The sequence below is a fragment of the Acipenser ruthenus genome, chromosome 41, assembly GCF_902713425.1.
Source record: "Acipenser ruthenus chromosome 41, fAciRut3.2 maternal haplotype, whole genome shotgun sequence".
Taxonomy (NCBI): domain Eukaryota; kingdom Metazoa; phylum Chordata; class Actinopteri; order Acipenseriformes; family Acipenseridae; genus Acipenser; species Acipenser ruthenus.
The window spans coordinates 10,888,261-11,025,951 of NC_081229.1; the positions used below are offsets into that span (position 1 = coordinate 10,888,261).

The window sequence follows — 137,691 nt, forward strand, 5'->3', positions numbered from 1 at the left end:
AGTACTTTACACCTTATCCCAGTTCTGTAATATCTTTCTACATCATTTATTACAGAGCTGCCATAAAACCGTGTGATAAAAAAAATACAGGCTTAACCTTGGGGTTATACATTACATTGATAAGAATGAATTACTTGTTACTGGAAACTGTGTGTGTGTCAGTCACGTGTGCCAGTGTGCTTGTGTGTGTGTGTGTCAGTCACGTGCGCCAGTGTGCTTGTGTGTGTGTGTGTGTGTGTGTGTGTGTGCGCTTGTGTGTGTGTGTGTGTGTCAGTCACATGTGCCAGTGTGCTTGTGTGTGTGTGTCAGTCACGTGTGCCAGTGTGCTTGTGTGTGTCAGTCACGTGTGCCAGTGTGCTTGTGTGTGTGTGCTTGTGTGTGTATGGGGGGAGGGCATGAAAGGCTAATGAAATAACTTTTTAATGGTTCTAACAAATGAAAGAATTCCATGAATAATTGACCAGTCAAGCACTTCAATACACTGTGTAGACCTTGCATATAATATGCAGTTGTGAAAGAAGTGCAAGATATAGTAAGCTCTATCTAGATGAAGTGAGCGAGGAAGTGCAAGTGTGGAGCAGTGTGGATTTTACATTTCCAAGTGCCCTAGAAGATGCACATCCTAGGGGGAACCAGTTTCCACAGCTGCACTCTGGCTATGTACATGACACCCCCGAATAGACTGCAACCTCAGTCCAGCATGTAATACAAACTAAGGTACACCCACCTTAGTAAGCACATTTTATTTTATAGTACAGTCCCGACAGACAACCCAAGATGAACCACTTACAGCACAGCAGTCCTTCACGTCCCTTTTCTTCCAGCAGAGTTCAGTGTCAACACAGCAGGGGATAAAACAAGGGCTGTCTGTTTACCTCGTCATCAGCTTGGATGGTGAAAACCACAGGCGGCGCGTGAGTCTTTCGTTTGGGGAGGCTAGTATTCCATACTTTTCCCCCTGCATTTATTGATTTATTGAACCCAATGATGTACAGTAAGATACACACACACACACACACACATATTATATATATATATATATATATATATATATATATAATTAAGCCGTGGATTATTATTTTTTTATTACTCTGTTAGTAGTGAGTCTGAAAACAAAGTTTCATTCATTGTGTTGATTTTGAAAAACAGTCGGACTGACGGACACAAATAAAAGCTATAAACCGGATTCATTCTCCTACGTCTATTTGAGAACTTGTATAATAATTTATAGCACAAAACAGACCTCGAAACCACTCAGGGATGCTACATATATTTGACATTGTTTTTTTCCCTATCGCCACTCTCATCCAATTCAAAACTCTTTTACTCGTCTATCCCTCTCTCAACCTTTCTGCACCCTCCTATTATAGACTATTATTTCTCCCTACACCCCTTCACTCTTCTGCCAGATTAGCTGTACCCCCCCACTCCGCTCCCCCACTTCCAGAACCCGCTCCTTCTCCTCCCTTGCTCCTCAGTAGTGGAACAAACTCTTATTCTTCTTTCTCTTCCATTTGTTATACAGCTGCCATAAAACAACAGAACCACTGTGATAAAAAAGCTTAACCTTTGAACCTATAAATTGCATTGATAAGAGTGAATTGCTTGTTACTGGAAACTGTGTGTGTGTCAGTCACGTTTGCCAGCGTCCTTGTGTGTATGGGGGAGGGGAAGCAAGAACGGCTAATGAAATAACTTTATTAATTAGTTCCAGCAAATAATTCCATTAAAATGACCAGCCAACCACTTCAATACACTGTGTAGACCTCACATATAATATGCCAGATGTAGTAAGGTATTAACAATGTCGACCCAGGGGACTTTTTTGACCTGAAAAAAGAAACAAGGACCAGGGGTCACAAATGGAGAGTAAATAAAGAGGCATTCAGAACAGAAAATAGGAGGCACTTTTTTACACAGAGAATTGTGAGGGTCTGGAACCAACTCCCCAGTAATGTTGTTGAAGCTGACACCCTGGGATGCTTCAAGAAGCTGTTTGATGAGATTCTTCGATCAATAAGCTACTAACAACCAAACGAGCAAGATGGGCTGAATGGGGCCTCCAATCATTTGTAAACTTTCTTATGTTCTTATGTTCTTATTTCTCCCTACACCCCCTCTCGCCCCCTCTGCTTTTCTGCCAGATTAGCTATACCCCCCCACTCCGCTCCCCCGTTTCCAGAGACCGCTCCTTCTTCTCCCTTGCCCCTCAGTAGTGGAACGACCTGCCCACGGATATCAGTACTGCTCAGTCCCTGACCACCTTCCGGCGCCTCCTCAAGACACACCTGTTCAGACAGCATATGTAAACCTCACAACTCTCAACGATACTGGACTATATGGCACCCAATTGTACCAGTACCTGCATCAGCTTGTACTTGCACTGAACTGCTTCATAACTCGCGTATTCTACTTCTGCTCTTAATTATAACTCTTCATTGTATCTGGCACTTGATTTTACTCTTAGAGATCCATATTCACGTTTTTGGTAACTGCTCTTAATTTGAAATTGTTCTCATGCATTTATCACACTCATTACGTGCTCTTAATGGACTTTACTCATATAAGCAAATATTTTTATTATAAGTTTACAGCTCTTAGTTGAACTCGCTCCTAAATGTAATTATTTACTGTAATCTTTGCTCTTATCTCAATTTGATCTTATTTTCTACTTATTTTATTGTTCTTTATAACTGCTCTTAACTGTAATGTGATATTCCGTCATGTGATTTTCTGCACTGTGATATGTTATAAGGTGATATTTTGAAATAACTGTACATCACACTGCTAAGAAAGAAATAATAATAATGATAATAATAATAATAATAATAATAATAATAATAATAATAATAATAATACAAAAGGCAGAGTGGCACATTTGTGACTGGGTCATCTACCTTTAAGATAGTCGATTTTTAAAGCGCTTGAAAAATCAAGTAATCATAACTGTGTGAAACTGATGAAGGCAAAAGTGCAGCAATTACTACACTTATCTGTGATTTTAAAACTAAAAGTGTTTTTTGAACAGCGCACATCAGTGCATTACTTCATTTCCACCACAGGGGGCAGTCTTGTGCCTCTTTAAATATTGCAAATTTTTTGCACTGCTTTAGTGCAAATAAAAATCAAATGCAAAACCCAGTGTGTGTGTGTGTGTGTGTGTCAGTCACGTGTGCCAGTGTGTGTGTGTTTGTGTGTGTCAGTCACGCGTGCCAGTGTGTGTGCGTGTGTGTGTGTGTCAGTCACGTGTGCCAGTGTGTGTGTGTGTGTGTCAGTCATGTGTGCCAGTGTGTGTGCGTGTGTGTGTGTCAGTCACGTGTGCCAGTGTGTGTGTGTGTGTGTCAGTCACGCGTGCCAGTGTGTGTGCGTGTGTGTGTGTGTGTGTCAGTCACGTGTGCCAGTGTTTGTTTGTGTGTTTGTGTGTCAGTCACGTGTGCCAGTGTGTGTGCGTGTGTCAGTCACGTGTGCCAGTGTGTGTGCGTGTGTGTCAGTCACGTGTGCCAGTGTTTGTGTGTGGGTGTGTGTGTGTGTGTGTCAGTCACGTGTGCCAGTGTTTGTTTGTGTGTTTGTGTGTCAGTCACGTGTGCCAGTGTGTGTGCGTGTGTCAGTCACGTGTGCCAGTGTGTGTGCGTGTGTGTCAGTCACGTGTGCCAGTGTTTGTGTGTGTGTGTGTCAGTCACGTGTGCCAGTGTTTGTGTGTGTGTGTGTGTGTGTCAGTCACGTGTGCCAGCGTGCTTGTGTGTATGGGGGAGGGGAAGCATGAAAGGCTAATGAAATAACTTTATTAATTGTTCCAGCAAATAATTCCATTAAAATGACCAGTCAAGCACTTCAATACACTGTGTAGACCTCACAAATAATATGCAGTTGTGAAAGAAGTGCAAGATATAGTGCGCTCTATCTAGATGAAGTGTGAGGAAGTGCAAGTGTAGAGCAGTGTGGATTTTACATTTCCAAGTGCCCTAGAAGATGCACATCCTAGGGGGAACCATTTTCCACAGCTGCAGTACAGCATATCCAGCCGTGAGAAATGGTTCCCCCTTGGATTTTCAATACAAGAGTCGCATTATAGGCTATGCAGTGTTTATAAATGCCTGCTGGAAATACTTATACATAAACATGTTTCTCTTTGACAAATATTAGTGATTCCAAACATTGTAAGCAGTGTGATGGCAAATGTACAGAGATATGTGTAGGCCTACTCATCATGAAAGGGCACGTATTTATACAAGCATGTGTTTTATAGGATTAACTATCTGCACAGATATTACAATATAATAATAATAATAATAATTTGCATTGATGACTTGTCGATTTAATGCAATAACTTTTCAACTTATCGGTACTCTTTCATTGGTGCATTATTAAAAATATTTGTAGTTCGTTGCATGTTTATATCAGGAGCAGAATGAGCAGGGGCACTGAATTATATACTACACTGGGACTCAGATAGGGCTAATCTGACAGCCCGAGATAACCCGAGCATTCACGGAAACGACCGATGTAACCCTCCAACACGAATTAGAGCAGGAGGAAAACGCTGATCATGTCCGAATACCCAGGTGGACTTTCGTAAAACCAAACATTTGTAAACAACTTACAGAAATTCTAGATAAGTGCAGTGGGAAAGAAGTAATTAAAAAACAGGCAAATTACTATGTGAAATATTTATATACAGATGGATCAAAGGATCCAAGGAGGGAAAGTGGCTATGGCAATATGTATACCTGAGATGGAGTTAAAGTGGCTATGGCAATATGTATACCTGAGATGGAGTTAAAGTGGCTATGGCAATATGTATACCTGAGATGGAGTTTTGTAGAAGGGAAAGATCCGATCACCTATTTATATTTGGCATTGTTAGGAGCGATACATAAAGTGATGGAATTAAATCCAGACAGAGCAGTCCTGTTTACTGATACTCTGAGTTCACTGAATGCTATTGAGACAGGGAGTGGAGTCAGGAAAGATATTATAGATGGTATTGTAATAGCATTAAATGAATGTGCAATCAGAGACTATAGATTTTATATTAGCATGGGTACCAAGCCATTCTGGGGTGGTAGGTAATGAACAGGTGGATCTGATGGCAAAAAAATGGGTTATTGAGAAAGGAAGTGGATATGGTACTCCCTCTGAGCCAGGCACAAACCAATGCAATAACTAAACAAAAAAAAATCATAGAATTATGACAATGGGAACACAATCTTAAGGGAAGGTTTTATTATGATATACAGCCAAAGATCAGGTTAGGGAGTGAAACATCTAGAGGGGAATTGAACAGGGTGGAAGAAACTATAATGAACAGATTGAGAACTGGACATACAGCAGCATTGAGGCCGCATCTGTTTAGAATAGGGAAGCATATCGATGCATTATGTGGCGATTGTCAAAGGCTGGAAACTGTACACAATTATATTTTGGAATGTAGTAAATTTCTCATGTAGGGAGCTGTGAAACTATCAGGATACGTTAATGTTCGTCATACAACTTAATTTTTCCATCTCAGAGAAACAGAGAGAGACCAGTTTCTCTACAAATAAGGATTTAATGTGATTATTATGTTATTGTGTATTTTTTTTAATGCAATGTAAAGCAGTCAATATTATAAAATAAACGAATAAGTCGGTCAGATCAAAAATCTAGAGCGCAGTGAGTGCTGCAGGACTGGATTTGAGAATCGGGTCAGTCTCCAGTACTTGGTACCAATGGGCAATCATCATGTAGCTTGAATTAAGAAACTTCTTTGTTATATTCGGATTCAATGTGTTATTTTGCTGAAAATTAATAGAAATATATACTGTAGCGTTTTTGGGTTCTTGGGACAAAGATGAGTCTGAGGCCGTGATGGAGTTGAAGGCTCACGCAGTTTATTTTTTTTAACAAAATAATCAATAAAATAAAATCAGGGAAGGGAACTGGGAGTCAAAAATAAAAAGATTGATATTAGTTGTCTTTCCTTACTCTACCTTTTTTCGCTTTCTCTCCCCTAAACACAACCTTCTACAACACTTGTCTCCCCAAATCTCCCGGTCTTTTCCACACACCCCCATGCTCCCTCCGCCCCTTACTCAGACCCCGCCCCCACGTCTTTCATGCCAAACTTTAACCCCAATTCCTCTACACACAACATGTAAGCCCTGCACGCATATGCACACAATGCAACCCCCTGCACGCACGCACACACACAACACGTGAAACCCTGCACATATACACACACAATGCAACCCCCTGCACGCACGCACGCACACACACACCCTCAACACTATCCTGATTGTGCTCCTCCCCCCTAGGATCACTACAATACTTTATAGACATGCTGTTAATGTTTTGTTTTTTTGCATGTTTAAATTGCATAATCAAAATTCAGGTTGTGTTCGTTACCTATGGTGTCAATAATTACACTACAAAAAAACATCTATACACTCAGAATGCATTACTTCTTTAAATTACTTTTTTTTATATAAAATGTGTATGTTTCAGTTCTCATCAAATAAGACATGCATACCATTAAATTCATTCTCACATTACTCATTAGAAAACTTTCGTGATCATTTATTTTCAAGTTTTGAAATCCTATATATATCCTATATATATCCTATAAATCATATATATATATATATATATATATATATATATATATATATATATATATATATATATTACAGGCTACTTTCAAATCGTTTCACAATCGTTTATATAAACAGGTTGGTCGCATAGTTAATACTATAAGCATTCATTCGTTAGACGACTAATAAGTAAATTGTTTTAGCTGCGAGAAAAATGACATTTAAATCAAGACAAAACTCAACAGGTTGCTCAAGTGAGATCATCATTGTAGTAAGTTGCGTACTAAAGAACACGTCTTTAAAGGGGAACCGAAACAGAAAAAGAAATTAATAAAAAAAATACTGATAAATTACTCCATGTGGTCCGTATTTAAAAGACAAAAATAAAATAAAAATCCATTATGGTCCCATTTTTAAAACTGATATTTTTGCCCCAAGCAAGAAATCCTGTGATGTCACAGAGTGAACACCTTTAGTGTTGGACATGGAAGCTGCAATAAAGACAGACTACGACAGCAGCTCCGATTCAGATTTGTGTCTCTGTATTCAGAAACAATGTACAATAATAAAAGCCTTATAGAGCAACTATCTTCCGATGGCCTGGAGCTCTATCATTTCGAGCCGTATGAGAGCAAAACGAATGAAACAGAAAATAGCAGCGATGAAGACAAATCTCCCGGCAGCAGTGTGGAGTAGTGGTTAGGGCTCTGGACTCTTGACCGGAGGGTCGTGGGTTCAATCCCAGGTGGGGGACACTGCCGCTGTACCCTTGAGCAAGGTACTTTACCGAGATTGCTCCAGTAAAAACCCAACTGTATAAATGGGGAATTGTGTGTAAAAAAAAATAATGTCATTGTATGTAAATAATGTGATATCTTGTAACAATTGTAAGTCGCCCTGGATAAGGGCGTCTGCTAAGAAATAAATAATAATAATAATAATAATATTCAGAAACATTTCTTCAAATTCCGCTAGACGGAGCCAAAACCACAACAATGTCCGTGCACAGGTATCCGAATGCAAACGAGAATAAAGCCTAATTCCACTGGGATTTCACGTTCCTTATCTCAGGTGCTCCTGTGGTAACTGCCAAGCAGTGGGTACACAAAGAGAGAGCATTTATTGTCAGGAAATCGACAAAACTCGGGAGACCTGTAAAAATAATGACCTTCCCTTTACATGCGTAACCTGTCACCCAGACTTCAACCCAGTATGTCTGAACCACGGGGTGCTGGATACAGCCTGTGACCAGTACCGACAACAATACAACGAGACGACTCCAAGAAACGCCCGGATGAGTATGTAAATCACAGCTTCTACTTTTGTAAAGTTCTATATTAGATTATTAACATTTACTATCGTGAAAACAAGTTCAAATGTCAAATAAAATCACAGGTTATATTATTTAGGCTTTTCCAAAACAGAACAGTTGACAACAAAGACAACGTGCGTGTGTAGCTGTCATGTTACATGCTTACATGATATCCCACTCAATCTTGGTCAATGAGCAAAATATTTGTTTCAAATTGTGCGAAATAATTTCATCAAACATCGAAATAACTTTCATTTCAGTCTTTGAAAATAATGCGCTGTTCAATTCGCGATGTGGTTATTTGAAATCGCTCATCGACCGAATTCGGACTTTGAGTGATATATATCACTTTTCCATATCAATTAACAAAACATGCGAATAATAGAGTGAAATGTGACATATCACACCCTGTGTACATTGTAGACCACATGTTGTCCTTGTCATGTTTCTCAAGGCTGGGAAATAGGTAGCTAGCTATAGATTATGTGACTGTCACTCTGTCAGAAGTCTCAGCATTTATGACACAGGAAGTTGTGTGGAGATATTAGCAGGTAAATCATCAAGTTTGGGTGTCCTGTTTTACTTTTTAAAGTCTTGTTCGGCTTCGTGTGTAACATAAAAAAGACGAGGAAATACATTTTACCAACTATAAACTTCCCTCGTGGTTCTGTCCTCATGTGACCCTTCCTCAGAAGAAGGGAAAGGGGTCAGATTTGGAAATAATAAGCAGTGCAATAAATGATTAGATTTTGCAGCAGATAAATAATCATACCCCCTTTTTCAATTTTTAATCTAAAGGTGGATGAGGAGAGCGACAGCTTGTCACTGAACCTGCATTAAAAGATCCAGGACAAACTCATTCTGAAGTCATTCTTTCTCTTTCAGAAAAACAATATTTGATCTGATGGTTGAAGCTTGGGTGGAATTGGCTGCCAGTTGTTTCCAGCCTTGCTTCCTGCAGCTGCTCGTTCTGTATTCGGCGGGTCTCCCGTTGGGCAGCTGTGACCCTTGCCAGGGTCTCCTGTTGTGCGGTTGCAACATTCGCCAGGGTCTCCTGCAGAGTTCCTGCGACGTTCACCAAAGACTCAAGATCAACCATTTTCTGTATAGACAAGTGGACACTGCAGTGAGATTCTGCAGTTTTAGCAATCCCACTCTGACACCAAGTGTGAACCAGAGGAGTACAAGTATTAGCAGGATTGGTAGGTGTCTGTAACAGTGCAAAGTAATAGGCCAGAGTCCAGACTAACACAATACTAAACAAACACACAGGAGTTTAGTGAGCAATAACTAAGATCCAGAGAGGGGGAATTCCTTATCCAGGGAGGTCCTGCTCTTTACGCGTTGAGTCCCCAGGTTGGTATGTGCTCGTACTTGGGTCAGTTCAGGTCTGCAGTAGTCTTGTGTATGCTTGTTGTATGGTTTTCCAGGTTCCCTGATTGACCACCAGGAGGTGCTGTGAGGTCAGCACTACAAGGCAAATACTGATACTGGGACCGGCTCACGTATGCCACTGGTGGATCCCTTCCTCTCCGAATGGGCAGCAAACACTCCCAGGCCGGTAAGTATATTACACTTCTCATTGTTGTTTCTTCCATGCTATATTTAGAATCCACCCTTTTTTTCTTAGGTCTGAAATCCTCCTTCTGGCCCACAGTGACAGTCAACACGTATTCTTCTTCTCTGGTTATTAAATGAAGCGCTTTTTATGTATAACTGGTCTGTGCGTTTAATCCTTCTCTCTGCTAAAAACATTAACGAATACTAATCTGCACAGCGTTATTCCTGTTTACCTTCACGAAAGGTTGGCTAGGTGCTGTGGGCCGTGCAATTCCGTGAAGGACCACCGGGGGGCATTCTGGAGTACAAACCTGTTTGTAGAGGAACTGGACGAGCCGGACCACACAGCGCCATCTGGTGGAAGCTCAAGACAACCTGGAAAGAGAGAAAGAAACCACAATATCAAGCCAACACAGAGGGAACTAGGATGCAACAACCAACTACTTACCAGAGGGATCCCATCCACGGAGAAAGTCCTGGACCCTGTTCATTTGATTCAGATTATTTGTCATTATAAACAAGAACTTGTGTGTGTTTTTATTGGCAAAAAGAAAACAGGAAAACAATTAAAAAAGAAATTGCTCCTGACCTGGGTCTCTGTCACGTCTTTCTGCACCATCACAGACACAGCTTGCACGTCTCATAATTACGTGGACTGAACAGGTTCACTATATATATATATATATATATATATATATATATATATATTACTGCAGTCCTTTCATTTTGCCCAGCAAAAGTAAATGTAAAGAGTGTGTGTAAATACAGGGTTTACTGGATGTAGATAGATCAGTGTTATAGATTGAAAGTGTACCTCTCAGTGCTGTTCACTGCAGATGTCAAAAACAACTTGTTTTCTTTTGGTGTTAAGCGGTCGGTCAGTTCTGCATTCATTTCTGAGAAGGAAATACGTGTCTGTGGTTATGGAGAGGAAGTGAAGGCAGGCAGGTTTACATTGAGCCTGAATACTGCATACAGCCCTGCACCCGCTGTCAAACTGCAGAGAGGAGATTCTGAAAAGGGGAGATTGAGCTGAGCATTTTCAAACCAAACATGCCAGTCAATCATCTTTACATGATAGGGTCTGATCTGCTGCTTTGAAAAGTTTACTAGAAAACAAAATCCATCCATCCATTATCATAAACCACTTACTCCTTTACAGGGTCGCGGTGAGCCGGAGCCTAACCTGGCATACACAGGGTGCAAGGAGAGACTACACCCTGGACGGGACGCCAGTCCATCTCAGGAAAACAAACATGGTCAAAAAATAAGTAAATAAAGAGAAAATCCTATACAGGTTTGGTATAGTATGATGAAGTGATTATATAAAGAGGTTCATGTAGAAAAATAAAGAAGCACACACACACTTAGCTTTCTAATTTCTTGAATCAGTTTATTTAAGAATGAACTTTACTGTATAAGAGATGCATATCACAGAACTGTGTCAATATGACAATGTTGCTGTACAAAGTATTTGTGCACTCTGTGGTTGCAGTGGAGCTCTGGAGCTGGGGGGCAGTGCCTCACCCATAGGGGCTTCCTCGTCTCGCTCTTTCAAATCTAGTCCCTCTAATACTGCATGTGCAAGGCTAGTTCATTTTTAATTTCAAATCTGAAATATTTATGGGGGTGTAAATGTCTGTTTTTCAGCCATGAATTACTACAGTGCTCCTCTTATCTGCAGCACTGTTTTCTGCTGTAGTGTGTCATGGTGAGGGGGAGGGTTTGTCTAGCTGAAGGGCCCTGTTCACTAAACTTGAACTCAGAAGCTCTGTATGTAAGAAGCTTTTCTACAGCACTGTTAAAGAAACCCACCTCAGTATTTCATTCATCCTCTAAAGCTGTGCAAGTTCAAGCTTTCTGACTCCTCTAAGCTGCAGTATCTCATATCCAGGGATGTCCTGCCCCGTTCACAGGGATTCAAGACCTTAACATTAACATAATGATATAAAGTATCAGTGTTGCCATCACTTCCTCTGCACTCTGCTGTGTGCTCATCCTCCAGCACTTCCTCTCACTCAACCGCAGCCCCTGAAGCCCTTCACTGGACTCAATGCTGTGCAGCAGCTCAGTGGCCTCTGCTGCTCTGCGGACAGGAAGAGGCTCGCTCTTATGTTCTCATTTTAAAATGACAGCATTCTAACTGCTAGTAAACATCTTTCCATCCAACCCTGCCCACTCTCCTGCTTTGATATAGATATATACAGAATAATAGTGACATTCCTATAGTATTGCACTCTATAGGAACTGTACAAATGTGTGTGTGTGTGTGTTTATTAATAATAATAATAATAATATTATTATTATTAATAATAATAATAATAATAATAATAATAATAATAATATTATTATTATTATTAATAATAATAATAATAATAATAATAATAATAATAATAATAATAATAATAAAATAAGTTTGTGTATGTGTATGTGTATATATATATATACTGTATATATATATATGTGTGTGTGTGTGTGTGTGTGTGTGTGTGTGTGTGTGTTTATGTATATGTGTTGAGACAGAGGCCCTGCACACTGGTAAATGTGTGTTTTGTGTTTAATTGGTTAAGTGTTAATTGCTTTATTAATTTAATTAGGGACACCTGCTAGTAATTGAGGCAGGTGTATAAAAGCAGGAAATTGTCTCTGTTAGCTGTTTGTGTTAAGGAGACAACATGGCTAGGAAACCCATTCCATCCTCTCAGCACTGTCTATCAACATGGCTAGGAAACCCATCCCCTCAGCACTGTCTATCAACATGGCTAGGAAACCCATTCCATCCCCTCAGCACTGTCTATCAACATGGCTAGGAAACCCATTCCATCCCCTCAGCACTGTCTATCAACATGGCTAGGAAACCCATTCCATCCCCTCAGCACTGTCTATCAACATGGCTAGGAAACCCATTCCATCCCCTCAGCACTGTCTATCAACATGGCTAGGAAACCCATTCCATCCCCTCAGCACTGTCTATCAACATGGCTAGGAAACCCATTCCATCCCCTCAGCACTGTCTATCAACATGGCTAGGAAACCCATTCCATCCCCTCAGCACTGTCTATCAACATGGCTAGGAAACCCATTCCATCCCCTCAGCACTGTCTATCAACATGGCTAGGAAACCCATCCCCTCAGCACTGTCTATCAACATGGCTAGGAAACCCATTCCATCCCCTCAGCACTGTCTATCAACATGGCTAGGAAACCCATTCCATCCCCTCAGCACTGTCTATCAACATGGCTAGGAAACCCATTCCATCCCCTCAGCACTGTCTATCAACATGGCTAGGAAACCCATTCCATCCCCTCAGCACTGTCTATCAACATGGCTAGGAAACCCATTCCATCCCCTCAGCACTGTCTATCAACATGGCTAGGAAACCCATTCCATCCCCTCAGCACTGTCTATCAACATGGCTAGGAAACCCATTCCATCCCCTCAGCACTGTCTATCAACATGGCTAGGAAACCCATCCCCTCAGCACTGTCTATCAACATGGCTAGGAAACCCATTCCATCCCCTCAGCACTGTCTATCAACATGGCTAGGAAACCCATTCCATCCCCTCAGCACTGTCTATCAACATGGCTAGGAAACCCATTCCATCCCCTCAGCACTGTCTATCAACACGGCTAGGAAACCCGTTCCATCCCCTCAGCAGCGTCTATGTAGGGAAGAGTTTCATCCCCTCATTTGAGCAGTGGTGTCACCACACCAGTTTTTGAGGAAAGAGTTTTTGTTTTCCAGCAGCCAGTTGGTTAATAGATTTTTCAACTTCTTAAACATAATGAAGAAGTTGTTAGATGTTTATTTAGCAGATTTAGCAGATGCCTTTATCCAAGGCAACTTACAGAGACTAGGGTGTGTGAACTATGCATCAGCTGCAGAGTCACTTACAATTACGTCTCACCCGAAAGACGGAGCACAAGGAGGTTAAGTGACTTGCTCAGGGTCACACAGTGAGTCATTGGCTGAGGTGGGATTTGAACCGGGGACCTCGTGGTTACAAGCCCTTTTCTTTAACCACTGGACCACACAGCCGATGCCAAGTGTAAAAATAAATATTCCCCGAAATGAGATCACGTGGCTCTGTCAGATGACAGAATCGCAGATGTTAGAAATAGTTTTGTGGTAATTTAATAAATAGGCGCAGTGGGTGGAACCTGTATGTTTACTTAAAAAGTGTGAAGTTTCTACATTGAGCTCAGCACTGTGAGAGTGTCTCCAGACAGAATGCAGGCTTGTGAACTCGCCTTACTGATGTGTAAGTATTATTGCTGGTGCTTTATTAAACATGCTGCTGATTAGCCAGTTGCTTTGAGGACAGTTATAGTGAGAGTTTCCACGTTTGAAGACTCGATCGTAATTCAGAATATAATTTTGAGGTGGTGTCTTGTGGTAATTTCATGGTTAAAGCAGAGTTTGAAAGCCAGGTAAATGAGAGTATTGTAAAACATGCTATATGCATGGTGAAACAGGGAAGCACATGGTAAAGGACAGGGACGCGTGGAACACAGTGTTTTCATGGTGGTTTCATGGTAAAAGCGAAGTGAAGTGTAACAAAGCCAGTCACTGTATGGTAAAGCAAATGGAAGTATGGTAAAAGTGAGCTCAAACACGGTAAAGGACTGGGAAGTGTGGTAGATCATACAACAAATGTGTGTAGAAGGATTCTCATATTACTAAACTGATTATAGGAATCTGAAAAATCTTGGATTTCATTCATTCAATAAACTTTTTTTTTCACTTTAAAATAGTGGCACAGAATATCCTCTCACAATAATCTATGCTGAAGTCCAGTGGTGGTGCCAGACACTCCCTGATGGGGGGGGGGGGGGGGGGCAGAACAAAAAATGGAGGGGGCTACACCCCACTTTGTGTGGGCACACATAAAATACATTTTAATAATTGTGAACATAAGTGTGAACAGCAGGCATTTAAACATGTGGTGTATGTATGTCATCTTCAAAAAGGATAACAAGAAGGTGAACTTATCATTTTATATATAAATAAATAGTCTGACAACATGTTTTAAATGTAAAACAGCTTTCTATATTTTAAAATGTTATGGTAACCAATTTAAAACATAAATGGTGATATAAAGGCTGTTCAACGATTAAAGAAAATGTCAACTGTGCAGATTTCAGAAATCTGCACAGATGATGTCGATTTTCATGGTCTTCCAAAGTTGTGCTTGAGTGCAGGAGAGGTTTCTGAGGCCGTCGTGAGAGGTTCCTTTTACACACCAACACATTTGAGACTGAGCTTTAACACACAAACGTTAAGAGAGAATTTGTCAGTAATTGTTTAGTGATATTGTATAAAGACATTGTTTATGGCATCATATATACAGTATATAAATATATAGAGCTACGTATGAGTGCCCTTCTGTCAGAAATAGACCCAGTCTCCATCATTCTTGGTCGCAGCCCTGTTGGGAACATTGTAAAGGTGGTTAAACTGCATTACTTAATGACCTTGGCAAGATTGTCTAAAGTATTAATCAAATAATACACAGTGTATTGATATTTAATTAAACATGTATTCACAGTGATACAGAATAAAATATCTATTTAATTCAAGAAAAGTGTGTCAGCTGTCCTCAGAGCTGAGGAAGAATGAATGTGCATTGGTGATGTCAGAAAGAAACAACCACCAAGGTGTCAAATAAGGAGATGCTGATTAACCTCTACACTGCATCGAGACACAGAAACATGAATATCTGCAAGCCATTGTTTCATTATGTAGAAAGCTGCTCCAAAATGCATTTCACAAACCCTGTAAAAGGAGTTTCATCACAAAATCCATACCTCGAGATGACAAGATAGATGAACAAACAGGAATCTATAGGGGAGGCTAAGAATACGTTGCCTGGGGGGTCTATAGGGAGGCTAAGAAGACGTTGCCTGGGGGGTCTATAGGTAGAGTAAAGTACATTTTGGGGATGCTTCAGTCATTTTTTCATTTCATCATGACCCAGTGATTGTAGGTCTCTTATGTTGTTTATGGCTTTCTGGTGGCTGAATGTAAAATCCTACTACAATGTTTTTTGTTGCTAGGCATTAATATTGATTACCAACGTTTGCCCTCCATGTACATTTATATGGAGTAAAAGATTTGCCTGGCTCTTTTCATTCCCTTTTTTGATTGTCTATTTGATTTTCATGAACCTGTTCTAGACTGCTGTAGAATATTTGTATTTTATTTTACAGAGAGGTTTAACTAAGGTGTAACTATTTCCCCTTTTCAGGAATGTCTCTGACTGCCTCTGTTTGTGTTTTTCAGGGCTGACCACACTGACCGGCTCTGGACAGTCACAGGGTAAGAGATCACTTTACACTACGGAGTGAACATTTCACCCGATCGTTTTGCTTGTGAGCTAGCTTTGCTCTAAAATACTACATCAAAAGCCTGTTTTTAATCCACAGAATGAAGGGCAGTCAGCTCCATTGTTTTACACCTAGTTCAGGGTGGTCTAAAATCCTTAAATTAATTGATTATATTATTATTGCTGTTGTTGATTTTATACAGCATATGTGATAATGTAAGTGCTGGTACTATATGTTGTAGGCAGAAGACAGAAGATATAATTCAAATTAACAACAGTAATGACATGCTGGTTTTATGTTGACATTTTCACTGTGAAATGTTTTTTTCAATAAATAGTTAATTATTAGAGAGTCCATTGAGCAGGCACTCTCTTGCAAATATTCAGGCATAAATTACTTTAAAACCATTCCTATAATGAGAGAGAGAGAGAGAGAGAGAGAGAGAGAGAGAGAGAGAGAGAGAGAGAGAGGGAGAGAGAGAGAGAGAGAGAGAGAGAGAGAGAGAGAGAGAGAGAGAATCCTTTTTCTATGTAATAATTATTGTAATAATTAAAACATTACAGATAGCTAAACATCCGAATACAGAAAGTCCAGGTTTATATTTGTGCCGAGTGCGGGGTCAGTGAAACTAACTCACTGTGTTTTTATTGTTAAAATAATAATAATAAAAAAAAACAACATAATACTCTGTACTTTTGTTAAAACAGTTACAAATAAATTAGAATCGCACATTAATTATAAAATGCTTGGAAGTTCAAAGTTATTTTACAGCAGCACAGCGAACGCTCCCTCCTCATCTACAGATGTTTTGTATAATGCGTATGACTTTTCCAGAGATCTCTAAACTGTTGTACAAATGTGGTGTCTTTTAATATTTAATATTAAAATGCCATAATGGTGCAGTGTATGTTTCTTTAGGTAGAGTTACAGTACTCTGCTCTGTGTAGAGGGCAGCAGTGTGGAGTAGTGGTTAGGGCTCTGGACTCTTGACCGGAGGGTTGTGGGTTCAATCCCCAGTGGGAGACACTGCTGCTGTACCCTTGAGCAAGATACTTTACCTAGATTGCTCCAGTAAAAACCCAACTCTATAAGTGGGTAATTATATGTAAAAATAATGTGATATCTTGTAACAATTGGAAGTTGCTCTGGATAAGGGCTTCTGCTAACAAATAAATAATAATTATATATACACACAAGAGAGAGACTTTGACCTGTGTGTTTTATTATTGATCCTGTCATATTATATTATGATATGATGTTCCTTCTGCAATTACAAACTGCAATATTATCCTTCATGTTATTGATGTCCCTGAGTTTCAGTATTCTGTTCCTAACTGTGGCAATGTGCCCCGCCCCTGTGTTTATTTGTGTGTTGTGTGTTGTGTGTGGTGTGTTAATGTTGGTGTATTGTAGTTGGTACACAGGATATAATGAGCACGAGTGTTTAAAATGTATAATTGTATTTAGACACGAGGGTGGCACAAATCACGTGCAAATTAAAGTGTATTGATATGCGAGCACGGGAGTGCACAGATTAGTTCACGTGCTCGGGTTCAAGTGAATAATTAATTAGTAATTGAATCCCAGAACAACAGTATATATGGATGCACGAAGCACTCACTCGGGGTTGTGTGTTCGGTAAGAGGAGAACGGGTGAGAGAGAGAGAGGAGAAGTCATTTAAAATATAAACAATTGCTATTAAGTGCTGGAGAACCAGCGCGGTACTTGCTTGTGTCTGTTCGTCCACTCGTTTGTTTGTCTATTTACTTTGGCCAACACGCCGTTTTGTTTTGTGTGCTGTGTTCCAAACCTTTTATTTTCTGCCTGTTGGATTCAATTCACCTCATCACCTTGCAGTACTGCGTGTTCCTTTCTGGTCTGACGCCACCACTACAGCCAGCCTGCCACACTAACTAAAAGAGATAATGAAACAGGAGAAACAAATGCAGCAGATGAAGGAACAATGAGCAGCTGGTCAGCTTTCATGACCCAAGTGAGGACCGGAGATTCATTTTGTACATGTAGTGCAGTCTGCAGTGGAACATGAAACACTTCATAACTTACCTGCTAGTGTGTGTGTCACTAGAAGCAGACTCCTCAAAGCTTATTCACACACAGCCCTGCTGATCTGAACTCTTTCTGTCTTTTCAGATGAATGGGTGACCCTGCAGACTGAACCCCAGCCTCTGTTTGAGGGAGAGACTCTGACTCTGAGGTGTCTCATCCGTGATGGTCCTACAGTGAAGTGGGTTTACTTTTACAAAGATGGTACAGTGTTACATTACCAGCGCACCACGGAGCTGAGAGTGGAACGTGTTTCAAAGAAGCAAGACGGGATCTACAAGTGCAGTGCGACATGGTGGACTGAAACCATTTACTCTGCAGAGGTGCAGGTGTCAGTGACAGGTAGGTTCATTCTAACAGCTCCTCCAGTGACTCTGCAGAGGTGTGGGTGTCAGTGACAGGTAGGTTCATTCTAACAGCTCCTCCAGTGACTCTGCAGAGGTGCGGGTGTCAGTGAGAGGTAGGTTCATTCTAACAGCTCCTCCAGTGACTCTGCAGAGGTGTGGGTGTCAGTGAGAGGTAGGTTCATTCTAACAGCTCCTCCAGTGACTCTGCAGAGGTGCGGGTGTCAGTGAGAGGTAGGTTCATTCTAACAGCTCCTCCAGTGACTCTGCAGAGGTGCGGGTGTCAGTGACAGGTAGGTTCATTCTAACAGCTCCTCCAGTGACTCTGCAGAGGTGCGGGTGTCAGTGACAGGTAGGTTCATTCTAACAGCTCCTCCAGTGACTCTGCAGAGGTGCGGGTGTCAGTGACAGGTAGGTTCATTCTAACAGCTCCTCCAGTGACTCTGCAGAGGTGTGGGTGTCAGTGAGAGGTAGGTTCATTCTAACAGCTCCTCCAGTGACTCTGCAGAGGTGTGGGTGTCAGTGAGAGGTAGGTTCATTCTAACAGCTCCTCCTGTGACTCTGCAGAGGTGCGGGTGTCAGTGAGAGGTAGGTTCATTCTAACAGCTCCTCCAGTGACTCTGCAGAGGTGCGGGTGTCAGTGAGAGGTAGGTTCATTCTAACAGCTCCTCCAGTGACTCTGCAGAGGTGTGGGTGTCAGTGAGAGGTAGGTTCATTCTAACAGCTCCTCCTGTGACTCTGCAGAGGTGTGGGTGTCAGTGAGAGGTAGGTTCATTCTAACAGCTCCTCCAGTGACTCTGCAGAGGTGCGGGTGTCAGTGACAGGTAGGTTCATTCTTACAGCTCCTCCAGTGACTCTGCAGAGGTGTGGGTGTCAGTGACAGGTAGGTTCATTCTAACAGCTCCTCCAGTGACTCTGCAGAGGTGCGGGTGTCAGTGACAGGTAGGTTCATTCTAACAGCTCCTCCAGTGACTCTGCAGAGGTGCGGGTGTCAGTGACAGGTAGGTTCATTCAGATCATACAGATCAGGGTGATTTTTTATTAACAGCTCAATCAGTTCACTTTCTGTAAACAAGCATCACTCAAGAAAAGGAAACAAGTTGTATTTTCACCCTTGCCATATAACTCACAATCTTTTCTGGGGGTCTGCTTGCTAGTAACAGTAGGAAACTGACTGTCTTTGCATTTATAGATGTGTATATAAACCTCTTCCTCCATCTTTCCTTGCAATAGTATTACCATGTTCTCTTCATGCAGTCGACTACATACACCACACAAACTCTGTTTTACACATCGAGTCGACACTCCCTCTGTTTATAATGTCTTCCATATAAATGGCATGTTGTTGTTCTGGATTTTCTCATTTGCACAGGCATAACTGTGTTTCCATTATTAACATAGGCTTTGTCATTCTGTAGATCAGGGGCTCCCAAAGGTTTGGTCAAGGAGGGCCACTTACCAGGTGGAACACATAATAAAATCCACCTTCATTAAACACCAATATGTGCAATAAATGTGACCTACAGACCCAAGACCTACATCTTTACACTTGCCTTTTCTGGTTTGGTTTCTGAAATATGTTTTTTTAGATTTGATCTTATCATGTTTGTTTTTATACTGTATTGGCTGGTTTCACAGACCCGGATTAGCACTAATCTTGGTTTACTTTACCTTAATTAACATTGGGTAGTACTACTCAATGTCTGTGAAACCAGGCATTTCTGTGTATGTTTATGGGGACATCCTAAAACGTTTCTGGGGGGGGGGGGGGGGGGTTAATGTCTCTGCCAGCAAGCACAGGTGTGGCCACTCTCCATTTAGTGCTAATTGGGGAGGGGCCCCTGAATAAGACTCCTCGGGGAGGAGTAGGTGAGTGTTTGGGGTTCTGTGAGCTGTGTTGCTGTATTTGTATGTTCAGTGAAGGCGAATGCTCAGCCTGACATCGTGTTTGTTTTGTTAAGCCTTTATTTTTGGCCCTTTTGCTCACTTGTTTGTGTCCTGTCCGGTTTATTAAAGGTGTGCTTTAGCTCTTAAACTGCAGTTCTTAAGTCTCTGAGTCTCTTTCTTGATGCGACCCTGCTACAGGGAGATTTTCATACACCAGCGTTATTGTATCGATCTTGTGGTATAGTAACGACAGCTTTAGTAGCAAGGTGTTTTCAAACACCAGCGTTATAGTATCGATCTTGGGGTATAGTAATGACAGCTTTAGTAGCTTAGACAGCTTTGGTCTTGTCAACATAATGTGATACTGCTTGCACCGGACAAAGTGTATGGAGCGGACGCTTCCTCTCACATGGAAAGGGAGGAGGATAGAAGGCTTCCAACTACACCTACTGGTTGACTGAAAGAGGCCAAAAAGGGTTTAGACAGAAAGGCCTGGTTAGTTTGCAGAGCAACCCTGTGGATTGGTGGAGCACCAAATCCTTAAATGGTTTTGTAACCCTTTGCAGACTGATGAGCATCAATAACTGTTTTTCTGAGGTCCTCAGAGATTTCTTTTGATTGTGGCATGATGTGTTTCCACACACCTGTATGGTGAAGACCAAACTCACAAAGTTTCTGATTTTTATGTAGGGTGGGGCCTCCCAAACACACCCCTGAACATCTACCTAATTATTTAAACACCTGATTCTAATTATCCACTTAATTGAGCTGATAAAACCAGGGGTTCACTTACTTTGCAGCTGACTGTGAGAGGTGTGATTGTTTATGAAAAGGATTGATGCTGTGCAGGTGACTGTGAGAGGTGGGATTGTTTAAGAAAAGGATTGGTGCTGTGCAGGTGACTGTGAGAGGTGGGATTGTTTAAGAAAAGGATTGATGCTGCAGGTGACTGTGAGAGGTGGGATTGTTTATGAAAAGGATTGATGCTGTGCAGGTGACTGTGAGAGGTGGGATTGTTTAAGAAAAGGATTGATGCTGCAGGTGACTGTGAGAGGTGTGATTGTTTAAGAAAAGGATTGATGCTGTGCAGGTGACTGTGAGAGGTGGGATTGTTTAAGAAAAGGAATGATGCTGCAGGTGACTGTGAGAGGTGGGATTGTTTAAGAAAAGGATTGATGCTGTGCAGGTGACTGTGAGAGGTGGGATTGTTTAAGAAAAGGATTGATGCTGTGCAGGTGACTGTGAGAGGTGGGATTGTTTATGAAAAGGATTGATGCTGCAGGTGACTGTGAGAGGTGGGATTGTTTAAGAAAAGGATTGATGCTGTGCAGGTGACTGTGAGAGGTGGGATTGTTTATGAAAAGGATTGATGCTGTGCAGGTGACTGTGAGAGGTGGGATTGTTTAAGAAAAGGAATGATGCTGCAGGTGACTGTGAGAGGTGGGATTGTATATGAAAAGGATTGATGCTGTGCAGGTGACTGTGAGAGGTGGGATTGTTTAAGAAAAGGATTGATGCTGCAGGTGACTGTGAGAGGTGTGATTGTTTATGAAAAGGATTGATGCTGTGCAGGTGACTGTGAGAGGTGGGATTGTTTATGAAAAGGATTGATGCTGTGCAGGTGACTGTGAGAGGTGGGATTGTTTATGAAAAGGATTGATGCTGCAGGTGACTGTGAGAGGTGGGATTGTTTAAGAAAAGGATTGATGCTGTGCAGGTGACTGTGAGAGGTGGGATTGTTTAAGAAAAGGATTGATGCTGTGCAGGTGACTGTGAGAGGTGGGATTGTTTATGAAAAGGATTGATGCTGTGCAGGTGACTGTGAGAGGTGGGATTGTTTAAGAAAAGGATTGATGCTGCAGGTGACTGTGAGAGGTGTGATTGTTTATGAAAAGGATTGATGCTGTGCAGGTGACTGTGAGAGGTGGGATTGTTTATGAAAAGGATTGATGCTGTGCAGGTGACTGTGAGAGGTGGGATTGTTTATGAAAAGGATTGATGCTGCAGGTGACTGTGAGAGGTGGGATTGTTTAAGAAAAGGATTGATGCTGTGCAGGTGACTGTGAGAGGTGGGATTGTTTAAGAAAAGGATTGATGCTGTGCAGGTGACTGTGAGAGGTGGGATTGTTTATGAAAAGGATTGATGCTGCAGGTGACTGTGAGGTGGGATTGTTTAAGAAAAGGATTGATGCTGTGCAGGTGACTGTGAGAGGTGGGATTGTTTAAGAAAAGGATTGATGCTGTGCAGGTGACTGTGAGAGGTGGGATTGTTTATGAAAAGGATTGATGCTGTGCAGGTGACTGTGAGAGGTGGGATTGTTTAAGAAAAGGATTGATGCTGTGCAGGTCACTGTGAGAGGTGGGATTGTTTAAGAAAAGGATTGATGCTGCAGGTGACTGTGAGAGGTGGGATTGTTTATGAAAAGGATTGATGCTGTGCAGGTGACTGTGAGGGGTGGGATTGTTTAAGAAAAGGATTGATGCTGCAGGTGACTGTGAGAGGTGGGGTTGTTTCAGAAAAGGATTGATGCTGTGCAGGTGACTGTGAGAGGTGGGATTGTTTATGAAAAGGATTGATGCTGCAGGTGACTGTGAGAGGTGGGATTGTTTATGAAAAGGATTGATGCTGCAGGTGACTGAATTTTTTTTTTTTACTTCTTTTCATACCTGCTTGTATTTATGAGAGGGAGATTCACCCCCAATCCTAACCTCTGTTTCAGGCTCATGTATTATTTTAAATTTTTTTTGTACTTCTTTCCTGTTTATCAACTGCAGAAAACCCAGTTATAAATATTCCTTTCTGGGAAAGCATGAATAAATGTAGATGATTCCCTCAAGTTCAGATTCCACACCATGGTGCTGCTTCAGAGCTGGGAAAGACAGAGGCACCAGGTTCTGAACATCCTAAAAACAGAGCTGATTAGAGCCCCATACAAAACAGCTCTTTACTCCAAAGTGTCGAAAATGAGAAATAAACAGCCTAACCTACTTACATTAAATACCTGCTGTGTTTATGTTTAGCTTTGTAACTCTGACACATACATTTCTCTATTTGAGAAAATGAAGTCATTTCATCTTTGGAGGAAAAGGGCTTTGACAATCTGCCCCATAACATTGCAAGTAGTGACGAGAGGTTTTATTTTAAAAAAATATCAGTAAAATGGTTGCTGGGTCTGGTTTAAGACACACACATGTACTGAAGATAGAGCACAGCTTTCAAAACACATTTTTCAGATACAGCAGGAAGAATGGGCAACCTCTGTCTGCATCTTTACAATGCTTCTTTAGTCTTGTTGTAAAAGACTGTACTGTCTAACTCCTCATTATTTTATGAGAGTGGTTGATGTAATCTGCAACTGATTAGAGCCTGTCACCTCTCAGCATCATACCCCACAGCAGCGCTCCTGGGAAAGTGCTCTGAGGGACCGGAGTTGTGCTCTCTCTCTCTCTGGACGTTTTGTATTCAGATGCTTAGTTATCTGTAATGTTTTAATTAATACATAGAATAAAGGTCTCTCTCGGTCTCTCTCTCTCTCTCTCTCTCTCTCTCTCTCTCTCTCTCTCTCTCTCTCTCTCTCTCTCTCTCTCTCTCTCTCTCTCTCTCTCTCTCTCTCTCTCTCTCTCTCTCTCTCTCTCTCTCTCTCTCTCTCTCCACAGAGCTGCCACAGCCTGCCCTGACCCGGGACCCTTCAGGAGAGATATTTGAAGGAGATGCAGTCACCCTGAGCTGTGGGGTTGAGGGGGGTTCTGGTGGCTGGAGATATCTCTGGTACAAAGACAGTGAGTCCAGTCCTCCAGTGTACCAGTCTGACAGCAGCAGTGGAACTGGAGCCGGATATACAATCAGTGCTGCTGCTCTGTCCCACAGTGGAGAGTACTGGTGTAAATGTGGAAGACAGAGGACATCAATCTATTCACAATACAGCAAAGCCCTGAGGATACAGGTACATGGTGAGTGACTGAACTGAGTGGCGTTTATAATACTAATACTGCTGTTCCCATGAAGCCCTCTTCATTAGCCTCTTCATATCTCCCTGGTTATCAGAGACTCTTTGCACATTCATTTTTTCACTTAATCTGAAAATAGTAAAAAATGCAGTTTTGCCCTATTTGCGGAAAAGGGATGATTTTTTCCATTAGTGTTTTACCATATCTGTTGTAAACACAATTAAACAGAATTGAATACAATGAAAATGCTAATCCATTCTCTTGGATGTCTTTTGTTTAAAATGTTCATGTGTTCAGCTTGGCGAGGGCGTCTGTAGCAAACTGAGCCGAACAGCAGAATCTGGATAGTTCTGGAATATGCTATGAAAGTACAGTGCAGTAAATGCTACCATCAATGTGTACTATAATGCACTGATCAGTTCATGCTGCATATCTGCCTGCCTGTCTGTGTTCACCTGATGCTCTGAATAAAGAACGGGTCCTGAAGAGACTCATGCAGCGTGTTTGGAGGATGAAAAGTTCAAGGGGGAGAGTGTGATGTCATCAGCTTTACTTACCAAAGTGTATCAAACACATGAAGAAGAAATGACATTTTACTCTTACCAAAGAAAAACAATACATTGAAACTGTAGAATCAAAATAAATAAGGCAATAACTTTGCAGGTGACTGTGAGAGGTGAGATTGTTTTAGAAAAGGATTGATGCTGTGCAGGTGACTGTGAGAGGTGGGATTGTTTATGAAAAGGATTGATGCTGTGCAGGTGACTGTGAGAGGTGTGATTGTTTAAGAAAAGGATTGATGCTGTGCAGGTGACTGTGAGAGGTGGGATTGTTTATGAAAAGGATTGATGCTGTGCATGTGACTGTGAGAGGTATGAATGTTTATGAAAAGGATTGATGCTGCAAGTGACTGTGAGAGGTGGGATTGTTTATGAAAAGGATTGATGCTGTGCAGGTGACTGTGAGAGGTGGGATTGTTTATGAAAAGGATTGATGCTGTGCAGGTGACTGTGAGAGGTGGGATTGTTTATGAAAAGGATTGATGCTGCAGGTGACTGTGAGAGGTGGGATTGTTTATAAAAGGATTGATGCTGTGCAGGTGACTGTGAGGTGGGATTGTTTAAGAAAAGGATTGATGCTGTGCAGGTGACTGTGAGGTGGGATTGTTTAAGAAAAGGATTGATGCTGCAGGTGACTGTGAGAGGTGGGATTGTTTATGAAAAGGATTGATGCTGTGCAGGTGACTGTGAGAGGTGGGATTGTTTATGAAAAGGATTGATGCTGCAGGTGACTGTGAGAGGTGGGATTGTTTAAGAAAAGGATTGATGCTGTGCAGGTGACTGTGAGAGGTGGGATTGTTTAAGAAAAGGATTGATGCTGTGCAGGTGACTGTGAGAGGTGGGATTGTTTATGAAAAGGATTGATGCTGTGCAGGTGACTGTGAGAGGTGGGATTGTTTAAGAAAAGGAATGATGCTGTGCAGGTGACTGTGAGAGGTGGGATTGTATATGAAAAGGATTGATGCTGTGCAGGTGACTGTGAGAGGTGGGATTGTTTAAGAAAAGGATTGATGCTGTGCAGGTGACTGTGAGAGGTGGGATTGTTTAAGAAAATGATTGATGCTGTGCAGGTGACTGTGAGAGGTGGGATTGTTTATGAAAAGGATTGATGCTGCAGGTGACTGTGAGAGGTGGGATTGTTTAAGAAAAGGATTGATGCTGTGCAGGTGACTGTGAGAGGTGGGATTGTTTAAGAAAAGGATTGATGCTGTGCAGGTGACTGTGAGAGGTGGGATTGTTTATGAAAAGGATTGATGCTGCAGGTGACTGTGAGAGGTGGGATTGTTTAAGAAAAGGAATGATGCTGCAGGTGACTGTGAGAGGTGGGATTGTTTAAGAAAAGGATTGATGCTGTGCAGGTGACTGTGAGAGGTGGGATTGTTTAAGAAAAGGATTGATGCTGCAGGTGACTGTGAGAGGTGGGATTGTTTATGAAAAGGATTGATGCTGTGCAGGTGACTGTGAGAGGTGGGATTGTTTATGAAGGATTGATGCTGTGCAGGTGACTGTGAGGGGTGGGATTGTTTAAGAAAAGGATTGATGCTGCAGGTGACTGTGAGGTGGGGTTGTTTCAGAAAAGGATTGATGCTGTGCAGGTGACTGTGAGAGGTGGGATTGTTTATGAAAAGGATTGATGCTGCAGGTGACTGTGAGAGGTGGGATTGTTTATGAAAAGGATTGATGCTGCAGGTGACTGAATTTTTTTTTTTTACTTCTTTTCATACCTGCTTGTATTTATGAGAGGGAGATTCACCCCCAATCCTAACCTCTGTTTCAGGCTCATGTATTATTTTTAATTTTTTTGTACTTTCCTGTTTATCAACTGCAGAAAACCCAGTTATAAATATTAATTTCTGGGAAAGCATGAATAAATGTAGATGATTCCCTCAAGTTCAGATTCCACACCATGGTGCTGCTTCAGAGCTGGGAAAGACAGAGGCACCAGGTTCTGAACATCCTAAAAACAGAGCTGATTAGAGCCCCATACAAAACAGCTCTTTACTCCAAAGTGTCGAAAATGAGAAATAAACAGCCTAACCTACTTACATTAAATACCTGCTGTGTTTATGTTTAGCTTTGTAACTCTGACACATACATTTCTCTATTTGAGAAAATGAAGTCATTTCATCTTTGGAGGAAAAGGGCTTTGACAATCTGCCCCATAACATTGCAAGTAGTGACGAGAGGTTTTATTTTAAAAAAATATCAGTAAAATGGTTGCTGGGTCTGGTTTAAGACACACACATGTACTGAAGATAGAGCACAGCTTTCAAAACACATTTTTCAGATACAGCAGGAAGAATGGGCAACCTCTGTCTGCATCTTTACAATGCTTCTTTAGTCTTGTTGTAAAAGACTGTACTGTCTAACTCCTCATTATTTTATGAGAGTGGTTGATGTAATCTGCAACTGATTAGAGCCTGTCACCTCTCAGCATCATACCCCACAGCAGCGCTCCTGGGAAAGTGCTCTGAGGGACCGGAGTTGTGCTCTCTCTCTCTCTCTGGACGTTTTGTATTCAGATGCTTAGTTATCTGTAATGTTTTAATTAATACATAGAATAAAGGACTCCCTCTCTCTCTCACTCACTCTGTCCTCTCTCTCTCTCTCTCTCTCACTCACTCTGTCCTCTCTCTCTCTCTCTCTCTCTCTCACTCTCTCCACAGAGCTGCCACAGCCTGCCCTGACCCGGGACCCTTCAGGAGAGATATTTGATGGAGACGCAGTCACCCTGAGCTGTTGGGTTGAGGGGGGTTCTGGTGGCTGGAGATATCTCTGGTACAAAGACAGTGAGTCCAGTCCTCCAGTGTACCAGACTGACAGCAGCAGTGGAACTGGAGCTGGATACACAATCAGTGCTGCTGCTCTGTCCCACAGTGGAGAGTACTGGTGTCGAGCTGAAAGAGAGAGGACATCATTGTACTCACAATACAGCCATCCCATCTGGGTAAATGTAACTGGTGAGGAATACAGAATCAACTTCCTTTTCACTAAAGCTTTGCCCTCAGCAGTAGGGGGTGCTGTTTGGTTCTGCTAGAGCTGATTGGGAGCCTCAATCCTCCAGCATTTCTCTGTTCCTCAGTTTCTAATTTCATTCCTCTCAATGCTTCTGTCTCTACTAAAAAGTTTTACGTTTCTCAACTCCAGAACCACACAGCCTCTAAAATCAAAGTGAAATCTGATGTTATAACACCATGATGTTAAAACACCATGACAGCAAATGTTGTCTGAGATTCTTCACCACCAAGAAAAAAAAATATCAAGACAAATATTTATTAAATGATTTGAGAGTGGGACTTAAACTCATGACTAACACTGTTGTAAGTGAGGACTCAACTCATTATGCTTCATAGCAGTATTTGAATGACTTCCACATGATCAGTGAAGAGATACTCAAGTGTTGTAGAACCAAGGGATGGGAAGGGGCAGGATGCTGGGGGATGATGGGAAGGGGCAGGATGCTGGGGGATGATGGGAAGGGGCAGGATGCTGGGGGATGATGGGAAGGGGCAGGATGCTGGGGGATGCTGTGGGATGATGGGAAGGGGCATGATGCTGGGGGATGTTTCAATGTTCCTGTCTTGACTGAAACATTTGGTGTTACCTTTACAGCTAAAACAATAAGAGCCTCTATACTCCAGCACTGCCTCTGTCTCTCTAAGGAGCCTCTATACTCCAGCGCTGTCTCTGTCTCTCTAAGGAGCCTCTATACTCCAGCGCTGTCTCTGTCTCTCTAAGGAGCCTCTATACTCCAGTGCTGTCTCTGTCTCTGTGAGACTCTCACTTTATGGAAGATGCTGTTTCTGATTGATTTGAATATCTTGGTCAGACAGCTTCACAAACACTAACCTGTCTTCATGTCATCTTTTCGTAGCTCTGTTCTCCAGGGTGACTCTGACAGCATCTCCAGGAGCCACAGTGAAGGAGGGAGAGGCTCTTAACTTGACCTGTGAGGCAGTAGTGAACAAAACCCCCCGCCCTCAACTCCACTACACCATTGTGAGAGACGGGGAGCCTGTGACTAACAGCACTGACTCTGCACTGTACAGCATAGCCAGCACTGAGAAGAGCCACACTGGGAGCTACACGTGTGCTGTGGAGTCACAGGGAGTGAAGAAGAGCAGCCAGGAGCTACACATTGAACTGCAAAGTAAGAACTATGTGCAATGATAGCACTGAGAGATAGCATAGCCATCTGGTATTGAACTGCACTGCAATTAATTACCAGCAGTGTGTAATTGACTTACACAAGTCTGTTAAAATATATAAAGGGTGCTGTCTGATTGTGATGCAGTGTTTCTATGTGCTGTCTGATTGTGATGCACAGTGTTTCTATGTGCTGTCTGACTGTGATGCAGTGTTTCTATGTGCTGTCTGATTGTGATGCAGTGTTTCTATGTGCTGTCTGATTGTGATGCAGTGTTTCTATGTGCTGTCTGATTGTGATGCACAGTGTTTCTATGTGCTGTCTGATTGTGATGCAGTGTTTCTATGTGCTGTCTGATTGTGATGCACAGTGTTTCTATGTGCTGTCTGATTGTGATGCAGTGTTTCTATGTGCTGTCTGATTGTGATGCAGTGTTTCTATGTGTTGTCTGACTGTGATGCAGTGTTTCTATGTGTTGTCTGACTGTGATGCAGTGTTTCTATGTGCTGTCTGATTGTGATGCACAGTGTTTCTTTGTGCTGTCTGACTGTGATGCAGTGTTTCTATGTGCTGTCTGACTGTGATGCAGTGTTTCTATGTGCTGTCTGATTGTGATGCAGTGTTTCTATGTGCTGTCTGACTGTGATGCAGTGTTTCTATGTGCTGTCTGACTGTGATGCACAGTGTTTCTATGTGCTGTCTGACTGATGCACAGTGTTTCTATGTGCTGTCTGATTGTGATGCAGTGTTTCTATGTGCTGTCTGATTGTGATGCAGTGTTTCTATGTGCTGTCTGACTGATGCAGTGTTTCTATGTGCTGTCTGACTGTGATGCAGTGTTTCTATGTGCTGTCTGACTGTGATGCAGTGTTTCGATGTGCTGTCTGACTGATGCAGTGTTTCGATGTGCTGTCTGACTGATGCAGTGTTTCGATGTGCTGTCTGACTGATGCAGTGTTTCGATGTGCTGTCTGACTGTGATGCACAGTGTTTCGATGTGCTGTCTGACTGTGCTGCAGTGTTTCTATGTGCTGTCTGATTGTGATGCAGTGTTTCTATGTGCTGTCTGACTGTGATGCAGTGTTTCTATGTGCTGTCTGATTGTGATGCAGTGTTTCTATGTGCTGTCTGACTGTGATGCAGTGTTTCTATGTGCTGTCTGACTGTGATGCACAGTGTTTCTATGTGCTGTCTGATTGTGATGCAGTGTTTCTATGTGCTGTCTGACTGTGATGCACAGTGTTTCTATGTGCTGTCTGACTGTGATGCAGTGTTTCTATGTGCTGTCTGACTGTGATGCAGTGTTTCTATGTGCTGTCTGACTGTGATGCAGTGTTTCTATGTGCTGTCTGACTGTGATGCAGTGTTTCTATGTGCTGTGTGATTGTGATGCAGTGTTTCTATGTGCTGTCTGACTGTGATGCAGTGTTTCTATGTGCTGTCTGACTGTGATGCACAGTGTTTCTATGTGCTGTCTGATTGTGATGCAGTGTTTCTATGTGCTGTCTGACTGTGATTCACAGTGTTTCTATGTGCTGTCTGACTGTGATGCAGTGTTTCTATGTGCTGTCTGACTGTGATGCAGTGTTTCTATGTGCTGTCTGACTGTGATGCAGTGTTTCTATGTGCTGTCTGATTGTGATGCAGTGTTTCTATGTGCTGTCTGATTGTGATGCAGTGTTTCTATGCTCTGTTATTCTGTGTAGTTTTCTAGTTTGTATTATGTGTGTGTGTACTGACATACTTTCAATATATGTTTTTGTACTCAACCCAGTGGCATTATGATTTAGTATTGACAATTTTGAATTGATTTGCTCTCTGAGTTACAGCAGAGCTTTAAGCAGACATGCAGGGCCTGTCTGTTTAAGAGTAAACTGATAAGAAACTAAAGGACTGATCTGATCAACCTGTCCTCTGTTGGGATAAGCCACAGCTGTGGAATCACCCTGGATCGCATCACCCATGAGATTAGCCTCCAAATAGAGTGGTTGATGCAATACAGTTCAATTCTTTGGTACTATAAAAATAAATCCAGCTGTGGCTTATTCTGGAAGGGTACGGTTCATCAAACCAGCCCTAGTTCTCAGAGCTGCAAAGTGGCTGCTTCATCATTGCAACTCTTGAAGCAGCATGATCAGGAGTAACCTGCATACATAACAGCTCCCAACCATTTCTGCAAATTCAAGCAGCTCAGTGAAGGTGTATGGAAGTCACTAGCACACACTCACACTGTACCTTCCTTCCTCAGCATCATGGCACAGCACGGTTGCTGTTGGCTTCAGCGTCGGCTTCTTTGTGATTCTTGTCATTGTGTTCACTCTGCTGTTTCTCTATCACAAGATGAAAGGTGAGGCTCTGTTTGTTCCACGTTTCACCTGGCCTGTCACAGCACACAGTCAGGCTTCTTCCTGCGCTTGCTCTAGTGAAAATGAACTGCCATAGTATTCTGAGCAGCCCATTTTTAAATATAATGCATTCTCATTGTATATGCGCAGCTAATTATCCAAAAACGTTGATCAAGTTTGTGTTTACTTCCTTTAACACACTAACAGTGCAGAAACACACTGAAAAGCATCTTCTGTTTTTGCAGTTCTCCCGTGTATCCCGGGTGGTAAGTGGAGGTAAGTCAGAACAAGCATGTGTACACACAGGGTCCTCGTCCACTACAGTGCTGGGAATCACTTCTCATTACAGGAGCTTTGAATCCCAGCTTCTCTTCCAAATTTCCAAGAGGTTCTTTATTCTGGTAAAGCTGTCCATGAGTACCAGCAGCGCCCCTCGATCCCTCAGTACAGCGCAGACTGGACAGTGTATTACAAGTCTAGGTATAGCACAGAGAAGAGAGAATCCATTGCAGAAGGATCCATTTTCAACACACAGTGAAGGTTTGAAGTAAAGGGACTCTACTGGTAGCCATGGAGACAGATTACAGGAACGACGAAACCCAAGAGGGCAAAATAAATTAGAAGTTAAAAGCACTTCCCAGGTCATGAAAATAAATGGACAATAAAACTCTGGAGCAGAACTACTAAGAACTACTAAGAATGATTACAAATAGCATGCAAATCTAACATAGTAAAATAAACTGTTTAAACTACTACACAGAGAATTGTGAGGGTCTGGAACCAACTCCACAGTAATGTTGTTGAAGCTGATACCCTGGGATCCTTCAAGAAGCTGCTTCATGAGATTCTGGGATCAATAAGCTACTAACAACCAAACGAGAAAGATGGGCCGAATGGCCATCTCTCATTTGTAAACTTTCTTATGTTCTTACTTGCAATTTAACAATGCTGTCAGTATTTGTCTTTAAAATAATATAGCCTTACAAACAAATCATCACTGGTATAGACGGAGGCGGGGAGTGTGGAATCATTGCTGAACTGAAACTTGTGTATCTTACTACTGTCACAGGAACCACTCAGATCAGGACCAGGACCAACCAGCAGGGAGAGTAGAGCTCTCCAAACGAGCACAGCAACCCGGTGAGTTACTGACAGACAGTGGCACTGTGGAAGGGTGAAAGCCCTTAATGTATACTGTGTGGGGGAATGTAAGGTTGGCAGGGATGGGGTTAAATCTGTCCCTGTCAGCAATCACAGGTGTGGCCATTCCCCAGTTAGGTCATTTTTGCTAACTGGGGAGTGGCCACATGTATAAAATGAACCAGAAATCCTTTGTTTGAAGGGTTGTGCGTGCGTGCTGTGATTTTGTGTAGTTTTGAAACGTTATAGTGAAGGCGAGTGCCCAGCCTCCTGTGTTTTGTTGATTTTTGTTTGAAGCACGCAATAGCGCTTTAAAACTGCAGCTTTCTGTCTGTATCCTGCTGGTGACATGTTGGGCTGTAATGCTCTCCTGTCACAGGCACCAAAATATTATTCAGACACAATAATACCAGTAAAGCTACGTACCTAAATGCATTTGTAAACTTGCATTCAACACATATTGAATAAATACTGAAATACAATCCACACAACTCAATAGAGAAACAAAATATTTTAATGAAAAAATATGTTGACAGTTTAAAATGGCATACTGTACCTAACTCTGCCTAAACCAATGTGAAAGGACAAATGAAATCAATTGATGTCGATTGAATTTAATTATAACTTTTTCTCAAATACATTTTAAGTTAACACTGCATTAGTCTTTACATTTTGAAATGTCCCTCCAGAATCTGAAGAAATCGTTTACTGCGATGTTGACACAAGCAAACATAACCCTAAAAAGAAAGGTAAGAATCGCTGCAAATCCTGTCTCTAAATTACCAGCCTGAAAGTCCCTTTCACAGTTCCACGCACTGTGAAGCATTGTAACCCATTCCAGTGGCTCCTGAGTGTTTGTATATCAGTTGTATGTCCAGTTGGCTCTCATGGTGTAAGAGTGTCTCCTCGTGATCAAGAGGACTGCGGAGCTGAGCTGCTTCCGAAACCAGAAGACACCCCGCAGTCTGGGGGTAACCCCTGAACACCAAGGGGGGGCCAACTGGGATAAGACTGGAACTACTCATCCAGTGTGTTTAACATTGTGTTTATTGAGCACTCAAACCTGATGCTATGTACTCAGCTGTGAAAAAACTAAGACAATGACTATTCCCTTTCAGACTGCATTTTCTCATTTTACTTTTTAAAAATTCTCTCCAGAATCAGGAAAAAAAGGCAAGAAACGCTACAAATTCTGTCTTTAAATTCCCCAAATTATCAACAATTCTGGCATTAGACTGGAACTACTGATCCAATGTGTTTACTCTCCTGTATTGCTCATAACAGTCTGCTTATTTTACCCAGTTAAACCTGCAGAGACTGATACTGTGTACTCAGCTGTGAATATCACTGCAGGTAAGAATCTCTTAAAGCTCTTTCCATTGCAACAGTCTCCTCTCTCTCTCTCTCTCTCTCTCTCTCTCTCTCTCTCTCTCTCATTGAATATAAGAAACAAAGAACCCCATTTGCTCAGTACGTAATTTCTTACTCTGAGTAAATGTGGTGTTCCTTACATCCACTAGGGGCAGAGTGCTGCAAAAAGAAAAGGATTGGTTTAGTCAGGTGTACCTGGTGAATTTAGGATTTAGACATGACTAGAAAACTAGAAGATAGTGAGTTTCCTTCCTCAGATATCCCCAACCCTGCAGATGATAATGATTAAGCAGACGCTTTTATCCAAAGCGATTTACAGAGACTTGGGGATGAACTGTGCAGAGTCAATTCCAATAGGACTTCTCTTTCTCAATTGTACGGCTTCTTAGCGTGAATAGACGATTTCCACTCGTACAGTATTTTAGACGCGTCCTTCCTGTAGCGTGTGGAATGTGCTGCTACGTCACATAAATAATGACTGTGGAGAGAGAGTGACGACCAGCCACTGACGAAAACAAACCAATAAACCACAGCGTTCCACAAATAATAATACAAATAATCTGCATTCCATAAGAAACCGTGGTGTACTATCCTTGTATTAACATGTTTTACTACATATATATTTATTATAAACATATTATACACGTAGCTTCAGCAATTCTGATGCTTAGAGTCTACGAACGTTTAAATCCCAGCACTTTAGGTTAATGATATAAAAATGATCCAGTCAAAATGTTTAGTACAGTACATTTTACATATTGGTAGGCTGCCCCACTCACCCACAAAGGGACAGAAAAGTCTGAAACCAGTCACAAAAGTCACAAACAGGATTTTGGTCAGTTGTATGACTTGCCTCTTGAAGTCATGTTTTAGACGCACGCTTCCTGTAACACATGGGATGTGCTGCTACGTCACATAAATAATAACTGAGGAGAGAGAGAGATGACTTTATAAGCTGCATGGAAATCCAGCCATTGATACTGACATACTGTCATCTCATTATGCACTGTCCCATTATATCCCATTATACAGGGATATTCAACCTCCACAGTGGAACATCTTCATGTAACTCCAGACTCTCGATCACAAACTAGAAGAAACTGAAGCAAGCAGGGCATGTCTACATCAGTGTTATAACAAGCACCTGAAATGACTATGAATTTGGCTGGTTTCACTCAGTAGCCTGTCTGTATTCCCCAGCAGCGAGCAACCCTGAGGTCTTATAATCTAAACTGTAAGGATTGCTGGGAGGATATAGAACCTCTTCCTCTCTCTCTCTTCTCTCTGTATTAATCAGGGTGTGTTTCTCCACAGCCCAACCTGCAGCAGCCAATGCAGAGGCCATGTATGCCACAGTCCTCCCAAAGAAGAAAAAGAAGGTAAGCTTTGCTTTATTTGTATTTTTCATCCTTTCCTCTGTCCGTCTTCTCTAACCACTACAGACACCCTCCCTCCCAGTCCCTGAGCTCTAACTACCAGGGATAACCTCTCCCTTAAAGTCCCTCAGCTCTAACCACTAGAGTCAGCATCCCTCCCTCAGTCCCTCAGCTCTAACCACTAGAGTCAGCATCCCTCCCTCCCAGTCCCTCATCTCTAACCACTAGAGCCAGCATCCCTCCCTCTCAGTCCCTCAGCTCTAACCACTAGAGCAGGGGTAGTCAATAGGCGGCCCGCGGGCCAAATCCGGACCGCCAGACGCTTTTGAACGGACCGTGGAATCATTTTATTTACTTAATATTATCATTATTGTAATTGTTTTAATTATTATTTTTACCCTCTCATTCCCTCACAATGCCATCTCTGATCTAGTGTACTGTTAATTTGAACTATCGTCAGTTTCCACGAATAAAAAAAACGAACGAGAGTTCCTTTTTTATACACCTTCCACTGTACGCTCGTGCGCACTGTTGAACGCTGTAGTCCCGCCTCCAGTGCTTTCGATGTCAAGTTAACAGCAGTGTGTTTAAACATGGCAGCAAAAAAAAGGAAAGTTGATACCGAAAATCGTTCATTTAAAGAAGAGTGGACCAATGCTTTTTGTTTTGTTTTGCCACAGCGACCAAATGCTCGACCGGTATGTTTAATATGTACAGAGGCTGTTGCTGTTATTAAAAGTGGGAACATCAAACGGCACTATGAAACGAAGCACATGGATTTTGACCACAAATATCCACTGGGCTCCCGTTTAAGATCAGACAAGATCACTTCATTAAAAGATGGATATTCTCATAGCACAAATATTATTTCAAAGGCTACTTGTGCTCAGGAAAAGGCAACTGAAGCTTCACTGAGGTGTGTGTGGGTTATGGCAAAACACAGGAAACCTTTTACAGATGCGGACATGGTTAAGCAATGTATGGTTACTACAGCTGAAACCCTTTTCGCGGAGAAGAAAGACGTTGTTGAAGCCTTCAGACAACTACCACTTTCAGATACAACAGCTATTAGGCGCGCTGAGATCATGGCACAAGACGTTTTTAAGCAGTTAAGTGAGAAACTGAAAACTGGAAAATTTTCCATAGCAGTGGACGAATCCTGTGATATCAGGGACACAGCTCAGCTAGCAATGTATGTCCGGTTTTTTGATGGAGAGAAATTTGTGGAGGATTTGTTGTCGCTTATACCGCATAACAATCGCACGACAGGTGAGGATTTGTTTAATTCTGTTCAAACTTTTTTGTCTAATGAAGGTTTTGATGTGAATCAGATTGTGTCAATTACAACAGATGGTGCTCCTGCCATGATCGGTACTCACCGAGGGCTTGTGAAACGTCTGCAAGACCTGAACCCCAATTTGATTTCCTATCACTGTGCAATCCACCAAACCGCACTTTGTGCAAAGCTCAGCGATGAGTATTCTAATGTAATGTCAATGGTGATAAAACTTGTCAACTTCCTTCGGTCAAAGTCAGCACTGCAACACAGGCAATTCAAAAGCTTTCTTTCAGAAGTGTCTGCCGATTACGATGACCTCTTGGTCCACAATGACATCCGCTGGCTGAGCAGAGGGCAAGTACTAAGGAGGCTGTGGGAAATTCGAGTTCATGTGGAAGAATATCTGCATACAATTCCAGGGAAAAGGGCAGAAGAACTATACACATTTTTGAGAGATGCCGCAAGCATGAGCATCCTGGCATTCCTTGTTGATTTGACTGGCCACTTAAATGATTTCAACTTAAAGCTACAGGGGCGAAATCACAATGTAGTAGATCTCCATAACAGTGTCGCTTCATTTAAAAACAAACTGAGTCTATTCAAAAGTGATTTGGAAACTGGGGGGATGCTGCATTTCCCAACGCTGATAAGCTGCCGGGACACTGCAGACGTGCATCAGATGACGTCATCTCTGGACAGGCTTCTTCAAAACTTCCAGCACAGGTTCCAAGAATTTGAAAGTGTTAAAGATGTCTTCCTGTTTGTAAAGAACCCATTCGTGGTGCAAGCAAACGGCACTTGGTGTGATCAAGCAAAAGCATCCTTTCCGGATGTTGAAAAAGCAAAACTACAGCTGGAGCTTATTGATTTACAATCTGATGAAGTGCTTAAGATGCGGCACACTGAAACTACATGTGAAACTTTCTGGACAACCCTTGTGCTGGACTCCAAGTATCCACACTTGAGGAAGGTGGCATTTAACATCTTGACTATGTTTGGCTCGACATACGTGTGTGAGTCTGCGTTCTCAACAATGAACAACATTAAATCGCGTAATCGCTCCGTTTTGACTGATAATCATCTGTGCAACTGCCTCCGTCTTGCCTTGACTGAACTCACTCCAAACTTCAAGGCCCTTGTCCACCAGAGGACCTGTCATTTTTCCCACTGATGGTGAGTATTATAATTCTACATTATTCACATATATTTTATTTCAAATTGTATTGCTGTATAAAATTACATTTTCAGTAGTGATACCATACTATAGTTAACAGGTATTTCACAGTAATTATTCATGATTCTTTTGCTTAAAACATGTGTGTGTGGGTGTGTATTTGTTATTGGAAAGACTTGAATCATAAAAGCTAAGATAGAGAGTATTTTCTTTCAAACTTTAATATTAAACAAGCAACAAGGCTTTGTAGATTATCTATATTAATCTATGCCTACTATAATTTTATTTAACAAAACCAAAGTTAATACTCTTTGTAAACTCTAATTCAAAACTTAAAACAGTTATCTGAAAGTGTTTTAATGCTAATATTTACATCTGTTTGACATTTGATATATGTACTTTCTCAAAGTCTCAGATTTAATTTATTACATTTTTTTTAATGGACTAAAAATATGACTAAAAGCAATGGGGTATATTACTAATTCACAGCATTGTATGTGTTTGTTGGACAGGGGCACTTGCAGCAAGAAAAATGTTTCGGACCTTGACTTTCAGATGAGTCTGGACCTTGACTATACCTTGACCAAGAAATGTGGACCTTGACAAAAAATAATTGACTACCCCTGCACTAGAGTCAGCATCCCTCCCTCCCAGTCCCTCAGCTCTAACCACTAGAGTCAGCATCCCTCCCTCCCAGTCCCTCAGCTCTAACCACTAGAGTCAGCATCCCTCCCTCTCAGTCCTTCAGCTCTAACCACTAGAGTCAGCATCCCTCCCTCCCTCCCAGTCCCTCAGCTCTAACCACTAGAGCAAGCATCCCAGTCCCTCTTCTCTAACTACCAGGGACAGTCTCTCTCCCTCCCAGTCTCTCAGCATTAACCACAATAGCCACGGTCCGCTCAGCCTGCTTGTTTGAGTGTGTGGAGAGCTGTCGGATTCCTTGTCTCTCACCCTGCAGTAAATGAAAGGGGTCCCCAGGAGTGAGAACCAGCCAGAATCCAGAGACCCTGAGAAGGGGAGCATGTCAGACTTAAGCAGACAGACCCATTCTTTCATACACTGGGGAGGCCTGGGATTCAGCTCCACTCCTGCCCCTGAATTGGAATTGAATCTCACTCATCATGCTGTGAGGATTTCGGACAGAGTTACAAGTCTTTCTACTTAGAAGAGACACATTGGAAATATATGCCAAGAAACCTGTTGTATTGCTTGTATTGATATTTTTCCATGAATGTATTAAGACTTTGAAACTCTTTGTATTGTGTTCCAATTTAGACTCTTAGTTTCAGTTTGTATATCAAAAAAATAATTAGCCACTGCCATTAAAATAACATATGTAAAGCTTAATATGCAATTGAATTTGAAAGCTTGACATGCAATTGCATTGTATTCAAGTGTGAAGTGTATACCATGCTATTAAAAGATAAGATCAGAAGCATTTGAACTAGAAATGAAGGGGGGATAAAATCAACAAAAAACAGAAGGGAAACTACATCAAAACAAGGGCAACAACTCGGGTAACGCAGCCACTAAATGTATTTAACTAAATGCTAGAAGTCTCACAAACAAAATGTTAGAACTTGAAGCTACTGCACAAACAAGTAACTACGATGTGATAGGTGTTACAGAAACGTGGTTATCCGAGGGTGATGGAGACGAATATAATATTAGTGGGTATACACTGTATAGGAAAGACAGGCAGGACAGAAGAGGCGGAGGGGTAGCGCTATACATAAGAAATAGTCTAGAAGCCCAGGTGTTAAATCTGGAAGAAAAAAATGCAGACCAGATCAGAATAATGGACAAAAATTCAAAGGGCATAAAAATAGGGGCATGCTATAGACTGTCAAATTCAGACACTGAGCAAAATAATCTGTTCTACAATGACATTAGAAATGCATGTAGAAAAGGAGAAGCCATACTAATGGGGGATTTCAACCTCCCCCATATCAAATGGGAAAACCCGGTGAAATGGTGGAAATGACAAATGACTGCTTCCTAACCCAATTCGTCAAGGCACCGACTAGAGGGGAGGCATGCCTTGATTTAGTCTTTTCAAATAACGAAGACAGAATAACTAAAGCAGAGGTCAGAGCCATTGGCAAACTCAAGTTTACAATTTTAGGAAGGCAAACTATGAAGGAATGAAACAGAGACTAACAGAAGTAGACTGGAGTAAAATAATAGAGAAAACATCCACAGAAAAAGGATGGCTGTTTTGTAAAAATGTAGTACTAGAGGCGCAAAACAATTACATCCCAAAAGTAAACAAATCTAAATCTAAAACAAAGTTGCCACAATGGTTTAATAGATCAATTAAAAAATATTCAGTGAAAAAAGGCACTTTACAGAACGTTGAAAAGGGACCAAAAACAAAGTACACAGAAAGAGTACTTGGAACTGCAAACACAAGTCAAAAAGTTAGAAGTAAGAAGTTAGAAAGGCCAAGAGAGAGATAGAAATCAATATTGCTAAGGGGGCTAAAACCAATTCCAAAATGTTTTTCCAATATTATAACAGCAAGAGAACATTCAAAGAGGAGGTTAAATGTCTAAGAGACACAAATGGCAAAATCATAGATGAAGAAAAAAAAAATAGCAAATATATTAAATGATTACTTTTCACAGGTTTTTACAAAGGAGGACACGGACAACATGCCCCACATGTCGACCTGTTCCTATCCAGTTTTAAATAACTTTAGCATAACAGAGGCAGAAGTGTTAAAGGGACTAGGAGCTCTTAAAATAAACAAATCCCCTGGGATGAGATCCTCCCAATAGTACTCAAAGAAATGAAAGAAGTTATTTACAAACCGCTAACCAAGATCATGCAACAGTCTCTTGACACAGGGGTTGTACCGATAGACTGGAAAACTGCAAACGTAATACCGATCCACAAAAAGGGAGACAAAACCGAACCAGGTAACTACAGACCAATAAGCCTGACTTCTATTATATGTAAACTTATGGAAACTATAATAAGATCCTAAATGGAAAATTACCTATATGGTAACAATATCCTGGGAGACAGTCAGCATGGTTTTAGGAAAGGGAGATCGTGTCTACAGTGGTGTACCACAGGGATCAGTATTAGGTCCTCTGCTATTCCTAATCTACATTAATGATTTAGATTCTGGTATAGTAAGCAAACTTGTTAAATTTGCAGACAACACAAAAATAGGAGGAGTGGCAAACACTGTTGCAGCAGAAAAGGTCATTCAAAATGATCTAGACAGCATTCAGAACTGGGCAGACACATGGCAAATGAAATTTAATAGAGAAAAGTGTAAGGTACTGCACTCAGGCAATAAAAGTGTGCATTATAAATATCATATGGGAGATACTGAAATTGAAGAAGGAATCTATGAAAAAAGACCTAGGAGTTTATGTTGACTCAGAAATGTCTTCATCTAGACAATGTGGGGAAGCTATAAAAAAGGTCAACAAGATGCTCAGATATATTGTAAGAAGTGTTGAATTTAAATCAAGGGAAGTAATGTTAAAACTTTACAATGCATTAGTAAGACCTCACCTAGAATATTGTGTTCAGTTCTGGTCACCTCGTTACAAAAAGGACATTGCTGCTCTAGAAAGAGTGCAAAGAAGAGCAACCAGAATTATCCCGGGTTTAAAAGGCATGTTGTATGCAGACAGGCTCAAAGAATTGAATCTATTCAGTCATTTCTATTTTTGTTATCTGAACTAAAAATGGATTAAACATTTTAACAGCTTGACACAAGTTCTTCCAATCTTGCCCACTTGCCCTCAGCAAAAGTGGCCAGTTGAAGCCACATATCCTTCCCACAATGCACCAGCCCTGTCTGATTACAGTAAAACCTGTCTATTCCAGCACTGCTTGGGACTGGAACATTGTGCCGGATTATACAGTATGCCGGTTACAGAGGTACTGTAAAATATAATGCTGTGCCTAAATAACACAGATTTCATTTATTTAATACAGCACTCCCCTTCCAACAGATCGGACACACATAATTTCATCACCAGTAAGGCAATAATGGTGACTGTTTGCTACTTCAGACCCCAATACTTTGAAAGGGTTTCATTAATAATATAAAACACTGGTGGAGTAAAACACTTTATTGCTTACCGAATAGCTTATGAAAAGTTACACAATACACTCAATTAAATAAATCAAAGAATTCATTAAAATAATCAGTGAGTAATCAATTATTTTGGAAAATACCCCATCTATGGTAATGTTATGTATCTACAGTAGCAGTTTGAACACATATTAACATTACTCAGACATGGCAGTCAGTCTGATCTTTAGCAAAACAAAGATGAGTGATCTTTAGACAGTGCAATACTATTCCAGTCAGACTGATCTTTAGCAGGACAGTGCAATACTATTCCAGTCAGTCTGGTCTTTAGCAGGACAGTGCGATACTATTCCAGTCAGACTGGTCTTTAGCAGGACAGTGCAATACTATTCCAGTCAGACTGGTCTTTATCAGGACAGTGCAATACTATTCCAGTCAGACTGATCTTTAGCAGGACAGTGCGATACTATTCCAGTCAGTCTGGTCTTTAGCAGGACAGTGCAATACTATTCCAGTCAGACTGATCTTTAGCAGGACAGTGCAATACTATTCCAGTCAGACTGGTCTTTAGCAGGACAGTGCAATACTATTCCAGTCAGACTGGTCTTTATCAGGACAGTGCAATACTATTCCAGTTCAACTCCAGTCTGCTGCACGGCTGGAGAGCTCAATCCCCTCTGCTGACTGCTCCTGATCCTGATCCGAGGTTTCCTGAGACAGATGTCAGAGACACACAAGGAGGGGTCAGAGTTTAACTGCAGCAATAACAGAAGCTTTAAAGGATGATGACACTTCCAGGCTTCAGAGTAATCAAGTCCCATTGAAATCACAGAGTGCATTCGAAGGTAAGGAGCAGCTGTGTATCAGCTGTAAAGAGACTGTGTGAAATGCGCAATACCCCAGACTGAACTTGAATCAAAGAATAACGATTCTGAATCAAATGTCAAAGCCGTCAATCTTTATCATCCGGAAACCAAAAAAACCACATGGACCCAGTATGGCAATAAAGTTTGAATATTTAAAATTTAAATTTGGCAGGGATGGGGTTAAAATCTCATCCCTGTCAAATCCATGTGCGGAATGTGGTCTTGGCCACACGCCTTGGTTAAATGATGCACTTTTTTCATTATTATATGTTTTATAACGTTACACTACGGTATCATTTATTTTATTACCATCTGCCATTGCTCCTCTCAAAGTCATGTAAGCTGTTTTTTGTGAAAAACAAAAAGCAAGATGAGTTTGCATTGTTACATGCCATCCAAAAGTATGACTGAGCGAGTCCCACTTTTGTTTCAAGTCCTTACCACACACAAACCTGCAGCAAGTTCTGCCACAGCATTTCCAGGACCCAATAATCTGGATGCTCATCAAAACTGAGACATGATTTAATGCAAAAAATACCAGCATTGATCTCCTGAATATTTGTAAAAACTCATTCAAGTTTGCAATTGCAAACACACATTAAACAATGGAAGCACAGAATACATCATTGTTTTAGCAAAATTAACAATATGGAACACAGGCTATTTATAATATAAAGAAAATAAAATAATAATAAATAGTTGCCCATTCCAAAATGGAATAGAAGGCTTTTAACTTTTAACTAATAAATTGGTATGAGTTGTTTGATCCTAGTTTTGTAACATGGTTGTATTAAATGGTTCCTATAATTTCCATACCATTATACAAGCTAACGTTAATTAAGCAACAGAAAAACAACAATGTAACCCTATGGGGGGGCACTTTCTATTTATAATTACATACAGTGAGGTCCGAATCGGTTTATTTCAGTGGTCAGCGTCTCTACAAATAGTCGCTCACGTGAATGGGGTCCTGAATCATGGAATTAGGGATAACAAAAAAATAGCCTCTAAGCATCCATTCCATTTGTGTGAACCATTTCCGAATGTTCCATTTCAAACTCAATGGCTCATTGTTATGTTTCAAACACTTCATGGTGTACAGCAGCGTCTTGTGCTCCTAAAGAATATCACTGTGCTTTATCAGCATCGGGCAAATCCCAAATGTGTGAAGAGCACGGCAGCTGCACAGCCAGAAGTGTGACGCAATCCTCACACGGTTTTCTGAATATTCCCAAGATCATGTGAATACAAACATCAATATTCCTGCAAAATTATATATATATATATATATATATATATATATATATATATATACACACACACACACACACACACACACACACACACACACACACACACACACAGTGTATATATATGAGTATAATATCACTTATCACGGGAGACAGCAATGGTTCGTGGAGGGAGTTCTGTAACACTAAGACACGGCTCAAATTGAATGGTACTGATGTATTGTGTAAGAGGGATTCTTAAAGGAGGTCCTCATGAGCACCTCCCCCAGTCTGTGCACATACTGGCTAATACTGACTTACCTTGACTTAACACCAGGGATACACATGTAACCTATGAAACATATACAGATTGTTCAGTTTCTTATAATTGTGTCCACAAAAATAAATACAAACTTGCAACAGGTTTATTTTAGACATTGTAAATCAGCTGTGTATGTTTAATAAGGAAATAGATATTTTGTTAATGAACTATCCCTGAGACTGGGGTGCATGTTTAAGAAGAAGCCTGAATGTGTGCACTGACTAGGAGTCTCACCTTGGATCCTGCAGTATCGAAGGAGCAGCAGAGTGAACACAGTGAGATGAATCAGAAAGAAGCTCACTCTGTAGCCAACAGCAACAGCACTGTGCCAGGACGCTGGGGAAGGAAGGTACAGTGTGAGTGTGTGCTAGAGACTTCCATACACCTTGACTGAGCTGATAGCTATTCAAGAACACTACCCTGTTCACACTAGCTCAATAGTAGCAGCCTTCATCTCGCCACTCTGTTACTCTAATGTCTGTCTGCTGTAACTGTCATTCTATTTGAACCATCATTTTATAAGATACACAGCCGGGGAAATAAATTCCTTTGATTGCATTTCAAAAAGTGGAAGAGAATGATTTGTTTAAAATGTAATCCCACCCATATACTGCAAATCCAGAAATATTTGCGGCCAAAATATTTGTCGAATCACACCCAGAAGACCAATTTCACTGCAGAAATGTTGGCGACCTGTTGCCCTGAAAGTTGTATACTGCTTCATAATACTGTATGCACAACATGAAGACCTGGTGATGGTTAATATTACTGTGTGTGCCTTCAAAAAATAAAAATATATAAAATGAAACATTTTTAGTGCATTTATACAGTGTATTTACACATAGGCTAATGTAATACGATAGGTTATCACAGGGTTTGAAAGAAAGCAAGAGACACACAATACTGCATACAAAATATAACTTCCTCACAGGAAAATGAATATGAAAATCAAATCAACCAAAACTGTTTCTAATGCAAGAACTAACAACTTGAGAGATATTTAAAGTGCTGTATGCAGTGTATAGGACTACTAGTGCAGTATTAACTCCAAACAGAACTGAATGCAAATTCTGATATCATAGTAAATCAACAGAAATACTACTAGAAATTATTTACCAAAGTTAAAACAGTTATTTCTTTATAGCATCTTCAAACCAAACATTCTTTTTTTTTTAAATTTACAACAGAGAGGGTCACAGAAAAGCTACGTGGAATGTTCTAAAAAACAATAGCCACCCACACAGATAGAACATGGATTTTACAGAATTATACTATACCATAGCAAAATATGAAAATGAACACATTTACAGAATCTTTTATTGACCAGCCTGAAATGATCATTTCTTTTTTTTCGAGTTCGTGGAGAGCAGGCATAAGCCAGTTTGCATGCTTTGGCTTTATTTATTGTGGATGTTTTCAGGTCCGCATCAATATCGGTAACGTCGGCTTCTTGCGCCCTCTAGCGGTCAGATGAATTTCGTATGACTCAGCCATTGGAAGCATTTATATTTGTGCCAAAAATGTTTGCGTTTTTTTTTTTTTGATATGTGAAAATCGCATAATAAAATGCTCACACATATTTCTGGATTCACAGTATAAAGCTGACACATGAGTGGGGAACACACACCAGTGAATTTGCAAAGTATAGAACACAGTGTCTGTACTGTGCAGTATCTGCTCCCAATCCATTGTGTTGCAATTGCTGGTAACTCTGTGCTCTGTTAAGGCTCTATCTCTTCACACTGGGAATATAATGGGTTCACATTTACAAGAACACACAAGTTCAGTGATTGCATTTAAAAAGAGGATTGTAATAGTCATACAAATTCATTTTAAAAAGGAGGATGGGTAAAAGGACAGACATCCCACCATGAAGGCACTACTGTCAAACTAAATCCTACACTGTGGGAGGGATCATAACCAGCGATCTCCACTTCTCAAAGGATTACAGAGCCCTTCAGATAACTAGGATAGTTGTTTAGGATGGGTTTAGATCTTACTTTGCACTTCAATATGTAGCTCTTGGCTGCTCTTCCTCACTCCCTGTGACTCCACAGCACACGTGTAGCTCCCAGTGTTACTCTTCTCAGTGCTGGTTATGCTGTACAGTGCAGAGTTAGTGCTGTTAGTCACAGGCTCCCCGTCTCTCACAATGGTGTAGTGGAGTTGAGGGTGGGGGCTATTGTTCACTGCTGCCTCACAGGTCAGGTTAAGAGCCTCTGCCTCCTTCACTGTGGCTCCTGGAGATGCTGTCAGAGTCACCCTGGAGAACAGAGCTACGAAAAGATGACATGAAGACAGGTTAGTGTTTGTGAAGCTGTCTGACCAAGATATTCAAATCAATCAGAAACAGCATCTTCCATAAAGTGAGAGTCTCACAGAGACAGAGACAGCACTGGAGTATAGAGGCTCCTTAGAGAGACAGAGGCAGTGCTGGAGTATAGAGGCTCCTTAGAGAGACAGAGGCAGCGCTGGAGTATAGAGGCTCCTTAGAGAGACAGAGGCAGCGCTGGAGTATAGAGGCTCCTTAGAGACACAGAGGCAGCGCTGGAGTATAGAGGCTCCTTAGAGAGACAGAGACAGCGCTGGAGTATAGAGGCTCCTTAGAGAGACAGAGGCAGCGCTGGAGTATAGAGGCTCCTTAGAGAGACAGAGGCAGCGCTGGAGTATAGAGGCTCCTTAGAGAGACAGAGGCAGCGCTGGAGTATAGAGGCTCCTTAGAGAGACAGAGGCAGCGCTGGAGTATAGAGGCTCCTTAGAGAGACAGAGACAGCGCTGGAGTATAGAGGCTCCTTAGAGAGACAGAGGCAGCGCTGGAGTATAGAGGCTCCTTAGAGAGACAGAGGCAGTGCTGGAGTATAGAGGCTCCTTAGAGAGACAGAGGCAGTGCTGGAGTATAGAGGCTCCTTAGAGAGACAGAGGCAGTGCTGGAGTATAGAGGCTCCTTAGAGAGACAGAGGCAGTGCTGGAGTATAGAGGCTCCTTCGAGAGACAGAGGCAGTGCTGGAGTATAGAGGCTCCTTCGAGAGACAGAGGCAGTGCTGGAGTATAGAGGCTCCTTAGAGAGACAGAGGCAGTGCTGGAGTATAGAGGCTCCTTAGAGAGACAGAGGCAGTGCTGGAGTATAGAGGCTCCTTAGAGAGACAGAGGCAGTGCTGGAGTATAGAGGCTCCTTAGAGAGACAGAGGCAGTGCTGGAGTATAGAGGCTCCTTAGAGAGACAGAGGCAGTGCTGGAGTATAGAGGCTCCTTAGAGAGACAGAGGCAGTGCTGGAGTATAGAGGCTCTTATTGTTTTAGCTGTAAAGCTGTATTGTTTTAGCACCAAATGTTTCAGTCAAGACCATTGAAACATCCCCCAGCATCCTGCCCCTTCCCATCATCCCACAGCATCCCCCAGCATCCTGCCCCTTCCCATCATCCCACAGCATCCTGCCCCTTCCCATCATCCCCCAGCATCCTGCCCCTTCCCTTCATCTCCCAGCATCCTGCCCCTTCCCATCATCCCCCAGCATCCTGCCCCTTCCCATCGTCCCACATCATCCTACCCCCTCCCATCATCCCACAGCATCCTGCCCCTTCCCATCCCTTGGTTCTACAACACTTGGGTATCTCTTCAAGTCTGCAAGTCATTCAAACACTGCTATGAGCATAATGAGTTGAGTCCTCACTTACAACAGTGTTAGTCATGAGTTTAAGTCCCCCTTTCAAATCATTAAATAAATATTTGCCTTCATATTTTTTTTTCTTGGTGGTGAAGAATCACAGACAACATTTGCAGTCATGGTGTTAAATATAACATCAGATTTCACTTTGATTTTAGAGGCTGTGTGGTTCTGGAGTTGAGAAACATAAAACCTTTTAGTAGAGAGAGAAGCATTGAGAGGAATAGAATTAGAAACTGAGGAACAGAGAAATGCTGGAGGATTGAGGCTCCCAATCAGCTCTAGCAGAACCAAACAGCACCCCCTACTGCTGAGGGCAAAGCTTTAGTGAAAAGGAAGTTGATTCTGTATTCCTCACCAGTTACATTTACCCAGATGGGATGGCTGTATTGTGAGTTCAATGATGTCCTCTCTCTTTCAGCTCGACACCAGTACTCTCCGCTGTGGGACAGAGCAGCAGCACCAATTGTGTATCCGGCTCCAGTTCCACTGCTGCTGTCAGTCTGGTACACTGGAGGACTGGACTCACTGTCTTTGTACCAGAGATATCTCCAGCCACCAGAGCCCTCCTCAACCACACAGCTCAGGGTGACTGCGTCTCCTTCAAATATCTCTCCTGAAGGCTCTCGGGTCAGGGCAGGCTGTGGCAGCTCTGTGGAGACAGAGAAGAGGAGAGAGTGAGAGAGAGAGAGAGAGAGAGAGAGAGAGAGAGAGAGAGAGAAGAGGACAGAGTGAGTGAGTGAGAGGGAGAAGAGGAGAGAGAGAGAGAGAGAGAGAGAGAGAGAGAGAGGGAGCACAACTCTGGTCCCTCAGAGCACTTTCCCAGGAGCGCTGCTGTGGGGTATGATGCTGAGAGGTGACAGGCTCTAATCCGTTGCAGATTACATGAACCACTCTCATAAAATAATAAGGAGTTAGCCAGTACAGTATTTTACAACAAGACTAAAGAAGCATTGTAAAGATGCAGACAGAGGTTGCTCATTCTTCCTGCTGTATCTGAAAAATCTGTTTTGAAAGCTGTCCTCTATCTTCAGTACATGTGTGTGTCTTAAACCAGACCCAGCAACCATTTTACTCATATTTTTTTTTAAATAAAACCTCTCATCACTACTTGCAATGTTAAGGGGCAGATTGTCAAAGCCCTTTTCCTCCAAAGATGAAATTACTTCATTTTCTCAAATAGAGAAATATATGTGTCAGAGTTACAAAGCTAAACATAAACACAGCAGGTATTTAATGTAAGTAGGTTAGGCTGTTTATTTCTCATTTTCGACACTTTGGAGTAAAGAGCTGTTTTGTATGGGGCTCTAATCAGCTCTGTTTTGAATAGTTCTCCCAGTATGTCTCTCCCACCTCTGAAGCAGCACCATGGTGTGGAATCTGAACTTGTGGGAATCATCTACATTTATTAATGCTTTCCCAGAAAGGAATATTTATAACTGGGGTTTCTGCAGTTGATAAACAGGAAAGAAGTACAAAAAAAATTAAAAATAATACATGAGCCTGAAACAGAGGTTAGGACTGGGGGTGAATCTCCCTCTCATAAATACAAGCAGGTATGAAAAGAAGTGAAAAAAAAAAATCACAGTCACCTGCAGCAGCGATCCTTTTCTTAAACAATCCCACCTCTCACAGTCACCTGCACAGCATCAATCCTTTTCTTAAACAATCCCACCTCTCACAGTCACCTGCACAGCATCAATCCTTTTCTTAAACAATCCCACCTCTCACAGTCAGCTGCAAAGTTATTGCCTTATTTATTTTGATACTACAATGTAATTTCAATTACTCATGTGTTTGATACACTTTGGTAAGTAAAGCTGATGACATCACGCTCTACCCCTTTAACTGTTTCATCCTCCAAACACGCTGCATGCGTCTCTTCAGGACCCATTCTTTATTGTCGGATGGGGGATAAGTTTTAAGTCCTTTCAATTTCTCATTGAATCCGGTCACAGAAATTGAAATTGTTGAGTGTTAAGATCGACCCTAAAATATCTGCGGGATCTGACGGCATTGATCCTTTTTTTTGTAAAATCAGCAGCTTATTTGTTATCTTCACCAGTGTGCTACAATCTCGCCTCTCTCAGTCACCTGCACATCATCAAACCTTTTCATAAACAATCCCACCTCTCACAGTCACCTGCACAGCATCAATCCTTTTCTTAAACAATCTCACCTCTCACAGTCACCTGCAGCATCAATCCTTTTCATAAACAATCCCACCTCTCACAGTCACCTGCACAGCATCAATCCTTTTCATAAACAATCCCACCTCTCACAGTCACCTGCACAGCATCAATCCTTTTCTTAAACAATCTCACCTCTCACAGTCACCTGCACAGCATCAATCCTTTTCATAAACAATCCCACCTCTCACAGTCACCTGCACAGCATCAATCCTTTTCTTAAACAATCTCACCTCTCTCAGTCACCTGCACAGCATCAATCCTTTTCTTAAACAATCCCACCTCTCAGTCACCTGCACAGCATCAATCCTTTTCTTAAACAATCCCACCTCTCACAGTCACATGCAGCATCAATCCTTTTCTTAAACAATCCCACCTCTCACAGTCACCTGCACAGCATCAATCCTTTTCTTAAACAATCACACCTCTCACAGTCACCTGCACAGCATCAATCCTTTTCATAAACAATCCCACCTCTCACAGTCACCTGCAGCATCAATCCTTTTCATAAACAATCCCACCTCTCACAGTCACCTGCAGCATCAATCCTTTTCTTAAACAATCCCACCTCTCACAGTCACCTGCAGCATCAATCCTTTTCATAAACAATCCCACCTCTCACAGTCACCTGCACAGCATCAATCCTTTTCTTAAACAATCCCACCTCTCACAGTCACCTGCAGCATCAATCCTTTTCATAAACAATCCCACCTCTCACAGTCACCTGCACAGCATCAATCCTTTTCATAAACATTCATACCTCTCACAGTCACCTGCAGCATCAATCCTTTTCTTAAACAATCCCACCTCTCACAGTCACCTGCACAGCATCAATCCTTTTCATAAACAATCCCACCTCTCACAGTCACCTGCACAGCATCAATCCTTTTCTTAAACAATCCCACCTCTCACAGTCACCTGCAGCATCAATCCTTTTCATAAACAATCCCACCTCTCACAGTCACCTGCACAGCATCAATCCTTTTCATAAACAATCCCACCTCTCACAGTCACCTGCACAGCATCAATCCTTTTCATAAACAATCCCACCTCTCACAGTCACCTGCACAGCATCAATCCTTTTCATAAACAATCCCACCTCTCACAGTCACCTGCACAGCATCAATCCTTTTCATAAACAATCCCACCTCTCACAGTCACCTGCACAGCATCAATCCTTTTCATAAACAATCCCACCTCTCACAGTCACCTGCACAGCATCAATCCTTTTCTTAAACAATCCCACCTCTCACAGTCACCTGCACAGCATCAATCCTTTTCATAAACAATCCCACCTCTCACAGTCACCTGCACAGCATCAATCCTTTTCATAAACAATCCCACCTCTCACAGTCACCTGCACAGCATCAATCCTTTTCTTAAACAATCCCACCTCTCACAGTCACCTGCACAGCATCAATCCTTTTCTTAAACAATCCCACCTCTCACAGTCAGCTGCAAAGTTATTGCCTTATTTATTTTGATACTACAATGTAATTTCAATTACTCATGTGTTTGATACACTTTGGTAAGTAAAGCTGATGACATCATGCTCTACCCCTTTAACTGTTTCATCCTCCAAACACGCTGCATGCGTCTCTTCAGGACCCATTCTTTATTGTCGGATGGGGGATAAGTTTTAAGTCCTTTCAATTTCTCATTGAATCCGGTCACAGAAATTGAAATTGTTGAGTGTTAAGATCGACCCTAAAATATCTGCGGGATCTGACGGCATTGATCCTTTTTTTTGTAAAATCAGCAGCTTATTTGTTATCTTCACCAGTGTGCTACAATCTCGCCTCTCTCAGTCACCTGCACATCATCAAACCTTTTCATAAACAATCCCACCTCTCACAGTCACCTGCACAGCATCAATCCTTTTCTTAAACAATCTCACCTCTCACAGTCACCTGCAGCATCAATCCTTTTCATAAACAATCCCACCTCTCACAGTCACCTGCACAGCATCAATCCTTTTCATAAACAATCCCACCTCTCACAGTCACCTGCACAGCATCAATCCTTTTCTTAAACAATCTCACCTCTCACAGTCACCTGCACAGCATCAATCCTTTTCATAAACAATCCCACCTCTCACAGTCACCTGCACAGCATCAATCCTTTTCTTAAACAATCTCACCTCTCTCAGTCACCTGCACAGCATCAATCCTTTTCTTAAACAATCCCACCTCTCAGTCACCTGCACAGCATCAATCCTTTTCTTAAACAATCCCACCTCTCACAGTCACATGCAGCATCAATCCTTTTCTTAAACAATCCCACCTCTCACAGTCACCTGCACAGCATCAATCCTTTTCTTAAACAATCACACCTCTCACAGTCACCTGCACAGCATCAATCCTTTTCATAAACAATCCCACCTCTCACAGTCACCTGCAGCATCAATCCTTTTCATAAACAATCCCACCTCTCACAGTCACCTGCAGCATCAATCCTTTTCTTAAACAATCCCACCTCTCACAGTCACCTGCAGCATCAATCCTTTTCATAAACAATCCCACCTCTCACAGTCACCTGCACAGCATCAATCCTTTTCTTAAACAATCCCACCTCTCACAGTCACCTGCAGCATCAATCCTTTTCATAAACAATCCCACCTCTCACAGTCACCTGCACAGCATCAATCCTTTTCATAAACATTCATACCTCTCACAGTCACCTGCAGCATCAATCCTTTTCTTAAACAATCCCACCTCTCACAGTCACCTGCACAGCATCAATCCTTTTCATAAACAATCCCACCTCTCACAGTCACCTGCACAGCATCAATCCTTTTCTTAAACAATCCCACCTCTCACAGTCACCTGCAGCATCAATCCTTTTCATAAACAATCCCACCTCTCACAGTCACCTGCACAGCATCAATCCTTTTCATAAACAATCCCACCTCTCACAGTCACCTGCACAGCATCAATCCTTTTCATAAACAATCCCACCTCTCACAGTCACCTGCACAGCATCAATCCTTTTCATAAACAATCCCACCTCTCACAGTCACCTGCACAGCATCAATCCTTTTCATAAACAATCCCACCTCTCACAGTCACCTGCACAGCATCAATCCTTTTCATAAACAATCCCACCTCTCACAGTCACCTGCACAGCATCAATCCTTTTCTTAAACAATCCCACCTCTCACAGTCACCTGCACAGCATCAATCCTTTTCATAAACAATCCCACCTCTCACAGTCACCTGCACAGCATCAATCCTTTTCATAAACAATCCCACCTCTCACAGTCACCTGCACAGCATCAATCCTTTTCTTAAACAATCCCACCTCTCACAGTCACCTGCACAGCATCAATCCTTTTCTTAAACAATCCCACCTCTCACAGTCAGCTGCAAAGTTATTGCCTTATTTATTTTGATACTACAATGTAATTTCAATTACTCATGTGTTTGATACACTTTGGTAAGTAAAGCTGATGACATCATGCTCTACCCCTTTAACTGTTTCATCCTCCAAACACGCTGCATGCGTCTCTTCAGGACCCATTCTTTATTGTCGGATGGGGGATAAGTTTTAAGTCCTTTCAATTTCTCATTGAATCCGGTCACAGAAATTGAAATTGTTGAGTGTTAAGATCGACCCTAAAATATCTGCGGGATCTGACGGCATTGATCCTTTTTTTTGTAAAATCAGCAGCTTATTTGTTATCTTCACCAGTGTGTTATTTATTTAACCTTTCTTTTCAAACAGCTGAAATTCCACTAGATTGGAAATCCTCATTCGTCACGCCCCTCTTTAAAGGGGGTGAGGTAACAGATCCAAATTGTTAGAGGCCTATTTCTATTTTACCCTGCCTCTCTAAGATTATGGAAGCAATTGTAAACAAGCAACTAAGTCTCTTTTTAGAGAGTAACAATATCTTAACTGATACGCAATCAGGTTTTCGTGCTCGACATGGGTGTGTTACAGCAGTTTTAAAAGTCCTGAATGATATTACTATGGGCCTTGATAAAAATCACTGTTGTGCTGCTATTTTTATTGATTTATCTAAGGCTTTTGATACTGTGCATCATTATATTCTTTTGAACAAGCTACGGAGTAGAGGCTGTGACGGGGTTTCTGCTGCCTGTTTTCAGAACTACCTTTCAATGTGTAAAATCAGATGGATTTATATCACAGCCTTGCTTGGTTACTAAGGGTGTGCCACAAGGTTCGATACTGGGCCCTTCTCTTTTTTCCATTTATATGAATACTATTGCTAAGGGAATAGATAATTCATACATATATCCATCTCTATGCTGATGACACTATTTTATACTCTATCTTCAGTGCTATCAGACTTGCAAACAAGTTTCAATCAGATTCAAAAATCTTTTTGTGATCTACGTTTATTGCTTAATGTTGATAAAAGTAAATGTATGTTATTCAATAGGGGACGTGCAAATTTTACCAATCCTGCAGTTCTTGAGCAAGACTGACCTTGAGCAAGTGGACGTTTATAAATATCTGGGTATTTGGCTAGACAGTGCACTTACTTTTAAACCACATATTGTTAAACTACAATCGAAAGTTCGAGCTAGACTTGGCTTTCTTTACAAAAATAATTCATGCTTCACACGGCCAGCTAAGTACTTACTGGTACAGACGTCTGTACTACCCATTTTAGATTATGGAGATGTCATTTATAAAGCTGCTTCTAATGTTGCTCTTAGGAAGCTTGATGCTTTATATCATTCTGCAATAAGATTTGTCACTGGTGCTCCCTACCGCTCTCATCACTGTGATCTCTACACTTTGGTTGGCTGGCCCTCACTTCAAACACGTCGGCTATGTCATTGGTACAGACTCATTTATAAAACCCTAATCGGGAAATCACCCCTCTGTTTAAGTGAATTGTTGACTATATCGGTCTCCTATTACAACCTTCGATTCAGCAATTTGATTAGTTTAATTGTCCCTCGTGTTTTTGCTGCTGTTGGGCATAACTCATTCCAATATGCAGCTGCTCACGATTGGAATGAGTTACAATCAAGGCTTAAACTCCCTGGTTTTATCTCAGAGGGTGCTTTCTTTTCTAGGCTTGAAGCTCTTTTCCCTGTTTCATGTGCTTGTCAGAGCAGACGCTGATTTCATTAGGTTTTTTCATATTGTTGTAATGTCTCTAACTGTCTGTGTATTGTTGTCTGTTGTATTTATGTTGCCTCTTGGCCAGGTCGTCATTTTAACCTTTAAATGTCTTTACCTGGTTAAATAAAGGTTTGAATTGAATTGAATTCAGAGCATCAGCTAAACACAGACAGGCAGATATGCATCATGAACTGATCAGTGCATTATAGTACACATTGATGGTAGCATTTACTGCACTGTACTTTCATAGCATATTCCTGAACTATCCAGATTCTGCTGTTCGGCTCAGTTTGCTACAGACGCTCTCGCCAAGCTGAACACATGAACATTTTAAACAATAGACATCCAAGAGAATGGATTAGCATTTTCATTGTATTCAATTCTGTTTAATTGTACTTACAACAGATATGGTAAAACACTAATGGAAAAAATCATCCCTTTTCCGCAAATAGGGCAAAACTGCATTTTTTACTATTTTCAGATTAAGTGAAAAAATGAATGAGCAAAGAGCCTCTTATGATCAGGGAGATATGAAGAGGCTAATGAAGAGGGCTTCATGGGAACAGCAGTATTAGTATTATACACGCCACTCAGTTCAGTCTGACGGCATTAAAGGAAAGAGACTGAGATCCAGTGTGGGGGCTTCATCTGAACAGCAGTATTAGTATTATACACTTTACTCAGTTCAGTCACTCACCATGTACCTGTATCCTGAGGGCTTTGCTGTATTGTGAGTTCAATGATGGCCACACCTGTGCTTGCTGGCAGAGACATTAACCCCCCCCCCCCAGAAACGTTTTAGGATGTCCCCATAAACATACACAGAAATGCCTGGTTTCACAGACTTTGAGTAGTACTACCCAATGTTAATTAAGGTAAAGTAAACCAAGATTAGTGCTAATCCGGGTCTGTGAAACCAACCAATACAGTATAAAAACAAACATGATAAGATCAAATCTAAAAAAAAACATATTTCAGAAACCAAACCAGAAAAGGCAAGTGTAAAGATGTAGGTCTTGGGTCTGTAGGTCACATTTATTGCACATATTGGTGTTTAATGAAGGTGGATTTTATTATGTGTTCCACCTGGTAAGTGGCCCTCCTTGACCAAACCTTTGGGAGCCCCTGATCTACAGAATGACAAAGCCTATGTTAATAATGGAAACACAGTTATGCCTGTGCAACTGAGAAAATCCAGAACAACAACATGCCATTTATATGGAAGACATTATAAACAGAGGGAGTGTTGACTCGATGTGTAAAACAGAGTTTGTGTGGTGTATGTAGTCGACTGCATGAAGAGAACATGGTAATACTATTGCAAGGAAATAAAAAGGAAGAGGTTTATATACACATCTATCAATGCAAAGATAGTCAGTTTCCCTGCTGTTACTAGCAAGCAGACCCCCAGAAAAGATTGTGAGTTATATGGCAAGGGTGAAAATACAACTTGTTTCCTTTTCTTGAGTGATGCTTGTTTACAGAAAGTGAACTGATTGAGCTGTTAATAAAAAATCACCCTGATCTGTTAGAATGAACCTACCTCTCACTGACACCTGCACCTCTGCAGAGTCACTGGAGGAGCTGTTAGAATGAACCTACCTGTCACTGACACCCACACCTCTGCAGAGTCACTGGAGGAGCTGTTAGAATGAACCTACCTGTCACTGACACCCACACCTCTGCAGAGTCACTGGAGGAGCTGTAAGAATGAACCTACCTCTCACTGACACACGCACCTCTGCAGAGTCACTGGAGGAGCTGTTAGAATGAACCTACCTCTCACTGACACCCGCACCTCTGCAGAGTAAATGGTTTTGCTCCACCATGTCGCACTGCACTTGTAGAACCCCTCATGACTCTTTGAAACACTGTGCACTCTCAGCTCTCTGAATTGCTCGTATTTTAACTCTGTATTATCTTTGTAAAAGTAAACCCACTGCACTGTAGAACCACTGTGGATGAGACACCTCAGAGTCAGAGTGTCTCCCTCAAACAGAGGCTGGGGTTCAGTCTGCAGGGTCACCCATTCATCTAAAAAGACAGAAAGAGTTCAGATCAGCAGGGCTGTGTGCGAGTCAGTTTTGAGGAGTCTGCTTCTAGTGACACACACACACACACACACACACACACACACACACACAAGCAGGTAAGTTATGAAGTGTTTCATGTTCCACTGCAGACTGCACTACATGTACAAAATGAATCTCCGGTCCTCACTCGGGTCATGAAAGCTGACCAGCTGCTCATTGTTCCTTCATCTGCTGCATTTGTTTCTCCTGTTTCATTATCTCTTTTAGTTAGGAACAGATTACTGAAACCCAGGGACATCAATAACATGAAGGATCATTGAATAATATTGCAGTTTGTAATTACAGAAGGTACATCATATTATAATATAATATGACGGGATCAATAATGAAACACACAGAAGCCAGCTTTCAAAGATTTGTGCAAATATGCTTCTCACTTGATCTTGTGCAAAAATATATTATTTTAATTGATCCCTGCCTGGTTTTACTGCAGAGCACATTCCTATGATAATAATATTATATATTATTTTAGAAAGTACCAGTATAAATTAAAAGTGGAAGCTACGTAGATCAGGCTGAATACAAAACCATCGTTGACAGTTCAAACTCATTTACATTGATAACACTCTGTTTTATTGCCTGTTCCTCATTTTACACCACTCTGAACTGGGTGTAAAATAACAGAGCTGAATGCCCTTCATTCTGTGGATTAGAAACAAGCTTTTGATGTAGTATTTTAGAGCAAAGCTAGCTCACAAGCAAAACGATCGGGTGAAATGTTCACTCCGTAGTGTAAAGTGATCTCTTACCCTGTGACTGTCCAGAGCCCGTCAGTGTGGTCAGCCCTGAAAGACACAAACAGAGGCAGTCAGAGACATTCCTTGAAATAATTACACCTTAGTTCACAGGACAGGAGAAAGGGCTGCATGGAGTAAGCCCTAGGATTTGAAATAGGAATTCTGGCTTGTGACTAGGAAGATGACATGCTTTCCCCTTGGCTCATGGAGAGATGCTGTCACGGAGGTGAGACCGAACCGATCTGCCTCCAAGGCTGGAAAGAAAGTGTTACTTCCAAGGGGAAAATAAAGGGAAGGACAGCGGATACATTTAAGAAGACTAGAAGTCACTCCAACTAAGAAGGAACACCTACGCTTGGGGAGAACGGCATTTCCAGACCTCCGAGACAGAGGAATTCTGAAAGAGAGAAGGAAATGAACATGCAAAGAGGCCAGAGAGGAACACTGGCATCAATGAAAGCAAGGTGTTAGTAAAGAATACAGGGTTTCCCCTGGCACAGGGAGAGCAGCCTGTCAGAGATTACAAGATATATATATATATATATATATATATATATATATATATATATATATATATATATATATATATGTTTGTTATTATGTATGGCAGCAATAGGCTTCCATAAAAAACAATGTAGGTGATGCAAAATTTCATAGCTGTACCTGCGGGGCTTCACCATGTTTCACCAGGCATGACGAACGACAGTAATACAACTAAATACAAATCATCTCTCTCAGCGAAAAACATATATATATGTAAAACGTAATAGTTGATTTCAAGTGAGGACATTTAATTTTACTATAACCATTAAAATATTTAATATATAAAAATATAATACACTGTTAGCATTTTGGATGTTCACACTCATGAACAAAAACTCATAAATTATGTTAGTATAAAAGTATAATTAATATATATATATATATATAATAAAAAATGAAAAAAAGTTTACCAGTTTTCGATCCAGTGATCTTTGGCGTGCTAATCAAACCTCAAACATGCCAACCACTAGGCTCCTGTTTCATCCCTCGGTAAATAAGCCTGCAGCTCTCTGCACTCGGGGTGGGGGTGGGTGTGGGTGGGACCCCGAGCCCCCCCATATCGCCAATCAAATCGCGTGAAAGCACAAAGTGTGGGGGGGGGGCTCATTTGCATACAAACTCCAGATTTAGCTAAATTATCATTTACGTCTCACCCAAAAGACGGAGCACGAGGAGGTTAAGTGACTTGCTCAGGGTCACACAATGAGTCAGTGAGATGGGATTTGAACCGGAGACTTCCTGGTTACAAGCCCTTTTCTTTAACCACTGGACCACACAGCCACCTAGTTAAGAAATTTAAGATTTTATTTGTGAACAGTTAAATCTTGATTCTTAAAATAAATATTTAATAATATATATATATTTTTAAAATAAAGGTTTAGCATTTAAATGTTGAAAAGTTGCTAAATATTGTAAGATTTATAAATTATATCTGAATGTACACATTAAAAAAATTATTTATTTTCACAACATTTGTAAATCTGGAAAAAAAATACAAGATTTAAGTTAAATATTAACACTTTTTTATATCTGTTAAAACGGCAGAAGACTGATACAACGACCATGGATAGACAAACAGTATCTATGGAAGAACAAAACAAGGTAAGATTGTTATTTATTGATTGTTTTTACAAAAGGATTTCATAGTTTAGTCGCAAGTTCAAAGCTAAGCGTTGTTCTGTTACTCCTATGTGAAAGGTCAGATTAAAACAATTAGGACCTTGCTTGTTATTATTATTTATTTCTTAGCAGACGCCCTTATCCAGGGCGACTTACAATTGTTACAAGATATCACATTATTTTTACATACAACTACCCATTTATACAGTTGGGTTTTTTACTGGAGCAATCTAGGTAAAGTACCTTGCTCAAGGGTACAGCAGCAGTGTCCCCCACCTGGGATTGAACCCATGACCCTCCAGTTAAGAGTATAGAGCCCTAACCACTACTCCACACTGCTAGTAATGTGATTTAATTAAAAAAATGAATGTAACTAACTGTGTGTGGCAGAGCAGGGCTCTGCTCTTGGAAATACTGGCAGGGATGGAGTTAAATTATCCTCCCTGCCCAGGTTGATTGCGTCAGGTGGGAGCAATCAGTCAATTAATTATTCAATGATCACCCAGCCACCTGGTATAAAAGAAGGCCTCAGCCTCCCAGCAGGGGGAGAGTTCTAGAAGGAGAGGAAGCAAGTGTGTTTTTCTGTGTGTGCTGGTTGTTGGTTTTTGAATCCAGTGAAGGCAACGCCCAGCCTGGAAGCCTTATTTTGTTGTAAGTTTCGTTTTGTGTTTATTTTGTGTCTTAGAAACCTTTTTGTTTGGCCCCCGTGCTGGTTTATTTTGTATTTTTGGTGAATTAAAATATTTATTTTGAACTTTTCACGCTGTCTCTGAGTCTCAACCTCTGTCATCCTGTCACATTGTGACTTCCATTTTTTTGTTCTGCCCCCCCTCGCCCCCTTGTTGTATGATCTACCACACTTCCCAGTCCTTTACCGTGTTTGAGCTCACTTTTACCATGTTGTGCCCTGCACATACCATACTTCCATTTGCTTTACCATACAGTGACTAGCTTTGTTACACTTCACTTCGATTTTACCATGAAACCACCATGAAAACACTGTGTTCCACGCATCCCTGTCCTTTACCATGTGCTTCCCTGTTTCACCATGCATATAGCATGTTTTACAATACTCTCATTTACCTGGCTTTCAAACTCTGCTTTAACCATGAAATTACCACAAGACACCACCTCAAACTTATATTCTGAATTATGATCGAGTCTTCAAACGTGGAAACTTTCACTCTAACTGTCCTCAAAGCAACTGGCTAATCAGCAGCATGTTTAATAAAGCTCCAGCAATAATACTTACACATCAGTAAGGCGAGTTCACAAGCCTGCATTCTGTCTGAAGACACTCTCACAATGCTGAGCTCAATGTAGAAACTTTACCCTATTAAATGACCACAGTGTTATAGACATATAGCTTCCTGTGACACAACATAGCCATGTGATGTCATTTCGGAAAATATATATTTTTGGCCTCCTCTAATTTCTTAGAAACGTTTTAAATACATATAAAAAGTCCTGTTCTCGTAAATAGAACACAGACAGACACACACATTTTCCAGTTCCTACAGAGTACAGAACTATAGGAATGCCACTATAATTCTGTATAAATCTATACAATTTGTATATTGTCCAGTAGAAGTCTATAGGAATATGACTGTGTATAATACACTTATATTGATTCATCTTGTCAATAGTACCTACACCTTCAAGCACAAACTAGCTACTAAGCTTTATATATGAATTATGTAAAGATGTCTTCTGTACTGTAGTCTAGTCACATGAAGAGAGCTACAATGTATCAGCATATAATTATCAATAGAATTATTTAGTTGCAATATGAAACATATATAGTCAAGAGATTTGTTACATATTCTAGTCTGTAGAATTATATAGTGATTGTTGTATATTTCTAAAATTCAGCTATAAATCTGTCTGTGCATTTCTATTTCCTCTCCACACTAAGCAGTTTATTAATAAGGCTGGATCAATTCACACAGGGGACTTATAATGAGATCCTCCTCATTGGTCAATGCAATGCACGTTTAAACAATGAAATCTGTTAATCAATGCTTTTAAAAAGCAGGAGAGAGAGGGCAGGGTTGGATGGAAAGATGTTTCCTAGCAGTTAGGATGCTGTGACTTTAAAATGAGACAATGAGAGCGAGCCTCTTCCTGTCCGCAGAGCAGCAGAGGCCACTGAGCTGCTGCACAGCATTGAGTCCAGTGAAGGGCTTCAGAGGCTGCGGTTGAGTGACAGGAAGTGCTGGAGGATGAACACACAACAGGGTAAGAAATAACAGATACCTTATATTATTATTTAGAGGAGATGTTAATGTTAAGGTCTTGAATCCCTGTGAACGGGGCAGGACATCCCTGGATATGAGATGCTGAAACTTAGAGGAGTCAGAAAGCTTGAACTTGCACAGCTTTAGAGGATGAATGAAATACTGAGGTGGGTTTCTTTAACAGTGCTGTAGAAAAGCTTCTTACATACAGAGCTTCTGAGTTCAAGTTTAGTGAACAGGGCCCTTCAGCTAGACAAACCCTCCCCCTCACCATGACACACTAGAGCAGAAAACAGTGCTGCAGATAAGAGGAGCACCGTCACCAAAAATATTTGGGATTTTTTTTTATAGCCCTGGAAAAACAGACCCTGTCGCGTAAACAGAAAGCGTCCGCAAGAAGCTTACTGGGGCACTCCAGAATGACTGATTCTTGTCCCGTTTGTGTAAACATTCAAAAATTATAACAGAGCAGCATTCTTCCTTACAGTATTACAATTGTAGTGATTCAAAATTGGCTCTTTTTGAGTTCCGATGCCACCTTTAAATGTAAACATGAATTTCTCTTTTCTACTTTCACCTGAGGAAGAGATCTCTGAGTTCTTGAAAGCTTGTAATTCATAATTGTTTAGTTAGTCCAATAAAAGGTATCACCGCTCCTTCTCTTTGTCTGGAAAGACTACAAAAAGTCCTGGTTATCCCAGGTGAAGGAGCGTCTACATGAGGGGAGACACACTAAATAATATACTACTAAGAGCAAGACTTCCATAGAATAAAATATAGGTTCTTGGGTTATAATAAAATATAGGCTCTTGGGCTATATATTGATTTGAAGCTATTCATACAAATCAAGAGATTGATATTTTAACCTGTTCTTAGGCAGATCAAAGAGAGAACTTAACCTAATAGAGAGATCCTCTCTTTTTATAAAAGAACCCTCATACTGGCTCTCTTCTCTGATCTATATCCCTTATACTGGCTACCTTCTCTGATTGATATGCCTATTTTCTAGAAATTAAAAATGAACTACAATTCCACACGGTGTACTAGAGGGACTAGATTTGAAAGAGCGAAAGTGGGTCAGGCACTGCCCCCAGCTCCAGATTTCCACTTTAAATCAAGGCTTGCTGTAGTTCCAGGAGCGAGGCTCAGCTCGCAATACTAATCAAGAAAATAAAAAGCTAAATTACCGCAAAACGTAATACTTAATAAACAGTGTTTATTTACAATATTTGTCAGCAGACCCGGCGCGATTATTTGAGACCGGCGTTTATATATTAGATCAGTAGCTTCACATGCTTCATGCGGTCATTGCGAAGCCGCTAACACACAACCTTGTAGCAACATCGTAACTCAATTTAAACATTCCAGCAACTATGTTACAAGGTTGTGTGTCAGTGGGAACTAATGCCCCGTTTCCACTTGCCACATTTAGGTGCACCGTCCAGCTGATGTGTACCTAAAAGTGGCTGCCTGCATTTCCACTGCACTTTCTCAGGTACAGCTAACCTAGGAAGTATTTGCTCAACGCCAGAGAAACGGCATTCTGTGACACACACAATGCTGGGATTCTGTGTCTTTTCAGAAACAACAGATCGTTTTTTAAACATTGAGGTTGAAAGGAGTCATGTGGCTGTTTTCATTTTCTTTGTCCACAATATTGACAGCCAACTGGCAGCGAAAACAAAGAAGATGATGACCTGTACTTTCATCGTCGTAAAGCAGAGAGAAAAGGCGGGTCTTGAGAGTTGATTTAAAGCGAGTGACGTGGGAGCATCACACACCAAAGCTGGGAGAGAGTTCCAGAGAGTCAGAGCCATGAAGCTAAACGAGCGTTCTCCAAGTGTGCTGCACTTTTGCTTGGGGATGACAAGCAGACCAGAGTTGGAGGACCTCCGTTTGCAGGCAGGGACATAGCGGGTCAGCAGGTTGAGGAGGTACTCAGGACCTGTGTGATGAAGGGAAGGAGAGTTTTGAAAATAATCCTGAACTTTACATGTAGCCAGTGCAGCTGGGCAAGACGGGGGTGATGTGATCACGTTTTTTACATCTGGTAAGGATCCTGGCTACAGCATTCTGGATTAGCTGCAATCAGTTTATGGTGCGTGCCTGGAGACCACCATAAAGCAGTAGTTGCAGTAGTCGAGTCGAGAGGAGATGAATGCATGACAAAGTATCTCTGCATCCGGGAGGGAAAGGTAGGGACGGACTTTGGAGATGTTTTGAAGATGGTAGAAGGAAGATTTGACTACAGAGGAGATGTGGGCATCAAAGAAGAGGTTGCTGTCAAGAAGTACGCCAAGGCTTCACACTGGGCAGCTATATTGAGATTCTTAAGTTGAGTTTTAAATCCTACCAGAAGCAGTTCAGATTTGTTAAGTGTTCATTTGAAGAAAATTGGCAGACATCCAGGCCTCGATGTCTTGATGCTTTTATGTCTTAAATGCAAGCCAAGAGTCAGATCATGGCAGGGGGTCAAGTTTCAAGTAGAGCTGGGTGTCGTCAGCATAGGAGTGAAACATGAGCCTGTGTTGGCGGATGAGGTAACCCAAGGGAAGCATGTAGATATTGAAGAGAAGGGGCCCAAGAACAGATCCTTGGGGGACACCACAGGTGACTGGGTTTGCAACACCACTACATCATAGAAGACAGACTACATGTGTCAGGATAGGTAAGAGGACATCCAGAAGAGACAGATTCCAGAGATCCCAGCACACTTCTGAAGGTGGTTAAGAAGAATGCCATGATCTATGGTGTCAAAAGCAGCTGTTAGGTCAAGGAGGACAAGCACAGAGGGAGCACCAGCATCAGCATTGAGCAGGAGATCATTCAAAATCCGAGCAGAGCAGTTTCAGTACTGTGATGTGGCCGGAAACCAGACTGTTGATAAGTCAGCTGGGTCAAGGGAGGATTTTTTGAGTACCGGCGAAAGCTTGAGGGCAGCAGGAACCGAGCAAGAGTTCAGGTACAGGTTGAGAGTGTGCACAATGGAGGGAGCAAGATCAGAAGCGGACAAGGTTAGACAGCCAGGGGTCCACGGGGCATGTGGCAATAGTTGATTTTAACAGCAAGCCAGAAACATCAGCAATGGAGAGAGAAGAGAAGGAGGAGAGAGCAGGAGGGGCAACCAGAGGAGTGTCAAGGTAGTCAAGTAGTAAACTGGGTTTGTGGTGGGTGAGCGTAGAATAGATGTTGTCAATATTGTTCCGAAAGAAAGAGGAGAAATCATGACAGGTAAGAGAGGAGGATGAGCGGGAGTTGGATCTGTTAGTGGCTGGATGTAGGATTTGATCTCAAATGCAGGGCGAAGATCCTTGTGATTCATTACTGGAATCACTGGTTGGTTGTTCTGAATGGAAATATATTTCACACTTGTTAGAAATACCAACAAACTACATGTAATAATGTACATTTAATACAAGAATAATTGTTCTTTAACTGAAAAAAAGAATACCTCTGTCAGATCCTGAAGATTCTGGGGGAAAAGGTCCTTGTGTTTCACATTCCCCTCTACTGGAGAGGTTTGCAGGTGAATTGCAGATCAGTATTTCTAATAGAATGAAATAATATTTTAGAAATAGATAAAAAATAATCTTTTTCTTATTTTATTTTAACTTTTTTTTCTTTTAAACAATGAACGGGTACACAGTTAAGTTATAAATAATATATATTTTTTTATTTTGTCATGAAACTGGATTGCCATCCTTTCAATTCCCATTGTTTGCAGTGTTTTCGAAATTTTGTCAAAAACTTTAAGATTTCGCACTACACCCAATAACTGCTCCTGAATAGAACTTTCTGACCAAATATTCAAAAGAAATATTTTCTTTTCTCACTGTTCTTGACGCGCTAGTGACAATGTGACAAGCCCACATCACCATGGAACGTGGTTCCGCCCGGGGTATTTACACTGTCTACATCCTGACCATCTTGCTATTAGGGTTTCCAGTTTGCTATTCATTGATGTGGCACCTATAGCGACACTGCAGTGAATAGCTAACCGAATAGCTAACTGGCTGTTTTGACCTATTTCCCGACCAGCTAGAGCCACCAAACTTGGTATGTGAGATGTACTCGATGTCACCTACATTTCAGTGGGGGTGCTGCAGTGACCTTTTTGATTATCTGTTTGCTTCAGCAGACTGAGAGCGAGCACAAGGATGTAAGTGACATGGTCACACAGTTGAGTTGGGATTTGAACCAGGGTCCTGCTGGTTATAAGCCTGTTTCTTTAACCACTGGACCACACAGCCTCCTTTTATATCCTTGTATTTATAACTTGTTACATCTTATCTTGTATTTATTTTATACCTTACCCGTCCCGTAAACTTACTGCATTTAAATATTGTTCTTGTATTGCCCTTTAACACTTGTAAATTGCCTTGGATAGAGGTGTCGGCCAAATGATAATAATAATAATAATAATAATAATAATAATAATAATAATAATAATAATATAAACTTCTAAAATGTTTTAAAAATGAACAATAAAAGCAGTAAGTATCATTATAAAAAAAATGTATTGTTTAATCTGAAACTTGTACATTGTTTATACAACAAAACGCATTGAAATACACCGAGAGGTTTGTATCTGGCCTACTTTCAGCACACTTAATTATCAAAACTTTTAATAACGTAACTGCATTAAACAGATATCCATTACATGTAGGCCTACCTTAAATCACATTTTCTATTATTATTTATTAATCCTGAGAGTCACTTTCATCGCTGTCACTTATTAGCAGTTCATTTCGCTGAAGCTCCTCCTCATCTTCAATGGCAATGACAGAGACCCGGTGTTTATTTACAATATTTGCCAGCAGACCCGGCACGTATTCGAGACAGGCGATTATTTGAGAGCCTGCAATTATATGAAGTTTTACGTTATGACTGTACTTTTTTACCTTTACATTTCTACATGAACCTCTTTATAGAATCAGCTCATCATACCGAACTTATCTAGGATTTTCTTCATTTTACTATTTTGTACTATGATTTTGTTTTCCAGTAAACTTTTCAAAGCAGCAGATCAGACCCTATCATGTAAAGATGATTGACTGGCGTGTTTGGGTTGAAAATGCTCAGCTCAATCTCCCCTTTTCAGAATCTCCTCTTTGCAGTTTGACAGCAGGCGCAGGGCTGCATGTAAACCTGCCTGCCTTCACTTCCTCTCACTAACCACAGACACGTATTTCCTTCTAAGAAATGAAACAGACTGACCGCTTACAAGCAAATTATGAGATGTTTGTTCTGTTTTTGACATCTGCAGTGAACAGCACTGAGAGGTACACTTTCAATCTATAATACTGATATGCTTCTAGATCTATCGATATACAATAAACTCTGTGTTTACAACCATTCTTTACATTTACTTTTGCTGGGAAAAACAAAATAACTGCAGTATCATATTATATTTTAAAACATATATGTTCTGTTATTTTACCCTGTTCATACTAATGTGATGCAGACCACTCGCTTTCTGACAGTGTCTTTACAGTTCGTATACTACTGTATTGTAAGGTTTTATATAAATTGTAATAATTTTATGTGCCCCCTTAAATGGCAAAGAAGTGAGAAATCATTGAAAGTCTGTTTCTAAACATTGTGTGATTTTCCTGTGTTTCATGTAAAGCTTTTCGAACCACTGTTTAACAGCCTTGTAGTCGAGATCCTCAAACCTCGAGGCCGAGTCCATATCCAGGTCCCGAGTGTCGAGCCTGAGTCCGAGTGAGTCATCAGGGTCTGAGTCCATATCCAGGTCCCGAGTGTCGAGCCTGAGTCCGAATGAGTCATCACGGTCTGAGTCCATATCCGGGTCCCGAGTGTCGAGCCTGAGTCCGAGTGAGTCATTAGGGTCCGAGTCCATATCGGGGTCCAGAGTGTCAAGCCTGAGTCCGAGTGAGTCATCAGGGTCCAAGTCCATATCCAGGTCCCGAGTGTCGAGCCTGAGTCCGAGTGAGTCATCAGGGTCTGAGTCCATATCCGGGTCCCGAGTGTCGAGCCTGAGTCCGAATGAGTCATCAGGGTCTGAGTCCATATCCGGGTCCCGAGTGTCGAGCCTGAGTCCGAGTGAGTCATTAGGGTCCGAGTCCATATCGGGGTCCAGAGTGTCAAGCCTGAGTCCGAGTGAGTCATCAGGGTCCGAGTCCATATCCGGGTCCAGAGTGTCGCGCCTGAGTCCGAGTGAGTCATCAGGGTCCAAGTCCATATCCGGGTCCCGAGTGTCGAGCCTGAGTCCGAGTGAGTCATCAGGGTCCGAGTCCATATCCGGGTCCTGAGTGTCGAGCCTGAGTCCGAGTGAGTCATCAGGGTCTGAGTCCATATCCGGGTCCCGAGTGTCGAGCATGAGTCCGAGTGAGTCATTAGGGTCTGAGTCCATATCCGGGTCCCGAGTGTCGAGCCTGAGTCCGAGTGAGTCATCAGGGTCTGAGTCCATATCCGGGTCCCGAGTGTCGAGCATGAGTCCGAGTGAGTCATCAGGGTCTGAGTCCATATCCGGGTCCCGAGTGTCAAGCCTGAGTCGGAGTGAGTCATCAGGGTCTGAGTCCATATCCGGGTCCCGAGTGTCAAGCCTGAGTCCATAGAACATGGATATTTTGTTTGAATTGTCACAGCAAACACATGCTATATGTCCAAATAGAGTGTTAGAATATAATATTTACAAATTTATTTAAGTTTTGCATCCATGCAAGCAAAAAGGAAAACATGTATTTAGTGGTTTAGCTTTAATTAAAAAAAAAAAAAAAGCATATGTATACGCCTTCACATATGCCTCCTTAAAGCTCGTCTGAGATGCTGGACTCCCGACCGACGAGGAATGTCTAAATGTAATCCAATTGTTTTCAGCTTCATTATCTATTAGTATTATATACCTGTCTATGTTTAGAAGCCCCTGTTGCATTCCTTTGTAATCTACTCTCCTGAAATTGTAAAACATTGTCTTTGATTTTTGTACTGCCCTTGATTTATTTGTCACAAATGTTCCGAAGAATCCGACCCTTCCTCACCAACTATGCTACCCAGCTCCTGGTCCAGGCCCTGGTACTCTCCCGCCTAGACTACTGCAACTCCCTCCTGGCTGGCCTCCCTGCGTCTGCCACCCGTCCGCTCCAGCTCATCCAGAACTCTGCTGCTCGCCTGGTGTTCTCTCTACCTCGCTTCGCCCACGCTACTCCACTACTCCGCTCGCTCCACTGGCTCCCGATCACCGCTCGCATCCAGTTCAAGACTCTTGTACTCGCCTACAGATGCCTTGATCAGACTGCACCCAGCTACCTCCAGACCCTCATCTCTCCCTACACCCCCACTCGACCTCTCCGCTCCGCCTGCACTAGAAGACTGGCTCTACCTCCGCTACGCTCCCCTGCCTCCCGAGCCCGCTCCTTCTCCACCCTTGCTCCGCAGTGGTGGAACGACCTTCCTACAGATGTCAGGACTGCCCAGTCCCTGACCACATTCCGGCGCCTCCTTAAGACTCACCTCTTCAAACAGCACCTGTAGAACTCCTCTGTTGTATCCTGGGACACTATCACCCTTCATTTAAATATGCTTTATTTTGCTCTTATCTGCCCCCTATTTTACTGCATTTAATCCTGTACCTCAGAATATTGTAATCTGCCAAGTGTTTAATCTGTAGTATTTTGTACTTAATTATATCCTGATGTAACTATCACTATTTAATCATATCCTGATGTAACTTTCACTATTATCTGCTGTATTATTGAATTGTGGTTTGTCACACTTGAGAATTATTGTATTTCTTGTTCTTATTGTATGACTTATATTGTAACACTTGAATGTATTTGTATTTGCTTGCGATTGTAAGTCGCCCTGGATAAGGGCGTCTGCTAAGAAATAAATAATAATAATAATAATAATAATGTTATCATATTCTGGTCACTTATTCCTAGTGGTTCTATTACCTGTAAGTTGTGTATCCTTGCTTCATTGTTTGTTAATACCAAATCTAGACATGAATTGTATCTAGTCGGGACATTCACCATTTGTGATAACAAGCAATCTTACAGTAACTCTGTCATTCCCATGTCTGAACTGTTGTCTGAGGTCATGTGGGCCCAGTTTATGTTTGAGAAGTTAAAGTCTCCCATAATTAGAGTGTCCCGTTCCTTACCTATTTTTTTGATGCTTGCATGTAAGTTTTCATTTAACCTCTTACGCCCTCTAGTCCCGCGGGAGGAACACGGAACTGCACGTAAACATTATATTTCATAACTCATTTTTAATATTATTACAAAAGCAAAAGAGAAAAAAAGCTGACTCGATATCAAAATCGTTGTTTTCCTACCGTCAAACAGCGAAGGAATTTTTCGAATCCGTCATTTCACCGCTGAGATATCCCATTCACAATGTGTCTAGTACCCCCATGCTACCAAAACAACTGCGATCGACTAGCTTGCGTTTTGCTGCTCTGGTCTTACAACCTTGATGACGGTGAAGTCTCCCTGATCACGTTGCAGGGGAGGTCACAAGCTTTCCATTCATACCTTTACTTTGTTTGTAGCCCAATCCATCACAGAGTAATCGATGTGCAAACAAACACGCCCACCTCTTGAATGAGATAAGGGGAAAAAAAAGAGCCTTACAAAGGCTAATGCATGTGGCAATGGATAGCATGTGAGGTGCCAGAAGTTAACATCCCTTTTAGAACTTAGTGTATCACGGGACATAAAGATTTACACAATGTTTATTTTTGGAGAGGTTTGGGGACCCTTGGGCTTAGCTTTGTAAAAACTTCTGTAGAATTTGATCCCTTTGTTCAAACAGTTCCAAATTTTTACCCAGTATAGTAGACATGTTGGTGAAGCACTGGAAAAAAAATCTGTCTCTTTTCATATGCTACAAGTTGAAAAATGACTATAGAACATAAAAAAATGAAGTGTGTTTTATTCTTGATGCCCAAGGGGTTACCTTGAATTCAAGCCCTGAACCATGCCTGTGCTGTCTATACTTTGGAAGCTATTGTGATTTATTTAAGGGCACAGCCCCCCAGACGGAAATTGTCTGTGAGGGGCTGGGGTTTTGACAGGTCAGTTTTATTATTATGGAGAGGGGGCCCCTAAACGCATTCTTTGCCCCCCCCCCCCCCCCAAGCTTTTTGTGACGTGACGCCCCTGGTGTTATTATGATTGTGAAATTAAAGTTGAGAAGTGAGTGGTGTATCAAGTTGATCCATTTTTTTTACAAGCACTAATATACCTGCTTAACTGAAACACATTGTTTTTCTTCACTGGAGGGTTGCATTTATCTTCACATAATGGTGCAGAAGTACTATGATACAAAACTACCAGATTTCTTCACCGGACGAAGCCGCTTGTTCTGTATTCAAACATCACCATTGTGTGAAATCAACAGGATATTTTGGGAGTGTTACGTTAACCCTTCGAGTGATGGCTTTCGCATTGCGTACCTGCTATTACTATTGATGGTGTGTGCTTCTGTGTAACTATACAATGAAATACATCACATTTCATTTAAGATGTTACAAAATAGTGCTGGGTTTGTTTTTTGTGGGGGGTTTCTAGCATTGCTGATACAATACTGTAAAATGTATTTAAATTTGTGTATTTAACCTACTTTCACTTATTCAGCATACTTTCAGCAAAGTAGTATTTTTTTGGCCAAACTTTGTTGTTGAAAGGACATTTTCTTTTGATCTTTAAAACAATGTTGTAGCTCAAATTATTGTTATTAAACATGTTAAATACTGTTAATTGTGTGAGAAATGCTAGTCAGACGCAAACTCCAGGCACCTATACTTGGCCATTCAGAGACGTGTCTTTGTTCAAGCCATACTTGCATTCCACAGTCCGCGGAGTGGCAATCCGCACCCACAGCCAGCTACACGGCAGAGATTTCAGCATGAGAACGCGTGTATTGTGGGAGCGCGTAGATCCAGGCTATGCTGGGTTTACGCTCTTTGAGAATAGATCCCTTAGAGAAGACTGACTGGAGCAGTGCCTTCCTTGGGGTTGTAGCGGTTCACTACGTTTTCTTACTAACTCACCATCCTGGCTTGGAAACCCGTTTCTCCTTCATACAGACAAAATACATCCGCAGCATTACAAGACTTTCATTGAGGCATTTGAGAAGTGTGCTCCAGTAGCAATGTTGGCCTCTCAAAGATGAATATATTAGACACTTATTTACTTGCATTGATGAGCGTCCCATCTGGAAGGCTGGAATAAGCACCAAGCCCTTCATGTGCAGCAGCACCGCATATATTAATCATTCACTACCAACGACGAATGACTGGGTCAGTGATCTGTTCATTCACTACCAATGCAGAATGACTGGGTCAGTGATCTGTCCATTCACTACCAACGCCGAATGACTGGGTCAGTGATCTGTTCATTCACTACCAATGCAGAATGACTGGGTCAGTGATCTGTCCATTCACTACCAACGCCGAATGACTGGGTCAGTGATCTGTTCATTCATTACCAATGCAGAATGACTGGGTCAGTGATCTGTCCATTCACTACCAACGCAGAATGACTGGGTCAGTGATCTGTCCATTCACTACCAATGCAGAATGACTGGGTCAGTGATCTGTCCATTCACTACCAATGCAGAATGACTGGGTCAGTGATCTGTCCATTCACTACCAACGCAGAATGACTGGGTCAGTGATCTGTCCATTCACTACAATGCAGAATGACTGGGTGGGCTATTTGTTCTTTATTTATGACAATGTTTTTGCACTGGTGACCACCATACCAGGGACTTCTAGATATACATTTGATTTAGATATAGGATGAATGTTTAGTTTAACAAATACAAATTCTAAGTATTTGTACTGCATTACATTTTTTGGTACCTTTGAGAGGTTATATACTGAAGCAGTATTGTGTACCACGAATTGGGGAGAATTCTTCATGAATAAGCTTCTGTGGGTTGATTGTTGATTTCATGTGTGGCACCAGATTTTCATGTTAAAGGGGAAAAAAAACAAAAAAACAAAGAAAACACACAACACACTGAGTTAGTAGTTTCTTGCAGGAGAATATTATATTTCTCATACAAACTTTAAAAAAGATACATGAGAATAATTCTTAAAGAGCAAGACACAGTCTTGCATGTCTTTTGCAGCTCCCACTCTTAAACTTCATGACAAGATTTTTCTGCTTTTAAGACAACACATTTGCGTCTTTGGGACGACGACATTCAACACCACTTCTAAGAAACCCAGCGTTGCACTGGCAAGTCTCCACACAAGGCAGCCGGCACTTGGACGAGACGTCTTGGTCACTAAACGTTGCTGGGCAGGCAGATCCACAGGACACATACATGCTATTCTCTGGACAGCTCATGGCTAGAGATACAGAAAGTTAGGGTTAAAAAGACAAATACACTGCATTCAGTTAATAGACTGGTTTACAGGACAGACATTAATGCTACAGTTTGTTCTGTTAAATGGTAAGTAGTGCTGACAACGTATGCCTCCTAAACAAATCTGAAGTTAAAATGGGAGTGCAGTTTCAAACAACTTTGAAAACAATAGGAAATGGCAGCAATGCTGAGTGCACAGTAATTCAACACATTTTAAACATGAGAGGGGAGGAAAGGAGCACATACAAATCTAGAAGGGGGATCAATTTAGAACAGCTCAGACATTGCATTAAAATGAGCAATACAAAAATAAATCAATTTCTACCTATATGTACCATACTTGTACTACAATGAGGAATGGGGGGTAGGGAAGAGAACTTACGACACACAGCCATTGCTCGCCACTCTTGCAGCTTGATCCCAGCTCTCTGGCAGGCATCTGTATAGGCCTCCAAAGCCTGGCAGAGAAGAGTCTGGTTGCCATTGTTCACACACAGGTCGTACATACAATTCTGTTGATAAATGCTTGGATCAATCAACGCCTGGCACACTGCAAAGGGACCACTGCTTTGGGTCAGCAACTCACAAGAGCCGCCCCTCTTGTATTGTTGGGCCATGCGCGGATAGCAAACCGGGCATGGGCCGTTGCAGTCAGCCTGGCAGAAGCGGTCTGCGTTGTCTACCTTCCAGCTCCAACCGAATTCCATTTCATTCTTCACCCGAGAGCCGCTTGGGGTCACAAAGTCATCAGTGGAGTCGCCGTTGTTGTTGCCACACATCCCGCAGACCCTCTCAGTGAACGATCTGGCGAGTTTGATCACCAGGTATCCGTTCCAGTTGTACATCACAGAAAGACCAAAGTCCATTTCCACAACCAGCAATGCTCCGCTCTGGTACAGCTTAATCTTCCCCAATTGGAGAGAGAAGGGCAGGTATCGTCTCACACCACTCACCTTCATAATGAAAGCATGCAATAAAACAAGCAAGCACTTAGTTTAAATCACATTTAAAAAAACCAACAAAAAACCCTGGCAGCTGGTTTTTACTTTCTAGACTACTCTATGCATAACATATGTGAAGTGAAATCTGAAATCTACTTCAAGACTGCATTTAAACCTTATTTCATTCACAATTCCATAGAATTGATACAACCTTGAAACAAAAGGGCAGCTACCAAATACTGAAAAGTAGATTACATGATCAGTTAGAGACAGTCTAGTTTTATTTCACATCCACACTGCATTATTCTATGCGTGACCAGTTGCTGCCCCAGGATATATATACTGTGCTCATTATTACTCAAATACTGGTTAAACTCTCCTTACCCACACAAACCCCAGCTCCTGCCTCACAACTGTGATAGTATCTCCAGAAACCGCTACATAGACAGTTTTGATGGAAGACAACAGCCTGCTCCCTAAGTGCTCGTTCTGCACTTGGACAGAGAACTGGGGGACATTTATTTGATTTCCACATTTTTGGGCAAGGGTGTAGGTGCAGTTTCCATGGAAGTCAAAGTTCATCCCATCAAAGGTGTGGTAGTGAGGGCCTCCCAAGACCCAACAAGATGTCGAGTCTGCAACGCAGGTGGGCTGGAGGTTTATGACCTGGCACTTGGTGTTAGGCGGGCAGTCGATTCTGTCACAAGGGAGGGGGCCATCATCTGAAATACAGCATTTTATAAAAGTTACATAATGTCTTAGAGAGAAAAGGAAATCCAAGAACGTCTTCTGAATGAGTCGTACCTGGTTTGAAGCATCCCATAATCCCGTCCTGGACTCTGCAGACCAAACTCTTTGGACAGGATGCCTCCATGCATTGTAGGCCTGTGGATGGAGAGCAGCTACATTTCCTGCTGCACATCTGTTCCCAAACGACCTCACCAGCCTGCATGCAAAACAAAGGCAAGAAAATGCAGAAATGAGACTGACCAAGACTTGTGAGACTGATGAACAGGGTCTATTCAAGCTGCATCTATTCAAGCCCACGAAACACTAAACAATAAATATAATATCAAAATATGCTACCCCTCCCTCAATTCAATATCTTGTGTTTGAAATTTAGAATAAGGTTACATTGCCCTTCATGCGTTTTAAATTAATTTGCAAATAGTTCAACGCAATAAGCTGACAATTTGCCAGGATATCAACCAAGTGCAGAGACCAATACTTGGTATGAACATTGTGCAGGCAGTGCCAAATGTATACCTTGTAATATCTTCCCTTCTCAAAACAACCGCAGCTGTTCGCTTCAACACATCTGTCCCCATCTAGCCGGTAGCCAGCATTGCATTCGCAGCCCTCTGCACACGTCAGCATGCAAGTCATTTTCCCAGTTATCCCAGCACAGGACATGGCACAGGTACTAGCACAGAGTTTGTACTGGGAGTTAGCAGGGCACGCCATGGCTGAAACAGAAGACAAATCGTACAAGTACTGTATTGGACCCCAAAGAAATAAGATTAAACAATGTAAACCATGTAACTCCGATTTACAGGAACTAGAAATCATGTAACAAGGGAGGCAAAAATACTCACGGCAGAAATAGTCATTCCTCCAGGGTTGGATTTGCACCCCCGCCACCTGGCAGGCAGCTGTGTAAGCCTGTAAGCTGTGACACAGCTGCTTCGTCCCACCATCAGATAGACACAGGTCATACACACAGTCATTGAAGTAACCCTGGGGGTCTACCACCGGGAAGCAGGAGCTGAAGGGTCCGGTGGGCGCAGTGATCATCCCGCAGTAACCAGCCGCTCCAAACAGGGACTTCCCAGAACGATCGCAGAGAGGGCAGTCGTTTCCACAGCCGTCATCGCAGTCAGCGCCTGGCACAAACACCTTCCAGGAAGAGCCCAGCGCCTGGACATCTGTAGTCTGGCTGCCATCCGCAAGCTGGAAATCATCCCCCGGGTTCCCGTTGTAGTTCCCACAGAGACCGCACATCTGGCCCATGTAGGTTTGAGGCACCGTCACCACCACACAGTACAGCAGATCATACACCACCTCCACACCTGCCTCTGTCTGTATAAGCACGTTGAGACCATGCTGAGTCACACTAACCCGGTCCAGGACAGCAGGAATGTTCCACATGATGCCATCCACCTGGGAGAGATGTTAGGAAGGAGGTTTACTTCTGGATCAACTAATAATTTGGCTAAAATAATGTATTTTCTTAACATTCATTAACTCAAGTTTAGACACATTTAACAATCTTACCTTGACTTTTCCGCTCAGCCCTTGCGTCAAGGTAAAGTTGCTCCCATAGATCCCCAGCTCCACCAGCTTTGTAACAGCCACTGTCCCGCTGCCCCACTTCTCATTCTGCACGCGCACAGAGAAAGGCTCCACACTACCCATGGCTCCGCTTTTAGGGCAGCTCACAGCCAGCGTGTAGGCGCAGGTGCCCTGGAAGTCGAAGGCACGCCCATCGAAGGAGTAGTAGTGTGGGTCCCCGGAGGCAGAGCACTTGCCGGAAACCATCACAGGGATACACTTGCGCACTCCATTTTCTACACCGCATTTTTCACCTTTGGCACAAGTGAAGGGGAGACACTTGATCTGGCCATTTGACCCACAAGTGCACCGCTGCTGGCACAGAGATTCAGGGAAAAAGCTCTCCCCAGGTTGGTAGTACACATTGTTGTGGAGGCAGCCACACTCTGAAGAGGGGACACAATTCACCCCGCTGAGGACAAAACCAGTCGCACACCGGCAGCCCTCCATACAAGGAGCATCAAGAGGGACTGGTGATTCAATGCAGGTACGGGGGAAGGCAGTTGAGCACAACTCATAGTTACTGTTGGCAGGGCAGGGCATATCTGTAAGGATAAGTAGAACATGATTTGTAAAAATAGGTTCAGGTGAGAAGTTGATTTTAGTCCAGATCTACTTGCCATAACTACAGTGTACTTGATACCAGGGGCCGGTTGCAATAAACACGTATGCTAGACTTGACTCAAGTCGGACTAGAAATCCACCCCCAAAAAGCGACAGGTTTCCCCAGTCTACTCGAATCAGAGGACAGGACACAAACCCAATCCAAGGACCTACGGTTCAGAATACACCTTTAAAACGTGAAGCAAACTTCCTGTTTACAAAGTTCAGGAACGTACTGGATTTCTAAATATTGATGCTGTTACTTTGATTTGTAAGGGACTCGTTCTTATTGTTACTGTTTCCATAATAAACCTGAATTCAATTATATAGTGCTTAGATTTTATTTTCTTAAATCACACGAAAGCTGCAGGCCTACTTATTTATTTTTACAGGTGATATGGGATACAAAATCAACACACAGATTGTGTGACAGTGGTCATGTTTGAATCACAATGACAGAAATTTTCAAAACGGCCATTTCTTGCAGAAAACGAGTAAGTAGACTGAGCACTTAAAGTCCTTCAATGTATTTCATACTACACAGGAGAAGAATGACAGCATTTTGACCTCATGGTCTTCAGCCATCTCTAACATTGGAATGTGTTTATCTAAAGTTTCAGAATTGTTGACGTCAACTTCAGCACAAACCACAACATAGCAGTATGTTGATAAAGTATACACTTACCAAAGCTGGACTGTGTGCATTTCAGAGTATGGCTGTAAAGGAATCAGATTCTATTGCCGTACCACCCACCATTGCCAGTTCACAGCTTCGGCGATCTCTGCCAAAGCTTCATTTTATCCTTACCAGTAAACGGCATTATTTTTTACAGTTCATGTGATATTAGTTTACATTGTCTAATGTACAGTAGCTGGCTTCTCGGTTTCAGAGAATTCATATTTTTCCCCTTAGACAATGTCTATAAATACGTCAATTAAGTATTGAATAGTATTTTTTAATTAAAGAAAATAACTGAACTGTGCATGCTGCATTTATTACTTATTACCATTCCTACCAGGAAAATCGAGAAATGTCCAATTGTGTTCATAGCCATTTTACATCATTTTAGATTTACTGAATTCAAATCCGGCTAGGTTAAGTCTTTGCTACCGCAACCATTTCTCAAGCCAGACTAACACTAGCCCGACTTGCTGGTCCAGTTTGAAGTCAGACTTCAAGACTTTATTGCAACTGACCCCGAGTGACTTTTCTAAATTACATTGATTCTCAGCGTTCACTGGCTAGTGATAGAACCATCATATCTTGGCACTAATTAGGCTTCATAAATACTCAACATATGAGCTTGGTAGTCTTCAGGAAGACTCTTACCACAGAAGCCCTTGGATCTCCAGGGATAGATGTTGGCCCCCACTTCCTGGCACGTAGCCACAAAGCTAGCAATAGACTGACACAGGATAGACTGGAGACCTTTGTAGATACAGACATCATAGACACAATTCTCAAAGAACCTCTTTGGATCCACAACACCAAGGCAGTCTCTGAAAGGCCCTCTGGGGTCTGTGATCCTTCCACAGAAGCCACTCCCTGCATAAGCCAATTTCTCTTTATCACTGCACACTGGACAGGAACCCTGACATCTATCAACACAGCCAGGAACGTCGCCAGTCTTCCATCTCTCTCCAAATGCATCTGGGCTGAGGACCGTCTGGCCATTCTTTCCAATCAGGTCATCAGCTGGATCACCATTGTAGTTCCCACAAAGGCCACAGAGGGAGCCAGAGTATGCAGCAGACACAGTGACGGTGACACGGCTGCTCCAGTCAAAGGTCAGCCTGAGACCAAAATCCGTTCGTACAACTGCATTCATCCCAATCCGGTAAACTTTCACTTTGCCATTACTGAAAGAGTAAGGTAGGTTGATCAAGATGCCATCCACCTGCACAGAAGAAAAAAAGGCATTTTCATGCATCAGTATTGGTATTCAGGAAGTTCATTATCAAGTTAGGCAAACTGGAAACCAACCTACCTGAACCTTACCACTATTGTCTTTGCTGATCTCAATGGTGATGCCATACACCTTCACCCGCACCATCTTGGAGTAAGACACCACTGTGCTTTCCCTGTTGTCATTCTGCACATGCACCTCAAAAGGAGTCAAACTGGGATTGTAGGAGCACAGCGCCACCAGCTGGTAAATGCAGGTGCCCTGGAAGTCATACCTGCATCCATCAAAGGTGATGTAGTGAGGATCTCCCTCAGCTGAACAGGTTTTGAAGGAATTAACAGAAGGATAACAGCCCCACACCCCATCGACAAGCCTGCACTCCTCAGAGGGTTTGCATGAAGCTTGTTTGCATGTCACCCGGCTTGTGTAGAGATCACAGGTACACTGCTGTGTGCAGCGCTCGTCAGCCCAGAACTTCTCATTGGGCAGGTAGTAATATCCCTGATAGGTGCAGCCGCATCGCTGGGCAGGAACACACAGACTGCCGCTCCTCAAATACCCAGCGTTGCACTGGCAGGTCTCCACACAAGGCAGCAGGCACCTGGACGAGGCTTCAGGGACACTGCATGTTGCTGGGCAGGCAGATCCACAAGACTCATAGTGACCATCGTCTGGGCAGTATATGGCTAGGGACAAATTTAAAAAATTGACATTTATTCCACCACTGGTTTCAGTTCTGTAACCAATAGTGTCTACATTTTACAGACATGAAGTGGCTAGCCTTAATTAGCTTCAGTATGTCGCTGTACTTCCCAATAAAAAATCCCAAATATGCAATCAGTTTTAATAAATGCATAAAAATGTGCATAGCAATTTTGCTGGACAGGTTGTCTGACTTCCCTAAAACTTCCACTAACTGCATCTCCCAGAACAGTGTTTTCAGTTACTAGGAAACTGCACAACTAATTATAACAAATATACACCAAAGTGTGCAATAAAGTGTCTAATTGTATGAAGCTTCTGGTGAAGTGGATCCTCCACATTCGGTCTCGTTACGTCTCTTGCCACAAGAGTTTATTCCTATTAATCGAGGGTCTATTTTTTGAACTGCCTGTTGTCACTCGTAACAAAAAATTAGTTTATATGCCATGCTTAGGGAAGAAGTCATGATCAGTTGTAGTGATTGTGAGAGAAATGATTAGAAATCAAACCGGAGTGCTCCCGAGTGGCACATCCAGTAAAGGCGCTCCGTGTGGAGTGCAGGATGTGTGCCCTCTAGTCTGGACGTTGCGAGTTCGAGTCCAGGCTATTCCATTTGCTGACTGAGGACGGTGGCTTCTAGGGGGAGGCGCTCAATTGACCAAGCGCCGCACGGGGGGAGGGAGGTCGGCCAGGGTGTCCTCGGCTCACCGTTCACCAGCGACCCCTGTAGTCTGAGAGCTGCGTTGTCCTCCGACGCTGTATCTCTTGGGCGGCTGCATGGCGAGTCCGCAGTGTGAAAAAAAGCAGTCAGCTGATGGCACACACTTCGGGAGGACAGTGTGTGTTCGTCTTCACCCTCCCGAGTCAGCGCAGGGGTGGTAGTGGTGAGCTGAGCATAATAAAATTGGCCATTCCAAATTGGGAGAAAATAAATAATTGGCAACGACAATTTATAAAAAAATAAAAAATCAAACCGGCATAAAAAGATTTGAGAGATAGCTTTTCTCCAGTTTGAGTCTGTATTTCATATAGGTTTTTGTAGCTTTTATTGTTGTGGACTATTTGGCTGTCACTGTAGTTGCTGTTCTGTCACTCCGGCAGCGCACTGTGTTTATTCATTTTTAGAGAGGGAAACTCAGGAAAGAACAGAAATGTAGCACCGACTGGCTGAAACACTTTACAGCATGCTGATGCAGAGTCATTATCGGCATGAGATGGGATGTTGGTGTGGTTCAATTGTCCTTACCATGTGAAAGATGTCTGGGGGCATGCCCGTTTCATGTAAATTAAACCACCACACATTCACCTTGGCCAGCGTTTTTGAAATCATACTAGAACAGTTCAACAAAGCTTCATCTATAATGAAATTCTGTGGGCAAAGAGAATATTAGGGGAAAAAAGAAAATAACTTACGACACACAGCCATCTCTCTCCACTCTTGCAGCTTGATCCCAGCTCTCTGGCAGGCATCTGCATAGGCCTCCAAAGCCTGGCAGAGAAGAGTCTGGTTGCCATTGTTCACACACAGGTCGTACATACAATTCTGTTGATAAATGCTTGGATCAATCAACGCCTGGCACACTGCAAAGGGACCACTGCTTTGGGTCAGCAACTCACAAGAGCCGTCCATCTTGTATTGCTGGGCCATGCGCGGATAGCAAACAGGGCACGGGCCGTTGCAGTCAGCCTGGCAGAAGCGGTCTGCGTTGTCCACCTTCCAGCTCCACCCGAAATCCATTTCATTCTTCACCCGAGAGCCGCTTGGGGTCACAAAGTCATCAGTGGAGTCGCCATTGTTGTTGCCACACATCCCGCAGACCCTCTCCGTGAACGATCTGGCGAGTTTGATCACCAGGTATCCGTTCCAGTTGTACATCACAGAAACGCCAAAGTCCATTTCCACAACCAGCAGTGCACCGCTCTGGTACAGTTTAATCTTCCCCAATTGGAGAGAGAAGGGCAGGTATCGTCTCACACCATTCACCTTCATAATGAAAGCATGCAATAAAACAAGCAAGCACTTATTTTAAATCACATTAAAAAAAACAGCAGCTGTTTTTACTCTCTAGACCACTATATGCATAACATGTGAAGTGAAATCTCAAAATCTAGAACTCTACAAGATTGCATTTAAATCTTATGTCATTGACAATTCCATAGGTTGATACAACCTTGAAACAAAAGGACAGCTACTAAATACTGAACAGTGGATTACAAGATCAGTTAGACAATAGTCTAGTTTTATTTCACATCCACACTGCATTATTCTATGCATAACCAGTTGCTGCCCCAGGATATATAGACTGTGCTCATCATTACTCAAATACTGTTTAAACTCTCCTTACCCGCACAAACCCCAGCTCCTGCCTCACAACTGTGATAGTATCTCCAGAAACCACTACATAGACAGTTTTGATGGAAGACAACAGCCTGCTCCCTAAGTGCTCGTTCTGCACTTGGACAGAGAACTGGGGGACATTTATTTGATTTCCACATTTTTGGGCAAGGGTGTAGGTGCAGTTTCCATGGAAGTCAAAGTTCATCCCGTCAAAGGTGTGGTAGTGAGGGCCTCCCAAGACCCAACAAGATGTCGAGTCTGCAACGCAGGTGGGCTGGAGGTTTATGACCTGGCACTTGGTGTTAGGCGGGCAGTCGATTCTGTCACAAGGGAGGGGGCCATCATCTGAAATACAGCATTTTATAAAAGTTACATAATGTCTTCGAGAGAAAAGGAAATCCAAGAACGTCTTTTGAACGAGTCGTACCTGGTTTGAAGCATCCCATAATCCCGTCCTGGACTCTGCAGACCAAACTCCTTGGACAGGATGCCTCCATGCATTGTAGGCCTGTGGATGGAGAGCAGCTACATTTCCTGCTGCACATCTGTTCCCAAACGACCTCACCAGCCTGCATCCAGAACAAAGGCAAGAAAATGCAGAAATGAGACTGACCAAGACTTGTGAGACTATGATGAACAGGGTCTATTCAAGCTGCATCTATTCAAGCCCATGAAACACTAAACAGAAATATTCATACAATGAGAAATATATAAGTATATTCAACATAAAAAAATTAAAATATGCTACCCCTCCCTCAATTCAATATCTTGTGTTTGCAATTCAGAATAAGGTTACATTGCCCTTCATGTGTTTTAAATTAATTTTGCAAATAGTTCAACTCAATAAAGCTGACAATTTACCAGGCAATCAACCAGGTGCAGAGACCAATACTTGGTATGAACATTGTGCAGGCAGTGCCAAATGTATACCTTGTAATATCTTCCCTTCTCAAAACAACCGCAGCCGTTCGCCTCAACACATCTGTCCCCATCAAGCCGGTAGCCAGCATTGCATTCGCAGCCCTCTGCACACGTCAGCATGCAAGTCATTTTCCCAGTTATCCCAGCACAGGACATGGCACAGGTACTGGCACAGAGTTTGTACTGGGAGTTAGCAGGGCACGCCATGGCTGAAACAGAAGACAAATTGTACAAGTACCTTATTGGACCCTAAAGAAATAAGATTATACAATGTAAACCATGTAACTCCGATTTACAGGAACTAAAAATCATGTAACATAAGGGAGTAATACTCACGGCAGAAATAGTCATTCCTCCAGGGTTGGATTTGCACCCCCGCCACCTGGCAGGCAGCTGTGTAAGCCTGTAAGCTGTGACACACCTGCTTCGTCCCACCATCAGATAGACACAGGTCATACACACAGTCATTGAAGTAACCCTGGGGGTCTACCACCGGGAAGCAGGAGCTGAAGGGTCCGGTGGGCGCAGTGATCATCCCGCAGTAACCAGCCGCTCCAAACAGGGACTTCCCAGAACGATCGCAGAGAGGGCAGTCGTTTCCACAGCCGTCATTGCAGTCAGCGCCTGGCACAAACACCTTCCAGGAAGAGCCCAGCGCCTGGACATCTGTAGTCTGGCTGCCGTCCGCAAGCTGGAAATCATCCCCCGGGTTCCCGTTGTAGTTCCCACAGAGACCGCACATCTGGCCCATGTAGGTTTGAGGCACCGTCACCACCACACAGTACAGCAGATCATACACCACCTCCACACCTGCCTCTGTCTGTATAAGCACGTTGAGACCATGCTGAGTCACACTAACCCGGTCCAGGACAGCAGGAATGTTCCACATGATGCCATCCACCTGGGAGAGATTTTAGGAAGGAGGTTTACTTCTGGATCAACTAATAACTTGGGTAAAATAATGTATTTTCTTAACATTCATTAACTCAAGTTTAGACACATTTAACAATCTTACCTTGACTTTTCCGCTCAGCCCTTGCGTCAAGGTAAAGTTGCTCCCATAGATCCCCAGCTCCACCAGCTTTGTAACAGCCACCGTCCCTCTGCCCCACTTCTCATTCTGCATGTGCACAGAGAAAGGCTCCACACTACCCATGGCTCCGCTTTTAGGGCAGCTCACAGCCAGCGTGTAGGTGCAGGTGCCCTGGAAGTCAAAGGCACGCCCGTCGAAGGAGCGGTAGTGTGGGTCCCCGGAGGCAGAGCACTTGCCGGAAACCATCACAGGGATACACTTGCGCACTCCATTTTCTACACTGCATTTTTCACCTTTGGCACAAGTGAAGGGGAGACACCTGATCTGGCCGTTTGACCCACAAGTGCACCGCTGCTGGCACAGAGATTCAGGGAAAAAGCTCTCCCCAGGTTGGTAGTACACGTTGTTGTGGAGGCAGCCACACTCTGAAGAGGGGACACAATTCACCCCGCTGAGGACAAAACCAGTCGCACACCGGCAGCCCTCCATACAAGGAGCATCAAGAGGGACTGGTGATTCAATGCAGGTACGGGGGAAGGCAGTTGAGCACAACTCATAGTTACTGTTGGCAGGGCAGGGCATATCTGTAGGGATAAGTAGAATGATAACTACAGTGTACTTGATACCAGGGGCCGGTTGCAATAAACACGTATGCTAGACTTGACTCTCAAGTCGGACTAGAAATCCACCCCCAAAAAGCAACAGGTTTCCCCAGTCTACTCGAATCAGAGGACAGGACACAAACCCAATCCAAGCACCTACGGTTCAGAATACACCTTTAAAACATGAAGCAAACTTCCTGTTTACAAAGTGCAGGAACGTACTGGATTTCTAAATATTGATGCTGTTACTTTGATTTGTAAGGGACTCGTTCTTATTGTTACTGTTTCCATAATAAACCTGAATTCAATTATATAGTGCTTAGATTTTATTTTTTATTTTCTTAATCACACGAAAGCTGCAGGCCTACTTATTTATTTTTACAGGTGATATGGGATTCAAAATCAACACACAGATTGTGTGACAGTGGTCAAGTTCGAATCACAATGACAGAAATTTTCAAAAGGGCCATTTCTTGCAGAAAACGAGTAAGTAGACTGCGCACTTAAAGTCCTTCAATGTATTTCATACTACACAGGAAAAGAATGACAGCATTTTGACCTCATGGTCTTCAGCCATCTCTAACATTGGAATGTGTTTATCTAAAGTTTCAGAATTGTTGACGTCAACTTCAGCACAAACCATAACACTGTGTGCATTTCAGAGTATGGCTGTAAAGGAATCAGATTCTATTGCCGTACCACCCACCATTGCCAGTTCACAGCTTCGGCGATCTCTGCCAAAGCTTCATTTTATCCTTACCAGTAACGGCATTATTTTTTACAGTTCATGTGATATTAGTTTACATTGTCTCATGTACAGTAGTTGGCTTCTCCGTTTCAGAGAATTCATATTTCTCCCCTTAGACAATGTCTATAAATACGTCAATTAAGTATCGAATAGTATTTTTAAATTAAAGAAAATAACTGAACTGTGCATGCTGCATTTATTACTTATTGCCATTCCTACCAGGAAAATAGAGAAATGTCTAATTGTGTTCATAGCCATTTTACATCATTTTAGATTTACTGTATTCAAATCCGGCTAAGTCTTTGCTACCGCAACCATTTCTCAAGCCAGACTAACACTAGCCCGACTTGCTGGTCCAGTTTGATGTCAGACTTCAAGAACTTTATTGCAACTGGCCCCGAGTGTCTTTTCTAAATTACATTGATTCTCAGCGTTCACTGGCTAGTGATAGAACCATCATATCTTGGCACTAATTAGGCTTCATAAATACTCAACATATGAGCTTGGTAATCTAAAGGATGACTCTTACCACAGAAGCCCTTGGATCTCCAGGGATAGATGTTGGCCCCCACTTCCTGACACGTAGCCACATAGCTAGCAATAGACTGACACAGGATAGACTGGAGACCTTTGTAGATACAGACATCATAGACACAATTCTCAAAGAACCTCTTTGAATCCACAACACCAAGGCAGTCTCTGAAAGGCCCTCTGGGGTCTGTGATCCTTCCACAGAAGCCACTCCCTGCATAAGCCAATTTCTCTTTATCACTGCACACTGGACAGGAACCCTGACATCTATCAACACAGCCAGGAACGTCGCCAGTCTTCCATCTCTCTCCAAATGCATCTGGGCTGAGGACCGTCTGGCCATTCTTTCCAATCAGGTCATCAGCAGGATCACCATTGTAGTTCCCACAAAGGCCACAGAGGGAGCCAGAGTATGCAGCAGACACAGTGACGGTGACACGGCTGCTCCAGTCAAAGGTCAGCCTGAGACCAAAATCCGTTCGTACAACTGCATTCATCCCAATCCGGTAAATTTTCACTTTGCCATTACTGAAAGAGTAAGGTAGGTTGATCAAGATGCCATCCACCTGCACAGAAGAAAAAAAAGGCATTTTCATGCATCAGTATTGGTATTCAGGAAGTTCATTATCAAGTTAGGCAAACTGGAAACCAACCTACCTGAACCTTACCGCTACTGTCTTTGCTGATCTCAATGGTGATGCCATACACCTTCACCCGTACCATCTTGGAGTAAGACACCACTGTGCTTTCCCTGTTGTCATTCTGCACATGCACCTCAAAAGGAGTCAAATTGGTATTGTAGGAGCACAGCGCCACCAGCTGGTAAATGCAGGTGCCCTGGAAGTCATACCTGCATCCATCAAAGGTGATGTAGTGAGGATCTCCCTCAGCTGAACAGGTTTTGAAGGAATTAACAGAAGGATAACAGCCCCACACCTCATCGACAAGCCTGCACTCCTCAGAGAGTTTGCATGAAGATTGTTTACATGTCACCCGGCTTGTGTAGAGATCACAGGTACACTGCTGTGTGCAGCTCTTGTCAGCCCAGAACGTCTCATTGGGCAGGTAGTAATGTCCCTGATAAGTGCAGCCGCATTGCTGGGCAGGAACACACAGACTGCCGCTCCACAAATACCCAGTGTTGCACTGGCAGGACTCCACACAAAGGAAAATGCAGTTGAATGAGGCTTTAGGGTCACTGCATGTTGCTGGGCAGGCAGATCCACAAGACTCATAGTGACTGTTCTCCGGGCAGTTCATGGCTAAGAGGATATCAAAGACCTTTAGGGTTAATGCTAGGACTGATTTCAAGGGCCAAAGTCAAACTGAATGAATAAGCAAAGCATGCAATGTTAACATATGAACAAATTAAATCATAACCCATATCTGTGGCAAAAAGTATACAATACATTTTAAGAGCCATTGAGAAAGGAACTGGAAGAATATTAAAAGTATTAAACAAATCTAGCAGGGTGCAGATGACATTGTATTACAGAATACATACAATTGATTTTCTAAAATAGGAATTATCTGCATTGAAAATAGGTTTTATTTAAAAATGGTACAACTCAAATTCCTATAAAACTAAAAACACCAAGTTAACCAAATTACCAGATATTTAAAACACTGTGTAGCACTAACCATTCTGAACTCCGCATAAATCAGTAAACATTTAGCCTGATAGTACCTGTTGAGGAAGCCACACTCTGAAGAGAGGACATGAAGGAAGTGCACTAGCACTACTAAAATAATTAAATAAATAAATAAAATAGCAATCAATCTGATGTACTTACGACTGTATGTATATATGTATGTAGCCGCTAAAGGTTGAACTCAGATTCTTTAGTAATGTACGGCCCGCTATAAACATGAGGTTAAACTAGTTTTCTAGATATGCAGCCTGTGATAAGTTGTTATTTATATATTTAAGAGGCCCATAAAGTATTTCACTTATCTTTGTGGAAATTAAAAAAAAAAAAATCTGGCAATATATTTCTCTAGGTAAATGTTGCAAATACTTAAACGTTCCCTTAAAATGAGCAGTTAAAAACATGGACAGTTTTATATCCTAAACGTGAAACATTTTAATAGAGACAAATAATTAAAAGTCTTACTTTGTTCAGTGCACACTGCCGGGTATCCATAGGAACTTTCTGAGGCAGTGCCAACAATGTACAGCCCAAAGATGCCACCCTGTTGCCAGAGGTTGTGATCCCCAGGGTTTGCAATGCCCATAACTGCCCAGGAGTAGTCAGACTCTTTCACAGGACTCCAGCGGACATCAGGGGGCAGGGGTTTCTGATCGAGCGCAATCAGGATCCCGTTCGCACCCTTAGCCACCATCACAGCGCTATTCTGAAAGGATGGCATTGCAGTGAAGTTGTAATTGAAGCAGTATGTGCCGGTGTCTGCTATGCCCATCATGAAGGGGGCGACGGCGGGCAGAGCCCCAGGAACGCTCCCTGTGCAGAAGTAGATCACCTGTACGCCCTGGGAGGCTGTGATGTACATGGGACTGGAGGGGTCAACCTGAAACTGGGCTACCGTGCCGCCCAGCACGTCCTTCAGTTGTAGGGCTTTGTTGTACTGGATATTGATCCTGGTGTTCTGGAAAGCGACTACGTAGACCAAGTCCGAACCCGATCGAGAAGCCAGGGGTGGTACCACATAGCTGAGCCCCCAGCTGGGGGCAGGGATGAGCTGTTGGAACCCGTAGTGACACTTCACTGTGTTTTGAGGGGAGCAGGTGAATCCACACATCACACCCACAGAATCTGTAGTCCTGATTTCTGTGCCGGATAAGCTGTTGGCACCCTGCAGCTGCACGCTTTGAAACTCTGATAGGGTAATCTTCACCACATCTCCCTTGGAGTAGAGGGTGCCTTGAAAAGTGACCTGGCTGGTGAGGAAGATTTCAATGGCGTTTTTATACTTGTGGTTGGTGATACCGATCTGCCTGTAGGTCTCTTGCTGGGGTACTTGAGGTGTGATTGCGTAGTAACGGTTGCCCCAGTACCCGACTGGGTAGAGCAGGGACGTTACACAAGCTCTTGACTTGCAGCTGACTGCCAAGACCGAGACCTCTTGATCAGCTTGCACGATGCAAGCGTTTGAGGAATAGGTGTTGCCCCTCATCTCAACGTTCCCCGGTAACTCTACAGACCTACTCTGGCCAGAGAAGAGAGTGAACTCCTTCCTGAAAGAGGACTGGTAGACTTGCACCGTGACCAAGGTAGAAGCAGAGTAGGAGGTTATCATCAGCTCCAGACGAGAGTCCGAGCTCGGGTCATTGTTCTGCAGAAAAACGTTGACAAACTCTTTGCCAGCAGGACTTGCTGAGCAGAAACCTGCTGGTGGGGAAGAGAGAAAGAAACCCATGTACATTTTTTTTCACAGTGTAAAATCGTGAGATTAGATGTGTTAATGGTGTTTGGATATTCTGGTGCACATATTCAAACAGTACACATTTTGGTCCAGAATTACAACACAATTACAAAAGCACTGAAGAGAATGTCTCAAATGCTACATGTACTTTGTATTGCAGAACCATATTGATTTTAATGCATTTGGGGCCTGATGCTTCGTGGATTAATTGAATTGGTGCGTTATATGTATTAAGTGTTTTCTGCTTAACTTTATATATGCTATTATCTCTCTGCAATCCTCACCCTAAACTAAAAGGGGACAAAAAAGAATTCTCTGAATTTGAATGCTCAGCCGTATTTCACAGTGACACAGTGCGTTCAGCTATTCCAGTGTTAAACACAAGCCAGTACATACTGTACACGGGTAGAGCCAAGTTACGGCTCAAATTTCATCAGCTTTGAATATTAAAATATCCCTTCCCTAGCTCTGCGTACACGAAACTAGCCTAAACTAAACAGCAATACAGGACGGCAACGTTCTCAAGCGGAGCTACAGTCGCACTAAAGCGATTACCAAGAACATGCTGCCTTTTAAAAGACTCAAAACATAACAGATTTTGGACAACCCAAATGCATAACATCCAAAAAAAGTAAAAATATAATAATTGACAGTTACTGTTCACGACTGTGTGTGTTTTCTTTTTAAAGAAATTGTTTTTGCTTTAAATGTTTTATACGGCAAAGTCTGCGTACAAAACGTCTGCATCGAGGTAGCTAAAATAAAGGCATGATTTTTCACCTTCACCTGTATTTGCCTGGCACTGGTCATATATTATGAGTTCCTGCTTCTGCGTTCATCTCATGGCTCTCTAATACTATGTATCTGCATGCGTTCTGTAGGTACAGACATACTGTACCAACCCCAGATAAGAAAGGGTGAGCTACTTTATTATAGCCTGCGGATTACCTTTTTATTAACAAACCAGCACTGCCATTCGCATCCTACTTTGTGATTCCTGCAACAGTGTAACTAGAAACAAGTGGAAGCGATGCGAATACTCAATTATGTGCACGATTATAGTCTATAACCATCGTGAAATTATTGCGCAGATCAACCCGCGTTTGGTGTAACGTGATATAAATATAACAAAACGTGCATTTTGTGCTGAAATGCACAAGAGTACGTCGTGCGTAACGTATTACTACAAGACGAGTAAAACCAGAGACTAGTGAGGGACAAGCGTCCCAATGTGTGTTCCTACCCAGCGATTTCAAACAGTTCCAAGACTTACCGCCGCTCAGCACAGAGAACACGCAGATCAGCAACAGTGTTCGCCACATTGCTGGAAGAAAAGAGAACACATCGGCTGCAGAACTGGGTTTATATTTACAGGTAGGGCGAGCGGACAAAAACGCAGCGCTCAAGCCAAATCACGCTACACTACTCAATTCAACTCAACAAACACGTGGAAATTGCATGTGCTGAATAATACACAATCATATTACATAGATAGGAAACTTAAAATAAGACGTGCAATAAGTCTCACAGTAAAGGCTGCAAGGACACACCTTCAACTGCTTAATTAAAGCTGCTTTTGTTATCGATGTGGCATTTGATCAGGGCACTGGAGCCTATAACACAGGTACGGTAATAATTTGCAGATCATGCAATCCTCGCACGGCTTTTGCACCCGTTTCAACAAGCGTAGTGTACGTGTCGAGGCTTGCCCAATTTTTAACAAGTTCTTACCTGAAATCTGGCTTAGCTATCGCGGGGAGACTGTTCCCTATTTATCAAGTTTGAGGTGCGCTTCTAATTAGTCTCTCAAACTCGAAGCACCTGCATTAAATTGGACACTGAGTCGATCTTCCTGGAATTAACTGGCCCTATGTTGAAATGTAAAATGAGTGATGATAATAATAATAATAATAATAATAATAATAATAATAATAATAAGTGATTGGAAAAGTGAAGCCTCGTGAATCACTGAACCTTTTGAACTATTGCTTCACTAAAGGGTTCACTGATCCGAATCACATACAGCGCTTCATGCTCTTTAGTGCCATCTAATGGTAGAGATGCACAACCCAGTGTCTTTAAATTCAAAGCATTAGTCAAATGTAACGGAACTCTCATGTGCCATTATGGACAACTGAACTATGAGTTTACAGTGAAGACAATGACCCTTACTATATTTTTGATACACACTAGTAATGTTCTTAGTTATACAGAGAATGTGCGTTTTAAAAAATTAACATATTAAACAATTAATATAAGATTGTTCACTTTCAAAAATCAACAGTGTCACATTAGGTTATTGTATTTATTTGGAGTAAAATATCATAAACAGGATGTTTTTTCTACTCTAACAAAATGTTTTGTACCAGCAGGGAATTGAACCCTATTTGCTCTCTTAACGGCAGAGCTATCTGTAATGCAAATTACAAATGACCCCTCCACCAACTGGGTAGGCAGTGTTCCTAGTAGGAGACCACGGAGGTAATATCGATTGTGAGGAACCTCTTTTCAGGCTATAATTCTGTATAGAAAAAAAACATTGCAAAAACTGTTCTGTCCGGCTTGCCTGAAACAGCACACTGTGCTAGAAATTGGACAGTGTTGATGAAATCATTAAGTTTCATTACTGTCAATGTTTGAAACATCAAAGGATTCCTAAGAGGAACACTCACAGGTCACATGTAATGGTTCAACTGACCCAAATGAACCTTTGCTTCCTGACATGTTTGCTTCATTTGGTTCATGCAGAGTCTAACCAGCTGAAGCCTCAATCCCATCACTGTCTAAATGTCCTTCTTCTACTAGGACAATCATTGGTGGAGTTTCCATGCGTGTTCTTTTTTTAACTCAAGACATTTGCTCAAGAAAAAATTCTCTTGTGAAATGCTTTTTTCGGTTTCCATTCGCTTAGTTTATTTTATACAAGTAAACCAGGCTTTTCACCCAACGTCATGCAAATGAATGGGAAAGGTTGAGGTTGATATGTAAATTAGCTATGTGTAAAATACTCGTGCTGTTTTTGAATACTACTAATGAAATTTTGTGAAAATGTTGTTTCCATGCGCAGAGAACTGGTACATGAGTGAATCAAAGCTGCTGTAATAAAGCAAACTACCTTGTGTCTGGTTGGTTAATAATGTGTTTTACTGCTCTTGCCCACATTGTTTTTTAAATGTCATTGGCGTGGTGGCATGTTGTTAGTATTGAATCCGGTTTCAACTCATTTATCTTACGACTCATTCATTAAAAATGAACTGGGAGGTATAAAATGAAACTGACCAACACAGGTATGCAGATCACTATGGCTGAAACCGGCAGAGACGTAGGATTCTAAAGCTCTGTGCCACACATCTTCCACGCATGCTCCCAAGGCTGTCTGGATTGGGAATAGTGGATGTTTTCATGTTGTTTCCGGAGCTTGAACCTCCAAACATCCCCTACCAGCAAATCCTTATGCCTTGTTATCTAATGCCAATGGCTAGCGAAAGGACGGTTTGGACACATACTTGTCCGTTTTGCTGGTGGGAAGAGGTTGTGCTGCATCACCCTTTCAGATCTGCAGAGGATAGAATCCTTTCGTGTCACTAGGGAAACATTCCACATTGTAGTGAAACTGGTAAAGGAAGATATGCAGCCAAAAAGGAATTACGTACAGCCTCCTGTGCCAGTGGAAAAAAGAGTGGCACTTGCTCTGTATAGGCTGGCATCCTCAGCTGGGTACAGGGTAGTTGGCAATGTGTTTGGGGTTCATCACTGTATTTACAAGTTTGTCAGTATCCATGTTCAGAGGCACTGCAACACGTACATAGCTATGCCAGATGGAACTGAAGGCAAAAGCATTGCTCTGCGGGACCGTCCTGCTTCTCCCGAACGGCACCTCCTTCCTCATTCCTGCAGGTAGGACTGTTTAATTTTTTTAATTTGTCCCTAGCTTGTGGGACTGTGCACTCTATCCCTCTTTCTGAGAGCATCAACCACTTGTTGGTACACATGCTTGTTACGCTGCTTCGGGCGATCGAGCTGGCTCAACACACCCAAGTCACTAACTATACTTATTAATGCCGGGTTTCCTCCTCGCTCCAGCGATTTTGAGTGAAGGGCGGACACGCGTTGTCTTTGGACATAGCTGGGTTCAGAAGCAAGGGAATTCAGTTACAGACATTTAGTAAGCAGTTCACTTGCTCTTCGTGTTTAACTTTAGCATAGTTTTTACAGCAAGGGTATTCTCAAACAGCTGCTTTAATACTATAACAAGGGCATAACACAGTTCATGGTAAGTGGTTTTATACAAAACTGTAAACTCACAAGAGATATACAACATGATAGGCCAGACACAGCAAAAAACAATGCTTGGATATATTGTGAAAAGTGTTGAATTTAAATCAAGGGAAGTAAAGTTAAAAGTTTACAATGCATTAGTAAGACCTCACCTAAAATATTGTGTTCAGTTCTGGTCACCTCGTTACAAAAAGGATATTGCTGCTCTAGAAAGAGTGCAAAGAAGAGCAACCAGAATTATCCCGGGCATGTCGTATGCTGACAGGCTAATCTAATCGAATCTATTCAATCTTGAACAAAGAAGACTACGCTGTGATCTGATTCAAGCATTCAAAATCCTAAAAGGTATAGACAATGTCGACCCAGGGGACTTTTTTGACCTGAAAAAAGAAACAAGGACCAGGGGTCACAAATGGAGATTAGATAAAGGGGCATTCAGAACAGAAAATAGGAGGCACTTTTTTACACAGAGAATTGTGAGGGTCTGGAACCAACTCCCCAGTAATGTTGTTGAAACTGACACCCTAGGATCCTTCAAGAAGCTGCTTGATGAGATTCTGGGATCAATAAGCTACAAACAACCAAACGAGCAAGATGGGCTGAATGGCCTCCTATCGTTTGTAAACTTTCTTATGTTCTTATGTACTTATGTTCTAATAATAAAAAAGCCACCTGCATTATCATTAAGGTGAACTACACCACTGCTACCCATAAAACCGCCCATCAGCCACTTACTTTCTGCCGTCTTGGAATCCACAGTAACAGCTGACCTTGTCCCTTGCAATATTTATAGTGATGTCACTTAAGGGTAAACAACCTCACTAACATGTACACGTGAAATACGGGTTTCCATGAGAAACTGTGTATGGATTTTCACATGTTTTTCATCATTTACACAAGTAAATGAGATTTACCTTATCCCTCTCTTTGGCCATTTTTTCGGCCACAAACCGGATTTACACGAGTAATTCTTCCAAACGTTCATGTGCATCGCCATTTCACATGTAAATTGCCCCGCATGGAAACCCCATGATTGTTGGTACCCTAGTGGCTGTCACCTAGCACTGCTACAATGTATAAATACTGTCAATAAAACCTGGACGTCTGAGCGGCGTTTTCAAATACAATCCCTGTGTCTCTCCTGACTATCAGTGGATCCCCACACCCAGAACAAACACTCTGCTTACACCACCATTAAACAATGAATTGTATTTTAATTATGTGGTGCTGTCTTTCTGTACCATTTGCAATTCAAACGATGACCCGTGATACTGACGTTCACTTCCTGGTTTTTTTTTTCCTGTGACGTCACTGAGAAGGGCATTTACAGCATGATTTTCAACAGTGGCAAAATAAGAAAAATAAGAAAATCCTGCTGATAGTGTCTAAAGGGCGGAGGCAGTTTACAGCAGCTCAGCAGAAACAAAACCTCACATGAACTTGTTTCGAGCTAATAAAAAAGGGGGAACACTGTACATCTGATGTATTTGACTCAATTATATTAGAACATTTATTCTGTCTCATATATATGTTTTTATAACATTTATAAATATCAAGAAAAGAGAAGATATGAGCAGATTCTATTTCATGAACTAAATGTATCAGGTACGTTTTTTCCTTATTACTGATTGTAACAGGGGAGTGCTGACTGTCTGGCGTATGCGTGGTGCTGCAGGAAGAGGGCAGCAGCCTCGTAAGATCCGCCTGTTAGTCATGGCGATGACACGGAGAGGTGGGGAAGAGGTGTGTTGGATTCCCCTCTCTCTGAGTGGCTGAGAGGCGGGCCTTGGGGGTTGCTGAACCTTTAAATAACACTTTGTTGTTCCCTCAGATCGGCCCTGTAGGACGTACACGAGCCAGCGGAAGCTTTGTGGCCGGACGGAGAACAGTGCAAACACATATAGCACAACAAAACAAGAAAAGACAAGATATACAGCAGTATCGGAGAAACCATGTCAGATCCCTGAAAGTATAGTTTAAGCGACGCAGTTGATGGAATTGCAGAGTGTAGGACGGAGTCTCGGGCCATGCGGGTAGCGATGGTCGGAGAAACACTGCAGAGTGCAGCACCTTTATGTTGTAGTTTTGTTAATAGTGTTTTATTTCTTTTTTTCTTTGTGCCTTCTGTTTTGATTATTGTTTTGTTGGCCTGCGTGTGTACCCAAGGTACTCTGTGAAGCTGTCTACAATTGCTGGTAAAAATAGGACAACAGTGCCACCTTGTGGACATAAATAAATAGTGCCCCCAAGTGGTGTTTAGCACTGCAAATTTCTGTCTCCTGTGTCAGTGAATTCCTCACCCTTCCACACTGATATCAATGGAATGAATAACTATTTTATTTATAAATATTTATTGCTTATAAAGACCCTGAGATAAACGTCTATTGTGTTATTGCAATCACTCTGGTGAAACAATGTCTTGTAATTTGCCCAAAACATCAACATTTTTCAACAAAACTTTCAGGGGATATTGTAAGGTCCCTCAGGTCTTAGAATAACACGTTTTATACATGTATCTCTGAGCTGAATACATAATAAAAATACTTAACTTCAAAAACAAATTAAAAAAAAATATTGTGTTGGGAATAAAAAAAGCAAAACACTTGTATGGTTTCTGAAGTACTTTATAATGTTCCCCAGAGTGTTCTGAAAAAAGGACACCATTTCCAAGATGCTACTGTAAAAATAGATTTTTAGTGAATTTTTATAGGAAAAGTCAACCACAGCCAAAAAACACCTGATCCTGTGGGAGCATGCCACTGAAATGCTTTGTTTTGAAAGGGTTAATATATGAATATCTACAGCTACAATTCCGCCTTTTAAAGCTCTTGTGTCTATTTAATCAGTTTGCATTGTAACACTCGTGTAATTTAAATTATGGTGCCTAAACATATTTCTGTTTAACTATTTCTGTTTCACTTTTTATGTCAGTTACATATTACTGCACTGAAGGCAGGAGTGTTGCCTGAAATATGTTGGATTTAGCATACTCCGGTGGCATCAAACTTCTGCCCAGCTGAGCGCTCTCTTTGCTGGAGACCTGGTGGCCATCCATGGTGGATTTTTCCCCAGGACTTCTACTAGAGGAGAAGCAGAGGAACAAAAGGAGGGATCTTCCGTTTTTATAAATTTAACAGGGGCCAAGATACCAGCGATTTAAAATGTAAGGGAGGTCCCTTGAACTGCTGTCTCGGGCAATCTTTTTTCAGTGGGTACGACAGGACCTCACGAATAAAGATCTCTCTCACAACAAAATAAATAGAAGTCCAAATTCTTTTTTCGCCAGAGTACTTCTTTTGCAAGAAGAGATTGTTTTGTCCTGAAAGCAATTCTTTGTTTGTGAGACAAGTGATGAAAAATATCAAATAAACACATTTACGACTCACTAAAAAAGATCATGTTAGTGGAGTCCCAATTATACAGATGTAGTAGAGTACTAAAGATATATGATTTTAAGGCAGCTTTAATTTGTATTTATTTTTAAACTGAAAACAAGAACGTGGCCTGGAGTTCAAAAACGTGGCCTGGAGTTCAATTTAAACACTATCTAGTATACATGTAAGTAATATATCGTGATTAACTTGGTATAACAATTCTGTAAGGTGCATTTTATTGATGTCTATATTTATATGCAACAGGGAACATTGTTTTTGCATAAACTTTTATATAAAAAACAAGCTAAAGGGTAACTTTGCTGTTCACTGTTTCAATTTATTATGAAAAGTTAAACTCTACCTCTGTGTTTAAAATAGCCTGCTGCAATGCACTCCCACTTCCTAGCCTGGACATTAATCCACTGGAATGGTGGGAAGTTCACAGTGGCTCACTCAAGCTCATGGACAAACTTGACAAAAAGCTTTTGTGTGTTTCTGGGACCCCTTCAGAAAGCTTATATTTAGCACTGCTGGAGACACTGACTTCTCCCAGAGACTCTTCACAAGTGTATGTGGAGTTTACGTGTTAATTACGAGTTAGGAAGTTACAATTCCCCTGTTTAAATCTGGGTACCAGAACACCAATAAAATACTGATTTTCTTAAACAACATTTGTTCTACAAATTCACATTTTATTTGTGAATTTCTAGTAATAGGTAATGCACTTATCTAATTTCTACAAATATATCCAACATGTGTCTTTCCCCATCATGTCAGAATAGTTTCTTTACGCGTCTGTGTGCCAGGGGCTTCGCTTGTGTTTGTGTCATTCTTTTAGTGTATTTGGAATGTTTTGGTGCCATCAATCTATACAACACAAGTGGTGGACAAACTCAAGAACTCAAGTAATTCAAGCATAGCTTGCTATGGAATACCTTTTATACCAGAGCTTTTACAGACAAGGAACAACAAAAGTTCTACTGTGGGCTACCTTGAGACAGCAGACCGACTTGCATTTTGATTTGTATTATAAACATTACAGGGCATTGGACACTGCCTCAACCAATCAAGATGCAGCATTTCTGACCACTTGCACCAGTAAAGGACTGCTAGTGTAAACAAACAGCCTCATTACTGTGTTTTAAACAAGCATATATAAATCCACTCACATTTAGTAAAAGTAAATAGGATTAACTGTGGTATTTGGTCGATTCAAATACACTGTAATCCATCCTAGACCGGGGGGAGAGACCTTTGAAAGCTCCAGCATGGCATCTGAGTAACTTCTCCTGGAACACATCGCTGCTTGGGTCCAGCTTCTAAAACACTGCAAGTGTCTGGAATGACCCTGCCAGGAAGTGATTTTGTTTGAGGAATAACAAGAAAAATGGAAAACAATCTTTTTTAAACATTAGAATCAAAATCATTCTTTGGACTTTGCAAAATCTTGCTAAACCAAGTTTCTGACGAAGAGTCAGAAATTTATTCTGAGACTTTTCAACTTCTTGCTAAACCAAGTATGGTAAATCTGCATATTTATTGGATCTCCATGGAGCACAGAAATGATATGATTAATTTGTAAATGGTGTATGCTGAAATGTGAAATGAATCCATTGTTTAAACATATCTGGAATTCTTAATCTGATCAAATATATGAATGCATGCTTTGTTTTAGATATATTTAGAATTATGATCAAATATATGGTTTAATAATTTTCTGAACACATTTAACTAATTACAAAATGAGTTATTATAAATCCTTTGATAATATTCAACCTACCTAATTTTGTAACATTAAAATGAACAAAAGTAATTTTACTTTTAAACAGAGTTATCTGTTTTTATTTTTGAATGTTCATCAAGCACTGTTAGAAATAACACCTATTAAGTTAATGGGGAATATTGTTTAAAATATTAAATTAGCTATAGCCAACAAACATAAAGGCTATATTTAGGGCTTTCGATTTTCATTGCTTTACCCAGACTTTTCTACTCTCCTTTAAGAATTCAACTGATACATGTTAAGTCATTTGTGTATCTCAACCACAACTGACAAATGTGTTAATAGTAAAATTGATTTCAATTCACTGTTTTTTTCTGTGAAACAACTTAATTGGCCAAGCCTTATTTTTTGATTAACATACAAACAAGATTCCAACATGTTAATAAGTGACTAATCTTTATTAAAGCTAGAATGAAAAATAAACTGTTTTATGCTGGACACACTATTAAAATCGTTCTGCGTGACTGTATTATGTGTTTATTTAGCAGACGCCTTTATCCAAGGCGACTTACAGAGACTAGGGTGTGTAAACTACGCATCATAGAAATCCCCTGTAAATGAAATCAATTTTACTATTAACATGATTCTCAGTTGTGAATGAGATACATAAAAGGCTTAACTGGTATCCATTGAATTTTTAACCCTTTGCAGACTGAGAGTTCTATGTTTTTGGGCGGACGGACACGACTTGACATTAGGGCTTGTATCTGCACAAATATCCACCTAAAGTTGAAAGTATTATACCTTTCTAAACCTCTGAGGGTCTGAGGATCATTAAGAAAACAATGTTTTCACTATATGATTAAGTACAACCTATAATTAACAAGTCTGAATGCTAAAACATTTTTCTTTAGAAATGTTCTTAAGTGTCATTTAGTGATCTCCTACCTAAAAAGTGATAAGATACTAGAGATATCTTTAGTCAAATTTACTCCTGTTTAGGTGTCCAAGTGTCTGAAATTCTGACATTCTAAGTGACTGAATCTCTTCCCTCATTCACAACAGTCTCTCTTGTGTGAATGCGCAGGTGTCTTTTAAGGTCACCTAACTGATTGAATCTCTTCCAACATTCAGAACAGTAATAAGGTTTCTCTCCTGTGTGAACACGCTGGTGGATTTTAAGATCACTTAATTGATTGAATCTCTTCCCACATTCAGAACAGTGATAAGGTTTCTCTCCTGTATGAATGCGCAGGTGTCGTTTAAGGTCACCTAACTGACTGAATCTCTTCCCACATTCAGAACAGTTATAAGGTTTCTCTCCTGTGTGAATGCGCTGATGGATTACAAGCTTTGATAAACGACTAAATCTCTTCCCACACTGAGAACACTGATGACGTTTCTCTCCTGTGTGAATGCGCTGGTGCGACTGAAGATTTCCTAACTGTGTAAAACTCATCCCATACTCAGCACAGGGCAATGAAGTCCCTCCTGTGAGATTTCCCATGAGAGTTTCAGGAGAGTCTAATTGACAGGAACTCTTCCCACCTTTAACAGAATGAGGCGAGGTCTTCAAGTTGCCCTGGGTTTCAGAACTGTTAAAACATACAGAATGTGTCGGCTCTGTACTCCTCACAGTAAGTGGGTGTCTGTCTTGTAAAGAAGGGATTTTAACTGAGTGAGATCCCAATGTCTTCACATGTTCTTGGGGTGACATCTCTCTGAGTTTCTTGTGCTGTGGTTTGCCACTAGAAGAGTTTTTGCTCTGGAGTGATGGAGTGGAGTCGTGTTCTCCTTTAGAAGCTAAAGAGAGAGAAGAGAGACAAAGGTTATTGTACAGCATTCTTCCACAGTCACTCTTCTGCAGGGTTTCATGTCATAAACATGACAACTCCTAGAGTGAACTCTGACGACTGCATATTGAGAGAATACAGCCAATACTTACTGTACTGTGACAATAATAACACAGGAATGCTTACTGCCAGACAGACATGTGCTGAAAATAAATATATGTTTAAAATGAAATGTGGTGTTGTAAACAAATATTACAGTCCCCAAGGTAGTTGCCGTGATATGAGGATTAAAAATGATATTTTATTTGAATAAAGTTTAAGAATAAAAATAAGACAGCTGGTTTTCATCATCATACAATACGGGGTCACTCTCATTTAGGTGCTGCTGCATACATTATACACAGAACTGAAGAAGCAGGGAGGGACTGTAGGCGACACTGAGGTAAGCTAGTCAGGAAAAAAAAAATATATTCTGTATTGTGTAAGGAGATTTGCTTTAAAATGGTGACTGTGTTTATGTATTGTGTGTGTACTATTGACTGTGTTTATTATTTGGGACTGCAACCCGTTTATTTATTCCAGTACATTACACATTCCTGTGTATTGCCTTGAATTATTGTTTGGCCACCAGACCAGGATTATAGTTAAAACCCTGTTCATTGTGGATTACAATTGCCTGTCTCCTGATTACGCACCGCATCACTCCTGCACCTGTACGCTGCAACCACTTTGCCACAGTGGGCCATTAAAAACAAAAAAGCCTCTCAATTTGCTGGCTTAGAAGGCACACAGGGATGAATGAGGGGCTAGAGATCAGCCAAGTACTGCGAGTACGAAATACAATCAAATTAGTTAACGATGGTGTAAATGCACCAAATAAAAATGCTACGTACAATTATTTCAAAATCCAGGCTCCAATAACAAGTTATGTTTCTGAAAAACATAACTAAGGTTCCAATTTAAAACAAAATCAGAAAGCAATTTTCAACAAAAGTCATGCATTTCTTCCAACAAATGCAGAATGTAGAGAGAAAACAGATAGGGCAGTTTGCATAAAACATTTAAAAAGTTAGAAACAGGCATTTAATTTTTTTTTTAAATTGAACTTGAATTTTATCGCTGAACCCTTGAGCAGGGACAATGTAAAATGCTGTGTGTGTCTTGTGCAGTATCGAATCTAGCCAGAATAAGAACATTGTTTTGAAGTGAATATTTCCAAAAGCTAATGTTTTTTTTAAAGTAAAAAGAGGATATTTATATCATGCAGTGATTCCATTTTTATAAGAATAAGCAGAAGAAGAAGATGATGCTTTTGTTTTTATTGATAATTACCGGTGTGGAGGCGTAGGGTAATGCACTCGCACAACAATGGGGTACTTCAACAAATTAATTAATGAAAAAAACATACAAACATTGCAAGTAAAGTCATGTCGCTCCAGCTCCAGCGCAGAGCAAGTGAGTGATTTCAGGGTCTAAGTAGGGCAGCCCAGCTGCCTGCTCAACTAAATAACAGACTGCAGTACCAGCGCCCTGCTGTTTAAATATGTAAATTAGCCATGTGTGAGTTAAACGCTCGCTCGCTGTCAGCAGCCGGCTGGGTGTTTATAGAGTTAACCTCGCCCAGCAGAAAGGAAACGTTCACCAGCACGGCTGTGCTTTTATTTGAAAGGAGATTCAGCATTGCTGATTCGATTGCTAAGTCGCATAGTACTACAATGTCGTTAAAAAAATGTGCTATCCGCCAGATTTCTCGTGTACCCCCTGACGAGATCTCGCGTACCCCCTGACGAGATCTCGCGTACCAATGAGGTGTCAATGAGGACAAATGCCTGAGAATATCACTTTGATTATTAACACTCCAGTTAATATCACTGACATTTATCAGTGATTTCCACTTCACTTAATATCTTAATATAATACTTAATATAATATCTTTGAGAAATAAAAATAAGAGATCAGGTTTATATGAAGTACTGTACTGAAATGTTTCTTCTGGTGATGCTTAGCACCCCTATTGGATTTGGGTTTGGATGATGGCACATGTGACCCCGATTGGATTTGGGTTTGGATGATGGCACATGTGACCCCGATTGGATTTGGGTTTGGATGATGGCACATGTGATCCCGATTGGATTTGGGTTTGGATGATGGCACATGTGATCTCGATTGGATTTGGGTTTGGATGATGGCACATGTGATCTCGATTGAATTTGGGTTTGGATGATGGCACATGTGACCCCGATTGGATTTGGGTTTGGATGATGGCACATGTGATCTCGATTGGATTTGGGTTTGGATGATGGCACATGTGATCCCTGCAGCTCTGTAAAGCTGTGGGAGTGGAATGGTTCGCCAGGACCGTGACTGCACACCCCTGAGCTAACAGCAGGTTTGTTGAAAGTCATTGACATAGTGGGTAGGCAGCTCCTCTTGTTTAAAATACTAATCTTAAACACACTGCTAGTGTTCAGTACCCAGTTTCTGCAGGATTAACAGGCAGCTCAATGCTGCTTGTTTTGTATGATTACCTGTGTATCCCAGTTCATATTCAGATGAAGGATCATCACACAGGTTGGATCCCAGCTGGTTGTTCTCCTCAAGTGTACAGACATGAATTTCAGTAGGAAGTTTCTCTGCGATGGGGGCAGATTCCTGCTCTATGAATTCTTCTTTAATAGGAACACATTCCAGTCGAGGGACCTCTTCATCTTTAACATGTGTCAGCTCTGTAATCTGCATTAGACTTGCACACCACTCCTGGTCAAAGGACTCCTCTTGTCTGTAAACCTCTTTGATCTCTGACCTCTCCTGTGCTTCAGATTCAGGGATATCGTGGCTCTCTTTGGGATCTGTGTGAAACAAAATTGTACAAAATTAGAACTTATTAGCTAGGTTCCTTTAAAAAGCCAGCCCCTTGTCAGAATTCTACTGAGCATTCCAGTGGAACAATTTATGAGATAGTTTTTGTATTTTATTTTAAATGAATATAGTGTGGCAGTTGCTTTGACCTGTTTTACCTCCCCAATTAAATTATTTTCCCTCACTGCAGAAAACCCCACAACCTCTCAGGACAGCGAGCTCCCAGGAGGACAAAGGCCAGCCCTGCAGGAGCACCTGAACTCCCAGGAGGACAAAGACCAGCCCTGCAGGAGCACCTGAGCTCCCAGGAGGACAAAGGCCAGCCCTGCAGGAGCACCTGAGCTCCCAGGAGGACAAAGGCCAGCCCTGCAGGAGCACCTGAGCTCCCAGGAGGACAAAGGCCAGCCCTGCAGGAGCACCTGAGCTCCCAGGAGGACAAAGGCCAGCCCTGCAGGAGCACCTGAGCTCCCAGGAGGACAAAGGCCAGCCCTGCAGGAGCACCTGAGCTCCCAGGGCGCCTGATCAACAGATACAAATCATGAATTATGGCTACTTTTCAAGATACTACAGGACTGTGAGCTGGGAATGAGGTTGAATCCAACATTGCTTCTAAGGTATGTGTGCAGAGGGGTGATCAATGGCTGGGTTTACATGCATGTGAAAATCGATTCTACAGTCATGACTGTGTGACGTTGTCACGCAAATACACCGTGAAACAGCAAAAGAACGTCCTTTGGTCAGCACGACTTTAACAGCAGGGTAAATCACTTTCTCACGATAAAAATAGCTGTAAAAACCCATGTGAACCGGAGCAGGAATCGTGCGTGTGTCTCCCGAGATTTCAGCAGTCAAGATCCCATTTAACTGGCAGAATCTCGTGTTATTCTTCAGCAAAGCCGTACCAAACCACACACACACTCAAGAAAGAATGCAAAAGGCACTGCAAATGTAAATCTCTCGTATAGCCTTTTATTAATGTTTGTATAAATGCATGCTGTTAAGCAAAACTAACCAAACCTTTAGCCTTATATTAGTAGTAGTAGTTTTGCTCTTATTAGTCCTTGTATTTTGTATCTTTTTGTATTGTAATTATTGAGATGTATTTTTTGTATACAACTGTAAGTCGCCCTGGATAAGGGCGTCTGCTAAGAAATAAATAAATAAATAATTAATAATAATAATAATAATAATAATAATAATAATAATAATAATAATAATAATAATAATAATAATAATAATAGTATTTTCTTTTTATAATTCTTTTAAGATGTCCCAGGAACAAAAGAGCTCCACCTCTTCTTCCACCACACAGAGCTGGAATGAATTGTTGGCATCAATTGGCATATTGCGCAATAAGTAATGGATATAGTTAACAAACAACATATGTACCGTATCGCTTTAAATAAAGACTTTTGTTAGAATGTTTATAATATTAAAAGTATGTGTGTGTGAGTGTGTTATGCGGATTCTGCGCCTGGCTCTTCTACCGCAGCTGCAGACCAGCAGTCATGGCTTCTCGGAGCAGAGGCAGGGTATAGGGACCGGCAGTCACTGGCTTCTCGGAGCAGAGGCAGGGTATAGGGACCAGCAGTCACTGGCTTCTCGGAGCAGAGGCAGGGTATAGGGACCGGCAGTCACTGGCTTCTCGGAGCAGAGGCAGGGTATAGGGACCGGCAGTCACTGGCTTCTCGGAGCAGAGGCAGGGTATAGGGACCGGCAGTCACTGGCTTCTCGGAGCAGAGGCAGGGTATAGGGAAAGGCAGTCACTGGCTTCTCGGAGCAGAGGCAGGGTATAGGGATCGGCAGATGTGTACAGGAACATTAGGATGCTCAGCCTGGTAATCCGCCTATAGAACTGCCAGTGCACGAAGCTGCTCAGGAACCTTGTGTGTATTTTTACATGTCCCCCTGTTCTCAATGTTATATTCATATAGGCCTGAGGATCATGCCGTTTTTTATTGTATTGTAGTGTAGTGTAGTGTAACCCCCCCCCCGTGTTCTCCGTGTGTGTGTGTCAGTGTGCATGTCTCAGTTTGTGCGCACGCGTGTGAGTGAGTGTGTGTGTGTGCGTGAGTGTGTTGGAAAGGTGGCAACGCATGAAGCTCTCCTCACGAGAGTCGTTCTTTTCCTAATTACTAGACAGACACGGGCATTTAAATATCCCTGCCCCTAAATTACTATGAATTGAGTAATCTGCATTGGTACGGATTACTTTTTTTTCCTAAATCAGAACAGCATCACAACGCATTTCCTGAAAAGTACGAAAACCTTCGTGAGGAAAACTGTCATGACTCGTGCATGTAAACGCCGTCAATGTCTCAAAACATCGTGAGGAAAACTGTCATGACTCGTGCATGTAAACACTGTCAATGTCTCAAAACATCGTGAGGAAAACTGTCATGACTCGTGCATGTAAACGCCGTCAATGTCTCAAATGAAGCTGAAAGGATTTCTGACATTTGAAAACCCATAAGTCACATTTTATGAATATAAATTTGTTTTTGCATTGGAGATAAAATACCAAAAACGGACAACAAATTAAAATAAAGTGAAGCATATTTCTGCTGAGGATCGTGTCAAGCAACTTCCCAAATAAACTTTACATGCAGGTGGAGGTCAATTGTTTTGCATATCTTGTAATGGGCCTTTTGATTTTTTTAGAAAGAAATATGATCGATCCCCATATAGCTTCCGAATCACACATCAAATGAAAGACTACTAAACAGAACATAAAACAAACAACAGCTTTCACAAAAAAGTATTCTTGTAGCCCAGGTAAATCAGTACTACGGGTACGGTCTAGCACAGCCACCTCGGTTCAAACAACCTGCAGTTAGAATTTTACACTAGAATCAGGCACGTTTTCTTTTTTTGACCTGGCGTAGTGTTACAAAATGGTACATCATCACAATGTGGTAGGCGTACCAAAACATGAGCCGTGTAATGCTAAAAAAGTGGTACGCTGTCACATTGAAAGTGGTACGCTGTCACATTGAAAGTGGTACGCTGTCACACTGAAAGTGGTACGCTGTCACATTGAAAGTGGTACGCTGTCACATTGAAAGTGGTACGCTGTCACATTGAAAGTGGTACGCTGTCACATTGAAAGTGGTGCGCTGTCACATTGAAAGTGGTGCGCTGTCACATTGAAAGTGGTACGCTGTCACATTGAAAGTGGTACGCTGTCACATTGAAAGTGGTACGCTGTCACATTGAAAGTGGTACGCTGTCACACTGAAAGTGGTACGCTGTCACATTGAAAGTGGTACGCTGTCACATTGAAAGTGGTACGCTGTCACATTGAAAGTGGTACGCTGTCACACTGAAAGTGGTACGCTGTCACATTGAAAGTGGTACGCTGTCACATTGAAAGTGGTACGCTGTCACATTGAAAGTGGTACGCTGTCACACTGAAAGTGGTACGCTGTCACATTGAAAGTGGTGCGCTGTCACATTGAAAGTGGTACGCTGTCACATTGAAAGTGGTACGCTGTCACATTGAAAGTGGTACGCTGTCACACTGAAAGTGGTACGCTGTCACATTGAAAGTGGTACGCTGTCACATTGAAAGTGGTACGCTGTCACATTGAAAGTGGTACGCTGTGAGATTTTGGTACAGGTGCAATCAATTGCGATGTGATGTGTTTTTTCCTATTGCCAAACAGAGGTACATTTACCATTAATTATACATTATTTTTTTGCAAACAAACTGGAAACAGACCATTTCTCTAAAAAAAAAAAAAAACAATTCGACATGAACAAGACAAAATGAGAAGTGCATCGCAAAGCTGCAGAAGTAAAAAGAAATGTCATAATGTCGGTAGAAACTGCTGGAGGATGCTGCCGGCTTGCCTTTAAAAATAAAGACAGCACTCCGTTTTACTAAGGTAAGCACGTACCGCTATTTTTAGGCTTTTATAGGGCTCTGCAAATAGTATCTACTTAGGTGTGTTTAATGTCTAAACAGGTCCGCGAAATCCTAATTTTATTCCATAACCTACCCGGGAAAAATGAGTAAATGATCTGCGATTAAGTAGCTCCTGGTTATAATAACCAATAGAAGACAGAGCCGTGTTATTAACACCACTTATAATAATCAAGCACTTAAATTATAACCAAGAGCTTTACAATAAAAAGTGATTTAATCTGTTGGCTTGACCAAGCAATACCACTTAAAAACAAAAAAAAAACATTCTTACCTTGAAATAATCGAGGTTGTCTGATGTCTGCATCTGCAGCGTTCATACATCCTCGCACTGCTTTCAACTCGCTCTCTGATATCTCCAACCTGAGCCTCAGACTGCCATTCTCTCTCTCCTTTCCAGCCATTTCCATCTGGAATTCAGTGAATTTGCTGCCGATAACATTAGTAATTTCACACAAGACGGTGTCTACAGCCGCTTTCACTGCGTGCTCGATGGTAGAGGCGAGCTCGTCTTGAAAGAACGACACGGAGATACTGACGTCCATCTTCACTGACTGTAGTTTGAAACTGGTTTAGCTGAATCCTTTATTCATTCAGAAACAACGCCTTCATTTTTTTTTACTGAACCTTCCCATTCAACTTATCTGGTGTGATAAAAGAAAGAACACAATCAGATTCGTCTCCCTTTGCAGAATGAACACAAACAGATTCGTCTCACTTTGCAGAAAGAGCACAATCAGATTCGTCTCACTTTGCAGAAAGAGCACAATCAGATTCGTCTCACTTTGCAGAAAGAACACAATCAGATTCGTCTCCCTTCGGAAGGAGTAGCGCTCGGATTTCAGGACACTGCAGAGCTCTGCTGGAAAGCGCCTTTGTTTACATTGCGAAGTGCAGCGTATCTGTAGCTACGACAGACACACTATGTCCGAGTTCTTATATTCAACAAAGGGGGCTATTTGTCTCAGAAATTCGTAATACACAAAAATAAATAATTATAAATGACTTAAAAACGTTTCAAGCTATCCTAAATACTTTAAACAACAGGAGATAACATTTTGTAAAACGACCACTTACCGCTATCTCCGGCATAAACAAAACACAGCCTTCTACTTCCTGTAACGAAATGAAAGCGTCAATAGCAGTGGGCGTGCCTGGTTGTAACCGTAACGTATTATTGGCTGCAGAAACATTCTAAATCAATCTTGAAAGACATTGGCTGGCCTCCCTGTCAAAATAAGGGCTGGGACCCAATGAGAAGAGGTAATGAAAATGGACTATCGTTCCGGTCAATATTTTAAAACTAAAATATCAGTTTTTATAAGCATATTTTTCATGGGTAATAAACACAAGTCAATCTGATTTTTCTTCACTGGAGGTGCACTGGAGCACAGACACCTGGAATAGGCCCCCACCTGTCTGAAGAGGACACAGATACCAGAGACCATTCTTTTATCTCTCTCTGAGTCGTGGGGCACCAACGCTCCATGCATTGTGCTCTCCGATGCCTCATTGTGTGTATATTCTGCTATTAGCAGTATCTTTTGCTCACCAGTTAATATCTTGTGCAGACCAGTTACTGGGCTATATTGTACAAAATCCCCAAGGTTTAAATTGTGTGAAACAGTCCCCAGTAAAGGTAAGTATCACACTTTACCATATTAAACAATTCACCAGTAATGAAGAAAATGAATAAAGGCAAGTCTAGTACAAGAACATTAAACCACTGCACCAACTAGCCCCTCAGAATAGAACCCACGCCTCCAGACAAAGGTGAAAGGCAAGTCTAGTGCATTAACTGTAATATGGAATATGCTACTCTGTAATGTGGCATTCTGTAATGTGATATTTTACAATGTGATACTTTGTAAAGTGATACTTTGTACTGTGATACTTTGTAACAATTGTAAGTAATAATAATAATAATTAATAACATTAATACAATGCAATACCAACCCCCCCCCCCCCCCCCCCCAAGAAAAACAGGAACCAAGGCCACCAGAGGCAGGCGAAAGGCAGGACACCAGCTTTGATTTGTTTTTCCCTTGTGATACCTCCAGACTGCTTTGCATGTTCACATTTGAATCAAAGACACTCCACAGCAGACCAATCCAAGCTCCTCCTTCTCTTTTCTACTCACAGTGATTAGCAGAACCTTTAACCCTTTGTGTCCAGGACCCTCATGTAATGGGCTTGTAAACTGTTGATTTAAAAAGTCTTTCTTTTTTTGTTGATTTTAAGTTATAGACTCATTTTAATGGATTATTTAAAGCATACTAACTAGTATATTCTGGTAGTTTTCCTTTAATTCAATCAGCTTTGAGTTTGAGAAACTATTTTTTTTTTTGGTTTTATTCAGTCAAGATGATTGGACAGCTCTAATGTATATCGTCTACATATTCCTGAAACTTCATTTCTGATCTGTTAAATATTCAGTCCTGTGTGATGGTTTGACTTTCACTGTGGAAAGGAAAGGAATGCAAGCATAGATTTATTTAACCTAATATGCCAAAAAATACAGTATAATGAAAATACTTTTAAAATGAAAAGCATGTTTGATTTGGGGTCAACAGAGCTTAAAGGTCACAGTATCATGTGATTTCTCAAAAAACAAAGATGACATCATGAAAAAACACAGGCCTGCAAATTGGATGGCAGCCAGCTAGACAGAGTAACAGAGAGAAGTGAGACAATCTCAATAGAGAGAAGTGAGACAATCTCAATAGAGAGAAGTGAGACAATCTCAATAGAGACAGAAGTGAGACAATCTCAATAGAGAGAAGTGAGACAATCTCAATAGAGAGAAGTGAGACAATCTCAATAGAGACAGAAGTGAGACAATCTCAATAGAGGCAGAAGTGAGACAATCTCAATAGCAGAGCAATAGAGAAAAGTGAGACAATCTCAATAGAGAGAGAAGAGAGACAATCTCAATAGAGAGAGAAGTGAGACAATCTCAATAGAGAGAGAAGAGAGACAATCTCAATAGAGAGAGAAGAGAGACAATCTCAATAGATAGAGAGAGAAATGAGACAATCTTAATAGAGAGAGAAGTGAGACAATCTCAATAGATAGAGAGAGAAATGAGACAATCTTAATAGAGAGAGAAGTGAGACAATCTCAATAGCAGAGCAATAAGACAATCTCAATTATTATTATTTATTTCTTAGCAGACGCCCTTATCCAGGGCAACTTACAATTGTTACAATATATCACATTATTTTTTACATACAATTCCCCATTTATACAGTTGAGTTTTTACTGGAGCAATCTAGGTAAAGTACCTTGCTCAAGGGTGCAGCAGCAGTTTCCCCCACCAGGAATTGAACCCACAACAAGCCAACAAGCAGCTAACTGAACCGCTCGCTCCTAATCACAGTTAGTTTACAGAAACCCTGTTTTACTTGTTATTTATTTTACTAACAGATGAAGTGGATCATTGTTTTTCTTTTAGATTTCTTTTCATTTCACTCGTATTTTACACCCGTGACTCTTCTTCCTATGCCTCACCATATAAATGTGAAAGTCGAACACGGACTTGGGTAGTTTTTCAATTAAATAAGTGCCTGCCCATTATTACTACAAACTGCCACCCACAATCCCTGCATCACTCCAGCTGTTCATCTAAATCTCTTTCGAATGAAACCAAATGAGAATGTAGTTAAAACAGACTTTATATTGTGCTCCTCCTTCTATTAACTGTCCTATACCTGTAGAAGTTGCAAATACTTGAAATCATTTGTAGTTTCAGTACATAGGACCAAAATCACTTGACATTGTCAGTTGTTCATCTATCTTTATGCCATGTAGTAGATTTATTCACTAGCAGATGCACTGAATTTTTTATTGTTAGCTAAAAAGCAAATGATAATGCACACCATTTTGTAATGTATGTTTTTTAATATAAATATTTTATATAACATGAAGACACTAGGGGTGAAAAGAGAACCTGATCTTGTTGTTCAAGCTGCCGTTTGCTGTGTGTTCTGTTCATGCGTTTCCTGACATTCGTAATTTCATTGATTATATGAATGATCTGCAACCCAAATAGTGACGTTTGCCCTTCAACCCTTTCATATTCCCTTTATAGCTCACCTGAATATCCGCATGTAAGAAACAGGGTTATAGAAATAAGCTTCTATTGTAATGGATGATTGTCTATAGACATGAAATCAGCCTCTTGACCAAGCGTATCCATGAACATGCACTGTACAGTGCACACCTGTGCCAGCATTTCAATATTACTCTGCACACATGTACCAGCATTTCAATATTACTCTGCACACATGTACCAGCATTTCAATATTACTCTGCACACTTCTACCAGCATTTCAATATTACTCTGCACACCTGTACCAGCATTTCAATATTACTCTGCACACATCTACCAGCATTTCAATATTACTCTGCACACATGTACCAGCATTTCAATATTACTCTGCAAAAACAGTTTTTGGGTTTGGGATGCATTGAGGTTGTCGTTTTTCTTTGCTTTTCCAGTAATCGGAAGCCTTTTCTAATAGTGCTTAACTGAAGCAGCAGTTTAATTTTGGCAATCTGGAAACATTGGAAACCACTGTAATTGAATACTGTATTATAATATATGTAACAACATATTTCATATACTAAATACATGTTATATGATAGTTTAAACAGTAAGCTGTTCAAAGCAAATTTACAGCCTTGATGTTTTGCATTCCTTTGATAATAAGCTGGATAATTACTCTCGATTCAGGAATGGTTTCTGACCATTGAGAATCCATTCATCTGTGCCGTACAGTACAACATACAGATAATGTAACACAATGAAACTTGTCACTCGGTATTCTCCCCAAACTAACTCAAGGTAGCAGAGCTGGCAATCAGACCACGTGGTAGGGCAGTTTGAAAAGACCTTCATTGGAAATGGGAACCACAGTATTTTAAGAATCTAAGTAGTGGATTAAACACAAATTTAAATAGCAGCCTTATTTACAGTAAGACTTTGATTTTCTGCACCATGATTATGCATTAAACGTGCCCTTTGGCAATTTAAGATATTTTATCAGTTAAACTTTTTTTGCATAAGAGGCCAGATTAATAACAATGTACTGCACTCTGAGTCTGGGCTTCGGTGCACAATTCAGTAGTACAGAGACTTTGTTTTAGTTTTTGAACCATGTAGCCAATGCCAGTAGTATAAATAATATACATTATTAATACAAAACCAGCTCACATTTTACCCAAGTGCTGGATTGAACCTTCGTATTGCCTGCTGGGTGAGTGGTGTGTTTAAGTCTGAGCACTTTGAATACAGCTTGCCACACTCATTTTAATATAAGAACAGATGGTTTGAGTGATGTCACGTGGTGTTAATTACTTATGAAATGACATCATTACTGGTTAGTTGAAACGATTCTGTAAGTAAAGGGTCTTTAGTTATATGCTTTTTTAGTTTTTCTCCCAATAAGAATAATTGAAGTCTTCCTGTAACCAGAAAGGTCATAAAATATTTTGTATCCACTTACATTATTATTTGGCTTTTTTTGTATACGGACCAAAATTGCATACCTGAAAATAAAATGACATTTTATATATACATAATTATACTATACACATACATACGCACATAGGACATGTCATTATTCTTCAAGCACTAAATGCAGTGATGTGATTTTCTTTGTTTATTTGCAAATGATTGTACCCATTAAATGCTGCTACTAACACTATGTAATACTGCTGAAAGATCACAAGTTATGCAACTTCAAGTGCCTTTTGAATTTGCATATTGTAGAGTTTTTAATGCTCCCTATATTTCCATGTAGATGCAATCGGCAATAATCAATAAAATGTCAATGTGAAACACACTTGCATTTTGTAATTTTAATTTCAAATTAACTTATTTTACAAAAAAAAAAAACACATTTCTAAACATGACCTCTGCAGAATATGTGTTCCTCCAATGTGTGTGCTGATGAGTTTTTATTAGCTCAGACAAATGCAGTGGCTAGTGTAGTCCAGGTATTGTCTCCATGCAATGACTCGTTCTCATTCGAGCAGCTGCAGTCGGCACAACCATTTCATAAATCTTACCGGTAGTGAATGGAAGACACGCATGGTATAGCAAACATGGCTTTGATTTTGAAGGCTTGGAAACTGACTGCTTTCTTTTACCTAGTGCAGCACCAGAGATCAGATTCAATATGAAAGTACATTTGCTACAAAATGTTTCTTTCAGAAATGGTATATAGTGTTCATACGAGCAGTCCTGAAAGAAACGCATTTTCATTGGAAAGCATGCTGCTGGAGCTGGTGAAGCACGAGGCCTGGTCGTGCCTTCTTTTCAGGAAGTCTCTTACTGTTTCACTTCTTGGGTCATTTCACCTCAGTCTTCAGCTCCAAGCACATTACTGGCTACAGAATATGTCAGTCAATAGGGGAAGTAGCTGGTTGGTTAACCACTCTTCTAGCTTTTGTGGGGATTGCTTTGGTGAGGGAACACGGAAAATCAACTTTTTAAAACAATAACTACATTATTTAAATAGAAGCTTGCTTGTGTAATGCATGGTTGCTGATTCTATGGAAATGCAACAGTTTCTTGTTTGTATAATAGTTTAAACAATAATCTGTTAAATGCAAGTTTAGAGTTGTGATTTTAAATGTAATGTTTAGTGTTATATCCCTAATAAAAGCTGGATATTTACTATAGATTATATTGTGTGTGAAACAGGAACATTTACTACTGATACCAACCTTCTGTATGTGTCCTGGAACTAGTACACTGCTACCCCATAGATATCGGGATACCTGCTCTTCAGACACATGTTCTCACTAAACCTGTGTTTCTGAATGGATCAAGTGATCCAGTTCATAAACCCGTTCCTGTGCAGCCCAGTTTTAAAGGTTTTATACTCAGAAATACATATACATTTGTACACACACTTTATATAAATAAAACATTTGTTTATTTAGCAGACGCTTTTATCCAAGGTGACTTACAGAGACTAGGGTGTGTCCATGACTGTGATCAGACCCCCCTTTCTGGATCTTCTTCCTGGGATGTTCAGGATTTTGCTCTCTGATGCAGATCTTGCTCCTGCTGCTCCCACTGTCCTGATACAGATCCTGCTGCTCCCACTGTCCTGACACAGATCCTGCTGCTCCCACTGTCCGGATATAGATTCTGCTGTTCCTACTGTCCTGATACAGATTCTGTTGCTCCCACTGTCCTGATACAGAGTCTGCTGCTCTCACTGTCCTGATACAGACTCTGCTGCTCTCACTGTCCGGATACAGATTCTGCTGTTCCTACTGTCCTGATACAGACTCTGCTGCTCCCACTGTCCGGATACAGATCCTGCTGCCCCCACTGATCCTCCTCTTGTTGTTCTGCTGCTCGTACTGTTACATGTGCAAAGCTAATGATATGTACTCCGCTGGAAGTGTTTTTATCTTATAATATTGCTCTATAAACTGCAGCTGGTTACTGATTATTTTGTTACTAAAAGCATTGACTTGCCTACAATACATACAAGTCATTGAGAACTTACAGCCCGTGCTACTGACCCATGTGAATGGGATGATCATTCTTGGTAATATTCCATTGAGTTGCTGATATCAATCAGATAGACTGTGTTGAAACTGTTACTTCCCCTTTTTGTCATTCACACTACAGCTGTTTGTTGCTACAGCTTCAGCTTGGCTTTTTTCTTTTTCTGCTTTTACTGACACCACGACTCCTACTGCTATTACCATTCCCACCACTGACCCTAGTGGCACCCCCGCGGCTGCCCCAAGAGCTGCTCCTGCTGGCACTATCCCTCGAGAGACTCCTTTCCTCACGTTCCCTTCTATTGCTTCTAGAACGGGGCCCAAGGCTGCCCGTGCCACGTCTCCTGCCAGCGATCCTATTGTTGCCGCTAATTCTGGTGCTATTTTTAGGAGTTGAACTTTTTCAGTCACGACTTTTGGTGCCACGGTTTCGACCACTTTTCTTAATGCCTGTACACCTGCTACTATAGCTGCTCCAAATACATGTGCCCCCACAGCTGCCACTGCTGCTCCGAATAAGATCCCTAGTGGTGCTCCTAATGCTGCCCCTACCACGGCTCCTACTGCTGCAGCTCCTGCCGCTGCCACTGCTCCCGCTATCACTGCTATTAATTCCATTAGTCTTTTTATCCATTTTATTAGATCTATAATTGCCATTAATGAGAACACACTTGATGCTGCACATTTTGCTATCAAAGCAGCTTTTAAAAATGATAAAACGGCACAAAATGTTTTCTTTAATACTTCTACAGCGTCTTTCAATACTTCTAATGTTTCCTCTAGTACTTTTTTAAGCTCTTCAAAAGCCCTTTTTACTAAATCTGCTGCTTTTTCTAATAATCCTTTTCCTGCCTCGACTGCTGCCCTTATTGCATTTTGCAGAAGTCCAGCTGCTGCTGCTGCTACTCCTGCTAGCCCTGAGGAAACAAAAAGTGTTCCAAATGTTCCAAACGATCCTAGCAATGATGCGAAAAACCCTCCCACTAACACAGCTGCTCCTGCTACTGTAACTGCTGACATTAAAAAAGCTCCCACTCCTCCTTGTGTCTCTCCTGAAGCTACAGTTTCTTTTAATACCAGCACATCTACACTTATGTGTTTCACTAGTTTTTGTACTGATTCCACAATATTATCCCTCTTTACTTCTGCTTTTACAAACAGTGATACTATGACAGCTAATACAATGGCTATTCCTGCCCCTATCCCCATCACTGCACCTACTGCCGCTCCGACTGCTGCCCCTGCAGCTGCTGCTGTTCCTGCTCTCCTTGCAGACACAGCTCCAGATGCTGCTGCTGCTGCTGCCGCCACTGCGGGTATAAGAGCCCCCATGCCTGCTCCCACCACGACCCCCAGTGCTGCTCCAATCGCTACTTCCACTGCAATTTCCCTTGCCATCCTTGTCACTTTCACTAAATCATCTATTTTAGCATGTATTTCTTTTTTTCCTTGGTCACGCATTTCATTTATTTCCATTCCTGATTTGAGTAACAGTGCTATGACAACTGCTAATGCTGTACCCACTCCAGCCACCCATCCTAGCACAGATCCTATGATGGTCCCCACTGCTGCTCCTATTGCTGCTACTATGGATTCTTGTGTTCTTTCTCCACCTGCATGTATCCCTGGGACTGCATACCCTACTATTGCTCCCACCACGGCTCCTATCACGGTTCGGACTGCAGACCCTACTGGGATTCCTATTGCAGCTCCTACTGCTGCTCCTACTGCTGCTGGCATCACTCCAGATGTTGCCACTGATAGGAAAAAAGAGGAAAATATGAAGTTATTAAAGCATTCTTCACACAGTCTACATGTTGTGAATATTTCATGTCTCACCTGTTTTAACATCTGATGTGTGTTCTTTGTCATTATCTGTCTTTGTTTCTGATGGGGTTCTTATTTGGGGATTAAATCCCAATAGAATAATCTGAGTATAGGTTTCTCTTATGTAGCATCAAATCAAACAATTCTTGAAATTAAAACTGAAGGCGCCACAAAATGGGAGGAGAGATATAACGCAGGGATGTTTTCCCTTTTGGGAGGGAACCGAGGTTACCACTTCCATGAATCAGACCAACTTAAACAAAAGAAAAGCAGTTGTCTTTAAAAGAGGACCTGCATTCCCTAATGCCTTTAATTTTTATTTTAATACCAAGCAATTGGCCGGCATTGTGGATTTGTATTTTAGTATCAACGCACAGAACTTAGATTTAATCTGCCCCAAGTTATATTGTAAAAATCAGAATTTAACAAAATCCTTTTGGCTTTGATTGTCATGGATCTGAGTATATTCTGTTTGTTATAATGGGCGTCTGACTGTTGGAGGCACAATATAGAGCTTCTCCCCAGTGGCTTTATTTCAAATAAACAAACAAATAAGCAAGGTGTCTTACTGGTCTGCTGGATTCGAAGCCCGTCCTTCACACAAGATAGTTGTTAAAAGTAACAGATTTCAGTGTTTACCACCTGTTGCAAAGAGAGCAATGTTAGGTTTCTGATTCATTATGTATGCATGTCAAAATGACATACTGCTTAAACATTTTCTTTGAGAAACATACAACTGTGAATGGCCAATGTTTTTACCTGAAAGGGAAGGAAGCGTACAAAACTGTTTTGGCTGCATTCTGAAAACACTATACCTATGAGAACCTGGAGTGAAGATCTCTGAGAATCTAGCCGGAGAAACTGCTTCAATAATGAAAGCAGTTATTAGAGCATTGTATAAAACACATGTGTGTAGTTTGAGAAGAAACCCCTGTGACAGCCAGCGTGTATTTTCATTTCCATTGCTGGGATTCACAGCATCTCACTGGCTGTAAAGCATGTCGCTTATTAAGAGAAATCATTGTGAAGTTCACAGCCATAAAGAAGGTATTGAAGACTCAGGGATGCTCTCAAGGTGAGTGAACCCAGGAAGACTACCTGAAAGAAATGTGTGCAGACTGAGCGTTCTTAACCCCAGTACAGATAGATTCTACATGACAAGACAGACTGAGCGTTCTTAACCCCAGTACAGATAGATTCTACATGACAAGACAGACTGAGCGTTCTTAACCCCAGTACAGATAGATTCTACATGACAATGCAGACTGAGTGTTCTTAACCCCAGTACAGATAGATTCTACATGACAAGACAGACTGAGCGTTCTTAACCCCAGTACAGATAGATTCTACATGACAATGCAGACTGAGTGTTCTTAACCCCAGTACAGATAGATTCTACATGACAAGACAGACTGAGTGTTCTTAACCCCAGTACAGATAGATTCTACATGACAAGACAGACTGAGCGTTCTTAACCCCAGTACAGATAGATTCTACATGACAATGCAGACTGAGTGTTCTTAACCCCAGTACAGATAGATTCTACATGACAAGACAGACTGAGCGTTCTTAACCCCAGTACAGATAGATTCTACATGACAATGCAGACTGAGTGTTCTTAACCCCAGTACAGATAGATTCTACATGACAAGACAGACTGAGCTTTCTTAACCCCAGTACAGATAGATTCTACATGACAAGACAGACTGAGTGTTCTTAACCCCAGTACAGATAGATTCTACATGACAAGACAGACTGAGCTTTCTTAACCCCAGTACAGATAGATTCTACATGACAAGACAGACTGAGTGTTCTTAACCCCAGTACAGATAGATTCTACATGACAATGCAGACTGAGTGTTCTTAACTCCAGTACAGATAGATTCTACATGACAATGCAGACTGAGTGTTCTTAACCCCAGTACAGATAGATTCTACATGACAAGACAGACTGAGTGTTCTTAACCCCAGTACAGATAGATTCTACATGACAAGACAGACTGAGTGTTCTTAACCCCAGTACAGATAGATTCTACATGACAATGCAGACTGAGTGTTCTTAACCCCAGTACAGATAGATTCTACATGACAATGCAGACTGAGCGTTCTTAACCCCAGTACAGATAGATTCTACATGACAAGACAGACTGAGCGTTCTTAACCCCAGTACAGATAGATTCTACATGACAAGACAGACTGAGTGTTCTTAACCCCAGTACAGATAGATTCTACATGACAATGCAGACTGAGCGTTCTTAACCCCAGTACAGATAGATTCTACATGACAAGACAGACTGAGCGTTCTTAACCCCAGTACAGATAGATTCTACATGACAAGACAGACTGAGCGCTCTTAACCCCAGTGCAGATAGATTCTACATGACAATGCAGACTGAGTGTTCTTAACCCCAGTACAGATAGATTCTACATGACAAGACAGACTGAGTGTTCTTAACCCCAGTACAGATAGATTCTACATGACAAGACAGACTGAGTGTTCTTAACCCCAGTACAGATAGATTCTACATGACAAGACAGACTGAGTGTTCTTAACCCCAGTACAGATAGATTCTACATGACAAGACAGACTGAGTGTTCTTAACCCCAGTACAGATAGATTCTACATGACAATGCAGACTGAGCTTTCTTAACCCCAGTACAGATAGATTCTACATGACAAGACAGACTGAGTGTTCTTAACCCCAGTACAGATAGATTCTACATGACAATGCAGACTGAGTGTTCTTAACCCCAGTACAGATAGATTCTACATGACAAGACAGACTGAGCGCTCTTAACCCCAGTACAGATAGATTCTACATGACAAGACAGACTGAGCGCTCTTAACCCCAGTACAGATAGATTCTACATGACATTATATATTTGCTGTAACATGTTGTGCCCCATATACAGTGCAAGCCCAGTAAACACACTTCCATGTGCAGCAGTAAGCCTGGCCAGGCACTCTGCACTCTATTGCTGTGTATCTTTGACATGTTCCTCTTACCCGACCATTCGGGGGATTCCAGGTTTGTTCAGCACTTCCTGAAGCTCGATGAAGTGCTGGCAGTCCGTCTCTGCGATATAGTTTTGTTTTGTTAGTTTTCACTGAAAAGTGATATAGTTACTTAAAATGTAATACGTTAGCTGTTCTCTCTGATCTGGTGTTTAAGTTGTCTGATTTTTTAAATTTTTTAAAGATGTTTCATGTGAAATTGGCAATTTCCAACTAGAAAGGAAAAGGGTGCATGTCTTCAGGCTTCAGTTCAGGTCTAATGTATTTTGTACTGAGGCATGCAGTGTGCTGTTGGTATTTTAAGCAAACCCCACCTCCATCACACACAACGTTTAACTCCTGATAGTGCTGCTACTTTCATTATTACTGTGCCTTTCCTTTCAACCACACCATTTCTCAGAAATGTTTGCTTTACTTTCACTTTGTTTCACTGTGGCATGTGCAGTGCCTGCATTTTCACACAAAATCCCACTTTTTTGCAGAACATTCTCAGTATATAGTGCTGCATATCATTCTAAAAACTCTTCATATAAACACAATGATAACATCTTTTTCAGCATTGCAAAGCACACAGTTGTAATCGATGTCTATTCCAAATGCAGCCAGGGTGCTTTCTTCAGGGTAGATTGACATTTCTATTGACAAAACTCCCACCTCGGGTCCCGCTGCAGCAAAACAAAGCTTTCAATCTGTTTCCTTGTTTAATCAGCTAGATTTAGCTAACCTAGTTATAAAGATACAATCCACTACGTGTGCTTCAGACCCTGCTCCTATTAAACTGTTAACACAAGTATTTGCTATCATTAACACTACTGTTTTAAGTAATATTAATAGTTTCTTTTCCTCTGGTACTGTTCCCGATTCCTTTATGGTTGCTGTAGTAAAAACTACAGTTCCAACAGTTCTTAACAATTTTAAGCCTATTTCTAATCTCCCTTTTTATCCAAAGTATTAGAGAGAGTAGCAGCTAACCTGCTGAATACATTTCTTGAGTATATATATATAATGTGAGTCAGGCTTCTGCCCAGGTCATAGTACTGATACTGCACTTATCAGAGTGTTAAATTATGTGCTGTTATCTTCCGATATGGGCTCACCCCCAGTTCTTATCCTTCTTGATCTAATTGCAGCATTCAACACTATTGATTACCCTAATGTGATTGATCGTCTTGGGAATCTAGTGGATTGTTAGGTTGTGTCCTGTCTTGGTTTAAATATTATCTTTCAAATAGGATTCAATTTGTTAAAATTGAGGAAGAATCATTTTTAAGAACATAAGAACATAAGAAAGTTTACAAATGAAAGACGGCCATTCAGCCCATCTTGCTCGTTTGGTTGTTAGTAGCTTATTGATCCCAGAATCTCATCAAGCAGAACACAGCCAAACAGCCAATCAAATCTACTCTTCAGATGAAAAGCTCGAGCTGCAACTCTCATTGGTTATGTGATGCACTTACAACTCCCGCAGCTAATCTCTCTCCATCTTGTCAACCAGCCTAAGCTCATTTTGAATGTCATTCAATTATTAATATCACACAAAACTATGTATGCAAGCACTCTTGTCTTCTCTGTATTTGGATAATGACATCAATGTTCAAATTCAAGTTTCATAGAGTACGATTTAAAACTAAGTATAGTGTCTGCAACAAATATTGTGGCATTGCTGCATTTCTTATTTTATATTAAATTTGAATTTTGCAAAGAGACATTTAATATCTAGGCTAGTCAGTTTGATTTGACAAGTTATCTCTCCAGAACAGAAATTCTGCAGAAATGTGATGCCAGTGGTCACAGGAAGATTAGAAAACTAAATTTAAAATCAGATGCACCTGTTACTGTGTAATACAGCCAATCAGTTAACTGCATTTCTTGAATGAGAGGACTTGTATTTGTGTATATAGCTGTCACAGCACTGCAGAAAACCACACAGTTCCTGTAAATTTACAACCTCAGGTAAATACACGTTTCATTTGTATTTTCATTTATCAATGTCTTATATTAAAATGAATAATACATTTCCTAATTATTAACACAATTGCCAAGTTGCCAAGTTGTGTTTATTATTATTATTATTATTATTATTATTATTATTATTATTATTATTATTATTATTAACTGCTTTGTTTTATGTAAGATAAAAATAAGTTTCTGTTTCTACGCCATGCTTAGTGGGTGAGATTCCAATAGCTCTAGTCATTGTGACGGTAATGATTCCAATAGCTCTAGTGATTGTGACAGTAATGATTCCAATAGCTCTAGTGATTGTGACAGTAATGATTCCAATAGCTCTAGTGATTGTGACAGTAATGATTCCATTAGCTCTAGTGATTGTGACAGTAATGATTCCAATAGCTCTAGTGATTGTGACAGTAATGATTCCATTAGCTCTAGTGATTGTGACAGTAATGATTCCATTAGCTCTAGTGATTGTGACAGTAATGATTCCAATAGCTCTAGTGATTGTGACAGTAATGATTAGAAATGGAACCAGCAGATCAGATTTGTGAGCTAGTTTTTCCAATAATTTAAGTCTGTATTTTAAAACAGGTTTATTTGTTCCTTTTATTGTTCTTGTGGGTTGTTTTGCTGTCAGTGCAGTTGCTGTTGTGTCTTGATGGCAGCGCGCTGTGTTTATTCATTTTTAGAAAGGGAAACGGTGATGGAATTTGATTGCGGTTGCCTAATGTGCTTTAATTGTCTGTACACACACTCACACACAACAGAAAGTATTGCACGACTTATAATATTCAGTTCCAATTGCCAGCTGAGTTTTATGTTAAATGTAGTGTGTACCAGATTTGGCCTCAGTGATACAGGGGTGCAGGGAAATAAGGTTACACAGGCTTTTTCAATTATTTGTCAAACAGCATAAGAGCAAATTAGAGATAACATACATTTTCTTTACTTGTTTTTGTAAAATTGGTTTCAGTATAGCCACACACTACATTTTGTTCCCACTAAATGTAGAATTAGTGCTGAACACAGCATTCTTTTTTATACAGTAGTGTAACAGGGGGTCTTAGTACCTGCTACTTTAATTGTGGGTGTCCGCTGAATGATGAGAGAGAGACAGAGGGATGCAGCTGACAATGCCACTCAGGCGTCACGATTTTATTAAAGTAAACAAAATGTTATGACAGGTGGCTGCCACTAGGGTACCAGCAATGATAGCCCTAGTGCAGGAGGACATACACAGACATAGCGTAATAAAAATAAGAGCTCAAAAAAAATGCAAAACAAAACACAGTGAGAAACAGCTAAAAACAAAAGTTTGCCACACACTGGCTTAGCGCTGCTCCCACTAAAAGGGAGGTCCCGCTCTGGAACCTACTCTGACACACTAAAATAAACTGGGGTGGGATCAAAATCCCCTAAATTAATCCCTATACAACTCAATCACACTGGCTCTCCACACAGTAGTGAGGCTGCATGCTTGCTGAAACAAAAACCAACCAAACTGGCTTTCCAGCTCCTTTTTTATACCATGTGGCTGGGCTTAATTGATCATCAATTAGTCAATTAAGCCCCAGCCACATTCTGCACATGGATTTGGCAGAGTTGGATTTAACCCCATCCCTGCCAAACTTAAATTCAAAACTTCACAACTTTATTTATAACTGCAAAAACCTGCCATATCTAGTGCACATTTATTCTATATATATTTTTAAACTATACATACACACAATACAATACATTATTTACACGTGCAGGGCTTTTGCCCTGCCACAAGTAGAGAATCAATTATCCAATCTTTGATCAACCATAATGTCTAATCAATGGAACGCACCTGTAATCACGTGATGAACTAGGTGTGGTGTATTACCCACACAGCTTCTGCTGCTAAAACAGCTACGAGATTTATCTGCCAAAAAAGGACCAGCAGACTGAGGAAAATTAAAGTTATAGAATTATTCAGACCACCCAAACCTTAGATGGAGCATTGTTGGAAGTCTGTGGGGACCCCTGTTTCACTGCTCGTATTGTGCCCCATAGCTGAATATCCCCGGGGGCTACGAACTTGTATAAAAAAGCAGTTTTGTGGCTTTCGAAAGACGTATCATGAGTGTGGATCAGATGTTTGTAGACAAAACTACAATTGCTTACAATTGGCCGAATACAAGATTGCATGTAGTCTCAGAACATCTCCCCCTGGTGGCAAATTGTGGTGTTTACGGCAGACTAATTAAATGGGTTAGTTTACTCATTTTAATATCATTTTCAATCTTTATATAGATAGATAGATAGATAGATAGATAGATAGATAGATAGATATATAGATATAGCAAGAGCTGAATGGCTTAAGATAGCGATTGAGCATGGTGTGAGTTAAGTAGCTAAAATGGAGTAAGTGTGGGTAGTGGATACAGTGCTCAGGAGAAGGTACGCTTAAGGGGGTGGAAGAGTGAGGAGATAGAGAGGTGGAGCCCCAGAGGTGACAGGGGATAGAGGGGGAGAGGACGTGGTGGAGCCTGGTGGAGAGGGGGATGAAGGACCAGGAGAGGGACAAAGATGAGCCACGCTTGACAAAAAGGCTGGCAGCAGCCTCTTTAACACGTGTGGCTCATCTTTGAGCTCCCCCCATCAGACGAAGACTTTGACCTATGACCCCTTCATCCTTTTGAGAAATGTATATTATTAATTTTACATATTTTAACCCTTTAGACCCCATAATAATTAAATAACCCTTTTGGAGATTCCTTGGAATTTTTGCAAAAAACTGAGAATTTGCTTGTTTTATTGAAATAACCATACATCAAAAGCTATGACAAATCTTTCATTATACATTTTTTTTTATTTTGAACACATCAAATCATTGTTTCAAATAACACAAAAATTGACAAAAAATTGTAAAGTTAAAAATGTTATTTTACAAGTGTAAGTGGATTTAAAAAATGGAAGAAAAAAACTGTTTAACACTAGAATCGCCGAGATTTCGGACTACATACACCCACTGAACCCGCAAAATGTGCAGCTCTATTTTTACCCTTTGCTGAAGTCGCGCTGCAATTTCATAACTTTTGTTACGATGTCAAAACACGTCATATCACAGCCGTCCAACCAGAATTTTTTTTTTAAGTCTGGGTCATAGCCATGACTATGGGGCTTGTCATGATACTATTGGTTTAGGTTTAGGGTTAGGGTTAGGGTTAGGGTTAGGGTTTAGGGTTAGGGTTAGGGTTTAGGGTTAGGATTAGGGTTAGGGTTAGGGTTTAGGGTTAGGGTCACACTCGTTTCCGTGCTAAAGGTCTTGTTTTGTAGCTCGCAGTAATACCTTTCCAGGCATACCTTGATTCAATTGATACCACCTGTGGTTATTTAAATATTAATTAAAAAAAAAAAAACTCCCATCGAAACGAACGGGCCGTTTTTTCGCCAAATGTAAACGAAACCTATTTAAGGTCGTTATTTAGTGTAGCAGTCGAATAAAAACTCGAGTGCGGTGTTGTTTTGTAGCTTGCAATCCCTATCCAACGATACCTTGTATGAGGTGGTAGCACCAGGGGTTATTGAAATATTAATTTTGATGTGATTCCCATTGAAACGTATAGGCGTTTTCACCAAAACCGTAAAAACAGACACAATAACACGTGCCATTTAGCGCAGGTGTGGAATTACAACCCAGGAACGGTCTCGTTGTGTAGATTACACCCTTATCTGTATAACAATGCCCTACCTGAAACGATAGCACCTGGCATTTCGTATTTATAGGGAAAATAAGAATTTTGCACCAAACCGCAACATTACAAAAACCCATAGGATAACATTGAAATCCACAAAACACAATTGCTTTTTTTAAATAAAAACTCTGTTTTTCAACGGATTGGTCTCAAATTTGGTACACAATTGCTACCTACTACCCTGATACAGGAACTGTTTGAATGGTTTCTCTAGCCCTTACTGTTCCAGAGAAATAAAAAAAAGAAGTGAATTTGCATCTGCCAGTAATCTTTTTTTTTTTCTTATAAATCAGTTTTTGCAAGATTCATTACAAGGCCACTGAATACTGTTAGAGACTAATTCTCTGATACTACAGCCATTTAAATGGAGCTTCTATCTGGTCGCACAGCCGAGAAACACTTAAAAAGGTTCTTATCAAATATGCTGCAATCTCTCTGTATGAGTCAATTTAAGGCAAGCTGCTGCATTTCAACCAAAAGCCCCATAAACCTGTGCTTCTACATTTATTATCTGCATATAATACAGGTACTCTGTAGCAATTTTCAGCCACCTACCACATTCGCTGATTCTTTGAGAGCCTGCCAAAGCTGTCCCAAATGCTCCATAGGCTTAAAGCAGCGGTCGCCTTGGTTGAATGGCAAAAAGCTGAATTTTGCAGGAATCGCTCTAAAACACTGGGCTCAGTTACAGGCTGTTAGTCTGATACTACAGCCCTTGAAATGGTGTTTCTACCTGGTTGCATGGCTTCAAAACCCTTCCAAATGTACTTTTTCAAGGGGCCTGCAGTGCACTTAGAAGTGGCATTTAAGGACAGGGGCAGCGTTGGAACCGAAAGGCCCAGCAACCTGTGCTTTTCAACCACTTATCTGCATGTCCTACAGGTACTCTGTAGCAATTTTCAGCCACCTACCACATTCGCTGATTCTTTGAGAGCCTGCCAAAGCTGTTCCAAATGCCCCATAGGCTTAAAGCAGCGGTCACCTTGGCTGAAGGGCAAAACAGCTGAATTTTGCAGGAATCGCTCTAAAAACACTGGGCTCAGTTACAGGCTGTTAGTCTGATACTACAGCCCTTGAAATGGTGTTTCTACCTGGTTGCATGGCTTCAAAACTCTTCCAAATGTACTTTTTCAAGTATTTGAATGGTTGCCGACTCCACTTCTTAGGGGCTGCTGCCATCTACTGGTGGAAAATATTTATGACAAGTTACTCTTATTTGAATTGCTAAAAAAAATCAGATTTCTGCAGGAATTCTTCTAAAAACACTGCAGGTGTTTTTAGAACTATCGAAAAACGCTCAAACAGGTGATGTACATTGTAATGGACACCAGGTCTGAAAGGGTTAAGGACAGGGGGGCCTCCGCAGCGCTTGTGCAGGTGTTCAGCCCGAGCTCGCGGAACTGCAGCCCGGCCTCATAACACCCGTGCACCCGGGGGGGACGTGCAGGTATTTTTTTCCCCCAGCAGACGGGTCCCGGCCTTAAACTCGGGCAGCTCCCCGGGGAATGTTAGAGGTCGTCGCCCCCGCTGCTGAGGCGCTAAAGTATCCGACTGCCTGGAGCGCTAAACCGGCTCCGATCGGTCAGCGGGGACCGCGGGGAGTGAGCCGTGAATGGAGCGTCCTGCTGCTGCCTTCTCGCCGAGTTCGAAAATAGCCGAGAGTTAAGCACCCCTCCCCGGCGTGGCTTCGGCAGCCTCTCGTCGCTTCAAGACGGACGGGACTCTGGTCATGTCGCAAATCACATGACCAGAGTCCCATCTGACGTGACGCGGCGGAAGGCAGCCGAAGCCACGGCGGGGAGGGGGCTTAACTCTCGGCTATTATCGCTGGCCTCCGGGGCTGCTTCTAACGGGTCTCCGCAGCGGCGCTTGTGCAGGTGTTCAGCCGAGCTCGCGGAACTCCAGCCCGGCCTCATAACACCCATGCACCCGGGGGGGGGGGGACGAGCAGGTGTTCAGCCTGAGCTCGCGGAACTGCAACCCGGCCTCTGCTCCCACTTCCCCGGGCAGGGTTCCACGGCCCCGGGGACAGCTCCAGCCTCCCAGGGCTGGCTCCCACTTGCCCGGGCAGGGTTCCACGGCCCCGGGGACAGCTCCAGCCTCCCCGGGCTGGCTCCCACCATCCTGGCCTCTGCTCCCACTGCCCCAGCTTGGGTTCCACGGCCCCGGGGACAGCTCCCGCCGCCCCGGACCCATAACACCCGTGCTCCCGGGGGAACACGGGACGTGCATTTAATTAATTAATCGCTGTCCCGCCGTGCAGCTCCCCGGGGGGACGAGCAGGTGTTCACTCCGAGCTCGCGGAACTGCAACCCGGCCTCATAACACTCGTGCACCCGGGGGGGACGTGCATTTAATTAATTAATTAACCGCCGTGTAGCTCCCCGCACTGGGCTTGTGTCCCAGGCATCCATCCCCCTGCCCTGGCCGCATCCATGGCTGGTGAAAAGGATGGAGCAGCCCAGCATCCGACTGGGATGCAAGTGCAGTCCCACTCCCAAGCTCTCCCACTCTCCAGCTCTCCCACTCTCCGTTGCAGGCACGCAGCTCCAGCTGTGGCCCATCAAAAGTGTGACTCTGGTATAGGGTTAGGGTTAGGGTTAGGGTTAGGGTTAGGGTTAGGGTTAGGGTTAGGGTTAGGGTTAGGGTTAGGGTTAGGGTTAGGGTTAGGGTTAGGGTTAGGGTTAGGGTCACACTCGTTTCCGTGCTAAAGGTCTTGTTTTGTAGCTCGCAGTAATACCTTTACAGGCATACCTTGATTCAATTGATACCACCTGTGGTTATTTAAATATTAAAAAAAAAAAAAAAAAAAAAAAACCTGAACGGGACGTTTTTTCGCCAAATGTAAACGAAACCTATTTAAGGTCGTTATTTAGTGTAGCAGTCGAATAAAAACTCGAGTGCGGTGTTGTTTTGTAGCTTGCAATCATACCTATCCAACGATACCTCGTATGAGGTGGTAGCTCCAGGGGTTATTGAAATATTAATTTTAATGTGATTCCCATTGAAACGTATAGGCGTTTTCACCAGAAAACGTAAAAAACAGAAACGGAAAAAAGCTGAATTTTGTAGGAATCGCTCTAAAAACCCTGGGCTCAGTTACAGGCTGTTAGTCTGATACTACAGCCCTTGGAATGGTGTTTCTACCTGCTTGCATGGCTTCAAAATCCTTCCAAATGTACTTTTTCAAGGGGCCTGCAGTGCACTTAGAAGTGGCATTTAAGGACAGGGGCAGCGTCGGAACCGAAAGGCCCAGCAACCTGTGCTTTTCCACCACTTATCTGCATGTCCTACAGGTACTCTGTAGCAATTTTCAGCCACCTACCACATTCGCTGATTCTTTGAGAGCCTGCCAAAATTGTTACAAATGACCCATAGGCTTAAAGCAGCGGTCGCCTTAGTTGAATGGGAAAAAAGCTGAATTTTGTAGGAATCGCTCTAAAAACCCTGGGCTCAGTTACAGGCTGTTAGTCTGATACTACAGCCCTTGGAATGGTGTTTCTACCTGCTTGCATGGCTTCAAAATCCTTCCAAATGTACTTTTTCAAGGGGCCTGCAGTGCACTTAGAAGTGGCATTTAAGGACAGGGGCAGCGTCGGAACCGAAAGGCCCAGCAACCTGTGCTTTTCCACCACTTATCTGCATGTCCTACAGGTACTCTGTAGCAATTTTCAGCCCCCTACCACATTCGCTGATTCTTTGAGAGCCTGCCAAAATTGGCTTAAAAACTCATTAAAATGTACTTTTTCAAGTATTTGAATGGTTGCCGACTCCAATTCTAGGGGCTGCTGCCATCTACTGGTGGAAAATATTTATGACACCGGGGATGCAAATGCTGTTACTCTTATTTGAATTGCTCAAAAAAATCCGATTTCTGCGGGAATTCTTCTAAAAACACTGCAGGGGACGAGCAAGTGTTCAGCCCGAGCTCGCGGATCTCCAGCCGGGACCCATAACACTCGTGCACCCGGGGGGGAAAGTGCATTGAATGAATTCATTCATCGCTGTTCACACGGGACGCGGGACCAGGGCTAACCGCCGTGCAGGTCCCCCGGGGGACGCCGCAAGTGTTCAGCCGAGCTCGGGGAACGATAGCCGGGACCCATAACACTCGTGCACCCGGGGGGGGGCGTGCATTGAATGAATTCATTCATCGCTGTTCACACGGGACGCGGGACCAGGGCTAACCGCCGTGCAGGTCCCCCGGGGGACGCCGCAAGTGTTCAGCCGAGCTCGGGGAACGATAGCCGGGACCCATAACACTCGTGCACCCGGGGGGGGGGGCGTGCATTGAATGAATTCATTCATCGCTGTTCACACGGGACGCGGGACCAGGGCTAACCGCCGTGCAGGTCCCCCGGGGGACGCCGCAAGTGTTCAGCCGAGCTCGGGGAACGATAGCCGGGACCCATAACACTCGTGCACCCGGGGGGGGGCGTGCATTGAATGAATTCATTCATCGCTGTTCACACGGGACGCGGGACCAGGGCTAACCGCCGTGCAGGTCCCCCGGGGGACGCCGCAAGTGTTCAGCCGAGCTCGGGGAACGATAGCCGGGACCCATAACACTCGTGCACCCGGGGGGGGGGGGCGTGCATTGAATGAATTCATTCATCGCTGTTCACACGGGACGCGGGACCAGGGCTAACCGCCGCAAGTGTTCAGCCGAGCTCGGGGAACGATAGCCCGGCTTCATAACACTCGTGCACCCGGGGGGGAAAGTGCATTGAATGAATTCATTCATCGCTGTTCACACGGGACGCGGGACCAGGGCTAACCGCCGTGCAGGTCCCCCGGGGGACGCCGCAAGTGTTCAGCCGAGCTCGGGGAACGATAGCCGGGACCCATAACACTCGTGCACCCGGGGGGGAAAGTGCATTGAATGAATTCATTCATCGCTGTTCACACGGGACGCGGGACCAGGGCTAACCGCCGTGCAGGTCCCCCGGGGGACGCCGCAAGTGTTCAGCCGAGCTCGGGGAACGATAGCCGGGACCCATAACACTCGTGCACCCGGGGGGGGGCGTGCATTGAATGAATTCATTCATCGCTGTTCACACGGGACGCGGGACCAGGGCTAACCGCCGCAAGTGTTCAGCCGAGCTCGGGGAACGATAGCCCGGCTTCATAACACTCGTGCACCCGGGGGGGAAAGTGCATTGAATGAATTCATTCATCGCTGTTCACACGGGACGCGGGACCAGGGCTAACCGCCGTGCAGGTCCCCCGGGGGACGCCGCAAGTGTTCAGCCGAGCTCGGGGAACGATAGCCCGGCTTCATAACACTCGTGCACCCGGGGGGGGGGGCGTGCATTGAATGAATTCATTCATCGCTGTTCACACGGGACGCGGGACCAGGGCTAACCGCCGTGCAGGTCCCCCGGGGGACGCCGCAAGTGTTCAGCCGAGCTCGGGGAACGATAGCCGGGACCCATAACACTCGTGCACCCGGGGGGGGGCGTGCATTGAATGAATTCATTCATCGCTGTTCACACGGGACGCGGGACCAGGGCTAACCGCCGTGCAGGTCCCCCGGGGGACGCCGCAAGTGTTCAGCCGAGCTCGGGGAACGATAGCCGGGACCCATAACACTCGTGCACCCGGGGGGGGGGCGTGCATTGAATGAATTCATTCATCGCTGTTCACACGGGACGCGGGACCAGGGCTAACCGCCGCAAGTGTTCAGCCGAGCTCGGGGAACGATAGCCCGGCTTCATAACACTCGTGCACCCGGGGGGGAAAGTGCATTGAATGAATTCATTCATCGCTGTTCACACGGGACGCGGGACCAGGGCTAACCGCCGTGCAGGTCCCCCGGGGGACGCCGCAAGTGTTCAGCCGAGCTCGGGGAACGATAGCCGGGACCCATAACACTCGTGCACCCGGGGGGGAAAGTGCATTGAATGAATTCATTCATCGCTGTTCACACGGGACGCGGGACCAGGGCTAACCGCCGTGCAGGTCCCCCGGGGGACGCCGCAAGTGTTCAGCCGAGCTCGGGGAACGATAGCCGGGACCCATAACACTCGTGCACCCGGGGGGGGGCGTGCATTGAATGAATTCATTCATCGCTGTTCACACGGGACGCGGGACCAGGGCTAACCGCCGTGCAGGTCCCCCGGGGGACGCCGCAAGTGTTCAGCCGAGCTCGGGGAACGATAGCCGGGACCCATAACACTCGTGCACCCGGGGGGGAAAGTGCATTGAATGAATTCATTCATCGCTGTTCACACGGGACGCGGGACCAGGGCTAACCGCCGTGCAGGTCCCCCGGGGGACGCCGCAAGTGTTCAGCCGAGCTCGGGGAACGATAGCCGGGACCCATAACACTCGTGCACCCGGGGGGGGGCGTGCATTGAATGAATTCATTCATCGCTGTTCACACGGGACGCGGGACCAGGGCTAACCGCCGTGCAGGTCCCCCGGGGGACGCCGCAAGTGTTCAGCCGAGCTCGGGGAACGATAGCCCGGCTTCATAACACTCGTGCACCCGGGGGGGAAAGTGCATTGAATGAATTCATTCATCGCTGTTCACACGGGACGCGGGACCAGGGCTAACCGCCGCAAGTGTTCAGCCGAGCTCGCGGATCTCCAGCCGGGACCCATAACACTCGTGCACCCGGGGGGAAAGTGCATTTAATGAATTCATTCATCGCTGTTCCGCCGTGCAGCTCCCCGGGGGCGGGGGGGACGAGCAAGTGTTCAGCCCGAGCTCATAACACCCGTGCACACGGGGGGGGACGTGCAGGTATTTTTTTCCCCCAGCAGACGGGGGTCCCGGCCTTACACTCGGGCAGCTCCCCGGGGAATGTTAGAGGTCGTCGCCCCCGCTGCTGAGGCGCTAAAGTATCCGACTGCCTGGAGCGCTAAACCGGCTCCGATCGGTCAGAGGGGACCGCGGGGAGTTAGCCGTGAATAGAGCATCCTGCTGCCTTCTCGCCGAGTCCGAAAATAGCCGAGAGTTAAGCCTCTCCCCGCTGTGTCTTCGGCAAACTTCCGCAACGTCAGGATGGGCGGGCCTCTGGTCATGTGATTTATGACATGACATGACCAGAGGCCCGTCCCTCTTGAAGCGGCGAGTGGCTGACGAAGCCACGGCGGGGAGGGGCTTAACTCTCGGCTATTTTCGCTGGCCTTCGGGGCTGCTTCTAACGGGTCTCCGCAGCGGCGCTTGCGCAGGTGTTCAGCCGAGCTCGCGGATCTCCAGCCGGGACCCATAACACTCGTGCACCCGGGGGGGGGGCGTGCATTGAATGAATTCATTCATCGCTGTTCACACGGGACGCGGGACCAGGGCTAACCGCCGTGCAGGTCCCCCGGGGGACGCCGCAAGTGTTCAGCCGAGCTCGGGGAACGATAGCCCGGCTTCATAACACTCGTGCACCCGGGGGGGGGGCGTGCATTGAATGAATTCATTCATCGCTGTTCACACGGGACGCGGGACCAGGGCTAACCGCCGTGCAGGTCCCCCGGGGGACGCCGCAAGTGTTCAGCCGAGCTCGGGGAACGATAGCCGGGACCCATAACACTCGTGCACCCGGGGGGGGGCGTGCATTGAATGAATTCATTCATCGCTGTTCACACGGGACGCGGGACCAGGGCTAACCGCCGTGCAGGTCCCCCGGGGGACGCCGCAAGTGTTCAGCCGAGCTCGGGGAACGATAGCCGGGACCCATAACACTCGTGCACCCGGGGGGGGGGCGTGCATTGAATGAATTCATTCATCGCTGTTCACACGGGACGCGGGACCAGGGCTAACCGCCGCAAGTGTTCAGCCGAGCTCGGGGAACGATAGCCCGGCTTCATAACACTCGTGCACCCGGGGGGGAAAGTGCATTGAATGAATTCATTCATCGCTGTTCACACGGGACGCGGGACCAGGGCTAACCGCCGTGCAGGTCCCCCGGGGGACGCCGCAAGTGTTCAGCCGAGCTCGGGGAACGATAGCCGGGACCCATAACACTCGTGCACCCGGGGGGGGGCGTGCATTGAATGAATTCATTCATCGCTGTTCACACGGGACGCGGGACCAGGGCTAACCGCCGCAAGTGTTCAGCCGAGCTCGGGGAACGATAGCCCGGCTTCATAACACTCGTGCACCCGGGGGGGAAAGTGCATTGAATGAATTCATTCATCGCTGTTCACACGGGACGCGGGACCAGGGCTAACCGCCGTGCAGGTCCCCCGGGGGACGCCGCAAGTGTTCAGCCGAGCTCGGGGAACGATAGCCCGGCTTCATAACACTCGTGCACCCGGGGGGGGGGGCGTGCATTGAATGAATTCATTCATCGCTGTTCACACGGGACGCGGGACCAGGGCTAACCGCCGTGCAGGTCCCCCGGGGGACGCCGCAAGTGTTCAGCCGAGCTCGGGGAACGATAGCCGGGACCCATAACACTCGTGCACCCGGGGGGGGGCGTGCATTGAATGAATTCATTCATCGCTGTTCACACGGGACGCGGGACCAGGGCTAACCGCCGTGCAGGTCCCCCGGGGGACGCCGCAAGTGTTCAGCCGAGCTCGGGGAACGATAGCCGGGACCCATAACACTCGTGCACCCGGGGGGGGGGCGTGCATTGAATGAATTCATTCATCGCTGTTCACACGGGACGCGGGACCAGGGCTAACCGCCGCAAGTGTTCAGCCGAGCTCGGGGAACGATAGCCCGGCTTCATAACACTCGTGCACCCGGGGGGGAAAGTGCATTGAATGAATTCATTCATCGCTGTTCACACGGGACGCGGGACCAGGGCTAACCGCCGTGCAGGTCCCCCGGGGGACGCCGCAAGTGTTCAGCCGAGCTCGGGGAACGATAGCCGGGACCCATAACACTCGTGCACCCGGGGGGGGGGCGTGCATTGAATGAATTCATTCATCGCTGTTCACACGGGACGCGGGACCAGGGCTAACCGCCGCAAGTGTTCAGCCGAGCTCGGGGAACGATAGCCCGGCTTCATAACACTCGTGCACCCGGGGGGGAAAGTGCATTGAATGAATTCATTCATCGCTGTTCACACGGGACGCGGGACCAGGGCTAACCGCAGTGCAGGTCCCCGCACTGGGCTTGTGTCCCAGGCATCCATCCCCCTGCCCTGGCCGCATCCATGGCCGGTGAAAAGGATGGAGCGTCCCAAAGCCCAGCATCCGACTGGGATGCAAGTGCCGTCCCACGCCCGAGCTCGCGGAACTGCAACCCGGCCTCAGAACACTCGTGCACCCGGGGGGGACGTGCATTTAATTAATTCATTAATCGCTGTTCACCTGGGACGCGGGGCACCGGCGAACCGCCGTGCAGCTCCCCGCACTGGGCTTGTGTCCCAGGCATCCATCCCCCTGCCCTGGCCGCATCCATGGCCGGTGAAAAGGATGGAGCGTCCCAAAGCCCAGCATCCGACTGGGATGCAAGTGCCGTCCCACGCCCGAGCTCGCGGAACTGCAACCCGGCCTCAGAACACTCGTGCACCCGGGGGGGACGTGCATTTAATTAATTCATTAATCGCTGTTCACCTGGGACGCGGGGCACCGGCGAACCGCCGTGCAGCTCCCCGCACTGGGCTTGTGTCCCAGGCATCCATCCCCCTGCCCTGGCCGCATCCATGGCCGGTGAAAAGGATGGAGCGTCCCAAAGCCCAGCATCCGACTGGGATGCAAGTGCCGTCCCACGCCCGAGCTCGCGGAACTGCAACCCGGCCTCAGAACACTCGTGCACCCGGGGGGGACGTGCATTTAATTAATTCATTAATCGCTGTTCACCTGGGACGCGGGGCACCGGCGAACCGCCGTGCAGCTCCCCGCACTGGGCTTGTGTCCCAGGCATCCATCCCCCTGCCCTGGCCGCATCCATGGCCGGTGAAAAGGATGGAGCGTCCCAAAGCCCAGCATCCGACTGGGATGCAAGTGCCGTCCCACGCCCGAGCTCGCGGAACTGCAACCCGGCCTCAGAACACTCGTGCACCCGGGGGGGACGTGCATTTAATTAATTCATTAATCGCTGTTCACCCGGGACGCGGGGCACCGGCGAACCGCCGTGCAGCTCCCCGCACTGGGCTTGTGTCCCAGGCATCCATCCCCCTGCCCTGGCCGCATCCATGGCCGGTGAAAAGGATGGAGCGTCCCAAAGCCCAGCATCCGACTGGGATGCAAGTGCCGTTCCACTCCCAAGCTCTCCCACTCTCCAGCTCTCCCACTCTCCAGCTCTCCCACTCTCCGTTGCAGGCACGCAGCTCCATCTGTGGCCCATCAAAACTAGTGTGACTCAGGGTTAGGGTTAGGGTCACACTCGTTTCCGTGCTAAAGGTCTTGTTTTGTAGCTCGCAGTAATACCTTTACAGGCATACCTTGATTCAATTGATACCACCTGTGGTTATTTAAATATTAAAAAAAAAAAAAAAAAAAAAAAACCTGAACGGGACGTTTTTTCGCCAAATGTAAACGAAACCTATTTAAGGTCGTTATTTAGTGTAGCAGTCGAATAAAAACTCGAGTGCGGTGTTGTTTTGTAGCTTGCAATCATACCTATCCAACGATACCTCGTATGAGGTGGTAGCTCCAGGGGTTATTGAAATATTAATTTTAATGTGATTCCCATTGAAACGTATAGGCGTTTTCACCAGAAAACGTAAAAAACAGAAACGGAAAAAAGCTGAATTTTGTAGGAATCGCTCTAAAAACCCTGGGCTCAGTTACAGGCTGTTAGTCTGATACTACAGCCCTTGGAATGGTGTTTCTACCTGCTTGCATGGCTTCAAAATCCTTCCAAATGTACTTTTTCAAGGGGCCTGCAGTGCACTTAGAAGTGGCATTTAAGGACAGGGGCAGCGTCGGAACCGAAAGGCCCAGCAACCTGTGCTTTTCCACCACTTATCTGCATGTCCTACAGGTACTCTGTAGCAATTTTCAGCCACCTACCACATTCGCTGATTCTTTGAGAGCCTGCCAAAATTGTTACAAATGACCCATAGGCTTAAAGCAGCGGTCGCCTTAGTTGAATGGGAAAAAAGCTGAATTTTGTAGGAATCGCTCTAAAAACCCTGGGCTCAGTTACAGGCTGTTAGTCTGATACTACAGCCCTTGGAATGGTGTTTCTACCTGCTTGCATGGCTTCAAAATCCTTCCAAATGTACTTTTTCAAGGGGCCTGCAGTGCACTTAGAAGTGGCATTTAAGGACAGGGGCAGCGTCGGAACCGAAAGGCCCAGCAACCTGTGCTTTTCCACCACTTATCTGCATGTCCTACAGGTACTCTGTAGCAATTTTCAGCCCCCTACCACATTCGCTGATTCTTTGAGAGCCTGCCAAAATTGGCTTAAAAACTCATTAAAATGTACTTTTTCAAGTATTTGAATGGTTGCCGACTCCAATTCTAGGGGCTGCTGCCATCTACTGGTGGAAAATATTTATGACACCGGGGATGCAAATGCTGTTACTCTTATTTGAATTGCTCAAAAAAATCCGATTTCTGCGGGAATTCTTCTAAAAACACTGCAGGGGACGAGCAAGTGTTCAGCCCGAGCTCGCGGATCTCCAGCCGGGACCCATAACACTCGTGCACCCGGGGGGGAAAGTGCATTGAATGAATTCATTCATCGCTGTTCACACGGGACGCGGGACCAGGGCTAACCGCCGTGCAGGTCCCCCGGGGGACGCCGCAAGTGTTCAGCCGAGCTCGGGGAACGATAGCCGGGACCCATAACACTCGTGCACCCGGGGGGGGGCGTGCATTGAATGAATTCATTCATCGCTGTTCACACGGGACGCGGGACCAGGGCTAACCGCCGTGCAGGTCCCCCGGGGGACGCCGCAAGTGTTCAGCCGAGCTCGGGGAACGATAGCCGGGACCCATAACACTCGTGCACCCGGGGGGGGGGCGTGCATTGAATGAATTCATTCATCGCTGTTCACACGGGACGCGGGACCAGGGCTAACCGCCGTGCAGGTCCCCCGGGGGACGCCGCAAGTGTTCAGCCGAGCTCGGGGAACGATAGCCCGGCTTCATAACACTCGTGCACCCGGGGGGGGGGCGTGCATTGAATGAATTCATTCATCGCTGTTCACACGGGACGCGGGACCAGGGCTAACCGCCGTGCAGGTCCCCCGGGGGACGCCGCAAGTGTTCAGCCGAGCTCGGGGAACGATAGCCGGGACCCATAACACTCGTGCACCCGGGGGGGGGCGTGCATTGAATGAATTCATTCATCGCTGTTCACACGGGACGCGGGACCAGGGCTAACCGCCGTGCAGGTCCCCCGGGGGACGCCGCAAGTGTTCAGCCGAGCTCGGGGAACGATAGCCGGGACCCATAACACTCGTGCACCCGGGGGGGGGGCGTGCATTGAATGAATTCATTCATCGCTGTTCACACGGGACGCGGGACCAGGGCTAACCGCCGCAAGTGTTCAGCCGAGCTCGGGGAACGATAGCCCGGCTTCATAACACTCGTGCACCCGGGGGGGAAAGTGCATTGAATGAATTCATTCATCGCTGTTCACACGGGACGCGGGACCAGGGCTAACCGCCGTGCAGGTCCCCCGGGGGACGCCGCAAGTGTTCAGCCGAGCTCGGGGAACGATAGCCGGGACCCATAACACTCGTGCACCCGGGGGGGGGCGTGCATTGAATGAATTCATTCATCGCTGTTCACACGGGACGCGGGACCAGGGCTAACCGCCGCAAGTGTTCAGCCGAGCTCGGGGAACGATAGCCCGGCTTCATAACACTCGTGCACCCGGGGGGGAAAGT

The 137,691-nt window shown here is 42.9% G+C and overlaps 7 protein-coding genes across 11 annotated transcripts; 2 read left to right on the plus strand and 5 right to left on the minus strand.

Moving 5' to 3' along the window:
- Nucleotides 1-13,636: 13,636 nt before the first annotated feature.
- LOC131708984 (Fc receptor-like protein 5) lies at nucleotides 13,637-39,376 on the plus strand. The gene is made up of 13 exons (XM_059010540.1): nucleotides 13,637-13,705; nucleotides 15,727-15,762; nucleotides 17,923-18,177; nucleotides 23,724-24,017; nucleotides 27,241-27,534; nucleotides 28,449-28,724; nucleotides 30,970-31,068; nucleotides 31,312-31,342; nucleotides 32,136-32,206; nucleotides 32,896-32,955; nucleotides 33,509-33,559; nucleotides 34,892-34,956; nucleotides 38,365-39,376. The coding sequence occupies exons 1-13, from the start codon at nucleotides 13,675-13,677 to the stop codon at nucleotides 38,365-38,367; spliced, it is 1,566 nt and encodes a 521-aa protein (XP_058866523.1). The 5' UTR covers nucleotides 13,637-13,674; the 3' UTR covers nucleotides 38,368-39,376.
- LOC131708983 (SCAN domain-containing protein 3-like) lies at nucleotides 35,668-38,339 on the plus strand. Its single transcript, XM_059010534.1, has 2 exons — nucleotides 35,668-37,405; nucleotides 37,919-38,339. Exon 1 carries the CDS (start codon nucleotides 35,727-35,729, stop codon nucleotides 37,401-37,403), a length of 1,677 nt encoding a protein of 558 aa, XP_058866517.1. The 5' UTR covers nucleotides 35,668-35,726; the 3' UTR covers nucleotides 37,404-37,405; nucleotides 37,919-38,339.
- Nucleotides 39,377-43,741: 4,365 nt separating the features above from the next.
- Nucleotides 43,742-58,345, minus strand: LOC117964895 (Fc receptor-like protein 6). The gene is made up of 9 exons (XM_059010666.1): nucleotides 58,329-58,345; nucleotides 58,019-58,062; nucleotides 57,678-57,713; nucleotides 56,622-56,869; nucleotides 55,533-55,596; nucleotides 47,905-48,198; nucleotides 45,884-46,159; nucleotides 44,118-44,219; nucleotides 43,742-43,913 (listed from the first exon to the last, which is right to left on the minus strand). Exons 1-9 carry the CDS (start codon nucleotides 58,343-58,345, stop codon nucleotides 43,879-43,881), a joined length of 1,116 nt encoding a protein of 371 aa, XP_058866649.1. The 3' UTR covers nucleotides 43,742-43,878.
- Nucleotides 58,346-72,563: 14,218 nt separating this feature from the next.
- Nucleotides 72,564-73,858, minus strand: LOC131708995 (IgGFc-binding protein-like). The gene is made up of 2 exons (XM_059010590.1): nucleotides 73,293-73,858; nucleotides 72,564-72,893 (listed from the first exon to the last, which is right to left on the minus strand). Exons 1-2 carry the CDS (start codon nucleotides 73,774-73,776, stop codon nucleotides 72,709-72,711), a joined length of 669 nt encoding a protein of 222 aa, XP_058866573.1. The 5' UTR covers nucleotides 73,777-73,858; the 3' UTR covers nucleotides 72,564-72,708.
- Nucleotides 73,859-74,184: 326 nt separating this feature from the next.
- Nucleotides 74,185-90,360, minus strand: LOC131708971 (IgGFc-binding protein-like). 2 transcript variants are annotated; one of them, XM_059010470.1, is made up of 17 exons: nucleotides 90,225-90,360; nucleotides 87,682-88,917; nucleotides 86,225-86,829; nucleotides 85,566-86,133; nucleotides 83,669-84,270; nucleotides 82,990-83,554; nucleotides 82,663-82,862; nucleotides 82,160-82,301; nucleotides 81,740-82,077; nucleotides 80,808-81,378; nucleotides 78,774-79,378; nucleotides 78,116-78,683; nucleotides 76,126-76,727; nucleotides 75,447-76,011; nucleotides 75,118-75,317; nucleotides 74,656-74,797; nucleotides 74,185-74,573 (listed from the first exon to the last, which is right to left on the minus strand). In XM_059010470.1, the coding sequence occupies exons 1-17, from the start codon at nucleotides 90,271-90,273 to the stop codon at nucleotides 74,221-74,223; spliced, it is 7,911 nt and encodes a 2,636-aa protein (XP_058866453.1). In that variant the 5' UTR covers nucleotides 90,274-90,360; the 3' UTR covers nucleotides 74,185-74,220. The 2 variants fall into 2 exon arrangements, with proteins under 2 accessions (XP_058866453.1, XP_058866454.1); XM_059010471.1 differs by having other exon boundaries at nucleotides 87,682-88,914; nucleotides 90,225-90,359.
- Nucleotides 90,361-96,942: 6,582 nt separating this feature from the next.
- Nucleotides 96,943-108,040, minus strand: LOC117434226 (zinc finger protein 184-like). Of its 3 annotated transcripts, XM_059010561.1 has the most exons (5): nucleotides 107,981-108,040; nucleotides 107,178-107,547; nucleotides 102,648-102,968; nucleotides 99,875-100,129; nucleotides 96,943-97,951 (listed from the first exon to the last, which is right to left on the minus strand). In XM_059010561.1, the coding sequence occupies exons 2-5, from the start codon at nucleotides 107,446-107,448 to the stop codon at nucleotides 97,923-97,925; spliced, it is 876 nt and encodes a 291-aa protein (XP_058866544.1). In that variant the 5' UTR covers nucleotides 107,449-107,547; nucleotides 107,981-108,040; the 3' UTR covers nucleotides 96,943-97,922. The 3 variants fall into 3 exon arrangements, with proteins under 3 accessions (XP_058866544.1, XP_058866542.1, XP_058866543.1); XM_059010559.1 differs by having other exon boundaries at nucleotides 96,943-100,129; XM_059010560.1 differs by having other exon boundaries at nucleotides 96,943-100,129; nucleotides 107,178-107,313; nucleotides 107,981-108,034.
- Nucleotides 108,041-113,736: 5,696 nt separating this feature from the next.
- On the minus strand, nucleotides 113,737-119,491 carry LOC131709075 (uncharacterized). 2 transcript variants are annotated; one of them, XM_059010870.1, is made up of 3 exons: nucleotides 119,268-119,491; nucleotides 116,830-116,902; nucleotides 113,737-116,190 (listed from the first exon to the last, which is right to left on the minus strand). In XM_059010870.1, coding segments are annotated over exons 2-3 (1,665 nt in total). In that variant the 5' UTR covers nucleotides 116,831-116,902; nucleotides 119,268-119,491; the 3' UTR covers nucleotides 113,737-114,526. The 2 variants fall into 2 exon arrangements, with proteins under 2 accessions (XP_058866853.1, XP_058866854.1); XM_059010871.1 differs by lacking the exon at nucleotides 119,268-119,491 and having other exon boundaries at nucleotides 116,830-117,013.
- Nucleotides 119,492-137,691: the final 18,200 nt, after the last annotated feature.

Coding starts and splice junctions, on each gene's coding strand:
- LOC131708984 (XM_059010540.1), top strand. CDS start 13,675: ATGCAGGCTTGTGAACTCGCCTTACTGATGT. Junction 27,535..28,448: donor CATCTGGGTAAATGTAACTG/GTGAGGAATACA, acceptor ATCTTTTCGTAG/CTCTGTTCTCCAGGGTGACT. Junction 31,069..31,311: donor TCTCTATCACAAGATGAAAG/GTGAGGCTCTGT, acceptor CTGTTTTTGCAG/TTCTCCCGTGTATCCCGGGT.
- LOC131708983 (XM_059010534.1), top strand. CDS start 35,727: ATGGATTTTGACCACAAATATCCACTGGGCTCCCGTTTAAGATCAGAC.
- LOC117964895 (XM_059010666.1), bottom strand. Junction 44,220..45,883: donor GCTACATATTGAAGTGCAAA/GTAAGATCTAAA, acceptor TTCCTTCCCCAG/CGTCCTGGCACAGTGCTGTT. Junction 43,914..44,117: donor TCGATACTGCAGGATCCAAG/GTGAGACTCCTA, acceptor TATGTTTCATAG/GTTACATGTGTATCCCTGGT.
- LOC131708995 (XM_059010590.1), bottom strand. CDS start 73,776: ATGGACTTTGGTCTTTCTGTGATGTACAACTGGAACGGATACCTGGTG. Junction 72,894..73,292: donor GCGAGCAATGGCTGTGTGTC/GTAAGTTCTCTT, acceptor CTGTATCTCTAG/CCATGAGCTGTCCAGAGAAT.
- LOC131708971 (XM_059010470.1), bottom strand. CDS start 90,273: ATGTGGCGAACACTGTTGCTGATCTGCGTGTTCTCTGTGCTGAGCGGC. Junction 82,302..82,662: donor AGAAGGGAAGATATTACAAG/GTATACATTTGG, acceptor TTCTGGATGCAG/GCTGGTGAGGTCGTTTGGGA. Junction 79,379..80,807: donor GAGAGAGATGGCTGTGTGTC/GTAAGTTATTTT, acceptor ATTTGTCCCTAG/CCATATACTGCCCAGACGAT.
- LOC117434226 (XM_059010559.1), bottom strand. CDS start 107,448: ATGGACGTCAGTATCTCCGTGTCGTTCTTTCAAGACGAGCTCGCCTCT. Junction 102,969..107,177: donor ACAACCTCGATTATTTCAAG/GTAAGAATGTTT, acceptor TGTTTCACACAG/ATCCCAAAGAGAGCCACGAT. Junction 100,130..102,647: donor ATATGAACTGGGATACACAG/GTAATCATACAA, acceptor CTCTCTCTTTAG/CTTCTAAAGGAGAACACGAC.